Raw genomic sequence first — 122,328 nt, 5'->3', positions numbered from 1 at the left:
TGTGCAGCGAGGACGGGGAGATGCGGGTGTGCAGCGAGGACAGGGGAGATGCGGGTGTGCAGCGAGGACAGGGGGAGATGCGGGTGTGCAGCGAGGACAGGGGGAGATGCGGGTGTGCAGCGAGGACAGGGGAGATGCGGGTGTGCAGCGAGGACAGGGGGAGATGCGGGTGTGCAGCGAGGACAGGGGGAGATGCGGGTGTGCAGCGAGGACAGGGGGAGATGCGGGTGTGCAGCGAGGACAGGGGGAGATGCGGGTGTGCAGCGAGGACAGGGGGAGATGCGGGTGTGCAGCGAGGACAGGGGAGATGCGGGTGTGCAGCGAGGACAGGGGGAGATGCGGGTGTGCAGCGAGGACAGGGGGAGATGCGGGTGTGCAGCGAGGACAGGGGGAGATGCGGGTGTGCAGCGAGGACAGGGGGAGATGCGGGTGTGCAGCGAGGACAGGGGAGATGCGGGTGTGCAGCGAGGACAGGGGGAGATGCGGGTGTGCAGCGAGGACAGGGGGAGATGCGGGTGTGCAGCGAGGACAGGGGAGATGCGGGGTGTGCAGCGAGGACGGGGAGATGCGGGTGAGCAGCGAGGACGGGGGAGATGCGGGTGTGCAGCGAGGACAGGGGAGATGCGGGTGTGCAGCGAGGACGGGGGGAGATGTGGGTGTGCAGCGAGGACGGGGAGATGCGGGTGTGCAGCGAGGACAGGGGGAGATGCGGGTGGCAGCGTAGGACAGGGGGAGATGCGGGTGCAGCAGCGAGGAAGGGGGAGATGCGGGTGTGCAGCGAGGACGGGAGATGCGGGTGTGCAGCGAGGACAGGGGGAGATGCGGGTGTGCAGCGAGGACGGGGGAGATGCGGGTGTGCAGCGAGGACAGGGGGAGATGCGGGTGTGCAGCGAGGACAGGGGGAGATGCTGGGTGTGCAGCGAGGACAGGGGGAGATGCGGGTGTGCAGCGAGGACGGGGGAGATTGCGGGTGTGCAGCGAGGACAGGGGGAGATGCTGGTGGCAGCGATGACAGGGGGAGATGTGGTGATCAGCGAGGGACAGGGGGAGATGCGGTGTGCAGCGAGGACAGGGGGAGATGCGGGTGTGCAGCGAGGACAGGGGGAGATGCGGGTGCTGCAGCGAGGACAGGGGGAGATGCGGGTGTGCAGCGAGGACAGGGGGAGATGCGGGTGAGCAGTGAGGACAGGGGGAGATGCGGGATGTGCAGCGAGGACAGGGGGAGATGTGGGTGTGCAGCGAGGACACGGGGAGATGCGGGTGTGCAGCGAGGACAGGGGGAGATGCGGGTGTGCAGCGAGGACAGGGGGAGATGCGGGTGTGCAGCGAGGACAGGGGGAGATGCGGGTGTGCAGCGAGGACGGGGAGATGCGGGTGTGCAGCGAGGACAGGGGGAGATGCGGGTGTGCAGCGAGGACAGGGGGAGATGCGGGTGTGCAGCGAGGACAGGGGGAGATGCGGGTGTGCAGCGAGGACGGGGAGATGCGGGTGTGCAGCGACGACGGGGAGATGCGGGTGAGCAGCGAGGACGGGGAGATGCGCGTGTGCAGCGAGGACAGGGGGAGATGCGGGTCTGCAGCGAGGACAGGGGAGATGCGGGTGTGCAGCGAGGACACGGGGGAGATGTGGGTGTGCAACGTGAACACGGGGAGATGCGGGTCTGCAGCGAGGACGGGGAGATGCGGGTGTGCAGCGTAGACAGGGGGAGATGCGGGTGAGCATCGAAGACAGGGGAGATGCGGGTGTGCAGCGAGGACAGGGGGAGATGCGGGTGTGCAGCGAGGACGGGGAGATGCGGGTGTGCAGTGAGGACGGGGAGATGCGGGTGTGCAGCGAGGACGGGGAGATGCGGGTGTGCAGCGAGGACAGGGGGAGATGCGGGTGTGCAGCGAGGACGGGGGGAGATGCGGGTGTGCAGCGAGGACAGGGGGAGATGCGGGTGTGCAGCGAGAACATGGGGAGATGCAGGTGTGCAGCGAGGACAGGGGGAGATGCGGGTGTGCAGCGAGAACACGGGGAGATGCGGGTGTGCAGCGAGGACAGGGGGAGATGCGGGTGTGCAGCGAGGACAGGGGGAGATGCGGGTGTGCAGCGAGGACAGGGGGAGATGCGGGTGTGCAGCGTGGACAGTGGGAGATGCGGGTGTGCAGCGAGGACGGGGAGATGCGGGTGTGCAGCGAGGACAGGGGGAGATGCGGGTGTGAAGCGAGAACACGGGGAGATGCGGGTGTGCAGTGAGAACACAGAGATGCGGGTCTGCAGCGAGGACGGGGAGATGCGGGTGGCAGCGAGGACAGGGGAGATGTGGGTGAGCAGCGAGGACGGGGAGATGCGGGTGTGCAGCGAGGACAGGGGTGATGCGGGTGTGCAGCGAGGACAGGGGGAGATGCGGGTGAGCAGTGAGGACAGGGGGAGATGCGGATGTGCAGCGAGGACAGGGGGAGATGTGGGTGTGAAGCGAGAACACGGGGAGATGCGGGTGTGCAGCGAGGACAGGGGGAGGTGCGGGTGTGCAGCGAGGACGGGGAGATGCGGGTGTGCAGCGAGGACAGGGGGAGATGCGGGTGTGCAGCGAGGACGGGGAGATGCGGGTGTGCAGCGAGGACAGGGGGAGATGCGGGTGTGCAGCGAGGACGGGGAGATGCGGGTGTGCAGCGAGGACAGGGGGAGATGCGGGTGTGCAGCGAGGACAGGGGGAGATGCGGGTGTGCAGCGAGGACAGGGGGAGATGCGGGTGTGCAGCGTGAACACGGGGAGATGCGGGTGTGCAGCGAGGACAGGGGGAGATGCGGGTGTGCAGCGAGGACAGGGGAGATGCGGGTGTGCAGCGAGGACAGGGGAGATGCGGGTGTGCAGCGGAGACAGGGGAGATGCGGGTGTGCAGCGAGGACAGGGGAGATGCGGGTGTGCAGCGAGGACAGGGGGAGATGCGGGTGTGCAGCGAGGACAGGGGAGATGCGGGTGTGCAGCGAGGACAGGGGGAGATGCGGGTGTGCAGCGAGGACGGGGGAGATGCGGGTGTGCAGCGAGGACAGGGGGAGATGCGGGTGTGCAGCGAGGACAGGGGGAGATGCGGGTGTGCAGCGAGGACAGGGGAGATGCGGGTGTGCAGCGAGGACAGGGGGAGATGCGGGTGTGCAGCGAGGACGGGGAGATGCGGGTGTGCAGCGAGGACAGGGGGAGATGCGGGTGTGCAGCGAGGACGGGGAGATGCGGGTGTGCAGCGAGGACAGGGGGAGATGCGGTGTGCAGCGAGGACAGGGGAGATGCAGGGTGTGCAGCGAGGACAGGGGGAGATGCGGGTGTGCAGCGAGGACAGGGGGAGATGCAGGGTGTGCAGCGAGGACAGGGGGAGATGCGGGTGTGCAGCGAGGACAGGGAGATGCGGGTGTGCAGCGAGGACAGGGGAGATGCGGGTGTGCAGGGAGGACAGGGGGAGATGCGGGTGTGCAGCGAGGACAGGGGGAGATGCGGGTGTGCAGCGAGGACAGGGGGAGATGCGGGTGTGCAGCGAGGACAGGGGGAGATGCGGGTGTGCAGCGGAGGACAGGGGGAGATGCGGGTGTGCAGCGAGGACCGGGGGAGATGCGGGTGTGCAGCGAGGACAGGGGAGATGCGGGTGTGCAGCGAGGACAGGGGGAGATGCGGGGTGTGCAGCGAGGACAGGGGGAGATGCGGGTGTGCAGCGAGGACAGGGGGAGATGCGGGTGTGCAGCGAGGACGGGGGAGATGCGGGTGTGCAGCGAGGACAGGGGAGATGCGGGTGTGCAGCGAGGACGGGGAGATGCGGGTGTGCAGCGAGGACAGGGGGAGATGCGGGTGTGCAGCGAGGACAGGGGGAGATGCGGGTGTGCAGCGAGGACAGGGGGAGATGCGGGTGTGCAGCGAGGACAGGGGAGATGCGGGTGTGCAGCGAGGACAGGGGGAGATGCGGGTGTGCAGCGAGGACAGGGGAGATGCGGGTGTGCAGCGAGGACAGGGGAGATGCGGGTGTGCAGCGTGGACAGGGGGAGATGCGGGTGTGCAGCGAGGACGGGGAGATGCGGGTGTGCAGCGAGGACAGGGGAGATGCGGGTGTGCAGCGAGGACAGGGGGAGATGCGGGTCTGCAGCGAGGACAGGGGGAGATGCGGGTGTGCAGCGAGGACAGGGGGAGATGCGGGTGTGCAGCGAGGACAGGGGGAGATGCGGGTGTGCAGCGTAGACAGGGGAGAGATGCGGGTGTGCAGCGAGGACAGGGGGAGATGCGGGTGTGCAGCGAGGACAGGGGGAGATGCGGGTGTGCAGCGAGGACGGGGGAGATGCGGGTGTGCAGCGAGGACACGGGGAGATGCGGGTGTGCAGCGAGGACAGGGGGAGATGCGGGTGTGCAGCGAGGACGGGGAGATGCGGGTGTGCAGCGAGGACAGGGGGAGATGCGGGTCTGCAGCGAGGACAAGGGGAGATGCGGGTGTGCAGCGAGGACGGGGAGATGCGGGTGTGCAGCGAGGACAGGGGGAGATGCGGGTGTGCAGCGAGGACGGGGAGATGCGGGTGTGCAGCGAGGACGGGGGGAGATGCGGGTGTGCAGCGAGGACAAGGGGAGATGCGGGTGTGCAGCGTAGGACGGGGAGATGCGGGTGTGCAGCGAGGACAGGCGGAGATGCGGGTGTGCAGCGAGGACGGGGAGATGCGGGTGTGCAGCGAGGACAGGGGGAGATGCGGGTGTGCAGCGAGGACGGGGAGATGCGGGTCTGCAGCGAGGACAGGGGGAGATGCGGGTGAGCAGCGAGGACTGGGGAGATGCGGGTCTGCAGCGAGGACAGGCGGAGATGCGGGTGTGCAGCGAGGACGGGGAGATGCGGGTGTGCAGCGAGGACAGGGGGAGATGCGGGTGTGCAGCGAGGACGGGGGAGATGCGGGTGTGCAGCGAGGACAGGGGAGATGCAGGTGTGCAGCGTGAACACGGGGAGATGCGGGTGTGCAGCGAGGACAGGGGGAGATGCAGGTGTGCAGCGAGGACAGGGAGATGCAGGTGTGCAGCGAGGACAGGGGGAGATGTGGGTGTGCAGCGAGGACACGGGGAGATGCGGGTGTGCAGCGAGGACAGGGGTAGATGCGGGTGAGCAGCGAGGACGGGGAGATGCGGGTGTGCAGCGAGGACAGGGGGAGATGCGGGTGTGCAGCGATGGACAGGGGAGATGCGGGTGTGCAGGAGGACAGGGGAGATGCGGGTGTGCAGCGAGGACAGGGGGAGATGCGGGTGTGCAGCGAGGACAGGGGAGATGCGGGTCTGCAGCGAGGACAGGGGGAGATGCGGGTGTGCAGCGAGGACAGGGGGAGATGCGGGTGTGCAGCGAGGACAGGGGGAGATGCGGGTGTGCAGCGAGGACAGGGGGAGATGCGGGTGAGCAGCGAGGACAGGGGGAGATGCGGGTGAGCAGCGAGGACAGGGGAGATGCGGGTGTGCAGCGAGGACAGGGGAGATGCGGGTGTGCAGCGAGGACGGGGAGATGCGGGTGTGCAGCGAGGACAGGGGGAGATGCGGTGTGCAGCGAGGACAGGGGAGATGCGGGTGTGCAGCGAGGACAGGGGGAGATGCGGGTGTGCAGCGAGGACAGGGGGAGATGCGGGTGTGCAGCGAGGACAGGGGGAGATGCGGGTGTGCAGCGAGGACAGGGGGAGATGCGGGTGTGCAGCGAGGACAGGGGGAGATGCGGGTGTGCAGCGAGGACAGGGGGAGATGCGGGTGTGCAGCGAGGACAGGGGGAGATGCGGGTGTGCAGCGAGGACAGGGTGAGATGCGGGTGTGCAGCGAGGACAGGGGAGATGCGGGTGTGCAGCGAGAACACGGGAGATGCGGGTGTGCAGCGAGGACGGGGAGATGTGGGTGAGCAGCGAGGACAGGGGGAGATGCGGGTGTGCAGCGAGGACAGGGTGAGATGCGGGTGTGCAGCGAGGACAGGGGAGATGCGGGTGTGCAGCGAGGACACGGGAGATGCGGGTGTGCAGCGAGGACGGGGAGATGCGGGTGTGCAGTGAGGACAGGGGGAGATGCGGGTGTGCAGCGAGGACAGGGGGAGATGCGGGTGTGCAGCGAGGACGGGGAGATGCGGGTGTGCAGCGAGGACAGGGGGAGATGCGGGTGTGCAGCGAGGACAGGGGGAGATGCGGGTGAGCAGCGAGGACAGGGGGAGATGCGGGTGTGCAGCGAGGACAGGGGGAGATGCGGGTGTGCAGCGAGGACAGGGGGAGATGCGGGTGTGCAGCGAGGACGGGGAGATGCGGGTGTGCAGCGAGGACAGGGGGAGATGCGGGTGTGCAGCGAGGACAGGGGGAGATGCGGGTGTGCAGCGAGGACAGGGGGAGATGCGGGTGTACAGCGAGGACACATGGGTGTGCAGTGAGTACGTTGAGTGTCTGACACGTCACAAGAATAAATATGTTCCCATCTCCGCCTCGCCCCTCCTCTCCCAATATGTTTCTCCTCTATAATAGTAATATCTTTATTGCTGTCGCAAGTTGGCTTACATTAACACTGCAATGAAGTTAACTCCTGGGTAATACTTTTTTCTCTCTCTCTCTCTCTTCCTCAGTTGGTGTGAATATATTTGATTATCTGGGCGGGATCATCAGCTACATCGTCATAGCGATTCCCATCTTTACTGGACGGTACAAGGGCCTTGCCCCTGCTGATCTCATCGAGTTGGTCAGCAAGGTACGGTGCAGGACTTTGTGTTACAGCTGCCATTGAAAATGGAAATTGTGGGGCAGCATGGTGGCGCAATGGTTAGCACTGCTTCCTCACGGCACTGAGTTCGATCCCGGCTCTGGGTCACTGTCGGTGTGGAGTTTGCACATTCTTCCCCTGTTTGCGCCCACAACCCAAAGATGTGCAAGTTAGGTGATTGGCCACACTAAATTGCCCCTTAATAGGAAAAAATTAATTGGGTACTCTAAATTTATTTTTAAAAAAGAAAATGGTGGCGCAGCGGGTTAGCCCTGTTGCCTCACGGCGCCGAGGTCCCAGGTTCGATCCCGGCCCTGGGTCACTGTCTGTGTGGAGTTTGCACATTCTCCCCGTGTTTGTGTGGGTTTCACCCCCACAACCCAAAGATGTGCAGGGTAGTTTGATTGGCCTCGCTAAATTGCCCCTTAATTGGAAAAAAATGAAGTGGGTACTATAAATTTATTTGAAAAAAAGAAAATGGAAATTGTTGTAAAATATCTCTAGTCTTTTGATGTATACTTAATTTACATATGTACCTGTATCCCAGCGTCTATAATATATACAATCCATCCCGTGCCCTCCCCCACCCCGCCCTGACCTGGTGTTGCCATCTCCCCACCTTTATCATGTTCCTGCTGTGTCCTGTGTGCTCAGGCCTGGGTTTACAATGTTCCTGTGGCAAGACATCAGTGGGGAGATGTCTATAGTCTTTGTCATCGTTCCTGCAGCGTCCTCATTGCCCCAGTTACAGACGTAGCCAACCCGTTCACAGGGGGCCGACCCTTGAGCTCGGGGCCACCGGGCCACCCCCCCCTCCCCGAGTTGACTGGTCTGAACCCATTTGGCTTTCACCATTGAATCACCTGCCTGGTAGGTTCGGGCTGCCCACTTGGTATTCCTGGAGGAATCATCACCTGACCCCCGAACCCCCGCGCCCTTCTGCCATTGGTCCATCCGCCAGGTGCACCAGCTTCGCACAGCCAATCGGAAAGGGTCATGTGCTTTCCTTTTCAAATTGGATTAATCTAGATTTTTAATGAAACAGTGACTCCCCCCCCCCCACCACCCCCCGGCCAAACGTGCAAGCGAATGGTAAGGGGAGGAGGCGTTTATAGGCCCCTGATAGAGGCAGAGATGCAATGACAGGCCTTTGGAGGAGATGTTTAAATATTCTCAGCAAAGGTTTATCCCAGTGAGATAGATGCACCTGTGGCTAAATAAGGAAGTTAAGTATGATATTAAATTGACAGAATCCTGCAAAGATCAGTGGTAGAGAATTGGGCCGGTTTTTAAAACCAGCATAGAAAACTAAAAAGGTAACGAAGGAGCAGAACAGCAGAGTATGAGGGAAAGCTAGCCAGTCATAAAAAAACAGATACTGAGTTTCAACAAGTATTGGAATAAGTAAAGAGCGATTGAAGCTTGTGCTGGCCCTCTGGAGAAAGAGAATGTGGGCAATCAATTAGGGGAAACGAAGAAATGGCAGAAGCGAGGCAGCACAGTGGCGCAGTGGTTAGCATTGCAGCCTCACGGCACCAAGGTCCCAGGTTCGATCCCGGCTCTGGGTCACTGTCCGTGTGGAGTTGGCACATTCTCCCCGTGTCTGCGTGGGTTTCGCCCCCACAACCCAAAGATGTGCAGGCTAGGTGGATTGGCCACGCTAAATTGCCCCTTCATTGGAAAAAATGAATTGGGTACTCTAAATTTATAATTAAAAAAAGAAATGGCAGAAGCATTGGACGCTTATTTTGTGTCTGTCTTCAGGGTAGGAGACTTGGGAAACTTCCCAGAGATATTTGATAATCAAGAGGTGATGGGGAGGGATGAGACCAGAAAGCTGTCGGAGCAGAACATAGGAAGTTGGCCATTTGGCCCATCGAGTCTCCTCTGCCATTCAATGAGATCATGGCTGATCTGATGTAATCCTGAACTCTACCTTCCCCCCCCTTCTCCCAAAAGCCCTTGTGATTCCCTGACTGATTAATTTGAGCTCAAAGAAGGGAAGTACAAATCAGGAAACAGTTAGTTTAACTGCCAGTTAGCTTAACGTCTGTCGTAGGGAATCTATTATTATGGAGGCTTTAGCTGGTTACGCGAGTTTTTTGATAAATTAATGTTCAAGGTAGATGTGGTGGTACTTGCATTTCTTTTTTTAAATAAATTTAGAGTATCCAAATATTATTTTTTCCAATTAAGGGGCAATTTAGCATGGCCAATCCACCTACCCTGCACGTCTTTGGGGTTGTGGGGGTGAGACCCATACAGACACGGGGAGAATGTGCAAACTCCACACGGACAGTGACCCAGAGCCGGGATCCGAACCCGGGTCCTCAGCGCCGCAGTCCCAGTGCTAACCACTGTGCCACCGTGCTGCCCTGTGGTACTGGCATTTCTAAAATGCATTTGATAAAGTCCCACGTCAAAGGTTACTACCCAACATAAGGGCTCATGGTGTAGGGGGTGTAATATAAAGTAAAGTTGTCATAGAGCCGTAGGTTGCTGTCCCTTTTGAAGGGGAGAGCTGCTGACTGGTGGTGCTTAAGGCAGGACCTTCATGAATAACCTCAGCCGGTACGGGAATTGAACCTGTGCTGTTGTCCTTGCTCTGCATCACGAACCAGCTGCCATATTAGCACAGTTAGATGATTGGTTAGCTGAGAAGAAGTGAAGAGTAGGGATAAATGGATCTTTTTCAGGTTGGCAAGCTGTGCCTAGTGCCACAAGGGGCAGTGTTGGGTCCTCAACTGTCTATAATCTACATCAATGACCCGGGTGAAGGGACTGAAAGAATGGCAGTTAGATCCACCAACGACACCAAGCTTGGCAGGAACGTAAGTTGTCAAGAAGAGGTAGAGTCCACAAAGGGGTACAGAGAGTCCGCAAAGGGGCACAGAGAGTCCGCAAAGGGGCACAGAGAGTCCGCAAAGGGGCACAGAGAGTCGGCAAAGGGGTACAGAGAGTCGGCAAAGGGGTACAGAGAGTCTGCAAAGGGGTACAGAGAGTCCGCAAAGGGGTACAGAGAGTCCGCAAAGGGGTACAGAGAGTCCGCAAAGGGGTACAGAGAGTCCGCAAAGGGGCACAGAGAGTCCGCAAAGGGGTACAGAGAGTCCGCAAAGGGGCACAGAGAGTCCGCAAAGGGGCACAGAGAGTCCGCAAAGGGGCACAGAGTCCGCAAAGGGGCACATAGATGTCCGCAAAGGGGCACAGAGAGTCCGCAAAGGGGCACAGAGAGTCCGCAAAGGGGCACAGAGAGTCCGCAAAGGGGCACAGAGAGTCTGCAAAGGGGCACAGAGAGTCCGCAAAGGGGCACAGAGAGTCCAAGTGTCGAGGGGCACAGAGAGGTTAAGTGTCGAGGGGCACAGAGAGGTTAAGTGTCGAGGGGCACAGAGAGGTTAAGTGTCGAGGGGCACAGAGAGGTTAAGTGTCGAGGGGCACAGAGAGGTTAAGTGTCGAGGGGCACAGAGAGGTTAAGTGTCGAGGGGCACAGAGAGGTTAAGTGTCGAGGGGCACAGAGAGGTTAAGTGTCGAGGGGCACAGAGAGGTTAAGTGTCGAGGGGCACAGAGAGGTTAAGTATCGAGGGGTGCAGACAGGTTAAGTGAATGGACAAAAACCTGGCAGATAGAGTGTTTTGTGGGTAAATACCGGGTAGCATGGTGGTTAGCGCAATTGCTTCACAGCTCCAGGGTCCCAGGTTCGATTCCGGCTTGGTTCACTGTCTGTGCGGAGTCTGCACATCCTCCCCGTGTGTGTGTGGGTTTCCTCCGGGTGCTCCAGTTTCCTCCCACAGTCCAAAGGTGTGCGGGTTAGGTGGATTGGCCATGATAAATTGCCCTTAGTGTCCAAAATTGCCCTTAGTGTTGAGTGGGGTTACTGGGTTATGGGGATAGGGTGGAGGTGTTGACCTTGGGTAGGGTGCTCTTTCCAAGAGCCAGTGCAGACTCGATGGGCCGAATGGCCTCCTTCTGCACTGTAAATTCTATGATATCTATGTGAACTTCTCCACTTTGGCAGGAAGTATAGAAAAGCCACATCCAATTGAACAAAGAACAAAGAAAAGTACAGCACAGGAACAGGCCCTTCGGCTCTCCAAGACTGTGCCGACCATGCTGCCCGTCTAAACTAAAATCTTCTACACTTCCGGGGTCTGTATCCCTCTATTCCCATCCTATTCATGTATTTGTCAAGATGCCCCTTAAATGTCATTATCGTCCCTGCTTCCACCACCACCTCCGACAGCGAGTTCCAGGCACCCACTACCCTTTGTGCAAAAAACCTTGCCTCGTACATCTCTTCTAAACCTTGCCCCTCACACCTTAAAACTATGCCCCCCAGTAATTGGCCCCTGTTCCCTGGGAAAAAGCCTCTGACGATCCACCCTGTCTATGCCCCTCATAATTTTGTAGACCTCTATCGCGTCGCCCCTTAACCTCTGTCGTTCCAGTGAGAACAAACCGCTCCTCATAGCTAATGCCCTCCGTACCAGGCAACATCCTGGTAAACCTCTTCTGCACGTTCTCTAAAGCCTCCACGTCCTTCTGGTAGTGTGGCGACCAGAATTGAACACTACACTCCAAGTGTGGCCTAACTAAGATTCTATACAGCTGCAACATGACTTGCCAATTTTTATACTCGATGCCCCGGCCAATGAAGGCAAGCATGCCATATGCCTTCTTGACTACCTTCTCCACCTGTGTTGCCCCTTTCAATGACTTGTGGACCTTTACACCTAGATCTCTCTGACTGTCAATACCCTTGAGGGTTCTACCATTCACTGTATATTCCCTACCTGCATTAGACCTTCCAAAATGCATCACCTCACATTTGTCTGGATTAAACTCCATCTGCCATCTCTCTGCCCAAGTCTCCAAACGATCTAAATCCTGACAGTCCTCTTCGCTATCCGCAATTCCACCAACCTTTGTGTCGTCTGCAAACTTACTAATCAGACCAGTTACATTTTCCTCCAATCAGAAAAGGACCCTTCCAATGAAATGGAGAACGGGTGCAGAACTTGGTGATCCAGAATGATCTGGATGTCCTCATACGCAAATCACGATGCAGTACTGCAAGTGACTAGGAAGGCAAATGGAATGTTGGCATTTATTGCAAGGAGACGGGAATATATAAGTAGGGAAGTTTGATGACAGTTCCACAGGGCCTTGGGTGGGACCATACGGTGTACACAGTTTCTCTCCTTAGAATCCCTACAGTGCAGAAGGAGGCCATTCAGCCCATCGAGTCTGCACCAATTCCCCCGCCCCCGAAGGAGCACCCCACCTAGGCCCACTCCCCCGCCCCATCCCCCTACCCAATCCCACATCTTTGGACACTAAGGGGCAATGCACCTAACCTGCACATCTCACTATGGGGATAGAGTGGGGTATGGGCTTGTGTAGGGAGCTCTTTGAGGGTCAGTGCAGACCCAATGGCTGAATGGCTTCCTTCTGCACTGTAGGGATTCCGTGATCTTTGGACTGTGGGAGGAAACTGGAGCACCTGGAGGAAACCCACAAATGACACTGGGACCATGTGCAAACTCCACACAGGCTAAAATTGAACCTGGGTCCCTGGCACTGAGACAGCTGTGCTAACCACGGTCACACCATGCTGCCCTAATTTGAAAAGAGATATAAATGCTTCAGAAGCAGTTCAGAGAAGGTTCATTCCTGGGATGAAGGGGTTGTCTTGTGAGGAAAGGTTGAGCAGGTTGTACCTTTACCCATTGGAGTGTAGAAGAACGAGAAGTGATCTTATTGAAACAAATAAGGTCTTGAAAGGACTTAAGAGGATGGATACCGGGAGGATGTTTCCTCTTGTTTGTGGGGGAGGCTAAACTAGGGGACACAATTTAAAAACAAGGGGTCTCTTTTAAGACCAAGATGAGAAATGTTGTCCCTCTGAGTGTTGTTAGTCTATGGAATACTCAGAGTAGTGGAGTACGCATCATTTGTAAAATGAATTTAGAGTACCCAATAATTTTTTTTCAATTAAGGGGCAATTTAGCGTGGCCAATCCACGTACCCTGCACATCTTTGGGTTGTGGGGGTGAGGCACATGTAGACACGGGGAGAATGTGCAAACTCCACAGACAGTGGCCCACGGCTGGGATCAAACCCGGATCCTCAGCGCCGTGAGGCAGCAGTGCTAACCACTGTGCCACCGTGCCGCCCCCTCATCGTTAAATATATGCAGGAGTTAGACAGACCTTTGATAGACAAAAGGGAATGGAGGGTTATGGAGGGCAGACAGAGAAGTGGAGCTGAGATTTCAACACAATGAGCCATGATCTGATCGAATGGCGGGGCAGGATCGAAGGCCTACTCCCGCTCCTGGGTTCCTGTGTAAGAAAAAAGAAACCTCACAATTTTGCTTCATCACTGTAATCTTTCTCTGGGTATTTCCATTCACTTGGAAGTCAATGAACGAGGTCCTCTTGAAGTGTGGTCACTGTTAGAATGTCGGAGGAGGGGCAGCATGGTGGCGCAGTGGTTAGCATTGCTGCCTCACGGCGCTGAGGACCCGGGTTTGAATCCCGGCCCTGGGTCACTGTCCGTGTGGAGTTTGCACATTCTCCCCGTATCTGCGTGGGTTTCACCCCCACAACCCAAAGATGTGCAGGATAGGTAGATTGGCCACTCTAAATTGCCCCTTAATTGGAAAAAATTATTGGGTACTCTAAATTTTTTGTAAAAAGAATGTCGGAGGTTCGGAGCAGGAATTGGAACTGAGGGAAGACATGAAATGAAATGAAAATCGCTTATTGTCACAAGTAGGCTTCAATGAAGTTACTGTGAAAATCCCCTAGTCACCACATTCCGGTGCCTGTCCGGGGAGGCTGGTACGGGAATTGAACCGTGCTGCTGGCCTGCCCAGGTCTGCTTTCAAAGCCAGCGATTTAGCCCAGTGTGCTAAACCGAGATCACTCATCTGATTTCAAACCCCTTCCCCCATCTCACTTCAATTAAACTTTGATTTGGGACAGGAAACATGTTCCCTTCGTTATTTTCACGCCGCGCAAGTTGCAGGCAATGACCTTCTCCAACCAGAGAGAATCTGACCATCGCCCCTTGACGTTCAATGGCATCAGCACTTCAAGAAGGTGGCACACCACCACCTTTTCAAGGGGGCTAAGGGATGGCAAATAAATGCTGGCCTAGTCAGCGACATGCACATTCTGTGAAATAATATTTTAAAAATGAAAGAAAGCAGTGCCTCCATTGCAACGATGTGGAGATGCCGGCGTTGGGCTGGGGTGAGCACAGTAAGAAGTCTTACAACACCAGGTTACAGTCCAACAGGTTTGTTTCAAACACGAGCTTTCGGAACGCAGCTCATTCCTCAGGTGAATGGAGAGGTATGTTCCAGAAACATTTATATAGACAAAGTCAGAGATGCTGGACAATGCGCATTTGCAGGTAATCGAATCATTACAGATCCAGGGAGAGGGATAATCACAGGTTAAAGAGGTGTGAATTGTCTCAAGCCAGAACAGTTGGTAACGATTGCAACGAGGCAGATGAGATGAAGTCAGAGTCACAAGAGGTCAAAACTCACCCCTGTTTAACGTACGTGATGAATTTGCTTGCGTAGCGAGCTCAACAAGGACACTCCCGTTCTCAATGATCCTGCTCTGTACTCAGCACCCTGAGGTGACATTTGCAGTGTACACCACTGGGTGGCAGTGCAGGACACAACTGTGCCCAATACTGTGTGATTCAGAGCTCTGCAGTGTCTCTTCATAAATTCCCGTTAACAGCAAAATTAAGAACTGGGCTGGTCCGTTCATTTTTCTCCTGCCAGTCGTTTGCCTCGCCCTTTCCTGATATCCGGGCAAATGAACTTCCAGTGGGTGGCAGATAGGGTTGCCAACTCTGCTCTGACATATTCATGACAAAGTGAGGTTTTATCACCTCACTTGCCGCCTGGGCAGGCAGTCTTTTTCCTCCTCTGTTCCTGTACATTTCTATAACCAGCAGAGGGAAGTGTTCCAAGAAAATGAAAAGAAAGGGCCCGGTTTGTTTTAATACCCTGTGAGATTTCTCCCAGAGCTTGCTCACTGCAGATGGGAGTCTCCAGGGCAATCCTGGAGGGTTGGCAAACCTGCTAGCCCACCTAGACCCTCCTCGGGATGGAGAGAGAATAGCGATCAGGGATGTCTGAAACCATGCCTGCAGATCAACGCCACCTCTTAGAATTGTGACCTTTGCCCTCTCCTGCCGACAGAACGCCTTTGTGTCCATCTACCTAATAAACTGCTTCAGCCGCCTCATTGACCTCTCGACAACCGTGTCTGACCTCGCAGGCTACACACACAGGTGGGTATCCGCGAGCGGGGCAGAGAATGAGAATGGTGGGGGGGGGGTGGGACAGAATGGGAGGGTTGAGGAAGGGGGTGGGGAATAGGTAAGATGGACAGGATAGTGGGGGGGAATGGGTATGGGGAGAGGATGGAGCAAGGGGGGAATAGCTAAGGAGGTGGGGTGAGGGGAAGAGGGTGAGGGATGTGGACGGGGAGAGGATGGGAGTTTGGGGGGGGGGGATGGAAATGAGAAGGCAATGTATCCAGTGCACTGAGGAATTCCAATTATTTCCAAATGTTCAATCCATTAGCAAAATAAAAACTTTCCCCTGCTGCAGTTATCTTCCCGTGTCTGACACTTGCTGTACCTGTGGGATATTTGGGTCACGTGGGGGTAAAGGACAACCCGGATTTTACCCAGACTGTCGAGCTGTTGAGGGCAGCCGGGCCAGTCCAGACAATGAGGGGAGCTGAGTCGGTCGAAACCAGCGGTTCGTAATCTTCTCTATGTCATGGCACAACTCTACACCATACTTACTGGGGACTTTATTTTTAAAGTCTCCCAGTATTGTGTGCAATTCTGGTCGCCGCATTATTGGAAGGATGTGGAAGCATTGGAAAGGGTGCAGAGGAGATTTACCAGCATGTTGCCTGGTATGGAGGGAAGATCTTATGAGGAAAGGCTGAGGGACTTGAGGCTGTTTTCGTTAGAGAGAAGGTTAAGTGGTGACTTAATTGAGGCATACAAGATGATCAGAGGATTAGAGTGGACAGTGAGAGCCTTTTTCCTCGGATGGTGATGGCTAGCACGAGGGGACATAGCTTTAAATTGAGGGGAGATAGATATAGGACAGATGTCAGAGGTAGGTTCTTTACTCAGAGAGTAGTACGGGCGTGGAATGCCCTGCCTGCAACAGTAGTGGACTCGCCAACATTAAGGGCATTTAAATGGTTATTGGATAAACATATGGATGATAAGGGAATAGTGTAGATGGGCTTTAAAGTGGTTTCACAGGTCGGCGCAACATCGAGGGCCGAAGGGCCTGTACTACGCTGTAATGTTCTATGTCCCCTCTCCTATTTTTTTAACCTCTCCCTGTCTCGCTTTTCCCAGGGTTTCTGGGCCTTTTTGAATTTTCATGTTTTGTGCAGGTGTTTCAGACTATTTGTCTTCAGCTCCAAGTCCCATTGGTCACGCGCATGGGGCCTGACTCACATAGAAAATCTAAACCACGCATGTGCGGATCTTTCTTCCCAGCCGGATCTTTCCCAGCCAGATGTTGAAAAAATTAAATGAAATGAAAATCGCTTATTGTCACGAGTAGGCTTCAAATGAAGTTACTGTGGAAAGCCCCTAGTCACCACATTCCGGCGCCTGTTCGGGGAGGCTGGGACGGGAATTGAACCGTGCTGCTGGATTGCCTTGGTCTGCTTTCAAAGCCCAGAGTGCTAAACCAGCCCCAATCTTTCTTCCCCGCCGGCTCTTTTCCAGCCAGATTTTTCTTCCCAGCCTACCCATTCCCAGCCGGCGCATGTGCGGGAGGCCCAAGATGCGTCGGATCTTGGAGACGCCAATCACAGAGCTGAAGACAAAGATTAATTTTAGTTTAATTACATTGAATTTTGAATTTTTTTTTTGCAGCACACGTAGGGCTGGTTGGAATCCATTGGTCTGGACCATGCCAAAGAGCCAGCCTCGAGGGTGAGGGTGGCAGGGCCAGTCTAGAGGGTGGCAGGGCCACTCTAGAGGGTGAGGGTGGCAGGGCCAGCCTCGAGGGTGAGGGTGGCAGGGCCAGCCTCGAGGGTGAGGGTGGCAGGGCCAGTCTAGAGGGTGAGGGTGGCAGGGCCAGTCTAGAGGGTGGCAGGGCCAGTCTAGAGGGTGGCAGGGCCAGTCTAGAGGGTGGCAGGGCCAGTCTAGAGAGTGAGGGTGGCAGGGGCAGTCTAGAGGGTGAGGGTGGCAGGGGCAGTCTAGAGGGTGAGGGTGGCAGGGCCAGTCTAGAAGGTGGCAGGGGCAGTCTAGAGGGTGAGGGTGGCAGGGGCAGTCTAGAGGGTGAGGGTGGCAGGGGCAGTCTAGAGGGTGAGGGTGGCAGGGGCAGTCTAGAGGGTGAGGGTGGCAGGGGCAGTCTAGAGGGTGAGGGTGGCAGGGGCAGTCTAGAGGGTGAGGGTGGCAGGGGCAGTCTAGAGGGTGAGGGTGGCAGGGGCAGTCTAGAGGGTGGCAGGGCCAGTCTAGAGGGTGGCAGGGGCAGTCTAGAGGGTGAGGGTGGCAGGCCAGTCACTAAGGAATAGCTGACCCAGACAGTGAGTATGTGCTGTGAGGCTTAGCCGTACAATAAAGGACTACTCGATAATGTGCTTGGTGTAAAGTTTGAATTGTGATGGCTCATCATGTTGAATAGTGGCTATCAGCTTCACTGCTCCTGTTCCACAGATACTCATTGGCTTTTTCTTTATTCTCTGTCGCTGCCAGAATTGGAGAGCTGCAAGAGTTGATCCTTAAACTCTCCGACTCGCATCGGAAAAGCAAAAACTCTCCGCAAAAGGAATTGCCGAGTTTTGAAGAGTAAGTTTTACCAAATAGCCACGGTGGTAACCCTTCCCACTGCCGCCTTAAAATAGCTCAGAATTTGCCAGATTCCTCCTGTGTTATTTTGTTGACTTAAGCAGTAAATCAGGAGCGTGCTCTTTCTGCTGGTCCGTTAGTTGGTTACTGAAGTGTCTCAATCTAAAATCAGCGGCAACAGGCAGAGTTTGAGATTGGGCGGAGAGTTGGTGCCAGTCACAACTCCGCTCCTTACCTGCTCGACAGACACTGGCTCCTGACATCACCTGAGCTGAAGAAAGCCATGTGCTCCTCCTCTTCCTTTCAGTGTTACTAGTTATGGTCAGACAGCTGCTAGGATGTGGCCCGTAACTCCCTCAGCGTGGTGATCTCTGGTGGATTGCCACTCTCGACAGATTTACCCACATTGGGGTTTCTGAGCCCCCCCTCTCTCGCCCAGTCTTCCTTACTCAGGCTGGGTGAGACATGAGCAGCGAAGCCCCTCTTCTTCCCCCCCCCCCCCCCCCCCCCCCCCCCCCCCCCCCCCTCCCCCCCGGGCTGTATGGGCGAGGAGTAACTGGGGCGCAGAGAGGTAAGAAATGCCCCCTCTTTATGGTGCAAGCTGTCGTGCAGGAGATGTTGAAAGGGACAACTGAAAGAGAAGGTAAGTTCAAAAGGGGGGGTGGGGGGGGGGGGGTCGAGTCAGGTTCAACTGGGTGGGGGGGATTGGTGGGAGAGGTGCGGGGTGTCCCCGGTTATGCGTGCGTGTGCGGGGTGTCCCGAGCGAGTCTGGGTCTGTTTTTTTAAAAATAGTTGCTCTGGAGTTACAAGTGTTTTATTTTCCTTATTCTCTTTCGGAGTAACTATCGGGGTAAAACTGGTAAAACCATCCGAAGTTAGCGATTTTAATAGCTTCTGTCGGAAAGTTCCTTCCCCAGCGCAGTTCTCCAGAAGAGGTTAGCCCTTCTGGGCAATTACCGGGTAAATCCAAACGTGGGATCTTCCGAGAGGGATTGCCCAGCGCGCCATTGGGGCACCCCCTAACCATGACACTGGGGAACCAGGAGGTTCTGGGCCATATTGTCTGACCAAAAACCCATGTCAGAGGAGGAATGTTGTTGAGAGGGAAGTGGGTAAATGTTTGACACAGAAAGATTGAAGTGAGGATGTGGAAAGGGGCGAATGGGGACCTATTTGAGAGAGCGAGCAGAGATGCAGTGGGCCAAATGTCTGCCTTCTGTGTTTAATAAAAATCCATGACTTGATGAGTTTGGTTTTGTGATTGATGGGGTCTTCCCCAAGATCGACTTCAACCCCTGTGGGCACCGCACTCGATTGGAGCTCAACAAACTCCTTTTATGGGAAAGCAAAATAGCCACCGGAGAAAAGAGATCTTCACCTCCGCTGTTATTCTGCGACCGCACTGGAGTGGTGAAGCTGTCTGTGAATGTTGGGGAAGGGTAAGCATAGGCCTACCTGGTTTTCGCCTTCCCTGTGGAGGTTTACTGCTTTGGAACACACGCTAGAGGCTGAGGTATGGGGTGGGAGTAGTAAGATTGTGGTACACTAAAATTGTGGTCTCCTCCAGGGATAGTTCGGATTCGGGAGAGGAGACGGAATCTGCTGACACCGCGTTTACCCTGGAACAGGTGTCCTTTACTGCCCCATCCTCTGAGGAGTTGTTGGTGAGGAACCTAACCCTGAAGGTCACCGCAGGGCACAGCCTCCTGGTAACAGGCAACACCGGCACCGGGAAGACCACTCTGTTACGGGTCCTGAGCGGACTCTGGGAGGCTACCCATGGTAAGATTTGACCAGCGGTCAACCAGCGAAACGTGTGATCTCCTTCTCCCCCCCCCCCCCCCCCCAAAATCCTGGCCAATCCTGTGTTGATGCCCTTCTCTCAGCAACCACCACCTGCCGTCTTGTGGGTATATTGGTTTTAATCTTATGGAGGAGGTCTCCCGTTCTCTCCGGCATCCCAGGCAATGGTCTGGGATTGGGAGCTCAATCCTGACGATGGGTCACGATCTGAAACGTTGACTGGGATTTCCGGTCCCGTCACCCCCATGACGATGCTCGTCGGTGACGGGATTGGAAAGTCCCACCCGGGAATTGCCTCTCTCTCTCTCTCTCTCTCTCTCTCTCTCTCTCTCTCTCTCTCTCTCTCTCTCTCTCTCTCTCTCTCTCTCTCTCTCTCACGCTCACACTCTTACCCGGCAGCATTTTCTTGTTATCATCTCGCAGCTCAGTGGCTGTGCAGAGGCCAGTACCCTGGTCATTCAGTGGAGCAGCACTCGCAAGTCTCACCGTGAGAGCATCATCCACGAACAGTCTTGAGCCAAGGAGAGGTGTTTTTTTTGGGGTTTTTTTGCTGGAGTAAATAGTTCTCCCGATATGTGCATGGGTCGCCTCCGGGTGCTCCGGTTTCCTCCCACAGTCCAAAGGTGTGCAGGTTAGGTGGATTGACTGTGCTAAAATTGCCCCTTAGTGTCCAAAGATGTTCAGGTTGAGTGGGGTTATGGGGATGGGGCAGGGGGTTGCCTAGGTCGGGTGGTCTTTGGAATGTCAGTGCAGACCGGATGGGCTGAATGGCAGCCTTCGGCACTGAAGGGATACACTCTGCCCGGCAGAGTGGAAGAAAGGCAAACACAATATCATTGGTGATACCAACAACACAGCAGCCGTACACTGGCCTTGCAGCCACATTGTTTGAATTTACTTGAAGCAATTGCTTCCAGGACCATGTGCATCGCAGTTGAATTGAAACTGTGAGTTGTTGAAATGCTGTCCTCTTTAATTACAGGGTCTGTCCGCATGCTGACTCCCTTCGGCCCCCGGGGAATCCTTTTCCTTCCCCAAAAACCGTATTTCACGGACGGAACCCTCCGAGAACAGGTAAAAGGTTTGGGTTACATTGTGAAACCTCTGCGGCCCAGGACGAGGGTGGGGACTGAGAGGAAATGGAGTGGGGGACGGGAGTGGAGGTAGAAGTTGGAGGAGAAGGGTTGGGTAGGCGTTGGAGGAGGATGGGGAGCGTAAATGGGGTTGGGCATTGGAGTGGGGTCAGGGGTTGCAGGGAAGAGGATTTGGACTGGAGGAGGAGATGTGATTTGGAGGAGGCGGGGAGGGGAGATGGGGTTGGAGCAAATGGGGAGTGGGGCCAAAGACGATATTGGAGCGTGGCTGGCAGGTGGGGGATTGGAGGCAGAGGTGAATTGGAGTGGGAGGGGTGGGTAATTGGGAATGGGAGTGTGGCAGATGGGTTTGGAGATTTATTTTCAAATTTAGAGTATCCAATTTTTTTTCCAATTGAGGGGCAATTTAGCGTGGCCAATCCACCTAATCTGCACATCTCTTTGGGTTGTGGGGGTGAGACCCACGCAGACACGGGGAGAATGTGCAAACTCCACACAGACAGTGACCCAGAGCCGGGATCAAACCTGAGACCTTGGCGCCGTGTAGCAGCAGGGCTAACCACTGCGCCACCGTGCCTCCCAAGGGGGGTGGGGTTGGAGATTTAACGAATGGGGGGGATGAAGGGAGTGTAGAGGGTAATGGAAGTTTTCAAGGTTGAACACCTTATTTGATATTTATGGTATTGAACATTCTCCCCTGTCTGGGTGAAAAAGGTATTTTGCATTGCAGGCTCCCTGTCATCTTCATCAGCTCTACAGGAATTATTTGTTTAATGTCCACTTCCACTGCCATCAGTGACCTTAACTGACTGCAGACAGGGCAGCACGGTGGCGCAGTGGGTTAGCCCTGTTGCCTCACGGCGCCGAGGTCCCAGGTTCGATTCCGCCTCTGGGTCACTGTCCGTGTGGAGTTTGCACATTCTCCCCGTGTTAGCGTGGGTCTCGCCCCCACAACCCAAAGGTGTGCAGGGTAGGTGGATTGGCCATTCAAAGTTGCCCCTTAAGTGGAAAAAATGAATTGGGTGCTCTAAAATTTTTTTAAAACTGACTGCAGACAGAGAAACACTGGTCTGTGTTGGAATTCACCATTCGTGCAAAGGCCCCGGTGACACTCGTCCGTATCCCTCAATCCCCTATCCCGCCACCCACCTATGTGGGGGGGCTCCGGAGAAAGAAGAACAGAACCCCAGAGTTGGAGGAATTGAGTGGGAGAGCCGGGAGGGAGGGGTGGAGGAAAAGGTTGGGTAGGGAAAGAAGGAGAGTGGGTGCATTAGGTGGGGGGGGGGGGCAGGGGTGCAGTGGGCAGGGAGGAAGGGGGGATGGGTACACTGGGCAAGATGAGGGTGGTGATAACTGGGAGAAACTGTGACATTCCCAGGACACAGAGGGTGAGCGAGGAACATGAGAAATGAGCTCCCCCTCAGCCAGTGTGTAAAAATATTCATGATTTTGTCGTCTTTTTTAAACAGGTGATTTACCCTCTGAAGGAAATCTACCCGATTACAGGTATCACTTTCCACATCATTTAAAATCCCACGCCCAATACAGCGAACCGGTTTGTTGATGGAGTTGGTCCAGCTGTGATGACTCCTCATTGAATTGTGTCCCTCAGGCTTAGCCGATGACAAGAGAATTGTCCGCTTCTTAAAGGTGACTGGATTGGTGAGTAATGAACACTCACATTTTCTGCAGGCATGAGGGCAAAGATTTCACCATTCTCTGTTTTAGATCGACTTCTCTCCATACATGTTTACCCCTCTGCATGCATGTTTACCCCTCTGCATGCATGTTTACCCCTCTGCATGCATGTTTACCCCTCTGCATGCATGTTTACCCCTCTGCATGCATGTTTACCCCTCTGCATGCATGTTTACCCCTCTGCATGCATGTTTACCCCTCTGCATGCATGTTTACCCCTCTGCATGCATGCTTACCCCTCTGCATGCATGTTTACCCCTCTGCATGCATGTTTACCCCTCTGCATGCATGTTTACCCCTCTCCATACATGCTTACCCCTCTGCATGCATGCTTACCCCTCTGCATGCATGCTTACCCCTCTGCGTGCATGCTTACCCCTCTGCATGCATGTTTAGCCCTCTGCATGCATGTTTACCCCTCTGCATGTCAGCAAAAGCTCACTCATTACTCTGTGCTCACTATTCCATCATCGCCTCCGAGTCAATCAATGCTCCTCATGCTAGAAACATAGAAAAAAAATCGGAGCAAGAGGAGGCCATTCGGCCCTTCGAGCCTGCTCCGCCTTTCATTATGATCATGGCTGATCATCCAACTCAATGGCCTAATCTTGCTTTCTCCCCATATCCTTTGATCCCCTGCACCCTTAGTGCTATATCTAACTGATTCTTGAAACCATACAATGTTTTGGACTCCCCTACTTCCTGTGGTAATGAATTCCACAGAAACAACCCCCCTTTGGCTGATGAAATTTCTCCCCGTCTCTGTCCTAAATGGTCCCCGTATCCTCAGACTATGACCCCCTGGTTCTGGACACACCCACCATCGGGAACATCCTTCCTGCATCGGCCCTGTCCAGTCCTGTTAGAATTTTATAGGTTTCTCGAAACGCAGGAGTGAGTTACAGACTGGAATCTAATCGAGGGGTTCAGATGGTTTATATAGAATAACAGATACTGGGAGTGAGTTACAGACTGGAATCTAACCGAGGGGTTCAGATGGTTTATATATAAATAACAGATACTGGGAGTGAGTTACAGACTGGAATCTAACCGAGGGGTTCAGGGTGGTTTATATATAGAATAATGGATACCCGGGAGTGAGTTACAGACTGGAATCTAATTGAGGGGTTCAGATGGTTTATATATAGAATAATGGATACCCGGGAGTGAGTTACAGACTGGAATCTAATCGAGGGGTTCAGGGTGGTTTATATATAGAATAGTGGATACCCGGGAGTGAGTTACAGACTGGAATCTAATTGAGGGGTTCAGATGGTTTATATATAGAATAATGGATACCCGGGAGTGAGTTACAGACTGGAATCTAATCGAGGGGTTCAGGGTGGTTTATATATAGAATAACAGATACCCGGGAGTGAGTTACAGACTGGAATCTAATCGAGGGGTTCAGGGTGGTTTATATATAGAATAATGGATACCCGGGAGTGAGTTACAGACTGGAATCTAATCGAGGGGTTCAGGGTGGTTTATATATAGAATAATGGATACCCGGGAGTGAGTTACAGACTGGAATCTAATCGAGGGGTTCAGGGTGGTTTATATATAGATTAATGGATACCCGGGAGTGAGTTACAGACTGGAATCTAATCGAGGGGTTCAGGGTGGTTTATATATAGAATTGTGGATACCCGGGAGTGAGTTACAGACTGGAATCTAATCGAGGGGTTCACGGTGGTTTATATATAGAATTGTGGATACCCGGGAGTGAGTTACAGACTGGAATCTAATCGCAATACAGAAGTAGAGCATTTGGCCCATGGTTCTGTGCTGGCTCCTAGCTATCCAATTAGTCCTAATCCCGGTTCTTTCTCTAGGACGCAGATCAGAAAAGTATACATAACATATGAGTTACTTGAACACACAGCCCAAACAGCTAATGTTTCATGTTGACGACCCGTTGTCAGAACTGCTCTCCACAGATGCTGACTGACGTGCTGAATATTTCTGGCATTTTCTGCTCTGATGGTCTTGACTCTCTGCTGAAGGTGGAAGATAACAGGCTGTCTGGGCTGGTGCTGAAAGGAAACGTTCAGAGCTCAATCCAACCAGACAACTAGGCAAGGCTGCTGTAGACCTTTACCCACCTGGCCAACGGCTGGGACACTGGAGGAGTTACAGTCAAATTGATTAGGTTTTTCTTACTTTAAGGTGTCACTCCTGAAGAGGACTGGCGGGCTGGATGAGAGAGTGGATTGGAATTGGTGAGACACTGATTCTTATTTGGAGTCCTTGCTTTTTGAGTTTCTGACCTCCAAGCTTAAAAAATTCCTGTGCAAATCTTTCACTCTATTGCGATGCCCACATCATTCATTCTGCCTGAAATGAATTTTAGAAGCTAAATTGCTAACCAGTTCGGGGCCAGTGGATTATTTAAATAAGGCCTGGTCACAGAGAGGCAGACAGAAAGCTGGAAACTATCGGCCAGTTAGCCTAGCATCAGTCATTGGGAAAATGTTAGAAGCCATTGTAAAGATGTTATAGCCAGGCACTTGGAAAATGTCACGGCAATCAGACAGAGTCAACATGGTTTTGTGCGAGGGAAATCATGTTGAACCAATTGTTACGACACCCTGGGTTAGTGCACGGTCAATTCCAGCCCCACAGATCCCAGAGCCCCAACACAAGTGAATTAACCAATAATTTGTATAAAGTTTCTGAGATCTTTGGCCCTTGACTGCTCCAATAACTTACAGGCACCAGATTTGTAAGTGAAACACAGCAACTGTTTATTTATAACAAGAGAGATGAGACATGCAATAATAATAATAGAATATCGGCCAGCCAATATATTACTTTTCATTCCCCCCCCCCCCTTTACCGTCCCACCCTCTACCCAAGCGCACACAAGATAGACACACACAGGGAAAAGGGTAAAAATAATATGGATTCAAATGGAAGAAAGAGAAATGAGTGTCCTTGTTGCTGATATTCGGGTTGTTGCAGCCGGCTATCTTCCCAGGCCGCGCAGTGCGAAACCACCAGTTGGTTTGGATCTTCTGGCTGGAACATTCAGGCTGGACTCTCAGGCTGTGGGATACCCTCTAAGGACTCACTTTTAACTTGTGTTAACCTGGGCCTTCATATGGAAAATGCACTTCAGGTTTGTTCAATTTATTATTTATTGCCACTCCAGTAGACTGACCAACAACTTGTCTTAGATGAAGAGAATCAGCGAAGTAACTTCCACGAGGTCTTTGAGTGGTCTGGTAACCTTACAAGAAGAGAAATCAGGAAAGTCTTGCCCCCCCCCCCCCCCCCCCCCCCCCCCAGCTCTCTCTTCAGACATTAAACACTCCCATTCTGAAAAACACCTGGCGGATCCTTTTAATTGGAGTGAACCCAAGCCGAGGTAAAAGAGAGAAAGCTCTACCCATTCTGGGAGGGACATTTAAAAGAATTCTGTTCATCTCTTGAGTTCAAATCAACACTTAAAACCCAAATGAGGTCTGCCTCTTTTAGCAGAACATTCTGGAATGGTCAACACCAATCAGCTTTGGGTTTAGGTAAGGCTCGGGAATTTAAAGTTGGCTGCCAGCCAAGTCCATCAAAATGTGTCATCACTGGACCAAACCAGGCAGCCCATCTCGCCAGCAGTGTTTCTGGAGACCAAACTGCACAGCTGCCGGGGATGTCCCGTTTTGTAAAATGAAAGGTGCAATCATCTGAAAGGCATAAGTCCAAGCAACTGTACAGGCAGAACAGTTATAAACTTTGGGTTGTGGGGGTGAGACCCACACAGACACTGGGAGAACATGCAAACTCCACACGGACAGTGGCCCAGGACAGAGATTCGAATCCAGGTCATCAGCGCCGTAGGCAACAGTGCCAACCACTGCGCCGTCGTGACGCCTTCCCACAAAGAGTGCAGAGTAGATGTATTGGCCATGCCAAATTGCCCCTTAATTGGAAAAAATGAAAAAAAAAATGAATTGGCTGAGTTTTCCAATTTGTGGGACAGAATCATAGAATTTGCAGTGCAGAAGGAGGCCATTTGGCCCATCGAGTCTGCACTGGCCCTTGGAAAAAGCACCACTGAAGCCCACACCTCCACCCTATCTCCGTAACCCCACCTAACCTTTTTGGACACTTGAGGGCAATTTAGAATGGCTAGCCACCTAACCTGCACATCTTGGGAGGAAACCGGAGCACCCAGAGGAAACCCATGCAGACACGGGGAGAATGTGCAGACTCCGCACAGACAGTGACCCAAGCCAGGAATCGAACCTGGGACCCTGGAGCAGTGAAGCAATTGTGCTAACTACAATGCCACCGTGCTGCCCTGGGGTTTTTGCTCAATTAACTTGGAAAGGCGGGATGACATTTCACAAAGATTCATCAACTTGGAGGCTGTTGCTGGGCTCCATTGCCTCCTTCAGGAGACTGAGAGAGGATTAGGTCGATTGTATGAGATGGGCAGATTGTACCCGACACCTTTCAATAACGTGGTCTGAAAATCTCTTTTCTACTTCCTTCCCTGGTGGTTAACGGGCAAACGTGTGGGATCTGATTGGCCTGTTCATGTTATTGCTCTCCAGGTTTGATGTCCTTTCTCCGGGAGAAATGCAGAGACTGTCCTTCACGCGGCTCTTCTATCACCAGCCTAAATACGCAGGTTTGTGTTCATCAGCACCTCCTCCCAGAAGCTGAATCCATTCTTCAGCTGAGTGCAGACCACCCTGAGCTGGAGACCCCTGATTCCCACCTTGAAGGTTTATATTGACTGGTTTTGATAAAATCCTTTGCTCACTCTAAACTTCCAAAGTTGCTCTGTCCATTTTGGAGAGTGGATTTGTTGACTGTTGGTTGGGTCTTGGGGACCTTGTTCAGGTTGGATAATTTCAGGGGGACGGCGTTTGTTAAGAATTGAGGCCAACGCTGGGAGTTCCTGCTTTAGCTGTGGTGACAGGAGATGGGCATCAGGTGGATCCAGGTGCTGTTCCAGTTGAAGGAAGACAGAATCCACCTGAGGCCACTCTGGAAACAGTGACCCAGGCCTGCGAAATGAAAGCACTCCTCTGCTGGTCAGGGTGAGACGTCTTCAGTTTACCCATGCCCAAGTGGTACAGCATAAACTCAACGGGAGAACATGAGGGCCAACGTGCCACCTGTTTTATAGCACGTTGGAGCATTGGTGAATTGTGTACTGTCCCAAAAATAACTCTGAAAACAGAACCATCTGCTGTTCATTATCGGTCAGATGGTGCTGAGATGGGTGTTCCTGCAAACCGGAACCTTCTGTTCCTTCGGTCCCTGTACCTCTGATATTAAAATATTCAGTGTGTTTTATTTCCCAATCTCTCACAAACGTCTCGATGACGAAGCTGTTGAGCCCGGATGGTGCGTTGGATTAACACATTTGACTTTCCTTTTTGAGAGTCCTGGGTTTAATTCTAACCCAGCACAATGGAATAAAAGTCATTATTGTTGTACGGCTCCTATCTGGACATTACCAACTCTGTTAATCTAGTGATGCAACTTGCCAATTATCCTGGGAGTTGGACAGGGAACTTGGTTTTTTTTAAAATTTAGAGTACCCAATTATTTTTTCCAATTAAGGGGCAATTTAGCATGGCCAATCAACCTACTCTGCACATTTTTGGGTTGTGGAGGCGAAACCCACGCAGACACGGGGAGAATGTGCAAACTCCACACGGACAGTGACCCAGAGCCTGGATCGAACCTGGGACCTCAGCGCCGTGAGGCGGTTGTGCTAACCACTAGGCCACCGTGCTGCCCCGACAGGGAACCTGGTTGAGGGAACTTAACACCGCATGGAGTGGTTGAGATGAATAGCATAATTGCTATTCAAAGGGGAAGCTACATAAGGATAAGGCATTGGAGGGTTATGTTGATGGGATTAGTCTTGGAGGGACTTATGTGGACCTTTGATCCTCGCATTGACTGGTTGGGCCAAGTGGCCTGTTTCTGCACTGTTAACTCTATATAACTTCTGTCATGGATTAGATTGGAAACTAATTCCAGAGATGAGTGGACTGCATGATACCCACTGCCCCAGAGGGACATAAAAAATAGGAGTGGGCCATTCAGCCCATGAGCCTGCACCGTCATTCAATGAGATCGCGGCTGATCATCTTCTGCAATTCTTTTTTTTTTAAATATAAGTTTAGAGTACCCAATTATATATTTTGTTTCCAATGAAGGGGCAATTTACATGGCCAATCCACCTAACCTGCACATCTTTGGGTTGTGGGGGGTGAAACCCACGCGTACGTGGGAGAATGTGCAAACTCCACACGGACAGTGACCATGGGCCAGGATTCGAACCCGGGTCCCCAGTGCTATCCACTGCGCCACATGCCACCCTCTTCTTCCGCAATTCTACTTTCTGCCTTCAGCCCCATATCCCTGATTCCATTAATGCCCAAGAATCTACTGTTCTCGTACCTGAACATACCCATTAACTGTGAATTCCTCTGGGTTAGAGAATGCCAACCATTCACAACCTTTTTTTAAAAACAAATTTGGTGTACCCAATTCATTTTTTTTTTCAATTAAAGGGCACTGTTCAATCCACCTACCCTGCACATCTTTTGGGTTCTGGGGCGAGACCCACGCAAACATGGGGAGAATGTGCAAACTCCACAGTGACCCAGAGCCAGGATCGAACCTGGGACCTCGGTGCCCGTGAGGCAGCAGGGCTAACCCACTGCGCCACCGTGCTGTCCCACAACCTTCCTGAGTGAATGAATCTTCACATCTCAGTCTGAAATGGCAAACCCATTATTGTGAGGCTATGTCGACTCTCCAACCAGGGGTAAAAGCCTCTCGACATCAACCCTGTCAAGGCCTCCAAGTGTTTCAATATGGTCACCTCTCATCCTACTAAACTCCATCCAACCCAGCTTCCCTTTCTAGCAATCCCGCTTTGAATGAAACTTGCAATCTCCTGATTCCCGATCATCCTGTCTCCTCTTCCCAGTATTAGATGAAGCTACAAGTGCACTAACCGAGGAGACAGAAGGAGAGCTGTACCACACCTGCAAGCAGCTGGAGATGACGGTCGTCAGTGTGGGTCACCGCAGCAGCTTGGAGAAGGTGAGGGGAAATAATTCTACTTCAAGGAGAGACTCTAACCTCTTCAATGGACGTCAGTGAGTGGGAAGGGCGTAGTGTTTCTGTGTCATTTAGGGAGAGATTATAGTGGATTTATATGAAGAAACCCACGCAAACATGGGGAGAACGTGCAAACTCCATACGGACAGTGACCCAGAGCCGGGATCGAACCTGGGACCTCGGCGCCATGAGGCAACAGTGCTAAGCCACTGGGCCACCGTGCTGCCCCACGACCTTCTTGAGTGAATGAATCTTCCCATCTCCGTCTGAAATGGAGAACCCATTATTGTGAGGCTGTGTCGACTCTCCAACTAGGAGGCATACCAGAGAAGGGTCACAAGTTGATCCCGGGTATGGAGGGATTTTCTAAAGAGGAGAGGTTGAGTAGGTTGGGCCTGTATTCATTGGAGTTTAAAAGAATGAGAAGCGACCTTACTGAGACATGTACCATTCTTAGGGGCTTGACCGGGTAGAAGGCAAGTGGTTGTTTCCCATTATTAATAATAATCTTTATTGTCACAAGTTGGCTTATATTAACGCTGCAGTGAAGTTACTGTGAAAAGCCCCTAGTTACCACATTCCACATTATTTGTGGGAGGGTCTAGGACCAGTGGACACAATCTCGGAGTAAGGGGTTAGAAACATAGGAACATCGGAATTGGGAGCAGAAGGAGGCAATTCGGCCCCTCGAGCCTGCTCCACCATACAATCTGATCTTGGCTATTCTCTTCCTGGTCCACCTGCCTCGCCTGTTTCCCTTTAACCCATTTTTAAAATCAAATATATCTCCTTGAAATTATATAATGACTCAGGTTCCACCGCACTATGGGGCAGCGAGTTCCACAAATTTACCAGCCTCTGTGAGAAGTAGTTCCTCCTCATCTCAGTTCTAAACCTACTGCCTCTCAACCTATATCCAAGACCTCTCGTTCTAGATTGACCCACAAGGGGGAACATTTGGTCTACCTATACTTTATTAATCTCTTTTAGTATTTTATACACCTCAATCAGACCCCCCTCTCATCCTTCTAAACTCCAGCGAGTTGCCCGTTTAAGACACAGATGAGGTGGAATTTCTTTTCCCAGAGTAGTGAATCTGGTATTCGTTACCACAGAGAGCTGTAGAGACTGGGTCATTAAGTGTGCTCAAGGCTGAGACAGACCGACTTTTGGTCAGTAAGGGAATCAAGCGTTATTGGGATAAGGTGGGAAAGTGGCGATGAGGATTATCATATCAGATCAGTCATGATCTTATTGAATGGCAGAACATGGGCTGAATGGCCTATTTCTGCTCCTACGTCTAATGGTCTAGATTGATGAAACTGGGTGGATGTGCAGAGAGGCTGGGCTCTTTCAGGGCTGAGTCTATTTTAAGGAGTGCATTCATTTGGTTCTCGCTCACAGTCCAGCTCAGTAAGTCTCCTCCACCCTGACCCTCTGTGATGACACTACAGCTCCTTGTTCAACTAAATTGTTCTGCACCCGCACCCCCTCCACTCTGTCCCTTTGAGGCTGAACTGGATATAAGGGGAGTACAGGCCAGGAAGGTCAAGTGTTCAGTCCATGGTAGGCCCTGAATTAGTTAATCCCATCCAGTGGTCCGGTCACCACAACAAATCTCAGCACTCCCATTCTGTGCTGGCAGGGAAGGTTTGAGTGTGTCAGGGATATGAACCAACGACACCCATTAGAAGTAGATAAACAACTGGTACATACATTTCCCAGTAGCCTTCGTTGTCCAGACACACGTGTGAAGTGACAGTGGGTTGGCGCCCACTGAATTGTGGGCCCCATAGTAAGTCAGCAGTCTTTGAAGACTTGGGGGAGATTGGTGTGTGGGGAACATGCTAATTCTTCAATTTGTTGTTTCATAGAACTCCGGGGTCAGGTGACTGTCTGTGTGGAGTCTGCACTTTCTCCCCGTGTCTGCTTGGGTTTCCTCCGGGTGCTCCGTTCCTCCCACAGTCCAAAGAAGTGCAGGTTAGGTGGATTGGTCACGCTAAATTGCCCTTAGTGTCCAAAAGGTTAGGTGGGGTTACTGGGTTACGGGGATAGGGTGGAGGCGTGGGCTTAAATAGGGTGCTCTTTCCCAGGGCCGGTGCAGACTCGATGGGCCGAATGGCCACCTGCACTGTAAATTCTATGAACTCCTACAGTGCAGGAGGCGGCCATTCGACCCATCTAGTCTGCACTGACCTTCTGAAAGAGCACCGCACCGAGGCCCACTTCCCTGCCTGATCCCCGCAGCCCCACCTAACCTGCACATCTTTGGACTGTGGGAGGAATCCGGAGCACCCGGAGGAAACCCACGCAGACACGGGGAGAACGTGCAGACTCCGCAGTCAGTGACCCGAGGTCAGAATTGAACCCGGGTCCCTTTTGCTGTGATGCAGCAGTGCTAACCACTGACAGCGCATTTTCTGAGAGGGAGAAAATGATCTACTTAAGTTTCAGTGTGTAAATTAATGTTTGCTTTTCTCTCTCTGTGTTTCCCCGCACAGCATCATGATTCCATGTTACATCTACTGGGAGATGGGAAATGGGAGCTGGCTAAAATCCACTAACGCAGGTGAAAGACTCCGATGCTGCACTCTCAGTCGAACTGCTGTCAACCATCTGGACTCCAGAGAATGGAACTTGGGAGTGGTCAGCAGTGCGGCCAGATTGTTAAACTCTGCCTCATGTTCCCCTCTCCTCAAGGGGAGTTCTGCTTGAGGAAGGTTTTTAATATTTTGGATACTTTTGATTATCTTAGAACCAAATAATGCACCGGTGGCTACAGGCTCTGCTCTGTAACTTGAATTTATAATCGAACAACCAAGGACAGCGTGTCTACAGCTAATGATTCCGTGCCAGCTACTGGAGATGCAAATTTTCTATTTTTAAAAAAAAAAGCAATAACCACTTAATATTTTTCAGTGTTGAACTGCTGTAAAGACATGTTTGAGCTGTTCCCGTCTCTTTTTCCTCTGCTGTCTCAGTCGGGACGAGCCAGACTAGGTAATCAAAGCTGAGGTCTGTGATCTGTGCAATTGAATTACACACTGCCTTTATCCAATTCAGCCAGCAGCAAGGCAGGGGAGACGCTCATTTCTTTTTTTATTTATTTTTATTTTTACTTTTTATAAATTTAGAGTACCCAACTCATTTTTCCAATTAATGGGCAATTTAACATGCCCAATCAACCTACCTGCACATCTTTGGGCTGTCTGGGCGAACCCATGCAAACAGGGGGAGGATGTGTGAATTCCACACGGACTGTGGCCCAGAGCTGGGATCAAACCTGGGACCTTGGTGCCGTGAAGCTGCAGTGCTATCCACTGTGCCACTGGGCCACCCCCGGAGACGCTCATTTCTGATCATTTGCTGAGCTACGCAGAGGGTGTGAACACCCGCATTCGGGCGTGATAAACTCTTTCAAAACTGGATTTTCTCTATGTGCGCCAACAACTAGACCTGGCTGAGCTGCTCAAGGTGTGCGCAAGATGGGGAGTCCTGTACGACTGGGGAGGGGGGGGGGGGGCGGTAGCTCCAGTGCTATCATCACTGGACTGAGACCCAGGGTAATATTCTGGGGATCTGGGTTCAAATACCACCATGGCAGATGGCGAAATTTGAATTCAATAAAAATATGGAATAAAAAATTTAATGATGACTATCAATCGATTGTCGCAAAACCCCATCTGGTTCACTAATATCCTTTTGGAAAGAAAATCTGCCGTCCTTACTTGGTCTGGCCGTCATGTGACTGGGTTAACTGAATTGTCAAAATTCAAGGACAGTAAGGGAGGGCGAACAAATACTGGTTTTAAAAAAGAAACGGCAGTGTGATCTCCCCCAGACGCTGCTATCTTCTTCCAGTGCATTCTCCATATTTGCCTTGGGCTGGTTGTACTGTGGTGTAATCAGGAAGAGTGGCTTCGGCCCTATGAAGGATGTAACAAGGGTGACACGTTTTATCGGTAGCTCTGCGAGTGGGTAGGGAAATGGTCTATCAATCAAAGTGGCCTAACTTGAGGCCCACGAGTAGCACAGATGACCGAAAAGGAAAGACTGGAGAAATCGGCACACTTAACACTCTGGAGAGGTTTAACGGGACCTCAACCAGGCACCTGAGGTCTGAACAGCTATAGACAAAGTGAGCCCAGAATATTAACCTCCATTAGTCAGCCCAGTAGGATCACAAGGCACTGTTTCAAAATTTACTTCTTACATTAAAGATCAATAAAGGTGAGTTCACTGAGTGAGCGATTAGATCATGTAATGCAGTGAAAGCAAAGACTTTAAGGGGGCATTTAAAGAGAAGCAGGGCATTGGCAGGGTGCGTATGGATGGGCCAAATAGGTGTCCCTCATTCTTCATACTTAGGAATGCTGTGCCAGAGGAATTTTAAAGTTTTTTCAAAAAAGCTGGAAATCAAGCGCAAAATAATTATTGAATTGGTATGTATTTAAGGAGATGTTGTCTCTTGTAATCATTAAATATTAAACAGATACTTTTATTGAAGTTTTCATTTTATACACTGCACAATGAACAAAGGTATGTGGATCATATACAATTTGCAAGATCTCAACCTTGCGATTGGCTCCCCATAACCCCACCTCCTTAGCCCCTGACCCTCCCTTTTTGTTATTTTATGGTATTTTATTGGAATACATAATTTACAAAAGGTTAACTGTTTACATCTGTAGAGCCCTTTCACCCCCCCTCCCTATTTGATGTGCCCTGCCTCCCCCTCCCAATCAATGCTTTGGTGTTTCTTTGGAGTCTTGCTCTTTGTTGCCTTGTTCTTGGTCCCCTGTTGTCTATTCCGCCTTCCCCCGGCACCTCCTCTCACCCTGGTTCACCACCCCGCTATCCCGTCTGCCCCGTTGTGTTGTTGGCTCCTGTGTAGCCCCCCCCCCCCCTCCCCCCCCCCTCTCCTCGCTCCATTGGCTTCAAACAGGCTCTGGAACGAGTTGGTGAATGGCCTCCACATTTTGTGGACGCCTCCTCCGAACCTCAGGTGGCGAATTTGACTTTCTCCAGGTGAAGAAATGCCGACAGGTCTGACAAGCCAGTCCCACCTTTGGGTGGTGATACTTAATTAATGTTTGAAAAACCAATGCCTCAGACATATTTTTGTTGAATATTTGAGTTTCTCAAGGTGGGACGTGTCTTTTATTTGATTAAAAATGTTTACCCGGCTTCCCATCCACTACGACGGGCGAAACATTGATTAAATGCACAGGTCCCTCTGCTCTGTGCCAAGAAGGTGCCTGGGCCACCTCCCAACTTCAGATCTACGTACCTTGCTCTGCCACTAATCTCATATCATTTAGGGGAAGATGGTGCTAATGTCACTACTAATCCAGAGAGTGATGGTTAAGGCTCTGGATTACCACAGCAACTGGTGACATTTTTTTTAAAATTTAGGTTACCCAATTATTTTTTCCAATTAAGGGCAATTTAACCGTGGCCAATCCACCTACTCTGCACATTTTTGGGTTGTGGGGGCGAAGCCCACGCAGACACGGGGAGAATGTGCAAACTCCACACGGACAGTGACCCAGAGCCGGGATCGAACTTGGGACCTCAGTGCCGTGAGGCGGTTGTGCTAACCACTAGGCCACCGTGCTTCCCAACTGGTGACATTTTAATTCAATTAATAAATCTGGAATATTACACGAACCTCAGTTTCATGGTCACCATTACTATCATCAATTGGTGTAAAAACCCATTTGGTTTTACGAACGTCCTTTAGAGAAGGAAATCTGCCAGCCTTACCCGGCCTGGCCCACATGTGGCTCCAGACACACAAGGTGGTTGACTCTTGACTGCCCCCTATTGCCTAACAAGCCACTCAGTTCAAGGGAAATTAGGGGTGGGAAACGAATGTTGTCCTTGGCAGCAACATCCACATCCCAGAAAAATCAGTACGTTGAATGCCTAATTTAGTGAGGTTCTTCTGAAATGTAACTATGGTTTCCGTGTTTATTGAGAGTTGTGTAAAGTGTTACAAAGGAGGTCAAGAGGATGGTGTCCGTGCCTCTGAGTCAGAAGCTCCAGGTTCAAAGTCCCATCCCGGGACTTGATGGCCGAGGAAGGTGAGTTCATAATGCAGCCCAACAGGTTAAACATTAGCCTGCAAAATCCTTCCAACACTCTGCTACGTCATGAAAAGAAAGTTGGAACCTCGCCATAGCTCCAGACTACAATATGCACCTAAAAGTGTATGTGCCGCAGCAATTTGTGGTTCCCCGGGTGCGCTGAAACACATCACCACCATAAGTGTCGCCAACAACGGGGAAAATAGTGGGTTGGATCACAACTTGCCCAATGCGTCAGTGGCTCGTGCGACCACTGAACGGAATAGCATAGCTTCTGCTTCCAAGCTTTAAACTGTGTAGAGATGACCTGACCTCAACTCGAGATGAGCCACAATCGTGCCCAGTGTCCATCTCGAGCTTTTATTCCTGACTCCTGCTCCAGTCGCTGGCACTTTCTCCTCACTCCTGTCCAATGACCAGTGCTTCAAAATGCACCAGTGCAGTTCGCTGATTGAAACGGAATTGGCTATAGCTGCCGCAATTCACAGCCCAGGCATAGGGTTGATACGCTGGGCGCTGTAATAATATAAGCAAGATCTTGTTTTAAGGCTGATTAAATTGGATATCTTAAGTTAAAGAATTGGGCACTTTAAAAACCGCAGTCTGCAGAATCCGAACACACAGAACTCAAACAGGCTGCCGGGGGCATGCCTGGAGCAGCACCTGATACCCCATCAAGTGATTATTGCACCTGCTTGAGATGCATTGACCTATTGTCCACAGTTCCTGATAACCCATCGCTCCTCCCATGGCGGGCTTAGGTACCCTGTCAACAGGTCATCAACCAGACCACTGGGCACTGGGACCCTGCCTCCTGAGACTCCATTGGCTGAAGGCCAAGATCAGGTGGAGAAAGGAGGTGGGTGGCAACGGGGATAAAAATAGGCATTCCAGCCAGACATCTCGGGAGCAAAGACTCGAAGCAAAAGGCTCGAAGCTTGGTGTATGAGGTGACCTTGAGCAGCCCAGAAGGAAGGAACATTCAGCGAGAAACACCTTTGCAAAGAGGAACCAGAGGGACCCAGGGAGGCGATCTACAGCTTATCAAACCATCTTTGCGGGTAATATAGACGGATCCTGGGTGTTTCTTGTATGTATAGTGGGTAATTTATGGGTGAACTATATTTAATAAAATGTGTTTCATTATATCTGTCTCCATACTTTATTCTACTCATATGTAAAGACATCTGGGTAAACTTTAATTAAGGAGAGCAGGGGCAGCATGGTTAGCACTGCTGCCAGGACCTGGGTTCGAATTCCAGCTGTGGGTCACTGTCCGTGTGGAGTTTGCACATTCTCCCTGTGTCTGCGTGGGTTTCACCCCCATAACACAAAGATGTGCAGGATAGGCAGATTGGCCAGACTAAAAAATGCCCCTTAATTGGAAAAAATAACTGGGTACTCTAAATTTATGAAAAACAATTAAGGAGGGCAGCATGGTGGCTCAGTGGATTAGCCCTGCTGCCTCACGGCGCCGAGGTCACAGGTTCGATCCCGGCTCTGGGTCCTTGTCCGTGTGGAGTTTGCACATTCTCTCTGTATTTGCGTGGGTTTCGCCCCCACAACCCAAAGATCTGCAGGTTAGGTGGATTGGCCAGTCTAAATTGCCCCTTAATTGGAAAAAAATAATTGGGTACTCAAAAATTTATTTTTAAAAACTTTAATAAGAGGCGGGCTAAGAATAGCGCGACGCACGGGCTGGAGGCCGGCCCGAGAAAGGCTATGGCTGACCAGCGTGGGGGGGTGGGGGGTGGGTTGTGCCCCCCAACCAGGCTGATCACCTGGAATGTCAGGGGACTGAATGGGCCGGTTAAGAGGGCACGGGTGTTCGTGCACTTGCGGGCTCTGAGGACGGACGTAATTATGTTGCAGGAGACACATCTGATAGTGTGAAGGCAGTAGTGTGGGGAGAGTTGAAGTCAATTGGGGCCCACAGGGCCAAGGCGGACAGAGCAGAGATGGACAGATTGGTTAGGGAAATGTGTCGGATAGACGAGGAACACGCAGAGCCCCGGGGGAGGATCTACTCAGGGAGAGGCAGAGACTACAGGCGGAACTGGGGGCGCTATCGATGAGTAGGGCCGTGGAACAGCTTAGGAAAGCGAGGGGTATGGTGTACGAGCATGGGGAAAAGGCCAGTAGATTGTTAGCGCAGCAACTCAGGAAGAGAGAGGCGGCTCGGGAAATAAGTAGAGTGATGGATGGGGAGGGGTGCAGAGTAGAGGACCCGGCAGGATTGAATAAGGTATTCCGGGACTTCTATAGCAAGCTGTATACTTCGGAGTCCCCGGAAGAACCGGAGGAGATGAAAAGGTTTCTGGATGGGTTAACATTCCCAACAGTAGGCGGGGGGCGAGTGGATGAGCTGGGGGCCCCGTGTGGAGGAGGTATTGGGGGTCCTAAAGGCCATGCAGTCGGGGAAAGGCCCGGGGCCGGATGGATACCCAGTAGAGTTTTATAGGAAGTTCTCTGAGTTAGTGGGCCCGATCTTGGCGAGGGTTTTCAATGAGGCAAGGGACAGAGGGACCCTGCCACCGACGATGTCGCAAGCCACTATATCACTGATATTGAAGCGGGGTAAGGACCCAGAAACGTGCAGGGTCATACAGGCCAATCTCCCTGATCAATGTAGATGCCAAGGTCCTGGCGATTAGAATTGAAGACTGTGTACTGGAGGTGATTGGGGATGACCAAACTGGGTTCGTGAAAGGCAGGCAGCTGTCGGCCAATTTTGAGAAGATTACTTAATGTGATAATGATGCCCCCGAGAGCTGCTGGCGATTGCGCTGAGAGCCGCAAAAGGATGGAAGGGAATGACCAGTAGTGGGGTGGAACATAGTGTCTCTCTCTATGCGGACGACCTGCTCCTGTACGTGTCGGACCCATTCGCCGGGATGGGATGTATACTGGAAACATTGAGGAAGTTCGGCCAGTTCTCAGGGTACAAATTAAATACGGCCAAGAGTCAAATGTTTGTGGTGCAGGCAAGGGGCCAGGAGAACAGATTGAGAGGGCTACCATTTAGGCTGGTTGAGGAAAATTTCCGGTACTTGGGGATCCAGGTGGCGCGAGACTGGGGCAGGCTGCACAAGTTAAATTTGACAAGGGTGGTTGAACAAATGAAGGGAGAGTTTTGGAGATGGGATGCACTCCCACTGTCGCTGGCAGGGAGGGTGCAGACTGTAAAGATGACAATCCTCCCTAGATTCCTGTTCATTTTTCAGTGCCTCCCGATCTTTATCCCGCAGTCCTTCTTCAAAAGGGTTAACAAGATGATCATGAGCTCTGTCTGGGCGGGAAAATCCCCGCGGGTGAAGAAGGCGATGCTTGAGAGGAGCCGCAGCAAGGGAGGGCTGGCATTGCCGAGTCTGATTAACTATTATTGGGCGGCTAACATCGCTATGATAAGGAAGTGGATGGTGGGTACGGGGTCTATCTGGGAGCGGGTGGAGGCGGCTTCGTGCAGGGGCACCAGATTGGCAGCCCTGGTCACGGCTCCTCTACAGCTGACACCGGCCAGGTACTCTACCAGCCCGGTAGTGATGGCGACCCTGCGGATATGGGGCCAGTGGAGGAGGCAGGTAGGTGAGGTGGGGGCGTCTGTTTGGGCGCCAATCTGCGACAACCATCGGTTTGTCCCCGGGAGTATGGATGGGGGGATTTCGAGCATGGCGGCAGGCGGGGGTGGGGAGGGTGGGCGATATGTTCCTGGAGAGGAGCTTTGCGAGTTTGAGGAGCTTGGAGGAGAAATTTGGTCTGGTAAGTGGAAACGATTTCAGGTACCTACAGTTGCGGGACTTTGATGGTAGACAGGTCCCATCCTTCCCACACCTCCCGCCAATGGGGATCCAAGACAGAATAGTCTCTAGGGGGGGAAGGAGGGGAGGGTAGAGTCTCTGATATTTATAAGGTGCTCATGAGGGGGGAAGGGTCCCAGACGGAGGAACTGAAACTCAAATGGGAGGAGGAGCTTAGCGGGGAGATGGAGGACGGGCTCTGGGCAGAACCCTGAGTAGGATAAACTCAACCGCAACATGTGCCAGGCTCGGCCTGATCCAATTTAAGGTCGTTCACCGGGCCCACGTGACGGTGGCTCGGATGAGCAAATTCTTTGGGATAGAGGACAAATGCGCTAGGTGCGCGGGAGGACCAGCGAACCACGTTCACATGTTTTTGGCATGCCTGATGCTTAGGGAGTACTGGAGGGATTCGCGGGGATCATGTCCCGGGGGCTAAAAACAAGGGTGGTGATGGGTCCAGGGGTGGCAATGTTTGGGGTTTCGGAGGACACAGGGAGTCCAGGGTGAGAAAGAGGACGATGTTTTGGCCTTTGCTTCCCTGATAGCCCGGCGACGAATACTATTGGCGTGGAGGGACTCAAAGCCCCCGAAGACAGAGTTGTGGCTTTCGGACATGTCGAGTTTCCTGGGTATGGAAAAAATTAAGTTTGCCTTGAGGGGATCTGTACAGGGGTTCACCCGGAGGTGGCAACCATTCCACGACTTCTTTGCGGGAGAGTGAACGTCAGCAGGGAGGGGGTTAGAGTAGAGTAGAGTAGGAGGGATAAATTGGCGGGTAGTGCCGATGGGAGAGGAGCGGGCATGTGCAGTATGGTACGATTGAAGTATTAAAAGCACATGGAGGTTTGCACTTTTTTGCCTTTTTTGGTTTCTTTTCGTTGATGTCTGTAACCGTTTACAATGCTGAAAAACTACCTCAATAAAATTGTTTGTTAAAAAAAACCTTTAATTAAGGAGCTGCTTTCAGTATCTGAATTGATTTGCATACAACGGCGGTTTGTCAAGGCAGAGGGAGGGATGGGGTAGTTCAGGTAAAAGCAAATTATTGTGGGTGCTGGAATCTGAAACGAAAAAGAAAATTCTTTGACAAAGAGTCATCGGACTCGAAACGTTAGCTCTTTTCTCTCCCGACAGATGCTGTCAGACTTGCTGAGATTTTCCAGCATTTTCCCTTTCGGGTAGTACAAAGCAAAACGGTGAGGCGCTGTGGGACATGTAGTGTGTGAACATAGAACATAGAACATACAGTGCAGAAGGAGGCCATTCGGCACATCGAGTCTGCACCGACCCACTTAAGCCCTCACTTCCACCCTATCCCCATCACCTAATAACCCCATCTAACTTTTTTTTTGGTCACTAAGGGCAATTTAGCATGGCCAATCCACCTAACCTGCACGTCTTTGGACTGTGGGAGGAAACCGGAGCACCCGGAGGAAACCCACGCACACACGGGGAGAATGTGCAGACTCCTCACAGACAGTGACCCAGCGGGGAATCGAACCTGGGACCCTGACCCTGGTGAAGAATGTGGGATGTGGAAAATGAGCAGTAATTTTGTTGTGGTTGACTGGAGGATGATAAGAAAAGAGTATAAAGTGGAGAAGCGTAACTGTGTGATCAAACTATTTTTAGACTTTGAAATTGCCCATAAAGTCGGGTGTGCGTGGTTCCCGGAGATATTGCAATAGTGTGTGGGATATGGAGAATGGGCAGCAATTTTGGTGTGATTGAGTAGAGAATGAAAAGAAAAGGCATAAAGTGTTGAATTGCATGTGTCTGCTTGAAGTGTTTTTAGACCTTGAAATTCCCCATAAAGGGGTTTTTGTGAACCGTTTCCAGAGATACTGCAATACTGGATCGATGCGTGGAGTGGACGGAGCAAGCCCCTATTCCATCTCCCTGCTCCAAAAATCAATTTAATATATTGTCCCCAGATAAGGAACGTATCAGATATTAAACTGATAAGAACAGATTTTTTTCCAAAAAAATATACTTTATTCATAAAAGCTCTAATAAACATTACAGAACATTTCAAATTGTGACTGTACATTCCCATCAAAGTTGCACATTCCCTTGGCTTTCTTACATTCAATTGGGATGACTTTCCGCACGTTTCCCTGTTTACTTTACAATTCTTTCGTAAGTAATAACATTGTCATGTTTCTTTCCGTGCTTTTGTACATTGGAATGCTAATGACCCAGACCGAAGGATTTTACACTGTTACCAACCCCTCGGTGTACATTTGTTGGAAGACCTTACACTGTGGTCCTTCCCCATTGCGCCTTGGCGGCAGCTGCCCCAAGCTTGAGTGCGTCCCTCAGCACGTAGTCCTGGACCTTGGAATGTGCCAGTCTGCAACACTCGGTCGAGGACAATTCTTTGCACTGGAAGATCAGCAAGTTTCGGGCAGACCAAAGAGCGTCTTTCACCGAGTTGATGACCTTCCAGCAGCAGTTGATATCTGTCTCGGTGTGTGTCCCTGGAAACAGTCCGTAGAGCACAGAGTCCTGTGTTACTGAGCTGCTCGGGATGAACCTTGACAGATACCACTGCATCTCTCTTCAGACCTTCTTTGCAAAGGCACATTCCACAAGGAGGTGTGTGACTGTCTCGTTTCCCCCACAGCCACTCCGAGGGCAGCATGCAACGGTGCTGAGCCTTCGGGTGTACATGAAGAATCTGACAGGGAGGGCCCTTCTCACCACCAGCCAAGCTAGGTCTTGGTGCTTGTTTGAAAGTTCTGGTGATGAGGCGTTCTGCCAGATGGCTCTGACAGTCTGCTCAGGGAACCATCCAACGTCCTCCACAGTCTCCTTCACCCTGAGGGCCTCGAGGACATTACGTGCTGACCACTGCTTCATTGCCTTGTGGTCAAAGGTGTTTTTCTTAAAACAAAATTCCACGAGGGACAGGTCCAACTGCTTGGAGCGTTCCGCGGCAATGAGGCCAGGCCCATCCTTCGTAACACCGGGGACAGGTAGAACCTCAGTATGTAGTGACTCCAGCATTAGATGATATTCCCTGATATTATATATTATATATATAATATATATATATAATATTATATATATATATAATATATTATATATTATATATTATATGGCATTCCCTGATATCTAAAAAGTTCAAAGGACATCTCACTGAACCTTCTGATCATGTGATATGGATTACATAATTTTTAAAAGAGGCAGCACGGTGGCACAGTGGTTAGCACTGCTGTCTCACGGCGCCGAGATCCCAGGTTCGATCCCGGCTCTGGGTCACTGTCCGTGTGGAGTTTGCACATTCTCCCTGTGTTTGCGTGGGTTTCACCCCCACAACCCAAAGATGTGCGTGGGTTTCCTCCGGGTACTCCGGTTTCCTCTCACAGTCCAAAGATGTGCAGGTTAGGTGGATTGGCCATGATAACTTGCCCTTCGTGTCCCAAATGTGCCCTTAGTGTTGGGTGGGGTTACTGGGTTATGGGGATAGGGTGGAGGTGTTAACCTTGGGTAGGGTGCTCTTTCCAGGAGCCGGTGCAGACTCGATGGGCCAAATGGCCTCCTTCTGCACTGTAAATTCTATGTCTATGTGCAGGTTAGGTGGATTGGACACGCTAATTTGCCCCTTAATTGGAAAAAATGAATTGGGCACTCTACATTACTTAAAAAAAAAATTTTTTTAAATACTGCATCTTTGAAAATTTCATGTATTTTACACGGAAATCCACATAAGTGGCATTTAATTAAAAGCAGCAGGATCCTGGTTAAGTTGGTTTGAAATATAGCAAAATCTATGAAATTAAAATCGTTTATTGTCACAAGTAGGCTTCAAATGAAGTTACTGTGAAAAGCTCCGAGTCGCCACATTCCGGCGCCTGTTCGGGGAGGCTGGTACGGGAATTGAACCGTGCTGCTGGCCTGTCTTGGTCTGCTTTAAAAGCCAGCGATTCAACCCTGTGCTAAACCAGCCCCATTTTCCTCCGGGCCCTCCAGTTTCCTCCCGCAAGTCCTGAAAGACGAGTTTACTGGGTGAATTGGACATTCTGAATTCTCCCTATATGTGCCCGAACAGGTGCTGTCGTGTAGTGAATAGGGGATTTTCACAGTAACTTCATTGCAGCATTAATGTAAGCCTACTTGTGACAGTAATAATGATTATTATTATTAACTCCACTGTTATAATCGGCTGCGGGGACCTGGAAAGCTTAGAAAAAGTTGCATTCCTGGGATGGAGTGAACTCCCTCCACCACTAAAGGTTAATTCCAGAGAACATCGATCAAGCTGAAAGGAAAACAAATGTGCAAAAGAAAAATCAGTTGGAGCAACTTTTGTTTTATTTACAGTAGGAATGGTTCTTAGCATGCAGATATTAAGGAGAGGTTTGAAATCTGTGTCCAGAAGAAAGTTTGGTAATGGATGAATAATTTTGGCCACTATTTAACGAGATGTGTAAAATAAGACTGAAGGGTCAATGTGACAATCATTGCCTCACCCTTCACATTTCTATTGGTGGGAATCGTTATTAAAACGCTTTAAAAATGGACAGCACAGTGGGTTAGCCCTGCTGCCTCACGGTGCCGAGGTCCCAGGTTCAATCCCGGCTCCGGGTCACTATCCATGTGGAGTTTGCACATTCTCCCCATGTTTGCGTGGCATTCGCGCCCACAACCCAAAATGTGTGGGTTAGGTGGATTGGCGGTTGGGTGGGTGTTACTTACTTTGTTGTTTTTCCTCTTGAAATTGTTGTTAAGAATTTATAAACGCCTTAATAGAATGTTTTTTTAATGTCAGCGAACATGGGAGCCAGAAAGGGAAATTTGTTGGCCAGCAGTTTAATGGGGGTAGGATGTAGGAAGCATTAGGTGGGTTTCATGGACAATGTGAGAGCACGTCATGAGATAGGAGAGAAAGTAGAGAGTGATATGGATTCAAAATGCTGCCTCATGGCGCCGAGGTCCCAGGTTCAATCCCAGCTCTCGGTCACTATCCGTGTGGAGTTTGCACATTCTCCCCGTGTTTGGGTGGCATTCGCTCCCACAACCCAAAGATGTGCAGGTTCGGTGGATTGGCCACGCTAAATTGCCCCTTAATGGGAAAAAATGAATTGGCTACAGTAAACTTATTTAAAAAAAAGAAATGTCAGGTGAATATGCTCGGGGGTGGGGGTGGGGGTGGGGGAGGCTTTCGTCAGCTGACAGCAAAGCATTGGCCACGTGATTGATAACATAATAGTGTAGATTTTCCAAAAACAGCTCTGTATTAGAAACTGTCGTAGATGTTTATAATCTGCATCACAGTGTGACTGCTCACATCACGGAGTCACAGAGAGCGAGAGAGTCGTAGAATTTACAGTGCAAAAGGTGGACGTTCGGCCCATCCAGTCTGCACCAGCCCTTGAAAAGAGCACTCCACTTAAGCCCACACCTGCAACCAGTAACCCCATCACCCCAGCTAATATTTTTGGACACTAAAGGCAATTTATCATGGCCAATCCACCTAAACTGCACATCTTTGGACTGTGGGAGGAAACCGGAGCACCCGGAGGAAACCCACGCAGACACGGGGAGAACGTGCAGACTCTGGACAGACAGTGACCCAAGTCGGGAATCGAACCTGAGACCCTGGAGCTGTGAAGCAACTGTGGTAACCACTGTGCTACCATGCTGCCCTACTCCGCTAGGTTCTCTATCTCCTTCCTGAATTCTGACTCGTCGTTGTTCGAGACGAGTCAACCCACTACGGTCGTGTCGTCAGAAAGTCAAGGATCCAGTTGCAGAGTGAGGAGCCAAGTCCTCGGTTTTGAAGCTTTGATATGAGTTTGGCTGGGATTATGGTGTTGAAGGCGGAGTTGTAGTCAATAAATAGGAGTCTGATGTAGGAGTCCTAGTTGTCGAGATGCTCCAGGGATGAGGGGAGGGCCAGGGTGATGGCGTCTGCTGTGGACCGGTTGCGACGGTATGCAAATTGCAGTGGATCTAGGCATCCTGGGAATATGGAGTTGATGAGCCTCATGACCAACCTCTCGAAGCACTTCATTACGATCGATGTCAGGGCCACCGGAGGGTAATCACTGAGGCACGTTGCCTGGTTCTTCTTTGGCACCGGCAGGGCCGGCTCAAGGTACCGGCAACTCGGGCAGTCGCCTGGGGCGCCATGTGCAAGGGGGCGCCATCAAGGAGTGCGGGTCCCGCGCATGCGCAGTTGGGCCGGTGCCAACCAGCGCATGCGCAGTGGCCGCCCTCCCTCAGGCCGCCCCGCACAAACATGGCGGATGGATCCAGGCTCGCCGGTGGTCACTCCGGGCCCCCCCCCTCGGGCTCCCTCCGCCCCCTCCCTCCGTCCCCCATCCTCTCCGCACCCCCCCCCCCTCCGCCCCCCCTCCCCCCTCCGGCCCCCCCACCCTCCCTCCGCCCCCCCCCCTCCACCCCCCCCCCCCCCCCCCACTTCTGCGACCGTGCTACCTGCTCGAACCGGGATAGAATGGATTGAGTTCATCGGGGAGTGGTGTGCTGCTGCTGGAGATATTGCTCGGCTTCACTTTGTAGGCCATTGTGTTGTTTAGGCCTTGCTACAACCGCTGAGAGTCTGTAACGCTAGTCTGTGACTGTAGTTAGGTGTGATATTGTCAATGTGGCGATGAAGCAATAGTTGAGCAATGATTCCAGTTGGGGACATGGGAGGGAGGTTTAGGAGTGTGATAAGAGTGGGGGGAGGGGGAAGAAGGTGTTTTTTTTGTTGCTTTTTTTAAAATTTAGAGTACCCAATGTATTTTTTCCAATTAAGGGGCAATTTAATGTGGCCAATCCACCTAGCTTGCACATCTTTGGGTTGTGGGGGCGAAACCCACGCAAACACGGGGAGAATATGCAAACTCCACACAGTGACCCAGAGCTGGGATTAAACCTGGGATCTCGGTGCCTTGAGGCCACAGTGTGAACCCACTGCGCCACCGTGCTGCCCCAAGAAGGCGTTTTTTAACGTGTTAGTGGGTGTTGTCAGACTTTTGTATGTGGTGGGCGATGGAAGAATTTGTAAGAGTGAATAGGTGGGCCAGGTGGGAGGGAGGGGTGTTTGGTTATGCTGGGCACTGTAATGATATAATCAGGGCTTAGTTTTAAGGCTGATTAAATTGGATATCTTAAATTAAAGAATTGGCCACTTTAAAAACCACGTCTGCAGAAGCCTGCAAAATCTGAATATACAAAACTCAGACTGGCTGCCGAAGGGGGGGAGGGCATGCCTGGAGCAGCACCCATTGTCCTATTTTCCACAGTTACTGATAACCCATCTCTCCTCCCAGGGCGGGCTCAGGTGCCCTGTCAACAGGTCATCAAGCAGACCATTGGGCAATGGGGCCCTGCCTTCTGAGACTCCATTGGCCGAAGGCCAAGGGCAGGTGGAGGAAGGCAGTGGGTGGCAACAGGGGCATAAAAATAGGCATCCAGCCAGACATCTCGGGAGCAAAGACTCGAAGCAAAAGGCTGGAAGCTTGGTGTATGAGGTGACCTTCAGCAGGCCATAAGAAGCAACATTCAGTGAGAATCACCTTTGCAAAGCCGATCTACAGCTTATCAAAGCACTTTTGCAGGTAATATAGACGAATCCTGGATGTTTCTTGGATGTATAGTGGGTAATTTATGGGTTAGCTATGTTTAATAAAGTGTGTTTCATTATATGTGTCTCTGTACTTTGTAATACTCACAAATAAAGACATGTGGGTAAAGTTTAATTGAGGAGCTGGTTGAAGTATGTGAATTGATTTAACAGCAAGGCAGCGTGAGGGGTAGTTAAGGTGTTGTGCAAAGCAAAGCGATCAGGCAGTGTGGTGCGTTTAGTGTGTGGGATGTGGAAAGTGAGCAGTAATTTTGTTGTGATTGACTGGAGGATGATAAGAAAAGAGTATAAAGTGGAGAAGTGTAACTGTGTGATCAAACAATTTTTATATGTTAAAATTGCCCATAAAGTGAGGTGTGCGTGGTTCGCAGAGATATTGCAATAGTGTGTGGGATGTGGAGAATGGGGATGAATTTTGGTGTGATTGAGTAGAGAATGAAAAGAAAAGGCATAAAGTGTTGAATTGCATGTGCATGGTTGAAGTGTTTTTGGACCTGGAAAGCTTAGAAAAAGTTGCATTCTTGGGATGGAGTGAACACCCTCCACCGCTAAAGGTTAATTCCAGAGAACATCGATCAAGCTGAAAGTGAAAACAAATGTGCAATAGAAAAATCAGTTGGAGTAACTTTTGTTTTATTTGCAGTAGGAATGGTTCTTAGTTCACAGATATTCAGGGATAGGTTTGAAATCTGTGTCCAGAAGAAAGTTTGGTAATGGATGAATAATTTTGGCCACTATTTAAGGAGATATGTGCTAAAATGAGACTGAAGGGTCAATGTGACAATCATTGCCTCACCCTTCACATTTCTATCGGTGAGAATCGTTATTAAAACTCTTTATAAATGGGCAGCACAGTGGGTTAGCCCTGCTGCCTCACGGTGCCGAGGTCCAGGTTCAATCCCAGCTCTGGGTCAACTATCCGTGTGGAGTTTGCACAATTTCCCCGTGTTTGCGTGGGTTTCGCCCCCACAACCCAAAAGATGTGCAGGCTAGGTGGATTAGCCACGCTAAATTGCCGCTTAATTGCAAAAATTAATTGGGTACTCTAAATTTATTTTTTAAAACTCTTATTAGGTTCAATAAATGCTTCCTGCAGTGTACTTCCACGCCAGCAGGGGGCCAGTTTAGCTCAGTTGGCTGGACAGCTGGTTTGTGATGCAGCTCAAGGCCAACAGGGCGGGTTCAATTCCCATGCCAGCTGACGTTATTCATGGAGGCCCCACCTTCTCCACATCGCCTGAGGCATGGGTTAAATCACCACCAGTCAGCTCTCCCCCTCAAAGGGGAAAACAGCCTATGGTCATCTGGGACTATGATGACAGGGATCTGTGATGCTGGGGAGCTCAGGAGAAGGTTGAAACGGATCTTCCACTCGACACTTATTGAATCATAGATTCCCCACAGTGCAGAAGGAAGCCATTCAGCCCATCGAGTCTGCACCGACCCTTTGAATCAGCACTCTACCCCTTTACACTCCCTCCTCCACCCCGCCATAACGCCATAACCTAACGTACATATCCCTGGACATGAAGTGGAAATTTTCATGTGGGATTACCATTATGCCAGCTGATTGCTAAAGAAATTTGGCATATCCGCATTGACTCTCACAAACTTCGAAAGATGTGCGACAGAGAGCATCCTATACGACTGAGTCACAGCCTGGTATGGCAACTGCTCGGTCCAAGATCGCAAGAAGCTGCAGACTGTGGTGAACTCAGCCCAATGCATCACTCAAACTTGCCACCCCCACATTGATTCTGCCTACACCTCCCGCTGCCTCAGGAAGGCAGACAGCATTATCAGAGACCCCTCCCACCCAGGCATTGCCTTCTTCCAGACCCTTCCATCAGGCAGAATGAATACTCGCACATCCAGACACAGCAACAGCTTCTTCCCCACAGCCAGAAGACTCCACCATGACTGTCCCTTGGACCGATCTGTTCCCTGTAAGAACACTATTCGCGACTCCCTATGCTGCTCTTGCTCATGTATTTGATTTGTTTGGCCCCATGTTCCACACTGCAACCAATCGCTGTTTTGTCAATCTACCATTTGTCAATGTTCTGTTGATTATTCTTGTGTCTACTATGTACATGCTGTGTACATTCCCTCGGCCGCAGAAAAATACCTTTCACTGCACTTCGGTACATGTGACAATAAATCAAATCAAATCAGATTGGAAGCGCTATGTTGCTGTCCTTCGAACAGAAAGGGCTAAGAGTAGATTTGGTAGAGGTGTTTAATATCATTCAAGGGTTTGGATAGAGTCGACAATTTGTTTCCAATGTCTGAAAGGTGATTAACTATCTGACCGGGATTTGAGGCGATTCAATAGCAGTGACAATGAGTGGGTGGGATTCAGAATGAACTGCCCGATGTGGCGGCAGATTCAATGGTAGTTTCCAAAGGGAATTAGATAAACATCTGAAGGGAAAAAAATTGCAGGAGTATCGGGAAAGAATGGGAGAGTGGGACTAACTGGATTTCTCCTCCAATTGTCAGCGTAGATTTGATGGGCTGAATGGCCTCCTCCTGTACTATTCTATGGTTCCATGAAATATATTTACGTATATACATCACAGAGAAAATGAAAGCAGGTTGTTCTGACTCCAGGTGCTTGTGAGGAGAGTGCAAACAACCAAAACACATCTGGTTTTCAAAACCACAAAGTTTTGGGGAAAGTTTATCATAGAATCGTATCATAGGGGCAACACGGTAGCATGGTGGTTAGCATAAATGTTTCACATTTCTCCCGAGATCTTACCCTCTCCGACCCACATACCCGAGATCACCCTGTTCTGTATCCTGCGGGCCGGCAGCAACAGAAATTCCCCTACCTGCTTCCTGACAAACGCCCGAACATCAATGTGATCATGATGCCCCCAGAGCGAAAGGAGGTGGAGGTAGTGGTGGCAATGGACGTGGAGAAGGCATTTGACCAGGTAGAGTGGGACTACTTATGGGAGGTGCTGGGACGGTTTGTATTTGGGGTGGGTTTCATTGACTGGGTCAGGCTGTTATATCAGGCCCCGGAGGCGAGTGTGAGGACAAACAGGATGACTTCCGACTATTTCAGACTGCACCGCGGGACGAGGCAGGGGTGCCCCCTCTCCCCCCTGCTGTTTGCGCTAACTATAGAGCCGCGGGCAGCACGGTGGCACAGTGGTTAGCATTGCTGCCTACGGCGCTGAGGACCCGGGTTCGAATCCCGGCCCTGGGTCACTGTCCGTGTGGAGTTTGCACATTCTCCCAGTGTCTGCGTGGGTTTCGCCCCCACAACCCTAAAGATGTGCAGAGTAGGTGAATTGGCCACACTAAATTGCCCCTTAATTGGAAGAAATAATTGGGTACTCTATGGTTTAAAAAAAAAAAAAAAAAAACTATAGAGCCGCTGGCAATTGCTCTGAGTGCTTCAGAGGGTTAGGAGGAGATGGTTCGGAGGGAACGGGGGCGGGGGAGGTGGAGTATAGGGTTTCATTGTGCGCAGATGACCTGCTTTTGTACATATCAGACCCGATGGCGGGGATGGACGGAATCATGGCGACCCTGAGGGAATTCAGCCGGTTTTCGGGGTACAAATTGAATGTCTGTTGTTCAGTAGAGGGGCCAAGGGGACCGGCTGAGGGAGCTGCCGTTCAGGTCAGTCGGGGACGGTTTCAGGTACCTGGGAATACAAGTGGCGCAGGATTGGGATCAACTGCACAAGCTGAACCTGTCCCGGCTGGCAGATCAAATGCCAGGGGAGTTTCGGAGGTGGGATGCGCTCCCGCTGTTGTTAGCTGGGAAAGTATTTATAGAATTTTATAGAATTACAATGCAGAAGGAGGCCATTCGGCCCATCGAGTCTGCATGGCCCCTACTGAAGCCCACGTATCTACCCTTTACCCAAACCCAGCAATCCCCACTTCACCCTTTTAAGACACTAAGGGCAATTTAGCATGGCCAATCCACCTAACCAGCACATCTTTGGACTGTGGGATGAAACCGGAGCACCCGGAGGAAACCCACATAGACACGGGGATAACGTGCAGACTCCACACAGACAGTGACCCAAGCCGGGAATCGAACCTGGGACCCTGGAGCTGTGAAGCAATTGTGCAAACCACTACGCTACCGTGCTGCCCTAAGTACAGGCAGTTAAAATGACGGTCCTTCCGACGTTCTGAAGGTGCGGAGGGGGTCGGATGCTGGGGCGTATGTAGCCACGATGCTGAGCACGCTGATGGGCGCGGGAGCCCTCCCGAGGCCCCTAGAGCTGGATGGGGCACACAGAGTCCTGGCGAGGAGACCGAGGGCGAATGAGCCGCCGAGAGCTGTGGTGGTGAGGTTTCACCGCTGCACCGACAGGGAGTGCGTTTTGAGATGGGGGAAGAAGGAGCAGAGCAGCAGGTGGGAGAATGCTGAAATTCGCATTCACCAGGACTGGAGCACAGAGCTGGCCAAGAAGAGGGCAGGATTGAATCGGGCCAAGGTGGTTCTCCACGGAAAGGGGGTGAAGTTCGGGCTGTTACAGCCCGCGCGACTGTGGGTCACATATCAGGACCGACACCACTATTTTGATACGCCAGACGAGGCGTGGACCTTTATCAAAAATCAGAAGCTGGACTTAAATTAGTGGTCTATAGCATGTTGTGGGGGATGTTGTGGGTGGGAGGGGACGATATTTGTGTTTTGTTTTTTTCTGTGCGGGCGCTGGTCTGGGAGGGGTTGTTCCCTGCGCTCGGTGGGGGGAGAAGGGGCCATAGAGGGCGGGGTCAGCCCGGACTGGGAGAGCAGGATTTCTTTTCCCACGGAAAGAGAGGGGTCGGGGACGGACGCGGTATTGGATTGGAGTCCACATTGGTCTGCAGGGGGTGAGGGGAAGTACTTGGGTTTTGGGAGGCAACTCTGCGGGGATCGGTGGCAGAGGCGGGAGCGGCTGGGGTCAGCTGACTTGCGGGAGTAAAATGGGGGGAGTAGGGGGGTCAAGCAACTGGGTTGCTGCTGTATTGACTGAGGGGGAGCTGGAGATAAGAGGGAGAGTCAGGGCGGGGTGCCTCCCCCCGATCCGGCTGATCACGTGGAATGCGAGAGGCCTGAATGGGCCGGTCAAGAAGGCCCGGGTATTTGTGCACTGAAAGGGACTGAAGGCAGACGTAGCCATGTTACAGGAGTCGCACCTGAAAGTTGCGGATCAGACCAGGCTGAGGAAGGGATGGGTGGGGCAGGTCTTTCACTCTGGGCTGTGCGTGAAGAACAGCGGGGTGGCAATCTTGCAGAGCAAGCGGGTGACTTTCGAGGCGGTGGGCATTGTGGCGGATAAAGGGGGCCGGTATGTGATGGTGAGTGGGAGGCTGCAGGGGGCCCGGGTGGTGCTGGTGAATGTATATGCCCCAAATTGGGACGATGCAGGGTTCATGAAGCGGATGTTAAGTCGGATCCTGAATTTGGAGGTGGGGAACCTGATTATCATGGTATCATGCTTTTGTGACACAAGGTGGCTTACACTCCAGGATCTTGGAGATGTTAGCCATTGTTCACTTTTATAAAAGGGAGTGAAGATAATAGAGATTGCTGGCATTCCCGTTTTGACTCCAGCATTTGATTATATATCACGGTATTCCCTGATACCTAAAACATTCAAAGGACATCTCACTGAACCTCCTGGTCATGTGATATGAATTAAATAATTTAAAAATACAGTATCAGCCTTGTTCTGTGTCTTTGACAGTAATTTTTTTTTTTTTTTTTCGAGTAACCGAATCATAAAAAATTTATTCGAGATATAAATGAATGTCCCATGGATGGCCTACCTGTCCTGATATTAATTGAGGCCATTATGTCCCTCGTCCCACTCAGGCTGGGATTCAGCAACTTGAGAAGCCCAAAGAGGCAAAGCTTCCAGGGGGCCGCCCCTCGTTGAAAGGCACTTGTTGCTTGATCGAGGGATCTGTCACTGGGAAGGAGGGGCCCCTGGAGAGCCACCCACATGCCCTATTTTCCAACCACCTCCCCCTCAGCCAGTCACTCCTTCACTGCAACCCCCACCCTGCCCTCACCTCCAGCCTGAGTCCCCGAGTCAATTTTAAGCCTCTGGTGGGTATGTTATCGGCAGTAGGCTCCGTTTCCAGTGTCATGGATGAGCAACGGAGATTGCGAGGAGGGTGGAATTGCTGTCTTCGGCATCCTAAAACCCAGACAAGATCTAACAATAGTCAGTTGGGCAGTTAATTAAAATCAGATGGACAAAAGCAGCCTAGATGAGGAATTCATAGAATGTTGTTGGGATAGTATCTCAGAACAGCTGGACGTGGAGCCAACCAGAGAGCCGCCGCTCGATTCCCGGCTTGGGTCACTGTCTGTGCGGAGTCTGCACGTTCTCCCCGTGTCTGCGTGGGTTTCCTCCGGGCGCTCCGGTTTCCTCCCACAAGTTCCGTAATTTGGGCATTCTGAATTCTCCCTCCGTGTACCCGGGGCGAAATTCTCCGCGGACCGACGTGACGCCCATTTCCGGCGGGAAAAAGCGGTGTGCATGACTCCGGCGTCCGGGCCTTCTTTTAAGCTGGCAATCTCCGTTCCCGGAAGGGCCAGCAGCGGACTGACGCGATAGGCGTCAGTTTCTCCAGCTGCGGAAGTGGCGAGTCCCGGCGTTTGTGTGGTGGGGAGAGAGAGAGACCCAGTGGGGTGGGGGGTGGGGGAAGAAGAGCGACCCGGCATTGGGGGGGGGGGGGGGGGGAAGAAGGGAAGAAGAGCGACCCGGCATGGGGGGGGGGGAGAAGAGCGACCCGGCATTGGGGGGGGGGGGGGAAGAGCGACCCGGCATTGGGGGGGGGGGGGGGAGAAAGAGCGACCCAGCATTGGGGGGGGGGGAGAAGAGCGACTCGGCATTGGGGTGGGGGGGGGGAGAAGAGCGACCCGGCATGGGGTGGGTGGGGGTGGGGGGGAGAAGAGCGACCCGGCATTGGGGGGGGGGGGGAGAAGAGCGACCCGGCATTGGGGGGGGGGTTAGATGAGCGACCCGGCATTGGGGGGGGGGGGGGGGGGAGAAGAGCGACCCGGCATTGGGGGGGGGGAGAGAAGAGCGACCCGGCATTGGGGGGGGGAGAAGGGAGAGACCCGGCGTTTGGGAGGGGGGAGAGGAGAAAGACCCGGTGTTTGTTGGGGGGGGGGGGGTTGCGGAGTTGAGAGGGGGAGAGGGAGAGAGGGAGGGAGGGAGGGAGGGAGGGGGGAGAGGGAGGGGGGAGAGGGAGGGAGGGGGGGAGGGGGAGGGAGGGAGGGGGGGAGAGGGAGGGAGGGAGGGGGAGAGCCGGAGAGAGGGAGGGAGAGAGGGAAGGAGGGAGAGAGGGGAGGGAGAGAGGGGAGGGAGGGAGGGGAGGGAGGGAGGGATGGATTGCGGCGTGGAGAGGAGAGGAGAGGGGGGTTACGGCGTTGAGTTGAGAGGGGGGAGGGGGTTGCGGCGTTGAGTTGAGAGGAGAGGAGAGGGTGGTACCTGCGTTGAGGGGGGGGGCACCCTGCGTTGGGGGGGGCACCCTGCGTTGGGGGGGGGAACCCTGCGTTGAGGGGGGGAACCCTGCATTGAGAGGGTGGGGGGTTGCGGCGTTGAGAGGGGGGCAGGGGCGGTGGGGAGGGGGGCAGGGGCGGTGGGGAGGGGGGTAGGGGTGGTGAGGGGGGGTGGTTGGGGTAGGGGGCAACGGCGTGCAGAGGGGGGGCGACGGTGCGTCGGCCCCGGCCATCCGTCGCCACCCCCCTCTCTGCACGCCGCTGCCCCCAAACCTCCCCCCACCACCCCCACCCCCTCCAACGCCTCTACCCCCCTCCCAACGCCGCAACCCCCCGCACTCGCCCCCCCCGCACTCGCCCCCCCCCCACGCACTCGCCCTCCCCCCCAGTCTTTGACAGTAATAAAGATTATTATTATTAACTCCACTGTTATAATTCGCTGCGGGGACCTGGAAAGCTTAGAAAAAGTTGCATTCCTGGGATGGAGTGAACCCCCTCCACCGCTAAACTTTACTTCCGCATGCCAGAGAAAGCTCAACTGCTGGGAGAGACAAGAGGAGTTGGACCGGCACTCTCCTGTCACACCCTGGACTGTTGAGGTGTCAACTGTTCCTCTAACTTTTTGTTAGTGATGTTTTCCTGATTTTTAATCATGGCATGCACTTTCTATGTTTGAAGAAACAACAAACTAATGTGTAAAAAAAGAAAATCAAACAGACAAATACAGGTTGGTAGGTCTTGTTGAGACTCTAGGGGAACAGCTAGAATAGCTTGGGCAGCACGGTAGCACAAGTGGATAGCTCTGTGGCTTCACAGCACCAGGGTCCCAGGTTCGATTCCCCGCTGGGTCACTGTCTGTGCGGAGTCTGCACGTGCTCCCCGTGTCTACGTGGGTTTCCGTCGGGTGCTCTGGTATCCTCCAACAGTCCAAAAACGTGCAGGTTAGGTGGATTGGCCATGATAAATTGCCCTTAGTGACCAAAAAGGTTAGGAGGGGTTACTGGGTTATGGGAATTGGGTGGAAGTGAGGGCTTAAATGGGTCGGTGGAGACTCAATGGGCCCAATGGCCTCCTTCTGCACTGTATGTTCTAAGTCTAAGTAAAATGTGAAACAAATAGTTTTCTCTCTCTGAAATCCACAACTGTTGGGTCAGGGAGGCCATTTCTGAAATGTAACCCACGGTCCTCTCAATATCTTCAAAGATCTGGATAATTTGCCCACAATTACATAAGGGACATTGTTTAAGAATACAGTAGTCAGTCTGGACCCTGGGATTGGCCCCTGCTGGACACAGTGTACTGTTCATGGTGAGGGCCATAGCCAACACATTGTTCCTCAGTTTGTTCCACAGTCTCTCCTCTGGCTCTTGGGTGTCTGCAATTATCCCTCAGGAATGGCTGTTCTACTGTAAACCCTGATTGAGAGTGCTTAACTGTAGAGACGTCATGAAGAAATTCAACACCATTCCGGATGATAACTCCCAGCACTGGCAGTTGTTAAGAGCAAAAGGTTTTGACAAAGGGTCATCTGGACTCGAAACGTTAGCTCTTTTCTCTCCCTACAGATGCTGCCAGACCCGCTGAGATTTTCCAGCCTTTTCTCTTTGGTTTCAGATTCCAGCATCCGCAGCAATTGGCTTTTATTTGTCCAGAGCAAGGGGTCATTTTGGTCACAATGTGTTGCATTTAAATTAAATGTTACAAAAATAAAAGCTGCCTCTATTTAAGAACCTCGCTCCACATCTCGCCGTTAATCTTTAGCTTCTTTTTCCAGGGTCCTCTCGTGCCCGGCGACGATTTCCTCCACAGCCGTATGATCGTCCAAGGTGGTAAGGTCACCGAGCTCATCGATTTTATTCTCCACAATCTTCCTCAGCACGCGACGCATTATCTTTCCGGAGCGGGTCTTGGGGAGTCTTTTCACAATCTGAAATGCAGGAAAGATTTGGGTTCAGTGTTTCCGAGTGCGTTTGTGTGGACATCACTGAGGAAGTGTGAGAACAGTGAGATCACGGCTACATCACTGGACAAGCAATCCTGAGGCCTAGGCTACATCACTGGACAAGCAATCCTGAGGTCTAGGCTACATCACTGGACAAGCAATCCTGAGGTCTAGGCTACATCACTGGACAAGCAATCCTGAGGTCTAGGCTACATCACTGGACAAGCAATCCTGAGGTCTAGGCTACATCACTGGACAAGCAATCCTGAGGTCTAGGCTACATCACTGGACAAGCAATCCTGAGGTCTAGGCTACATCACTGGACAAGCAATCCTGAGGTCTAGGCTACATCACTGGACAAGCAATCCTGAGGACGTACTTGGGGCAATTTTCCACCATGCTGGGTAGATGCCAGTGTTGTAGCTGTACTGGAGCAGCTTGGCCAGGGACATGGCTAGTTCTGGAGGACATGTCTTCAGTACTATTGCTGGAACGTGTCAAGGCCCCAAGCCTTTATAGTATCCCGTACTCTTAGCCATATCAGGTGGAGTGAATCAAATTGATGAAACACTGGCACCTGTGATGCTGGGGAGCTCAAGAGGAGGGTAAAATGAAGCATCCACTCAGCCCTTTTGGCTGGAGGTGGTTGCAAATGCTTCAGCCTTGCCTTTTACACTCATTTGCTGGGGTCTGCCATCATTGCAGGGGGTGAGGAGTCTTAAGCTACACAATATATTTGCTCACTGAAGTACTGGAGAGGTTTCTAATGGTCCTCTTAATCTGTGTGCTATGAAGTGCATGTGACTGACCAAAGGCAATTAATTGGTCATCTACTTTTTCATCCATCCTGGTGCACTATCCTTTTAAAGCATGTCTTCCATTCCTGTGATATGTCTTGGATTGAAAGTTTCACCTGTGGGGAACAGAGACACTATCTAGGCCATGATACTCTGAGGTAACTGGATAATCAATGCATGACCTCTCCAGGCTGCTGAGCTCCAGGTGTCATGGACATTCCATGGGTGTTCTTCATGGACAGTCCCCATGCATGTAATCATGGAGAGTGTGAATTAGGAACATTGTTGGGTGGGTATCTCTCTGGAGCCAGCCTCAATCCTGTCCATTTCCTTCAGTGGCCACAGGGAAATTTGGATACACACCAGACGAGCTCACTACCTGGATATGATCAGGAGCCGCATATTTGGCAATCTTCTGAGAGACAATGTCTTTGAGTTCCTTATTGATGGTGTCCTCCGCAATGCCGATTCCATCCTTTAAAACAATGAAGACGTAGGACCCTGAGAAAATAAGCAAGAGTATTTGGTTATTTGCTTGGACTCCATGGCACGGATTTCTGAAATAGGCAGACAGATTGAAAAACGATACTGGATCAGGACTCCTGATTGAGACAGGAGTGTCAGGATATTGGGTTTGTGAGAGGGGAGAGATAGCTGGGGGAGGACGTTCAGAGTTTTTCTCATTCCAACACTACTTCTCCCCTCTTCTGAAGGCAATGACTTCAGTCCCAGGTCGCGTGTGAACTTCGAAAGGGAGAACACCCGTGGCAGCTACTCGTCCTATTTTGTGTTTCTCAAAAGAAGCCAAAATGATGCTCTTGCCTTCCCCCTTGAACTCATGGGCACATCCGATTGCCGCAGATTCCGCCACAGCCCGATGTTGATTCTGAAAGTTCAGAGAAATATGGGGTCAGTGGTTTAATTTGGTCGTCGGATTAAACATTCTCGATTTAGGGCGGCTCAAGGCCTGGACATAACAAGCACCTTCTAGGATGAATAAATGTAGTCATCCCGGAACGGGTGCCGGCGCCTCAGTTCAATTTAAAAATTAAGCCTTTATTTATTTCAGGCAGCCACCGGGACAGACCAGCTACAAAAAGGCCCCAACTAAGGTGGCAATGGCCAGAAAGTCACTTGTGGCACAGGCCTCTGCCCTGCTGAATTGGTTACCAATGTGTCCAGTCTAGGCGCATAAAATGGCCCCACTGACGTTAAACTCAGGCCTCTCTATTGGGGAAAAGAGAAGAGAGCTCCCCCCCCACACTCCAAACACTGGTGAAAATGTGCCATTGGGCGGCACGGTGGCGCAGTGAGTTGGCGCTGCGGCTTCACGGCACCGAGGTCCCAGGTTCGGTCCCGGCTCGGGGTCACTGTCCGTGTGGAGTTTGCCCATTGTCCCCGTGTTTGTGTGGGTTTCGCCCCCACAGCCCAAAGATGTGCAGGGTAGGTGGATTTACCACGCTGAGTTGCCTCTTAATTGGAAAAAATAAATTGGGTATTCTAAATTTGTTCAAAAAATATTTAAAAAAATAAAAAAAAATAAAAAAAAAAAGAAAATGTGCCATTGCCTCACACTGGAATCTGGACTGTATGAGTTCAAGTCCCACCAGGCCCAGTTCGAAAGTTTGGATTTTATAAAATAATTAAAGGTCGAAAGTAAAGGACTGTTTCTTCAAAACAATCGTGGGGCATGGGCGTCACTGGATAGACCAGCATTTATTGCCCATCCCTAATTGCCCTCAGGAAGGTGATGGTAAGTCGCCTTCGTGAACCGGCCGCAGGCTGTGGGCCGTGAGTGCACCCACAATGCTGTTAAGGAGGGAAAAGGAGAGTCCACCATTGTCCTTCAGGAAAACGGTTGACTTTACCCTGGCTGACATGTGATTAAGAGTCCGTCACCATCAATGGGCCATCACAATGTCCCTCTGGAATGGCCGAGGAGCAGGAATCAGATAGGTTCACCGCCACCACACAGGGCACCTAGAGACGGGCCGTAAATGCTGGCCTGGAGGGTGCCCATATCCGGAGATTTTAAAAATATACACAGCAGTAGTAAGCATTAGCCCTCTATCTTGTTTCACTTACCACAGCCCCTTCGATCTCTGCTGTGCCCAGCCTGTGACCACTGATGTTGATGACATCATCCAGCCTGCCTGTGATCTGATAATATCCCTCCCCCGACCGGTAAGCTCCATCTCCTGTGAAGAAATGGTCTGCAAGGAACAGAGAGGGGGGTGGGAAAACGCTTCAGAAATCCTTCATGTTTTCAAATAATATTTCAAAACTTGTGTCTTCTTATTTCTCATCTCCCCTCCACTTAAGATGTGGAGATGCCGGCGTTGGACAGGGGTGAGCACAGCAAGAAGTCTTACAACACCAGGTTAAAGTCCCAACAGGTTTGTTTGGAATCACGAGCTTTCGGAGCACTGCTCTGATACCACTCACTTGAGGAAGGAGCAGTGCTCCGAAAGCTAGTGTTTGAAACAAACCTGTTGGACTTTAACCTGGTGTTGTCAGACGTCTTACTGTGCCCCTCTTCTAAGGCACTGCTTCATGCTGGGGTTTGAATCTCTCCCCCCCCCCCCCCCCCCCACCTCCCGGTTTCCAGCTGCCCTCCGAATACCTCAACCCAATCCCATGACTAGAAGGACTGACAATGCTAAGAACTTCAACTGAGGTCAGGAAAAGCATGTTTCCTCACACTTGTTTTCAAATCTCTCCATGACCTCGCCCTTTCACTGAGGCAAGTGGTATTGTCACTGGACTTGTTTTTTTTAAATTTAGAGTACCCAATTCATTTTTTCCAATTAAGGGGCAGTTTAGCGTGGCCAATCCACCTAGCCTGCACATCTTTGGGTTGTGGGGGCGAAACCCACCCAGACACGGGGAGAATGTGCAAACTCCACACGGACAGTGACCCAGGGCCGGGATCGAACCTGGGACCTCGGCGCCGTGAGTCAACAATGCTAACCACTGCGCCACCGTGCTGCCGTTCACTGGACGTGTTAACTAGCGACCCAGACTAAAGCTCTGGGGACCCAGGTTCAAATCCCACCACTACAAATGGTGAATTTTGAATTTAATTTTTAAAAATCTGGAATTAAAAGTCTAATGATGACCATGAAACCAGTGTCATCATAACCTGTCTGGTTCGCTAATGTCCTTTAGGAAAGGAAATCTGCGGTTCTTAGCCGAACTGGCCTCCATGTGACTCCAGACCCACAGCAATGTGGTGACTCAATTACCCCTTCAAGGGCAATTAGGGATGGGCAATAAATGCTGGCACACGACACCCAGGTCCCATGAACAAATTTTTAAAATAACATCTGACCTGAGGCATAAATGGGGGGAGGAGTTGGGAGGGGAGATTGGGGAAGGCCTGTGGGCGGACGAGCAGAGCAGGGTGAATGGAACTGCAACATATGCCAGGCTCAGCCTGATTCAATTTAAGGTCGTCCACCGGGCCCACATAACAAGTGTCCCGGATGAGCAGATTCTTCGGCGTAGAGGACAGGTGTGTAAAGTGTCTGAGAGGACCGGCAGACCATGTGGGTCCATGTGGACATTGAGAGCCTTTTTCCTCGGATGGTGATGTCCAGCACAAGGGGACATAGCTTTAAATTGAGGGGAGGTAGATATAGGACAGATGTCAGAGGTAGGTTCTTTACTCAGAGAGTAGTAAGGGCGTGGAATGCCCTGCCTGCAACAGTAGTGGACTCGCCAACACTAAACGCATTCAAATGGTCATTGGATAGGCATATGGACGAAAAGGGAATAGTGTAGAGGGACTTTAGAAGGGTATCACAGGACGGTGCAACATCGTGGGCCGAAGGGCCTGTACTGCGCTGTAATGTTCTATGTCCACATGATTTGGGCGTGTCCAAAACTTAGGAGATACTGGCAGGGGTTCGAGGACGTCATATCTAAAGTATTGAACATGAGGATGGCAATGGGTCCGGAGGTGGCGATTTTTGGGGTTTCAGTGGCCCTGGAAATCCAGGGGGAGAAAGAAGCCGACGTCTTGGCCTTTGCTTCCCTGGTAGCCCAGAGACGGATACTCCTCGCCTGGAGGGACTCAAAGCCCCCGAAGTCGGAAACCTGCCTGTCAGACATGGCGAGTTCCCTGGGCCTAGAGAAAATCAAGTTCGCCTTGAGAGGGTCGCCTCTCTAACGGCCCTTAGTGGCAACCGTCATCAGCGGGTGGGGGGTAGGGGAATGTAGTATAGGGGGTCATTTAGGCAGATCTGGGTGGGGCGGGCTACGGCAATTGCACTATGTACTTTGTTTACTGTACTGCCCTTTTGTTTTCTCGTTCTGTAATTTTACTGTTTACAAAGCCGAAAAATACCTCATTAAAATTGTTTATTTTAAAAAAAACTCCCTCGCAAATGATTCTTTTTCTGTTATACATCCAACTCTAGTTTGTAGGTTAATATTCAATCTGTTCTTACCATTTTTTCGATGTGTGTTCCAGACCATACCAACTCACTGCATAAACAAATCCCTCTTCATCTCCTTCCCCATCGCATGTTTTTTTGTCAATTATCTGAAATCTGCCTCTGATGACAAGATTCCCCTTATTTACTCTATCAAAACCATTCATAATCCTGAACGCCTCTATTAAATCTCCCCTTGCCTGTCTCTGCTTTAGGGAAAACAACCAAGTTTCCCCAGTTTCATCACATCACTGAAGTCCCTCATTCCTGGAACCATTCTAAATCAGGCTTGCCATCAGTACAACATATCCACTTACTGGGGTACGGTTTAAAATACGTGTTCACAAATCTCTCATGGTCATTGTAGATAGTTCGAGCCATCCCAGGCCAAGGCTTTGCGATGCAGAGGGACCCAGTGACTTTGTTCCCTTCTAGTCTCCTACCCTGGAACAGACACAGAGCAAGAGTCAATGCAATTCTGAAATCAAACCTAAGGCCCTGAATTAAAGTGACGGAGGTCGTGTGGCACAGTCGGTAGCACCCCTGCCTCTGAGTCAGAAGCCCCGGGTTCAAGTCCCACCCCAGGACCGTGATGGCCAAGGAAGGTGCGTTTATAACGCGGTCAAACAGGTTGAAGCCGTAAGACCCTGGTGACTCATTAGTGATCTGTTCCGGGAAGAACTCACTATGGAAACAGATGCCTTAATGCACTGCTCGATGCGAGAAGAGAATCAGAATGGAAATTAAAACAGAGAGGGGCCGCAGAGTTAGCAGGTCTGAAAACTCTTCCTTGTCAACAATAGGGAAATATTACCACAGTTGTTTCACAGCTCCAGGGTCCCAGGTTCGATTCCCGGCTTGGGTCACTGTCTGTGCAGAGTCTGTACGTTCTCCCCGTGTCTGCATGGGTGCTCCGGTTTCCTCCCACAATCCAAAGGTGTGAAGGTTAAGTGGATTGGCCATGATAAAATGCCCTTAGTGTCCAAAGGCTAGGTGGAGTTACTGGGTTGAAGGGAAAGGGTGGAGGTGTGGGCTTAAGTAGGGTGCTCTTTCCAAGAGCCGGTGCAGACACGATGGGCTGAATGGCCTCCTTCTGCACTGTAAATTCTATGATCTAGATGAGCGTACGAGAGAATAGGGAATAGAAAGACTGCTGAGATGAGGCAGATGGAATGAGAACAACTTTATGAGGTTTAAACACCAGCACAAACTGGTTGGGCCGGATGGCCTGTTTCTAAGCTGTATATTGGAGACAGTTTTCGGGAAGCATCAGGCTCTTATGCACTGGACCACGGTGGAGATGATGACTCATTGTTTACTGACTGATGGAAAAATTGGATTCTCAAGGATAAATCACACGCAATGAGCCTTTTCCCACACCCTACCCTCCCCTTGCTGGAAGGGAAAGCAGGAGAGTATTTAGACATTGTGTATCCCGCTCATTCCTACAGAATCCTGGCCAGATGTGAACATGTTACATTCCCAGCTCAAAGGATAAAAGTCCGTCTCCAATTCAGACAATCCCACATCCACAGGCAGGAAGGTGGATGAGGTGATATAAAAGGAAAATGTCAACATCTAGTATTCTAGTTACCTGTTCGTCCATGAGTACGGGTTCTATTCCAAAGAAGGGCCTCATCGCCATGGCAGGGACAATCTTTGCATCGTTGCCTGCAGGGCGAGGCGCGATGCAGATTCCCCCAGTCTCTGAAAAACAACACAAACATTCCTCGTCAGGAAATAGGTAGAGAGAGTGGCATTGCGAGCAGAGCAAGTGGGAGGGCAAGTTGTCTGCGATACCCTGAAAAGATAAGAACCTTCGATACACACACATCATATCAGAACACGCTTCCGACAGCCTTAGCTCTGGTTGCAAAGACATTTTTCGCGCTATTATTTTTTTTTTCTTTCTTATAAATTTAGAGTACCCAATTCATTTTTTCCAATTAAGGGACAATTTAGCGTGGCCAATCCACCTAGCCTGCACCTCTTTGGGTTGTGGGGGCGAAACCCACGCAAACACGGCGAGAATGTGAAAACTCCACACGGACAGTGACCCAAGGCCGGGATCGAACCTGGGACCTCGGCGCCGTGAGGCAGTAGGGCTAACCCACTGTGCCACCGTGCTGCCCTTTTCGCGCTATCATTAAGAACTCTTCCTCCACAACACTCATTTTGTTAAAGGGTTTGTGGATACCGGCAGTTCCTCGCTCTAATAGACCAATCGCTTTAGTCCAGCAGCCTCAGAATTCTCACCTACAAGAGTGCAGATGGCTCAACTGTTGGAGTTGCCATCGTTTGGATGAGATATTAAGCCAAGGCCTTGGGCGGGATTCTCTGTTCGTCCATGGCAGTGGGATTCTCCGTCCGGTCACGGCAGCCGGATATTCTCCAGTCCCGCTGGAGTGAACGGGAGATTTGGCTGAGCACCAAATTCCCCACCCTCGCTGGCAGCGGTAGTGGGGTGGACTAGCAACGGATAATCCCGGCCCTTATCTATTCGCTCAGGAAGACATCCCAGGGTAGATGCTACTTTGAAGTAGGGCAGCGGAGCAAATGGACTGGCCCAAAACACTAAATATTGCCCACAGAAATACACAATGCACAGAAGAAGGCCCAGTCAATTCAGCCCATTGTGGCTGTGTTGGCCACAAAAGAGTTTCCCAACCTCGTCCCACTTCTCATCTCTTGCCTGTATGTTATGTCACCTCAACGGCATCACCAAGTGTTTTCTAAATGCAATGAGAGCTTGTGCCTCTACCACCCTTCCAGGCAGTGAGTTCCAGAGCCCAACCACCATCTTGGTGAAAAATCAATCTTCAGCTGGGCAGCACGGTAGCATGGTGGTTAGCATAAATGCTTCACAGCTCCAGGGTCCCAGGTTCGATTCCCGGCTGGGTCACTGTCTGTGCGGAGTCTGCACGTCCTCCCCGTGTGTGCGTGGGTTTCTTCCGGGTGCTCCGGTTTCCTCCCACAGTCCAAAGATGTGCGGGTTAGGTGGATTGGCCATGCTAAATTGCCGTAGTGTCCTAATAAAGTAAGGTTAAGGGGGGGTTATTGGGTTACGGGTATAGGGTGGTTACGTGGGTTTGAGTAGGGTGATCATGGCTCGGCACAACATCGAGGGCCGAAGGGCCTGTTCTGTGCTGTACTGTTCTAAAAAAAAAAAAGCTCCCCTCGAATCTTCTTATTAATTACTCTAAATCTATATTTCCTAGTTATTGACCTCTTTGCCAATATTATTCCTTCCCATCCACTCTATCTGGGCTCTTCCTTCGACAATATGCCTCAATTAAATCTCCTCTAACCCTGCTCCTTTCCAAAGAAAGCCATCCAATCTTTGATCAAAATCGCATACTGGACACCACCAGATGAGATCTAACTTGTATTTTAACAGTTTTGGCGCCATGACTCTCCCTGCTCTTACACTCAGCCAATGAAGCAAAGAACCCGGTCAACCTTCTTAATCACCTTATCTAACTGAACTATGACCTTCAGTGATTTGTGGGCACGCGCTCCAACATTCCTCTGCACCTCTACACTTCTCGGAATCCTTCTACTTATTGTTTATTCCCTTGTCTGTCCTCCCCAAAGGTATCACCTCACACATCTGAGGATTTAATTCCGTTTGCCACTTTTCCACCCACTCCATTGATACCTTCCTGCCGTGGCAGCTTTCTTCCTCACTCTCACCCACACGGTTAGTTTTTATTTGTGCTACAAAATTCACAAACCTGCTCCCCCCCCCCCGGGCGTGCGCGCCATGACCACCACCACCACCACTACCATTTAGGACCAGCAATGAACCCAGGGCCTCTTTGAGTCATAGCATCTCAGAGTGGTATCGCAGAGAGGATAGCTAATCAAATCAGTTCCACGCCTCTTCTCCTTCCCCATTATCCCATGATGCTTTTTCTTTCCAGCACATGTCCAATTCTCTTTTGAAAGTGACTACTGAATTTTTGTTTCAGGCAGTGAATTCGGCATCACGTCCCATCCTGTCCTGCTGGGTAGCCACACCTAGGAGGCGATCTACTGTGTATGTCGATGACGTTCCCTTGGCCAACCATGGGGCTTAAATTGTGCAAGGTCCCAGAGTCTTCACAGGCGGCTGGCTGTTTGACACCTCGCTGATCTCTGCCTTCTGAGCCATTGTCCAGCGAAAGTGTTAGGATCCTTATCCACCGTCCCCAGTCTTTTTACGCATTAGAAGGGGTGACATCCTCATGCCACACCACCCACAGCTGATGGGCACCTTTACACGGCTACCAAGTCACCAACCTGGAGTATGGCCATCGATGTGCACACCAGCTATTTGGAGTGGTAAGTGAGTTGTGGGACACCGGTTCCCCCTACCCACACCCCTTTTTTTAAATTTAGAGTACCCAATTCATTTCTTCCAATTAAGGGGTAATTTAGCTTGGCCAATCCACCCAACCAGCACATCCTTGGACTGTGGGAGGAAACTTAAGTACCCGGAGGAAACTCACGCAAGCACAGGGAGAACGTGCAAACTCCTCACAGTTACCCAAGGCTGGAATTGAACCCGGGTCCCAGGCGCTGTGAGGCAGCAGTGCTAACCACTGTGTCACAGTGCCACCATGTTTGCTGTGGTATTTCGAGTACTGATCTAAATGCTTCTTAAATGTTGTGAGGGTTCCCACCTCTACCAGCCTCCAAAAGAGCACCCTAGCTAGGCCCACACCCCCACGCTATCCACACCCAACCTACACATCTTTGGACACTAGGGAGCAATTTATCATGGCCAATCCGCCTACCCTGCACTTCTTTGGACTGTGCAAGAAAACCGGAGCACCTGGAGAAAACCCATGGATACACGGGGACAAAAAATGCAAAGTCCACACAGTCACCCAAGGTTGGAATTGAAGGCCTGGTGCTGTGAGACAGCAATGCTAACCCCTGTGCCCCCCCCCCCCCCGAGGAGTCTGGTAGACGGCCTACCAGCCAGATCCCGCCATCATGGACCATGTCCATTTCACGCCGGCGGGACTGGCCGAAAATGGGCGGCCATCGGGGCCCGGGGAATTGCCGAGGGGGAGGGGGGCGCTGCCAACGGCACCCTACCGGCGCGGCATGAACCCCGCCCCCGCCCGAAAACCAGCGCCGGAGAAATCAGCAGCCGATCCGGCGGGGGGGGGGTCGGAGAATCCCGCCCAATGTTAACAACCCTCCAGCAATGTCCCGGAGGCAGGGCCGGCTCAAGGTACCGGCAAATCGGGCAGTCGCCCGGGGCGCCATGTGCTAGAGGGGCGCCATTCAGTGGCTGAAAGGTTGTAAGATTCTAAGGACGATCTGCACATTTGCAACATGTTGCCTCCGCTTGATGGCAGCTACACATGCTCAGTAGCTGCCCACGCACAGCCCGGAGTCACGTGGGGTTCTCATTCAGCCCCGGCCCCGCCCCCTGTGCGGCCGCCATGTTGATTGGCCTTGGCCGCCTGCCGGTCTGATTCAGCCACTGGCGGCTGCTCAGTGTCTGTGTGAGGCAGTGGCTGCACGGAGGGTCCTCGGCGGGAGGAGGGCCGCCGAGGGGAGCAGGAAAAGGCTATCCGCAGCGGGGAAAGGTGATGGAGCGCAGTGCTGGAGGCCTTTAAAATTGGCACTTGTAAGGGCGCCGAAGTTCAGCTTGCCCGGGGCGCCAGCAACCCTAGGGCCGCTGCTGCCCAGAGGATTTAGATATTAAGCTCCAGATCAAACCTACAAATAACTGGGACCATCCGGTCATTTAAATTGTGATTCATCTTATTTTCTTTGAGCGCTTTAACTCAGTAGTTAAAAGAAAAGAATGGCGGGGCAACACAGTGGCTAGCACTGCCGCGTATGACCTTGAGGTCCCAGGTTCGATCCCGTCCCGAGTCACTGTCCGTGAGGAGTTTGCACACTCTCCCCATGTGGGTTTCACCCCCACAGCCCAAAGATGTGCAGGGTAGGTGGTTTGGCCACGCTACGTTGCCCCTTAATTGGAAAAAAATAAGTGGGTACTCTAAATTTATATTAAAAACACAGGTTTTTGGTCTCTCAGGGAATTAAGGAATATGGGGAGTGGGAAAGAAAGTGGATTGAAGCCCGAGATCCGCCATAATCGTATTGAATGGCGGAGCAAGCTCGACGCATTGTACAGTCTACTCCTGCTCCTATCTTTGTGCACCAAGAATCCTGACCAACACTCCTCACCCACTGTCCCCCGCTCCACACTTTTGTTTAATTTTCTAAAAGACGCAAAGTCTGATGAGTGTGAGGTCAAAAGATTCAACAACAAGTCTCTTTTTTCAGCGTTACTCAAATCTCTGACTTTATCCACCCTTACATTGACTGCTCTTCAATGCCATTACATGCTCTTGAAAATATGGCTCCACATTACAGCATCCGTTGGACTATAGCCAAAGGGCACCCAGTATGCAAAGAGCCATGACCCAGGAGGATGCCAACAGGGGAGAGGAATGAGACGGGGGAGAGAAAATTGCAACTTTGAAACAGTTGCTTGCATTGCCCTCACCCTTACTCCCTCACATCATCATTTTAAATTTATATTCAAACTTAAACTATACCTTTTTTTTTAACCTGTAGTCCTCCATGAGCTCATTATTCCTTTTGGAGGCGGAGAGCAGGAAATTCACCCGGAATTGTGGTGAACATTCCTCTCTCAAGGAACAACATCAGTCGCAGGACACATTCACCGACTCTCCTCATCGCTGCTTCCGACCGACACAAATGGCTGCCACGTTTGCCTCCTCAGACAGACAGTCCATGTCTGCGGGGGCAGCACGGTAGCCCAAGTGGAGAGCACTGTGGCTTCACAGCTCCAGGGTCCCCGGTTCGATTCCCCGCTGGGTCATTGTCTGTGCGGAGTCTGCACGTTCTCCCCGTGTCGGCGTGGGTTTCCTCCGGGTGCTCTGGTTTCCTCCCACAGTCCAAAGACGTGCAGGTTAGGTGGATTGGCCATGATAAATTGCCCTTAGTGTCCAAAAAGCTGAGGAGGGGTTATTGGGTTACGGGGATAGGGTGGAAGTGAGGGCTTAAGTGGGTCGGTGCAGACTCGTTGGGCCGAATGGCCTCCTTCTGCACTGTATGTTCTATATATAACACACCGGGACGCTGACCCAACAAACTGGGAAAGGCTGCAGCAATTCATATAACAAGCACTTCAGGCTCTTCTCCATACGTGGAACTTGCTAGACTTGGTTTTTTTTCCATGTGGACGATGTCTCTTTAAGATCAATAACCTCAGTGACAGCAACAGCTGCTCGGACAGCTGCAGAGGTTTCTGATCGCAGAACGGACTCACCCGCCCAGGCTGCAGCATTTTATAGCCGAGTTGTGTATCTCAACTCAGTCAGCCTTTCCATTCGACTTTCCCAGACATCATGCCAAACCAATCGCTCCACATGCTTATTTATCAGTCTGGGAACCCCAGGAAGGTTCTGTTACAGCATTAATAGTGCATGATACGGAGGCCTCCTGGTGAACAATCACATAATTGAACAGTCTCTCTCTCTCTCTCTCTCGATAGTATAAAAGAGACGCGCTGTCGAAGGTTTTCATTGTACATTCATCAGGGCAAACGCGAGAATGCCAAATTTCAACGGTGGCAGCAGTTTATACTGCATGCTGAAAGGCTGCCGATTGGTTGGCATGTCAACTCTGATTGGTTGAGACGTTGCCATGGAGAATTCACCGGGGGACTATCGTCCTCCCACACTTTTGTTCAATTCAAATCAGGCGCAATGCCTGATGAGTGAGAGATAAAAAGCTTCAACAGTGTGTCTCTTTTTTTTAGCAGTATTCTAGTCTTTCTCTCTCTCTCTCCCTCTCACTTTATCCACCCTTTCATTGACTGCTGTTCAGAAGCATGAATCATCTGGAAGATAATGCAAGCAGGTTTTAAACAGCCTTCTTCAGCACCAGATGGCTGCCTGCCAACTAGTCACCTTACTGTTGCCTCAAAGAGTGTGAGAACTTCCCTTTGGTCTTTAGGGTCTGCGTAAGGGATCACTGGAACACCTCGATATTTAGAACTGTCGTAACAATCATCCATATAATTGTGGTAGGCTATATTAGGGGTATTGTGGTACCTAGGTGGGATGTACCTTATACTGTAGTATGAGTGGTAGAACCTGCCTGCTGGTTCCGCCCAGCAGGCGGAGCATAAGAGTCTGTGTTTCACCCACAGCAGTCATTCTGTACCGGAGCTGCTGGGGTAACTACTTGTTCATTAAAGCCTTCAATTGGACTACAATCTCGCTTCAGTAGTGACTGATCGTGCATCAATAATGAGCTGGTAAATTCACCCTCTTGACTTGGACAATATTTGGCTCCCTTCAACATCACTAAAACAGATAATCTGGTCATTCTAACATTGTAGTTTGTGGGAGGTTGCTGTGCACAAATTGGCTGCCACATGAGAACCATTACTACACTGTGAAAGGTAGCTGTAAAGACTTTGGGACATCCTGAGGACTTTGAATGATGCTGTATCAATGCAGCTCTTTCTTTCATTAAGAATGTAGCTTGCGATGGTGCTTCATGCAACAGTAGACGTAACAATAGGGAGAAGCTGCCTCTGATCCTTGCTTCTGCCCTATAATGATGGGCTCGCTCTTCATTCAATTCCTTCATCCAGCAAAAGAGCTCAGATCACGAATAGAGGGTCGTTGGATTGGTGCATTTCAAACAGTTCCGACCCTCTCTGCCCAGGCCCAGGTTTAATCAATCGAGCACAGTGAGCATCAATAGTAAACAGACTCACATAATCAAAACGATTGAATGGTTGAACACGACACCCAGCCGCTGCCTATAAATTAAACACCATGATCACTAGAACATGGGTGTTGCATGGTATCGATAATAATGGGCCTACATTGGCTGTACCCTCTTACCTGTCTGCCACCAGGTATCCACCACTGGACAACGACTATCCCCAACAACCTTATAATACCAGTCCCATGCCTCGGCGTTGATGGGCTCTCCAACTGAAAAGTCAAGCAGATCAAGATGGTTCATTTTATTCATTGCCAAATAAACACGTTAAATAAGACCCTGGATCTAGTCACTGAATACTGGAACAGAAATTATACTGAACTTTTCCAAAAGCACTGGTCGGGAGCTGGATTATTGGGCCCATTGGTGGGCGTCAGACTTCAGAAAGGATGTCAAGGCCTTGGTGCACAGGAGATTTACCAGATTGGTACCATGGACAAGGGAGTTCAGTTATGAGGGAAATTATGAGGGAGCTTTGATCGGGCAAATAAGGAGAAATTGTTTTAGTTCTCAGGTCAGTAACCGAGTACAAAGATTTAATGTAATTGTCAGAACAGCCAAGTGTGGGATGAGAATTTTTTCAAAATTATTTTTACGGGATGAGGGCGTCGCTAGTTAGGCCAGCATTTATTTCCCATCCCTTTTTTTTTTATAAATTTAGATTATCCAATTATTTTTTCCAATTAAGGGGGCAATTGAGTGTGGCTAATCCACCTACTCTACACATTTTTGGGTTGTGGGGGCGAAACCCACGCAGACACGGGGAGAATGTGCAAACTCCACACGGACAGTGACCCAGAGCCGGGATCGAACCTGGGACCTCAGCGCCGTGATATTTCCCATCCCTAGTCGCTCTTCTAAAGGTGGTAGGAAGCTGCCTTCTTGAACCACTGCACTCCCTGAAGTGTAGGTCCACCCACAGTGCTGTTAGGGAGTGAATTCTAGGATGTTGACCGAGCCACAGTGAAGGAACGGCGATATTTTTCCAAACCGGGATGGTGAGTGACTTGGAGGGGAACCTCCAGGTGGTGGGGTTCCCAGGTATCTGCTGCCCTTGACCTTCCAGATGATAGTGGTCGTGGGTTTGGAAGGTGCTGCCTGAGGAACCTTGGTGAGTTCCTGGTGAGTTTTACGCAGTTGGTTGCAAAGATGTGAAATGCACTGCTGAACAGCTGATGGATTCAAAGACATCTTTGAAAAGAGTATGGGATGAACACTTGAAATGGAGAATAACATCTGTAGAGGTCAGGGAAAGAGATGGGGAGTTGGATACCTCTTTCAAAGGGCTGGCACAGATAAGATGGACCAAATGGCCTCCTTCTGTGCTCTACAGTTCTCTGATTCATTGACCTATTGGGAGTCAGCTGGACGCTGAGTTACAGGAGCATGAGGACTATATTCCCCCAGTCGCAATGTCACCGTGCTTGAGTTCACAGTCACACTGGGTCAGGGAGTGACTGGCCTGTAATTTGCCAGTAATTCCAGTCAGAGTTTAGGAGGGGTCAGTTATGTCTTCCCCTTTTGCTGTTGTCGTGCCCCACTGCCCACATTCAGGCCGACAAGTGTTGGCAAGCAGTCCACCAGCGGGCACCTCCTGTGGGGGATCTACGTGAGATCAGCCTGACGGGGAAAGGCATGTGTTGCCGCTTTGCCGGCCTTCAGCACCCGAGCGGGTTAACATTTCCCCAGTGCAGCCTTCAATGGGCAGGCAGTTGTGCCACACACCGCACTTACATACTGACCTGTGCCCAGTGTTTTCAGCGAGGACCGATCGTGCGACTTTACCCATGAATCTCCGTACTTCAGCAAGAGTCGGATCGCCGTGGGCGCCCCATAGAACTGGTTGATCTTTAACCTTTCAACTGTCTCCCAGTAACGGCCTAAGCATAGGGCATAAGAACCAGTCATCATATAGTGAGTGCCTTCAGGCTATTCAACCACAGGAGGCTCACAGCCAAATACTATTCCAGCTTCATCGCTTGACTTTCCAGTTCACTGGATAGACATTTCCCCTATTGTCAACTTTATGATGGATTTTGGGAACAATTTTCTGCATTGGTGGCACTATATAAACGCACATTACCATTGGATGTTGAGGGGCCAGAAAATGTTGAGGCTAAGTGCAGTGACCCCGCCCCAAAATTTCTGCCCCAGCACAGCCCTGTTAACTCAACACAGAACAGGGAGTGAACCTGAAACTTTCCTGCTGGACATTTAATTGTGGTCCCTGTGAAGTACATTGGAGCTTTTCAATATGTAATAATAATAATCATAATCTTTATTGTCACAAGTAGGCTTACATTAACACTGCAATGAAGTTACTGTGAAAAGCCCCTAGTCGCCACAATGTGGTGCCTGTTCGGGTGCACAGAGGGAGAATTCAGAATGTCCAATTCACCTAACAAACGCATCTTTCGGGACTTGTGGGAGGAAAGCGGAGCACCCGGAGGAAGCCCACGCAGACATGGGGAGAAAGTGCAGACTCCGCACAGACAGTGACCTAAGCCGGGAATCGAACCTGGGACCTTGGCGTGGTGAAGTAACAGTGCTAACCACTGTGCTACCATGCCGTTGCCATTCCAGAAATAGCTGGATATAGGGATGGTTTGAATTTAGTTTTCACACCGCCAGAGAGACAAGGGGAGGAGAAGGCAACTAGTAACTGCTGGGAGCCATTTGGAGATAGATACAGTTGAGATATATTTGGAGCCGTACATATCAACAGGCAGTCAACAGATTCCATCCGGCACTGTGGTAACTCAGCCCCAGCAAGCAATGGAATATAGGGATTGCCAGATGTGGAATGGCCAAGATCCACCTAATTCACCGTTCACCATCCTGCTAATCTCGTGAAGCAATGCAAATGAGAGCTGTTGACTAATGGTAGCAATTAATCTCTCTCAATTCGAGTCAGACATGAGGCTCACTGATGGACATGTTTGGGAACTAAAGCCTTTTTCTCTCAAACAATATTAGAATTACCACGCGTCATAAGAACATAAGAACTAGGAGCAGGAGTAGGCCATCTGGCCCCTCAAGCCTGCTCCACCATTCAATGAGATCATGGCTGATCTTTTGTGGACTCAGCTCCACTTTCCGGCCTGAACATCATAACCCTTAATCCCTTTATTCTTCAAAAAACGATCTATCTTTATCTTAAAAACATTTATTGAAGGAGCCTCTACTGCTTCACTGGGCAGGGAATTCCATAGATTCACAACCCTTTGGGTGAAGAAGTTCCTCCTAAACTCAGTCCTAAATCTACTTCCCCTTATTTTGAGGCTATGTCCCCTAGTTCTGCTTTCACCCACCAGTGGAAACGCATCTATCCTATCTATTCCCTTCTTAATTTTATATGTTTCTATAAGATCCCCCCTCATCCTTCTAAATTCCAATGAGTACAGTCCCAGTCTACTCAACCTCTCCTCGTAATCCAACCCCTTCAGCTCTGGGATTAACCTGGTGAATCTCCTCTGCACACCCTCCAGTGCCAGTACGTCATACCTAGAACCGGGATCGAACCTGGGACCTCGGCGCAGTGAGGCAGCAGTACTACAGCTGACATTCCGGTGTTATTTTAACTGAGGTATTAATTTGTGCTGAAATCATTGGTCAGAATGATACCAGACTAATATCAATGGAGGTCATTCCTCAACACCAGAAAGGTACAGAGATAAAAGTCAACAAACAAGTTTATCATTTGGTTAATCGATTACCACAATGTACACAATCTTATGGTTCTCTGTCCGGCTCAGAGCAGCTGGATTTATTCCCGGTAAAAACAGATATTGATTGAAACACAAACTAGTCTGCGGCAAGTTCTTTTCCCCTTTTTAAGGTATGGTTACTCACTTTGCGATAACGCTCTTGAATTTCAGAATCATTCTCTACATTTGGACTGTTTCACCCGATTGGTTCCAACTTCTCTCCACATCCCCACAAATAGCAAAAAATGGATTTAACTTCCTGAAACTTGCGGAGCTGGGATGTTTCTTCAGTCAAAGTAGAAGCTACAGCGGGAAACGTCCGCCAAAACAGAAAAGGTCTGCTCCAACAGGAGAACAATGAGCCAAGAATATTGTCACCATGGTCCGTGGGGGAGCAAAGCCCATCTAACAGTCAGCCGCCATGAATACGGGCACACAACTCTTGTGCGCCTGGTATAAATTTGTTTTTAGGGACATCAAGGGAATTGATCCACCTCTGGCCCTCCATCCCACATTACATCTGCAGCCAATGATTTGTTAGACGTATCCTTACCCTCATTCTCTTCGTCCCCACTGAAGCATTGCTCTCTCTCACACTGACCAATCCGCCCCCCCTGCCCCCCCACCCCCATTATCTCCACTCCCATAAGTCCAAGAGAAGCAGGCTTGAAATGGCCGACAACTGGTTTAGCCATTTATGTCCAGAATTGGCTGCATCACATCAAACTCTATCCTGTCTGCTAAAACAGATCACGAATCCAGGATCATCCTGAGGCAAGAAGATAATCCCCCAGTTCTTTTCACTCCTGACTCCTCCCCTGTCACCAAAAAGTGCAAGGAGCTCATGGATCGCCCCTCGCTCGGTGGCAATGCTCTATCACTAAGATCAAGGCCATCCGATCAGTTGCCTCTGTCACATCGCTCCTAGCCCACAGGACCAAGCTTCCTCTGAAGACCAACTCTAGCAAAGCGGCCCCCCACGCCCTCCTTCCAGTTTTGCATTTTGAATCCATATCACTCTCTACTTTCTCTCCTATCTCATGACGTGCTCTCACATTGTCCATGAAACCCACCTAATGCTTCCTACATTCTACCCCCATTAAACTGCTGGCCAACAAATTTCCCTTTCTGACTCCCATGTTCGCTGACATTAAAAAAACATTCTATCAAGGCGTTTATAAATTCTTAACAACAATTTGAAGAGGAAAAACAACAAAGTAAGTAACAGCCACCCAACCAACAACCACACCCAGCCAACATAGCTTACATACACAGCTCCCCAGTCCCCCTCCCCCACTAACTGATATTATTAATAGCTCTTTTTCTTCACATGCTGTCTTCCACTCTTCAAAAGAAACCGTAGAGCTTTTTAAAATTCTTTCATGAGATGTGGGCGTTGCTGGGCTGAGCCAGCATTTGTTACCCATCCCTAAGTGCCCCTGAACTGAGGGGTTTGCTCGACCATTGCAGAGGGGCAGTTAAGAGTCAACCGCGTTGCTGTGGCTTTGGAGTCACATGGAGGCCAGACCGGGTAAGGACGGCAGATTTCCTTTCCTAAAGGACATTAGTGAACCAGACAGGCTTTTACACCAAGCGATCAGCATTTCCACCATTGCTGAGACTGGTTTTCAATTTCTGAGGAAGTCCTGCCTCAGAGAGATCTGATTGGATGAGGTGGGAGCGATCGGAATCCCTGGGGAGGGAGGGGGATGGGAGGGAGGTCCAGAGGCCACTGGGTATTATATGGCGAGTGGGGGAGGGGGGAATTCCTAGTCATAAGAGGGCTTCTGATGGAGGTACCCCCATGCTCACTCCTCCCCCCCCGCCACATCCTGTCGTAGCAGGAAAATATCTGAATTATTGCCAGCCTTCCCCACGGGGCTTCAATCTGCCCACTGCCCTAAAGATTCAGGCTGGGAAACAGCCCTCCTGGGGTTAAATTAAATAAAATTCAGGCCTTTGTTTCTTTGTTCTGTAAAAAGAGGTAGTGCGTGAAACATAAACGTTTTCTCCCGTACGCCCCCTCCTCAGAGGAAGAACTCTTCACTCTATGACCACACTCTCCAATTTGACACAGAATCAATTCCTACCTTTAAACATCTTAACAGGTTGCATGATGTCCTTCCACTTTCTTCCCCACTCCCCATCGTCATTGAAAAATAGATGTACCGTCCTTACTCGCATCTGAAACTTGGATTATTTTTTCCTCGTTCTGCTCTGAATCCTGTTCCCTCCAAATAATCTGAAGCTTCATCAAAGCTTTCCAGAGAAGGGGAAAGTATGGAGGCTTCCTTCATCCATGGGCCACCCCACCCCTCCCCCCACCCCCATTCTCCAGCGACAAAGGATATTGCCTCTGTCGGCCAGGTGAGAACGGCCATTCGGTCCACCAAATCTCCCCTTGCGGCCTCTATTTCCGCACTTGGCTGCTGGCATATTATTACGAAAACCTCGCACTTTCTGAGCACAAACTATTTATCCTGTAACTGCAGATTCCACTCCATCCATTTTCATTTTCCTTTCCCTCGCCTCCTATCTAGAGTCTCTCGTTCTTCACTTCTCGCCAACAGTGAAGCGAGATTCTGATTTTCCCAACGCTGACACATTAACAACACTTCATGAACATTCCTCTCTCCTTTCAGTAGCAGCTGCACCTCCCTCAGTTTTACACAGGCTCCTTTTTCAAAGGATTATTCATGACCTTGTCAAGCCCAAACCATAAAATACTTATACTGTATCCAGGACTGCCACCTGATGCCCGCCTTTATCAGTTGCTGAGGGCACACACAGCACCCAGGCTGATGTGAGATACATCATTTTTTCCAATTAAGGGGCAATTTAGCGTGGCCAATCCACCTAGCATGCACACCTTTGGGTTGTGGGGGTGAAACCCACGCCCTTTGAAACAGCAGGGGCTGTTTAGCACAGGGCTAAATCGCTGGCTTTGAAAGCAGGCCAGCAACACAGTTCGATTCCCATTTCGGCCTCCCCGAACAGGCGCTGGAATGTGGTGACTAGGGGCTTTTCACAGTAAATTCATTTGAAGCCTACTTGTGACAATAAGCGATTTTCATTTTTCAGATAGCGGCCATCGATCTGCGGCGGCTATCTATTGACTGCAGTGCTCACCCCGAAGCTGGCCCTGGTTTACTCTTAAAGAGGCCTACAGTTGCAACATTGTCAGCTTGCTCCTCGTAATGCTATAAATCAGCATAGCATTGGGAGAGCGGGGCAAAGGAGCAACTATCTTGGTCCCAACCACAGATGGTTCCGGATGAAGACGGCACAGGCGTCATGTTGGCACAATGATTAGCATTGCTGCCTCATAGCACCAGAAACCCGCGTTCAATTCCGGCCTTTGGTGACTGTGTGGAGTTTGTACGTTCTCCCCGTGTCTGCGTGGGTTCCCTCCGGGTGCTCCGGTTTCCTCCCACAGTCCAAAGATGTGCAGGTTAGATGGATCAGCCATGGTAAATTGCCCTTTAGTGTCCGGGGATGTGCAGGTTCGGTTCTGGGGTTACAGGGATAGAGGGGGAGTGGGTACGGGTAGAGTGCTCATTCCAAAAATCAGTGCAGACTTGATGGGCTGAATGGTCTCCATACTGATGGAATTGTAAGACTTAAAAGTTCCTCTAAAAAGGTGTTTTTAATATTGTGGGCAGTGTGAATTCTAAGCAGTGAGAGATAGGCGCCTCACACAGCAACAACAACAACTGTTATTTGTATAGCACCTTTGAAAGTAATAAAACATCCTAAGGTGCTTCACAAAAGCATTATAAAACAAAACATGGCAGCAAGCCACATGATAGCAGATGACCAAAAGCTTGTTCAAGGAGCAGGTTTTAAGGAGTGTCTTATGAGAGGAACGTGAGGGGCAGCACGGTGGCACAGTGGTTAGCATTGCTGCCTCACGGTGCCGAGGTCCCAGGTTTGATCCCGGCTCTGGGTCACTGTCCATGTGGAGTTTGCACATTCTCCCTGTGTTTGCGTGGCTTTAACCCCCACAACCCAAAGATGCGCAGGTTAGGTGGATTGGCCAGGCTAAATTGCCCCTTAATTGGAAAAAATGAATTGGGTATTCTAAATTAAGTTTTTTTTTCAATGAGAGGAAAATGAGACAGAGAGAGGGAGAAAGATATGGATGGGGTAGTTCAAAGTTTAGAGCCCAGGCAAATGGAAGGGTGACCGATTCTGGTCGAATGAAATAAGGGACACTTCAGTGAATCCTTAAGAATAGGGGAGGGGGTGGGTAGGTGTGGTCAAACCTGCGAGACAGGGATGTGCCGGGTGTAGTGATGTCATGGTTGTCCGTAATTCACCGACTGACCACTAGGAGTCTTATTAGTATATAAGTGAATGTTAGAGTCAGGTGACCTCAGACTGACTCAGGAGCTGGGAGAGAGGTTGCATGTGCATGATCATAATAGTAATAAATAATCTTTATTGTCACAAGTAGGCTTACATTAACACTGCAATGAAGTTACAGTGAAAAGCCCCTAGTCGCCACACTCCAGCTCCTGTTCGGGTACACAGAGGGAGAATTCAGAATTCTCAGCTGGTACGGGAATTGAACCCGCGCTGCTGGCCTTGTTCTGCCTCACGAACCAGCGGCCTAGCCCACTGAGCTAAACCAACTGGAGCATTGCAGCAAGCTGAGGGAGGACATGTGCACATGTTTGGCTCACAAGCTGTCCAGTCACTTTTCACATGAGGCTTTATATGAAAAATCATTCTTGGGCGTTGTGTGGGCATCGCCAGTAAGGCTGACACTTGTTGTCCACCCCTCATGCCCCAGAGAAGGTGATGGTGGGATATTATCCTCGTGAACAACTGCTGCATGTTGATTTAGCTGAGGGACATTAGCCACTACAGCAAGTCATTAAGAGTGAACCACGCTGTCGCAGGGTGGGAGATACGTACAGGCCAAACTGGGTAGGAATCAGCAGATCTCCTTTCCTCAACGGACATTACGGAATCAGTTAGGCTATTCAGCCCATTGAGTCTACACTACCCTCTGAAAGAGCCCCCTATCTCGTCCCACTCACCCTCCCTATCCCCGTAACTCCACCTCACCTACACATCAGTTGGACCCTAAGGGGCAGTTTAGCATGGGCAATCCCCCTAACCCACAAATATTTGGCTAAATAGTCCAATAATATAGCCTTGAAAGAAGAGATGGAATGAGCTGAGCACTTTGAGATGTCTGGACATGAGTGAGCTGTCGAATCCTTACCTGGGTTTGGGTAGACAGGTGTACTCTCAAACAGCACTGTGGTTCCTCCATTGCACAGAGGCCCATACACAACATAGCTGTGACCAGTGATCCAACCAATGTCCGCAACACAGCCAAACACATCGCCATCATGGTAATCGAACACATACTGGAGAGAGAGAGAGAGAGACAAAATGAGGCCACATTGCAATTACAGATCATTATGGATCATCAAAGATTCTGTTGACAGCTGACCCGATTTTAGAAACTATCCCAATCAGTTTTTTTGTTTTGGTTTGATCCTCCCTCCCCCGCAATGAGACCAGTTCTTTAGTGGTTACCACTGCTGCCTCAGTCCTTGGGACCCAGGTTCAATTCCAGTCTCGGGTGACTGTGTGGAATTTGCACTTTCTCCCCGTGTCCGCGTGGGTTTCCTCCGGGTGCTCCGGTTTCCTCCCACAGTCCAAAGATGTGCAGGTTAGGTGGATTGGCCACGCTAAATTGCCCCTTAGTGTCCAAAAAGATAGGAGGGGTTATGGAGATAGGGTGGAAGCGTGGACTTAAGTAGGGTGCTCTTTCCAAGGGCCGGTGCAGGCTGGATAGGCGGAATGGCCTCCTTCTGCACTGTAAATTCGATGATTCTATGATAAACTATAAACTTTCCCCAAAACTTTTTGGTTTTGAAAACCAGATGTGTTTTGGTTGCTTGCACTCTCCTCACAAGCACCTGGAGTCAGAACAACCTGCTTTCATTTTCTCTGTGATGTATATACGTAAATATATTTCATGGAACCATAGAATAGTACAGGAGGAGGCCATTCAGCCCATCAAGTCTACGCTGACAATTGGAGGAGAAATCCAGTTAGTCCCACTCTCCCATTCTTTCCCGATACTCCTGCAATTTTTTTCCCTTCAGGTGTTTATCCAGTTCCCTTTGGAAACTACCATTGAATCTGCCGCCACATCGGGCAGTGCATTCTGAATCCCACCCACTCATTGTCACTGCTATTGAATCGCCTCAAATCCCAGTCAGATAGTTAATCACCTTTCAGACATTGGAAACAAATTGTCGACTCTATCCAAACCCTTGAATAATATTAAACACCTCTACCAAATCTACTCTTAGCCCTTTCTGCTCGAAGGACAGCAACATAGCGCTTCCAATCTGATTTGATTTGATTTATTGTCACATGTACCGAAGTGCAGTGAAAGGTATTTTTCTGCGGCCGAGGGAATGTACACAGTACGTACATAGTAGACACAAGAATAATCAACAGAACATTGACAAATGGTACATCGACAAAACAGCGATTGGTTGCAGTGCGGAACATGGGGCCAAACAAATCAAATACATGAGCAAGAGCAGCATAGGGAGTCGTGAATAGTGTTCTTACAGGGAACAGATCGGTCCAAGGGACAGTCATTGTGGAGTCTTCTGGCTGTGGGGAAGAAGCTGTTGCTGTGTCTGGATGTGCGAGTATTCATTCTGCCCGATGGAAGGGTCTGGAAGAAGGCAATGCCTGGGTGGGAGGGGTCTCTGATAATGCTGTCTGCCTTACTGAGGCAGCGGGAGGTGTAGACAGAATCAATGTGGGGGTGGCAAGTTTGTGTGATGCATTGGGCTGAGTTCACCACAGTCTGCAGCTTCTTGCAATCTTGGACCGAGCAGTTGCCATACCAGGCTGTGGCTCAGTCGTATAGGATGCTCTCTATAGCACATCTTTCGAAGTTTGTGAGAGTCAATGCAGATATGCCAAATTTCTTTAGCAATCAGCTGGCATAATGGTAATCCCACATGCTGAAAACCATTTCAGCAAACCTCCTCTGTCCCTCCTGGTTTCCTCATGTCCTTCCCAAGTGGAGTGCCCAGAACTGGACACAACGATACAACTTGGGTCACACTAGCATTTTATACAGACCTGCTCTGCAGTCCCGTTCTTTAATTGTCAACCATCATGTACGACTAATGGGAGGACGAGGTCCACAAAACATTGCATGCTGATGGCGGAACCCAGCACCTCAGTGCAAATTATAATTACAACTATTTACAGCTAGATGTCCACAGATGTGCGGGTTAGGTGGATTGGCCACACTAAATTTCCCCTTCATGTCCAGGGATATGTACGTTAGGTTATGGGGTTACGGGGTAGGGCGGGGTGGAGGAGGGAGTGTAAAGGGGTAGAGTGCTCATTCAAAGGGTCGGTGCAGACTCGATGGGCTGAATGGCTTTCTTCTGCACTGTAGGGAATCTATGATTCGATAAGCGTCGAGTGGAAGATCCGTTTCAACCTTCTCCTGAGCTCCCCAGCATCACAGATACCTGTCATCAGCTAATTTAATTCACTCCATGCAATATCAAGACATGGCAGAAGGCGCTGAATACGGCAAAGGCTAGGATCCCGACAGCATATCAGCTGCAGTATTAAAGACAATTATTCCAGAACGAGCCAAGCTGCTCCAGAACAGCTACAACACTGGCAGACTGGCATCTACCCAACAATGGGGAAAGTGTGCCAGTTATGTCCTGACCACAGAAAGCAGGACATATCTGATCTGACCAATTACCTCCCTATCAGCCTGCTCTCAATCATCAGCAAGGTGCTATCAAGCAGCACCTGATAAACAGTGCCTAGTTTGGGTTCTATGAGGATCTCTCAGCTGCAGACACAATGCGGCTTTGGTCCAAAATCGTGCAGCTTAGGTGGATTGGCCATGCCAAATTGCCCCTTAGTATCCAACGATGTGTAGGTTAGGTTTCAGGGTTTCAGGGATAGGGCAGGGGGAGTGGGCCTGGGTAGGGTGCTCTTTCAGAGGGTCAGTGCAGACTCAATGGGCCGAATGGCCTTTTTCTGCACTGTAGGGATTCTATGATTGTATGGACTGAGGTGACTGCATTTGACATCAAGGTAGCAATTAACTGAATGTCACATCAAGGAAACCTGGTAAAATGGAAGTCTATGGGAATCCGGGGGATGGAGTAATATTGAGCACAAAGGAAGACAATTGTTATTATTGGAGGTCAATTATCCCAGCCCCAGGATATTGCTGCTAGAGTTCCTAAGTGAAGGGTCCTCGGACCATTTTAGCTGTTTCATCAACGACCTACCTACCATTACTTTTTTAATATAAATTTCTAGTACCCAATTCATTTTTTCCAATTAAGGGGCAATTTAGCGTGGCCAATCCACCTACCCTGCACATCTTTGGGTTGTGGGACGAAACCCACGCAAACAAGGGGACAATGTGCAAACTCCACACGGACAGTGACTCGGAGCCGGGATTGAACTTGGGACCTCGGCACCATGAGGCAGCAGTGCTACCCTGTGGGCCACCATGCTGCCATACCTACCTACCATCATAAGGTCAGAGTGTGGATGCTCACAGATGATTGTAGTATTCAATAACATTCGCCATTCCACAGATAGCAGTTCCTGCCAGAAAGACCTGAACAACAGACATGCCCACCAGTGACAGATAATGAGCATCTCCAGTAAGAGAGATTCTGAATAACACCCCATGACATTCAATGACATCACTATTGCTGAACCCCCTTCATCAAAGGTAAAGCACCCCACTTGACTGGCACCCCACGCACCACCTTAAACATTCACTCCCTCCACCGCTGGTGCTACAAGATGCACTGCAGCAATCTCACCAAGATTCCTTCAGCAGCACCTTCCAAACCCGCAATCTCGATCGCCCAGACAAACAGGGGCAGCTGGCGCAGGTGAAGATAGACACCTGTAACTTCCCCTCCAGCTCAGTCACCAGCCTGACTTGGAACTATATCGCTGCTTGTTCACTGTCACTGGATCAAAAACCTGGAACTCCCTCCCTAACAGCACTGTGGGTGTACCTACACCACAGGGGCTGCAGCGGTTCAGGAAGGCAGCGCGCCACCACCTTCCCAAGGGCAATTGGCGATGGGCAATAAATGCTGGCCTAGCCAGCGACACCCAGATCCCATGAAGGAATACATTGTTTATAAATTGAGGCTTTGCTTCACTGGGAGCCAGCGAGCACAGAGGAGATGGGGCACCGGTCCTGGCAGCAGAGATTTGGATTCCCACAAGTATTTGGGGGGGTAGAATGTGGGAGGTCAGCCAGTCAAATCCAGAAGCATCGAAGACATGGTTGAGGTTTTCAACAGCACTCAGGCAGACGGGTGATGTTACAGAGGTTGAAATAGCCAAGTCTTCACGATGGAACAAATATAGTCAGAAGTTCACCAAGAGGTCAGGTGTGATGCCAAGATTGCGAGCAGTCTGGTTCAGTCCCCGACAGTTGCCAGGAAGAGGATGAAATTGGCAGCCAGGGAAGTGGAGTCTGTAGGAGCGGGTGAAACACACTGGCCTCACTCTTCCCAATATTTAATGGGAGAGGTTTTCTGCGCATTCAGTACCGAATGTCGGACAAGCAGTCTGATAACTTCGAGACAATGGAGGAGTCGAGAGGGGTGATGGTGCGGCTGTGCCTCTATCATCAGCATAAGTGGGAAAATTGACACTAGGCCGGATACTAGGAGCCAGGAATGAGCATCAGTGACAGTTCATTGTCAATTGGCTTCAATAACTGGATTCCCTCAAGCGCCAACCTCATAGGTCATGGGCTGAGTACAGGGCAAAATCCTCTTGGTTTGAGAAGATGAAAGCCAGACACAAATTAGGGAAAATATGAACAGAAGATATCGGGAAAATGCAGCAAGCCGGGCGGCAACTGTGGAGAGGGAACCAGAGCTAACTTTTCAGCTTGATGACCTTTGGTTGAAAGGTCTGACGAGAGGTCAACGACCTCTGTTTTTCTCTCCAAACAGATGTGTTGAGGATTTTCAGCACTTTCTGGTTTTATTTCAGATTTCCAGCCTCTGCAGTATTTGTGGCCCTCGCAACAGACGAGTCTATCAGCCCCTATTTAGAGCGGCTCAACACCATGTACCACCGTGGCTGCCGAGGCTCAGTGTAAATTGTAAAGTTGTGCTTCGGTACAGCATCAGGGTAAAGCAGCGGTGAGAAAACTGCTTCCCGCTGGCCCGCCCGGCGGTCCCTCGCGCTTACTTGCATCCACGCCAGCCCTGTCCGCAGGGGTCCTGAGGAGCGGGAATCAGAGACAATGAGAGGGGAAGGAACTCAGGCGACCAGTTTTTATCTGTTCACCGTGACCTTTCACAAAGAAAAAACTGGTCCAAGGTCCATTATCGTGGTTTTATCTTGCAATTTGTCAGCTTTTTACTCTTGCTGGGAAGGGACCTTGTTGGAGGCAATGGTTGAAAACATATTTATTTACATATTATTTATAATGGTTAAGTAAGGGCAGGACATCGCTGCAGCTACTCTCTAAGATACCACTTATTCAGCTTCCCTCAACGAGTGACATTGACACAGTTCCTTCCGCTGGTGTTAGAGTTAACCCTTTACTCCACACAAGGTAAACCACAGACTGTCTGAGCAGAGGCAGTTGTTCTTGTGTGGTATCAAGGACCCTGAGCAAAACTAGAGTCAATGGGAAAACTGCCCACTGGTTGGAGTCATGCCCAGCAATAAGGAAAATGGTTGTGTTTGTTGGAGAGATCATCTCAGTCCCGGGACGTCACTAACAGGGGTTTCACAAGGTGGTGCCCTCGGCCTAACCATCTTCAGCTGCTTCATCAATGACCTTTCCTCCATCATGGCTTGAATGTTATGCCCCCTCTGGTGGGTTTTGAGGCGGGGAGGAGCCTGATATTGCAACTACCCCGCCCCGGCCCAGGAGGGAGTTTATGTTGGAATGGGCAGGGCCCCCGACAGGAAACTCACTCTTGCCCAATTATTGCCCTTGAGTGGCCACTTAACGGCCACTTAAGGATCTTTTCCCACCAAGACACAATTTTTAGGCTGGCAGGCACCGGATAGGTAAGGCGCGAAACAGAAAAATTTACCATGCTTGATCTCAGGTGGGAAGATGGGAGGGGAATGCACCCCCGTCAGAAGGCTCCCTCCGGGGGCAAGATCCCCTCAAGGACCAGACACCTCTGGACTTTCCCCTGTCCGGCCTATCCTCCGTTAACCCAAATATCCTCCTCACGACATCCTCAAGAGTTTCCACCCCTCCCCGGGGCCCCTCCCACTTGCCTCGCCTCCATGTCCCGACACTTAGTCGCAGGCACATTGCTGCAGTGCCTCTTCCGGCCTCTGCAGTGCTGTGTCTGGATGAGCTGTAAAGCTGTCGGCCAACCAGAGTGGCTGGAAGCTCTCCAAGGCGGGACTTCCACCCGGAAGTCCCACCTGCTGCCAATCAACGTTCATTAGAGCGTAAAATGGCAGCAGGCCTGTTGGAGATGGTGAGGATGTGCTCCTCTCCAACTCTCCAGGTGGTGGGAGTCGAAGTCTGACACCCAAAATATTTAGGCCCGTAAGTTCAGAAATTGGGGGGGGGGGGCAGCACGGTGGCACAGTGGTTAGCATTGCTGCCTACGGCGCTGAGGACCCGGGTTCGAATCCTGGCTCTGGGTCACTGTCCGTGAGGAGTTTGCACATTCTCCCCGTGTCTGCGTGGGTCTCACCCCCACAACCCAAAGATGTGCAAGATAGGTGGATTGGCCACGCTAAACTGCCCCTTAATTGGAAAAAAATAATTGGGTACTCTAAATTTATTTAAAAAAAAGTTCAGAAATGGGGATATTTGTGGATGACTGCACAATGAGGAGCACCACTCACAAATTCTCAGATATTGAAGCAGTCCCTGTCCAAATGCAGCTAAACCTGGACAATATCCAGGCTTGGACTGAGAGTTGCAAGTTACATTCACACCACACAAGTGCCAGGCATCTCCTACAAGAGAGGATCTAATCATTGGCCTTTGACATTCAATAGGATTACCATCACTTAATGTCCCACTGTCAACATCCTGGGGGTTACCATTGACCAGACGCTGCGCTAGACTAGCCATATAAATACTTTGGTCACAAGAGCAGGTCAGAGTCTGGGAACTCTGCACCTCCTGACCCCCCAAAGGCTGTTCACCATCAACAAGACACAAGTCGGCTGGTGAAGGTCAAGTTTGCCCTGAGGGGGTCGGTACAAGGGTTCTTCCGGCGATGGCAGCCCTTTCTCGATTTTCTAGCGGAGGGTTAGAGGGTGGTCAATCTCAGCAGGAACCCGGGGGAGGCGGGGGGGAGGGTAAGGAGGGGTGGGTTATGGGTCTGTTTTTGCGACTGTTTGTTTGCTACTTTTTTCTTTTTTGTATTGTTATTAATTTATTGCTTTGTATTGGGGGGGTCCTTCTTTCTGTTTATTTCTATACCTTGTTTATTTTGTTGTTGGGAGAAAATTTGTTGTTGAAAAATTTGAATAAAAATTATTTTTAAAAGAACAAGACACAAGTCAGAGGTGTGATGGAATACTCTCCACTTGCTAAGATGAGTGCAGCTCCAACAACATTCAAGAAGCTCAACACAAGGGCGGCATGTGGCGCAGTGGTTAGCACTGGGACTGCGCCGCTGAGGACCCGGATTCGAATCCCAGCCCTGGGTCACTGTCCGTGTGGAGTTTGCACATTCTCCCCGTGTCTGCGTGGGTTTCACCCCCACACCTCAAAGATGTGCAGGTTCGGTGGATTGGCCATGCTAAATTTCCCCATTGGGAAAAAAAATTGGGTACCCTAACTTTAAAAACAAAAAGAAGCTCAACACCATCCATACAAAGCAGTTCGCTTGATTATTAGAAGGACAAGGCCATTGCTTCACTGTCATTGGGTACAAAATCCTGGTACTCCGTTCCTAACAGCAATGTGGGTGTACCTACACCACATGGACTGCTGCGGTTCAAGAAGGCAGCACACCCTAACCCGAACCACCATTTTCTCAAGGGCAATTAGGGATGGGCAATAAATGCTAGCCTAGCCAGCGAAGCCCACATCCTATAAAATAATGAAAAAAGTAAGTCAATGAATGACAATTTTCTTAAAAGTCTTATTAAAATACTCCTCATTCAAATGCAGCAGTTCCATAGTGAGTATTATATCGAATTACGTTTAGACGGGGGGGCAGGGAAGGATGATTGTTAATCCAATGTAACTAATTAACTAACCCTGACGAGGGCTTTTCATGCAATAAATGGTATAGCAAGTTAGCTGTTGACAACACAATTCATTTGATTTACATGGCCTTCGAGAGTATACCAAAAGCGATTAAGTGGCCAAATAATTGCTCCCCTCCCCCCTGCCCACCACAATGGTTTAACAACATTTTCCAGTTGATGTACAAACAACTAACAGGTTCTTTATGAATGCTAAACATGGCCCACAAGTTATTTTGTTTCTCCAACCTTCAAACAGAACCTTTTATCGTTCCCATCATAAATACGTATTCCGGATTTATCTAGGAAATGATAGAGTTCCTAAACTTTGAGCTTTAGATGCACTTTGGTCATGTCCTATATTAAATGCCTGACAGTGTATGTTTTATTGTAGCAGACTGGCACCAGTACACAATGCAGGACAAACTGGGTCAAACTCCAGGAAACTCATTCCTTTCAATAGAATTGCTGTACACATGCGATCATCGGAGACACGGAGTGTATTTTTTTTTGGTTTTTAAAAAAACTTATAGTACCCAATTCATTTTTTTCCAATTAAGGGCAATTTAGCATGGCCAATCCACCGAACCTGCACATCTTTGGATTGTGGGGTGAAAACCAGGCAGACGCGGGGAGAATGTGCAAACTCCACACAGACCCGGGGCCGGGATCAAACCCGGGATCTCGGAGCTGTGAGGCAGCAGTGCTAACCACTGCGCCACTGTACCGCCCTGGGACTGTATCGTTAATAGTGTGCCGGTTTTAATTTCTTGCTCTCTAATTTCAAAACAGTCTGGTCTTTAATGTGAAGCAGTTCTAGAATTGCTCCAACCAAATGTATTAACCCAGACACGTTAAACTAGCAGGGACCCCAAAACACAGGCAAAATACTGGGGGTACTGCAAACCTGAACACTGCTTTGAAAAAGAGTCACGTGGGCAGCACGGTGGCGCAGTGGGTTAGCCCTGTGCCTCATGGTGCCGAGGTCCCAGGTTCGATCCTGGCTCTGGGTCACTGTCCGTGTGGAGTTTGCACATTCTCCCCGTGTTTGCGTGTGTTTCGCCCCCACAACCCAAAAGATGTGCAAGCTAGGTGGATTGGCCACGCTGAATTGCCCCTTAATTGGAAAAAAAATATGATTTGGGTACTCTAAATTAATTTTTTTAAAAAGGAAATAAAAATTGTTTCTCTCTCCACACATGCTGCTAGACCTGCTGAGTGTTTCCAACACTTCCTGGTGTTATTTTCGGCTTCCAAACTGCACAGTAAAATAAACAGAAATTGGCTGAAAAAAACATGGGACAGTATTCTCAAACCTCTAAATAATATTCTGATCTCGTCAGTGCGATTAAGAAGCTGAACCTCACTCATATTACATCAGCGAAGCTACTTATTAACGTGTGAAGGCGCATCAGCTTTGTCTCAGTTGTTGCCGCCGTATCCTGTGAGGCAGAGTGTTGTACGTTCGTGCCCCACTCGCGAGATTTGAGCACAAAGTTTAAGCTGACACTCCCTGTGCAGTAACGAGGGAATGCTGCACTGTTAGAGGTGCAGCTTTCTGAATATGACATTAAATCTAAGACCTGCTCCTGGGTGGGCATAAAAGATCCTAGGGTGCAATTGAAAAGTTACGCAGTTCAACATCGTCTGATAATAATATAATAATAAAAATAAAGTTTTTTTTTTTAAATTTAGTGTACCCAATTAATTTTTTTTCCAATTAAGGGGCAATTTATCGTGTTCAATCCACCTATCCTGCACATCTTTGGGTTGTGGGAGCGAAACCCACGCAAACACGGGGAGAATGTGCAAACTCCACACGAACAGTGACCCAGAGCCGGGATCGAACCTGGGACCTCGGCGCCGTGAGGCAGCAGGGCTAACCCACTGTGCCACCGTGCTGCCCTATAAAAATAAAGTTACCGAGTTCCCCATCGTCTGATTAATATCTATCACTCAATCCACATCACTGAAGCAGGTAATCTGAACATTTAGCTCGCATGTGGAAACTCGATTTCCCCCAAAGTTTCAAAAGTCCTTCATTAATTATACTTTCACCCCAGTGCTTTAGACTTCTTACGTAAGCACCTTGTTGCCTCCCAGTCCTGTGCCTATCTCTGCTGAAGACCCTGGGCTGGATTTGTCGATTTTGAGGTGTAGGAACGGTGGCGTTTTACGACAGAAAAAATGGGGTAAAACAGCCACAAATCCTCCGTTTTGCCGGGGGCCAGCATGCCGGCGGTGCAGAGCACCCGGCTCTAGCTGCCGATACGACCAGAGAATTTCCGGGTCCGTGGCCGCGCATGCGCACAGCGGCGGCCTGCAGCAGATGCACCGTGCAACATGGCGCCGGCCAGTCTCGGACCCGGCCCGCGAAATAGTGCCCCCCCTTTAGCCGGCTCGCACGCCCTAGACCACAGTATTCCCAGCCCCTGGCAGAGTCCCCCCTGCCCGTAGATCGGCCCTCCCCCAGACTGTGGCGGTGCTGGACCGAGTCCGCAGCCGCCAGGCCGAGCTGCCGACGGATAAGGCCACACGCGACCACACCATTGGGAACTTGGCCGGTCGGGGTCAGAGCATCGGGGGATAGGCCTCAGGCAATGTCCTGAGGCCGATGATACGGTGCACGGTGTACTCTCCAAGTACGACGCTTTGTAGGGGGCGGAGCACCGCGAAGCAGCACCACCTCCGATTCGGTCATGAACGGGGATTCTCCAGCCAATCGCCGAATGCAATTTCATAGAATTTACAGTGCAGAAGGAGGCCATTCGGCCCATTGAGTCTGCACCAGCTCTTGGAAAGAGCACCCTACCCAAGGCCAACACCTCCACCCTATCCTCATAACCCAGTAACCCCACCCAACACTAAGGGCAATTTTGGACACTAAGGGTCAATCCACCTAACCTGCACATCTTTGGACTGTGGGATGAAACCGGAGCACCCGGAGGAAACCCACGCAGACACGGGGGGGAACGTGCAGACTCCGCACAGACAGTGACCCAAGGCGGAATCGAACCTGGGACCCTGGAGCTGTGAAGCAACCGCGCTAGTGGTCTGCTACTGCTAGTGGATAATAATACCAGCACCGACAGAACCAAGCCCAGTAAAACCTGGGAAATGACTGGTACTGCTCCAGACTGGTCATTGACACCTTCAATTGGAACTCCAGTTTGAACCAGCAGCAGTCATTTCCAGGAATTACTGTTTTTTTCTGAGTGAACACATTTCACCAGCCATCTGGATCAGTACTGAAAGGGTTAACAGCCATTCACAGGTGTGAGCGCAGTGGCCTCCCCCATCAGCTGCAGTTAGTCACAACATTAAATTCCTCACCTTCCCCACCCCTCCCCCCTCCCCACTCCCCACTCAATCCAAGGCCTGGCTGAGATTCACACAACCACATTTCTAAGTCCAGAGCACCAGGGCAGCGAGAAAGGCTCCCCCTCGGGGAAGAAACAGGCCGACAACGCCTGCTTCATCGCTGGAGGACAATAGGTACCCTATAAACTCAGAAAAGAATGTAGGAATTTTTACAAAATTTATATTGTGACTGCTGAATAACCATTTTAAAAACAGTTCAAAGACGGCACTGTTTTCTACATCCCTCCCACAAATCACATTCCACATAACGGTGTGGTTACAGAATGCTGACAGAGCATTGACCAATCTCATTGCTTCGGTCATAGCTAATATCCTTATACCTGGCAATATTACATCCAACATCCCACTCACCCTACACCACACGGACCCTATTCCCTACTGACCCTATACCCCACTGACCCTATACCCCACTGACCCTATACCCCACTGACCCTATACCCCACTGATCCTGTACCCCACTGACCCTATACCCCACTGACCCTATACCCCACTGACCCTATACCCCACAGACCCTACACCCCAGTCACCCTACACCCCATTCACCCTACACCCCACTCACCCTACACCCCATTCACCCTACACCCGTCCACCCTACACACCACTCACCCTACACCCCACCCACCCTACACCCCACCCACCCTACACACCACTCACCCTATACCCCACTCACCCTATACCCCACTGACCCGATACCCCACTGACCCGATACCCCACTGACCCGATACCCCACTGACCCTATACCCCACTCACCCTATACCCCACTCACCCTATACCCCACTGACCCTATACCCCACTGACCCTATACCCCACTGACCCTACACCCCACTGACCCTACACCCTACTGACCCTATACCCTACTGACCCTATACCCCACTGACCCTATACCCCACTCACCCTATACCCCACTCACCCTATACCCCACTGACCCTATACCCCACTGACCCTATACCCCACTGACCCTACACCCCACTGACCCTACACCCTACTGACCCTATACCCTACTGACCCTATACCCCACTGACCCTATACCCCACTCACCTATACCCCACTCACCCTATACCCCATCCACCCTATACCCCACTGACCCTATACCCTACTGACCCTATACCCCACTGACCCTATATCCCACTGACCCTATACTCCACTGACCCTATACCCCACTGACCCTATACCCCACTGAGCCTATACCCCGCCCACCCTATACACCACTGACCCTATACACCACTGACCCTATATCCCACTGACCCTATACCCCACTCACCCTATACCCCACTGACACTACACCCCACTCACCCTATACCCCACTCACCCTACACCCCACAGACCCTACACCCCACTCACCCTGCACCCCACTCACCCTGCACCCCACTCACCCTGCACCCCACTCACCCTGCACCCCACTCACCCTGCACCCCACTCACCCTCCACCCCACTCACCCTACACCCCACTCACCCTACACCCCACTCACCCTACACCCCACTCACCCTACACCCCACTCACACTACACCCCACTCACCCTACACCCCATTCACCCTACACCCCACGCACCCTACACCCCATTCACCCTACACCCGTCCACCCTACACCCCACTCACCCTACACCCCACCCACCCTACACCCCACCCACCCTACACCCCACCCACCCTACACACCACTCACCCTATACCCCACTCACCCTATACCCCACTGACCCGATACCCCACTCACCCTATACCCCACTCACCCTGTACCCCACTCACCCTGTACCCCACTGACCCTATACCCCACTGACCCTATACCCAACTGACCCTACACCCCACTGACCCTATACCCTACTGACCCTATACCCTAATGACCCTATACCCCACTGACCCTATACCCCACTCACCCTATACCCCATCCACCCTATACCCCACTGACCCTATACCCTACTGACCCTATACCCCACTGACCCTATATCCCACTGACCCTATACTCCACTGACCCTATACCCCACTGAGCCTATACCCCACCCACCCTATACACCACTGACCCTATACACCACTGACCCTATATCCCACTGACCCTACACCCCACCCACCCTGCACCCCACTCACCCTGCACCCCACTCACCCTGCACCCCACTCACCCTGCACCCCACTCACCCTACACCCCACTCAACCTACACCCCACTCACCCAACACCCCACCCACCCTACACCCCACTCACCCTGCACCCCACTCACCCTACACCCCACTCACCCTACACCCCACTCACCCAACACCCCTCCCACCCTACACCCCACTCACCCTACACCCCACTCACCCAACACCCCACTAACCCTACACCCCACTCACCCTACACCCCACTCACACTACACCCCACTCACCCTACACCCCACTCACCCTACACCCCTCTCACCCTGCACCCCTCTCACCCTGCACCCCTCTCACCCTACACCCCACTCACCCTACACCCCACTCACCCTACACCTCACTCACCCTGCACCCCACTCACCCTACACCCCATTCACCCTACACCCGTCCACCCTACACCCCACTCACCCTACACCCCACCCACCCTACACCCCACCCACCCTACACCCCACCCACCCTACACCCCACCCACCCTACACACCACTCACCCTACACCCCACTCACCCCACACCCCACTCACCCTACACCCCACTCACCCTACACCCCTCTCACCCTGCACCCCTCTCACCCTACACCCCACTCACCCTACACCCCACTCACCCTACACCCCACTCACCCTACACCCGCCCACCCTACACCCCACTCACCCTACACCCCACCCACCCTACACCCCACCCACCCTACACCCCACCCACCCTACACCCCACCCACCCTACACACCACTCACCCTACACCCCACTCACCCCACTCACCCTACACCCCACTCACCCTGCACCCCACTCACCCTACACCCCACTCACCCTACACCCCACTCACCCTACACCCCACTCACCCTACGCCCCACTCACCCAACACCCCACCCACCCTACACCCCACTCACCCTACACCCCACTCACCCTACACCCCACTCACACTACACCCCACTCACCCTACACCCCATTCACCCTACACCCCACTCACCCTACACCCCACTCACCCTACACCCCATTCACCCTACACCCGTCCACCCTACACCCCACTCACCCTACACCCCACCCACCCTACACCCCACCCACCCTACACCCCACCCACCCTACACCCCACTCACCCTATACCCCACTCACCCTATACCCCACTGACCCAATATCCCACTCACCCTATACCCCACTCACCCTGTACCCCACTCACCCTGTACCCCACTGACCCTATACCCCACTGACCCTATACCCCACTGACCCTACACCCCACTGACCCTATACCCTACTGACCCTATACCCTAATGACCCTATACCCCACTGACCCTATACCCCACTGACCCTATACCCCACTCACCCTAATCCCCATCCACCCTATACCCCACTGACCCTATACCCTACTGACCCTATACCCCACTGACCCTATATCCCACTGACCCTATACTCCACTGACCCTATACCCCACTGAGCCTATACCCCGCCCACCCTATACACCACTGACCCTATACACCACTGACCCTATATCCCACTGACCCTATACCCCACTGACCCTATATCCCACTGACCCTATACTCCACTGACCCTATACCCCACTGAGCCTATACCCCGCCCACCCTATACACCACTCACCCTGCACCCCACTCACCCTGCACCCCCCTCACCTTACACCCCACTCACCCTACACCCCACTCACCCTACACCCCACTCACCCTACACCCCACTCACCCCTCACCCACTCACCCCGCACCCCACTCACCCTACACCCCACTCACCCTGCACCCCACTCACCCTGCACCCCACTCACCCTGCACCCCACTCACCCTGCACCCCACTCACCCTGCACCCCACTCACCCTACACCCCACTCACCCTTAACCCCACTCACCCAACACCCCATCCACCCTACACCCCACTCACCCTGCACCCCACTCACCCTACACCCCACTCACCCTACACCCCACTCACCCAACACCCCTCCCACCCTACACCCCACTCACCCTACACCCCACTCACCCAACACCCCACCCACCCTACACCCCACTCACCCTACACCCCACTCACACTACACCCCACTCACCCTACACCCCACTCACCGTACACCCCTCTCACCCTGCACCCCTCTCACCCTGCACCCCTCTCACCCTACACCCCACTCACCCTACACCCCACTCACCCTACACCTCACTCACCCTACACCCCACTCACCCTACACCCCATTCACCCTACACCCGTCCACCCTACACCCCACTCACCCTACACCCCACCCACCCTACACCCCACCCACCCTACACCCCACCCACCCTACACACCACTCACCCTACACCCCACTCACCCCACACCCCACTCACCCTACACCCCACTCACCCTACACCCCTCTCACCCTGCACCCCTCTCACCCTACACCCCACTCACCCTACACCCCACTCACCCTACACCCCACTCACCCTACACCCCATTCACCCTACACCCGCCCACCCTACACCCCACTCACCCTACACCCCACCCACCCTACACCCCACCCACCCTACAACCCCACCCACCCTACACACCACTCACTCTACACCCCACTCACCCTACACCCCACCCACCCTACACCCCGCCTACCCTACACCCCTACACCCCACTCACCCTACACCCCACTCACCCTACGCCCCACTCACCCTACGCCCCATTTACCCTACACCCGCCCACCCTACACCCACTCACCCTACACCCCACCCACCCTACACCCCACCCACCCTACACCCCACTCACCCTGCACCCCTCTCACCCTGAACCCCTCTCACCCTACACCCCACTCACCCGACACCCCATTCACCCTACACCCCATTCACCCTACACCCACCCACCCTACACCCCACCCACCCTACACCCCAGTCACCCTACACCCCGCCCACCCTACACCCCGTCAACCAGCACCCCACCCACCCTACACCCCACCCACCCTATACCCCACCCTACACCCCGCTCACCCTACACCCTGCCCACCCTACACCCCACCTACCCTACACCCCTACACCCCTCCCACCCTGCCCCCGCCCACCCTACACCCTGCCCACCCTACACCCCACTCACCCTACACCCCGCCCACCCTACACCCCACCCACCCTACACCCCACTCACCCTACACCCCACCCACCCTACACCTCACCCACCCTACACCCCACTCACCCTACACCCCACTCACCCTACACCCCACCCACCCTACACCCCACACCCCACCCACCCTACACCCCACACCCCACCCACCCTACACCCCGCCCACCCTACACCCCGCCCACCCTACACCCCGCTCACCCTGCACCCCACTCACCCCACACCCCACCCACCCTACACCCCACACCCCACCCACCCTACACCCCACACCCCACCCACCCTACACCCTGCTCACCCTACACCCCACCCACCCTACACCCCATCACCCTACACCCCACCCACCCTACACCCCACACCCCACCCACCCTACACCCCACACCCCACCCACCCTACACCCCGCCCACCCTACACCCCGCCCACCCTACACCCCGCTCACCCTGCACCCCACTCACCCCACACCCCACCCACCCTACACCCCACTCACCCTACACCCTGCCCACCCTACACCCCGCCCACCCTACACCCCGCCCACCCTACACCCCGCCCACCCTACACCTCGCTCACCCTACACCCCGCCCACCCTACACCCCGCCCACCCACCACCCCGCCACCCAGCACCCCACCCACCCTACACCCCGCCACCCAGCACGCCACCCACCCTACATCCCACTCACACTACACCCTGCCCACCCTACACCCCGCCCACCCTACACCCCACTCACCATACACCCCACTCACCCTACACCCCACTCACCCTACACCCTACCCACCCTACACCCTGCCCACCCTACACCCCACCCACCCTACACCCTCTCACCCTATACCCATCCACCCTACACTCCACTCATCCTACACCCCACTCACCCTACACCTCACTCACCCTGCACCCCACTCAATCTACATCACACTTTCTCAACATCCTACTAATCCTACATCACCCTCACCGTACATCCTTCTGCCCTACACTCTGCCCATCCTATGCCTCACCCACCCACCCAACAGCTCTCTTGCGCTACACCCTTCCCACTGTATACCCTTCCAGCCCTATACCCTGCTCACCTTACAGTTTGTTCACCCCACACCATCCCCTTGTCCTGCACCATGCCCACCCAATGCCACCCTTGTCCAGCACCTTGGCCATCCTACACTCTGTCCACCCTCATACTACTCTCCTTACACCCTTCCAGCCTCATTTCCAGTAGGTGCAGGTTCAGAGCCTCCATTTGGTCCCGGATCCTGTCCAATGTTTCAGGTCACCTTGGAAGGCCTGTACCTGCTGTTAATCACGAGTCAATTGGGCCTTCCCTCCCAGAGTTCTAGCCCGCTGAGCGAATGGTGCCAGGGGCCGGGTGCTCCGGAGGAGCTTGCCCAAATTCCCCTCGAAGTTGGTGCAATGGTACGACAGGCCGGAGGATCCACTCTTTCTAACTATGGAGCTTTCTCTCTCCACAGATGCTGCCAGACCTGCGGAACATTTCCAGCAATTATTGATTTTATTTCACATTCCCAGTATCCGCAGTATTTTGCTTTCAGTTCTGAGGGAATTGATTCTGTGCAGAGTTTCCGGATCTTGTATCGGCCAGGGCCATAGTCTAACATCAAGTTGAACTGGCTATTACTCAATTATCGAAGATTGTGATTTGATTAAAACTTCATGGGAAGAAGTGAAACACTAATTTGGCCACATGGTCTCCTAATGATTTGTAATTTGTCAAAGACACACCCCATATAGGATGATGTCCAGGGTACTCAAAACACAGGTGGTGCCGAGTCCCAGTCCGGAGGTGACAATCTTTGGAGTGTCGGACGAGCCAGGAGTCCAGGGGGCGAAAGAGGCCGACGTCTTGGTCTTTGCCTCCATGGTAGCCTCTCAGCCTCAAAAAAATAACGTTTGCCTTAAGAGGGTCAATGTTAGGGTTCACCCGGAGGTGGCAGCCGTTCGTCGACTTTCTCGGGGAAAATTAAAATGTCAGCAGAAGCAGAATGCCAAAGTAGGGGAGGGGGGAGGGGGGGCTGGAGGGAGGGCCAGACTGTTGTTTATGGTTGGGGTGTGTGAAGATTGTGATTGGGGTGGAAATGTTTATTGTACCATGTTTATGTCGCTGTTATTGTTATTATTATGAAAATTGCAAATACCCTAATAAAAATATTTTTTATAAAAAGACACACTCTGTAAATATTAAGCTACCTTTCCCCTTTACACACGCTGCCTGGCCTGCCGCATGTATCTGACATTTTGGGCCTTGATCTCAGATTGCCAGCATTTTACTTTACTCTGCCATTGCTTACCCTGTGTGTGAGAGAGGTGTACAGAAGGTACCCAGCCTGCGTGTGCACCACACCCTTAGGCTTCCCAGTGCTCCCCGACGTGTACAACAGGAACAACATGTCCTCACTCTCCATGGCAACGGGGTCACATGCTGCTTCTTCTTTCATCATTTCCTGGAAAATCAGCCGTTGTTTAGCCATATCATTGTGCAATAATCAGAGCAGTACAGATACTGGGAAACCATCCAAACCCTGTTTGAAACGTTTGAGTTCAGGTTTCACATATGCAGGAACCTAAGGTTGTGCAAAGACCAATTTAATCCCCTTTCCCTTTGCACTGCCTTCATTCGGGGCCTCAGCCCGTCTGGTGGGCCAAAGATGGCTGCCCCCATTTGCAGTGGGGGAGGAGCAGGTTGGCAGTAACTCCAGTGCTGGGCCACATATATACAGAAGGGAAAAACAAATTAAAGATAACAGCATGACAAGTAAAGTTAAACTATCTGACGCCGTGGAGGATTTACGGTTGTAAGAATTGGCAATGGCACAGCTCGCCAAATGCCCTGTGCTTGGGCACTGTGGTCCTGGCCTGGTTGAGACAGTGGGGATAAATCCATGGAGGACAGTTTAGGGTTGATGCCTGAGAATTGTTTCTCAAATCCTTTTTAACGTACTTCATCACTGAGAGTGCAGGTCGAGCCCATTACATAGACAGGGGGAGGCTCAATTGAACAGCTAACCCTTTACGTTCTCACAGCCTGGGTATTCTACAGTGTGAATGTTAACATAAAATCTCTTTCACACGTTTGCACCAACTTCCTTTGTCGCCTATTTCAGCAGATGTGTCGATCGATTTGCTCTAACTAAGCACCTGTGCTAGAATTGCGAACATTTCACGCAGATGCTCACATGGGGGTAATTTGCAGCATATTATCTCCGGTTTTGCCTTTTTAGAAATGCCCACTAATAAGGCCTGCTTTAAAACTCACTCAAGTGAAATCGGACCCCTCCAGGGATTGAGCACCAAACGCACCACCTTTCAGGTGAAACATGAGCCTCGCTTGCCTGCCCACCTGTGTAGATGCACAGCACGCGGTACCATAGAGGTACTAGATTACTAGACAAGTAATCCAGGGGCCCAGACGAACGCCCCTGCAGACATGAATTCAAATCCCACCCGGGCAGCTGGGAGAATTTCAATTAATTAATAAAATGGCGGGGGCAGCACAGTGGTTAGCACTGCAGCCTCACGGCGCTGAGGATCCAGGTTCGAATCCCAGCCTTGGGTCACTGTCCGTGTGGAGTTTGCACATTCTCCCCGTGTTTGCGGGGGTTTCACCCCCACAACCTAAAGATATGCAGGCTTGGTGGATTGGCCAAGCTAAATTGCCCTTTTAAAAAAAATAATAAAATGGCATCCGTAATGGTGAGGGTGAAATTTTGGTTAACCAGCCAGTAAACCCACATCCCAAGAACGAATAAATAAAAATTGTACCTCCTCCAGGGGGATATCAATATTCGACATCGGGACCTTGTTCTCTGTTCTCATAGCGACAAGCACTCGCTTGACGGAAGGGCACAACTTCACAGCTTGATCCACGGTTTTCTTCAACTCGATGATCCGCCCTCCCCTCAGGGCCTGGTTGGTGGTGATCACGGTTTCAGACTGTGCTTTAGGAAGGAGAACATGGCGGTTAGGAGACTGCGCCATAAAAGCAGCTTGCCCTTATATTTTGTCTTTAGGCAAGCCAAAAATCCCCAAGGTACTTCACAATTGTGCAGGCCGGGCTACACTGGGACGTTCCGGCAAGCGGACCTCCTCAGTTCACAGAACTGCGCGTGCCTCACTGAGGCCTCTTATACTACATGAGTCATATTGTATCGCCATGTGTTTCTTTTTTTTAATAAATGTTTTTATTGGGTTTTTGAACAAGGTATAATTACCGTTATGTACACAGAATAAGAAACATATTACACATATTTAGAAGAGAAGGGCACACCCCAACCTAAAATACAATCAAATATGAAATAGAATAACTGGTGGGGTATTGTGCACCAGCTCGACAGCGGCAGCTCTGTGCATCTGGCAGAATTATTTACACCACGTAAGTACGCGACTTTTTGAGGGGGGGGTTGGGGTGGGGGGGATTGTGGGGGGGCAAATATACATTTGGGTGCCGGGGAGATAATTACAGTGTGCGATACTTGGCTGTGTTGTGTGCTGTTGTCGCCTGCTTCTCCCGGACGGTTCTCGCTGCCGTCCCCCCGCTCGCCTCCGCTTCTGCTGCTCCCTCCCGTCCTCCATCTTTAATTTCCTCGTTCCCCGCTCCTGGAGATGTCACGCACGTTTTGGCATCCCGTGCCTTCCTTCTGGCTCCCGTTTCCCTGCCCCCCGCCCCATCCCGCTGGTTCTCCTCTCTTGTCCCCCCCCCCCCCCCCCCCCCCCCCCCCCCACGGTTCGCCCTCCTTTCCTCAGGTTTAGCTGTCCCCCCCCCCTGTGGTTTTCCTTTCTTTCTTCAGGTTTAGCCGCCCCCCCCCCCCCCCCCCCCCCCCCCCCCCCCCTCCCAGTCCCTCTCTCCCTTTCATGCCTTGGCTACCCTCCCCTGATTCTTGACTAATTTCCCCTGATTCTTGGCTACCTGGCTATTCTTCCTCTTATTCGTTGGCCACAAACAGGTCCCGGAACAGTTGCGTGAATGGCTCCCACGTTCTGTGGAAGCCGTCGTCCGACCCTCGGATGGCGAATTTGATTTTCTCCATTTGGAGAGATTCCGAGAGGTCGGACAGCCAGTCTGCAGCTCTGGGTGGTGCTGCTGACCGCCAGCCAAACAGGATTCTACGGCGGGCGATCAGGGAGGTAAAGGCAAGGGCGTCCGCCCTCCTCCCCAGGAATAGATCTGGCTGGTCCGAGACCCCGAAGACCGCCACTTTCGGGCATGGCTCCACCCTCACCCCCACCACTTTGGACATGGCCTCGAAGAAGGCTGTCCAGTACTCCACCAGTCTGGGGCAAGACCAGAACATGTGGGCGTGGTTGGCCGGGCCTACTTGGCACCGTTCACATCTGTCCTCCACATCCGGGAAGAACCTACTCTTAGGGGTTCTTGTTAAGTGGGCTCTATGTACCACTTTTAGCTGCGTCAGGCTGAGCCTAGCGCACGTGGCGGTGGAGTTGACCCTATGCAGTGCTTCGCTTCAGAGTCCCCATCCTATCTCAATCTCCAGGTCCTCCTCCCATTTTTTTCTTGTTGCATCCAGTGCGGTGTCGGCTCTTTCTGTCAGTCGGTCGTACATGTCACCACAGTTTCCCTTGTCTAGTATGCTTGTCGCCATGTGTTTCTTGGCACTGCGAGCTAAACGCGCTCGCTATGGGACTTCATTCCCAATTAGTTGAATCGGGCCCACAGATATATGGCTACACAGCCAAAATCTAGAATATCAGATGGTGCGCTTTGGAAACCCAAACACAAGGTAGTGATGTTGCTTGTGCAGATGTTACTGTTAAATATGAAGATAATATCAGGTCATCAGAGAATGGTTGGGCCGAGTAGGTTAACAAATACAAACATCTTGGGCGGCACAGTGGCCCAGTGATTAGCATTGCTGCCTACGGCGCTGAGGACCCGGGTTCGAATCCTGGCCCTGGGTCACTGTCCGTGTGGAGTTTGCACATTCTCCCCGTGTTTGCCTGGGTTTCACCCCCACAACCCAAAGATGTGCAGAATAGGTAGATTGGCCACGCTAAATTGCCCCTTAATTGTAAAAAATAATTGGGTACTCTAAATTTATTTTAAAAAACAAATACAAACATCTTCAGAATCGGATCAGAGTGATGACAGAAGGACTTTGCCTTTCTGATCGGAGCTAAGGTAAATGGTGCAAACATAAGGCCTATTTAATGAGATGTTCACATACTGTTCCGCATTAAACCTACCCCTGCCAAATCATTAGGCTCACAATGTTATTAACATTGGAGGTTTTACAAATCTTTGAAGACAGTTTGTTTCATTCGTTGTGTCGCATTTTGCTTTTCATTTACATTTTTATATTTCAATACATTTTTGTTTACATTTTAATAATTTATCTTTTTTATTTTGTAGCCATCTGGGATGGCCACTTACAAAGGATCCTGGGAAATATGGCCACCTGCAAAGGACCATGGGAAATATGGTCAACCCAGGACTCAGACGCTCAGACCTTATGTATATTAGCAACTCAGATAACTAGACGCTATCGTCTAGTTACTTTGCATTCTAATGGCCCATTTCCCCAGAACAAAAGACCTGTACCCAGGTAACAGATACAGAAATTGACTCATTGGCGCCACTCCCTTTGCTCAGGGAGCCCAAAAAGCCAAGGTCAATGACCGCTCAGGACACGCCCAGCCATCAAGGCACCCGCCCCTTTATTGGCCAAAATCGAAGGCAGTAATCGGAGCCTGCCGAATTATTGGGTCCAAAGCTAAGGACCACCCAAAACAGTGCAAAACCCCAGAAGGATAAAGAGAGACAGAGCCATGTGTTCGGTCTCTCTTGACCCCGGCGCTCAGTCTCTCTTGGCCCCGACCTATGCCTAAAACCAAGCGTAGCATCACGACCAGAAGACAAGTTCAAGACCAACGATCGCTACCAGACGGATGAGCCCAGCAGAAGTGAAGTCACTTCTCCAGACCCAGCCACGCAAGATCCGATAAAGGCCTTGTTCCTCTGCATAAAGCTGGGTGCCTGAAGTTAAGTACAGGTTGTTGTAGCGTTAGGTGTAATTTAGCTTGTCATGTTTATGTTGCATGTGGAAGTAATTCTTGTGTGTAAATAAACAATCATTGAACTTGAACTAACTAACTGGTTGTTTGTTCTTTGATGGATATCCGGTAAAACCTTGTGGTGGTATCATTTGATACCTGGCGACTCTGAAAAGCAATATCATCATTAATAACTGTCATGTCAGTATCCAGTTAAAAAGAGCAACATTATTGGCGTCTCCGGTGTGAATTGGCAACAATTTCAATTCTACAAGTTTTTTATATTTGTTTCAGTAACTCAACATTGCTAGATGATGATAGGACTTATTCACATGGTCCCCAGAATGATTAAATGCCTGCTTTTACCCGATTCACATTCCATGCTGGTGAATTCTATGGCTCCAGTGTAATTTCTATCTTCCCATTCCCTTTTTAATTCAGTTCAAGGAATTTGTTTTTTTTATAATCGCATATAACATGGATGAGCCACATTAAAACTCAAAATGCATATTGGGCGGGATTGGTGGTGGGAGCGGGAATTCCCAAAGGGGGTCCAAAAACAATTGGATTTCTTGTCCTGATGGTCCATGAACCCTTCCACCCCGCCAAAGGCGTAATGGAAATCCCAATGTTGATCATCGGGATTTCGAGTTGACTGCATTGACATGTAATTATTAGGCCTTTACTCCTGATAGTCCACATCACCCCGTTGGATTGTCCATTAATCATGACAGGTCTCCCATGACGTGCACTCAGTCAGCAGAATCCAGTGGAGATGCTGCGCAGGTGAGGACATCTCTGGGGGATGTGCGGGAGAGTGTCCAGCCTGGGCAGTACCCTGAAACTGCCCGGTCACTGGCCCCATGCACTGCAGTGCCAGGGGGCAGTGTCATGGGATGCGGGGGTGGAGTTCCATGTGGGGCAGGGGTCCATGGTGGAGGGAAATCCATGCGAGGGGGAGGGGGTATGATGTTTGTATTTTTAAAATTTGGAGTACCCTTTCGTTGTGTGATATGATGGAGGACTACGCCCTTGAGGCCGCACCATTATCTTTTATTTTAATGTTCATCTATATCAGGGCAGCGACACAGGTGGTCAAGAAGGCAGCTAGGACACAGATGCTGAAAATCCTGGAACAGAAATTGAGCAGATGAACAAAACGGGTAAATTCTCACCATCTTGGATCCTGTTGGCCAAAGCCTCGGCACTGAACCCGGCAAACACGACGGTATGCACCGCCCCAATACGGGCACAGGCCAGCATGGATGCCACTGCCATTGGGGAGGCTGGCATGTAGATGACCACCCGATCTCCTTTGCGGACACCTTGTCGTTTGAGCGTGTTTGCCAGGCGGCAGGTCACCTCCAGGAGCTGTCTGAATGTACAGAAATAAGCAGTGAATGCAGTGCAGCCCAAAGGCCCGTGTACCACATGGGACTCCACCCCCATCCCACTACATCTTCCCGCCTTTAAGAAACGAGCCCTCCTGCCACATCAGACCCACGAATGTGGCAATCTCGTTAAAACACCTTGTCTCTCATGGTGATCTTATTGAACTGTGTAAGATCCTGAGGGGACTTGACAGGCCGGCTGAAGGATGTTCTCCCTTCTGCGAGAGACTAGAAATAAAGGTCTCCCATTGAAGGCATAGATGAGCAGAATGATTGTTCTCTGAGCGTCAGGTGTGTGTGGAACTCTCTTCCCCAGACAGTGATGGAGCAGGGCCATTGCAAAACATTTAAGGCTGAATTAGGTGGATTATTGATTGACGAGGGAGCCAAGGGTATAGGGGGTATGAGGAAAGTGGAGTTGAGGCCACAATCGGAACAGAATAGCAGAGCAGGCTCAAAGGGCCGAATTGCCTACTCCTGCTCCTAATTCGTATGTAGAGCACTGTGGCTAAAACGACAATCGCCGTTCTTGTTCCCCAAATGGAAATTTTCAAACTTGGTGCCGTGCTTTTGGCTGGACAACGAGTTAGTCGGACAACAACACTGTTCAACTAGTAAGGAGTCAATGGTTGAATTGCTACAGTTATGGTTCAGTGAATAGCGCTCTCTCCTTAGAATCAGAAAGCTCATGGCTCAATTCCCACTCCAGCGACTAGGCTGACCTTACAGAGCAGTACTGGGTGAGTGCTTCACTGTTGCAGGTGCCACCTTTCAGAGGAGAGGCCCGGCCTTGCCTCAGCTGAACGTAAGGGATCCCATTAAATTATTCAAAGGAGGGCAGCACGGCCGCACAGTGGTTAGCACTTGGACTGCGGCGCTGAGAACCCGGGTTCGATTCCCGGCCCCGGGTCGCTGTCCGTGTGGGGTTTGCACATTCTCCCCATGTCTGCGTGGGTAACTTCATTTGAAGCCTACTTGTGACAATAAGCTATTTTCATTTCATTTCATTTCTCTCAGTGTCTGCGTTGGTGTCACCCCCACAACCCAAAGATGTGCAGGTTAGGTGGATTGGCCACGCTAAATTGCCCCTAAAATTGGAAAAAAAAATTGGGTACTCTAAATTTATGAACAAAAAATTTTTTTCTCCCAGATATCCTGGGTAGTATTTATTCCTCAACTAACGGCCGTTACCTCATTTCTGTTTGCGTAATCTTGCTGTGCACAAATTGTTTGCTTTGCTTCCTACAGCGCTACAATGAGTATACTTCAAAAGTGCTGCATGAACTGCAAATGGTTGTGAAATATGCCACAGAGATACAAGCCCTTCCCTTTTGTCTACAGGTTTGTTTTCCCACATTCTGCTCCCGACATTACCTGTAGGTTACCTTCACCTGAGTGCCAGGTTCATCTCTCTCCCATATTAATGCCACCTTGTCTGGAGACACGTGGACGTGCCGGTCGATGCAGTTCACTGATCAGGGGAAAATAAGATCAGAAAGGGAAGGGTTAATTAATGTCGGAACACGCACGCGAGCGTATTACAGACGGCACCAAACGGAGGGAAAATGGGTACAACAGAGCAGCCAAGACAATACCAAATGAGCCAGAAGAAGTCTGCAAGCGGGAAGCACAAAGCCCAGGTGGGCTTCAAGCACTGGAGCTCGAAAGGGAAAATGGACAACTCATACGGTGCAAATGATGGTGATACTGGACAGAGCGAAATTGGAAGAGGCCACGAAGTCGTGTTTGACGTAACGTCGAAACTGTCCGACCAGGGCAGGGCAACAAGCAGCAAAGCCAATGGAATGAGGAATAAGGTAGGAATACCGGTCGACAATAAGTCAGGAGATCATGACCGACCTGTATCGGACTATATATTCGGGATCCCTTTCATCATTATTACCTGGGCTCACGACAGAGAGGGAACTCAGATAGGAACGTCCGCATATTGGTCATAGACACCACCCAATTTGCTTTCCATTTAAGAAAATATCCGTGATCCCCTGGCACCAGCTTGGTTATATCATTACAATGTGACTACTGCACAGAAACAGCCATTCAGGACAACTGGGTTATAAGATTCACGTGAGCCTCACCACCCCCCTCTTCACAAAGGCCTATCAGTAAATGCTATTTTTATTATTCATAGATGTTTATAGCACAGAAGGAGGCCATTCAGCCCATCGTGCCAACCGCCAGTCAGCAAACCTCTGACTTACACTCATTTTTCAGCGCTTGGCCCACGGCCCTGGAGGTTACCCCAGCGCAAGTGAATGTCTCAATATTTGTTAAATGTTACAAGAGTTTCTGACTGATCCACCTTTCTCCACCAAGTGCTACGATCCCCGTTGATGCTAAAACTGGATGGGAAGATCCAGAATGGTGCCCTGGTTCAAAAGACTGGAATTGTTTTTTAATAAACAGTGGAGGAACAGAGACAGAGGGCTGCTAATTAGTTTTAACAACACAAAAAAAATATTTCTTCAACATGAAAAGTTGGATTATTACACAATAGGGGCCTCACGGTAGCATGGTGCTTAGCATCAATGCTTCACAGCTCCAGGGTCCCAGGTTCGATTCCCGGCTGGGTCACTGTCTGTGTGGAGTCTGCACGTCCTCCCCCTGTGTGCGTGGGTTTCCTCCGGGTGCTCCGGTTTCCTCCCACAGTCCAAAGATGTGTGGGTTAGGTGGATTAGCCACGCTAAATTGCCCGTAGTGTAAGGTTAATGGGGGGATTGTCGGGTATACGGGTTACGTGGGTTTAAGTAGGGTGATCATTGCTCGGCACAACATCGAGGGCCGAAGGGCCTGTTCTGTGCTGTACTGTTCTATAATTCTATAATACTCCTTTCCTCACCCCTTACCTTTTTAAAAAAATTTTGTGTACCCAATTAATTTTTCTTTTCCAATTAAGGGGCAATTTAGCATGGCCAATCCACCTAATCTGCACATTTTTGGGTTGTGGGGGCGAAACCCACGCAAACATGGGGAGAATGTGCAAACTCCACACGGACAGTGACCCAGAGCTGGGATCGAACCTGGGACCTCGGCGCCATGAGGCTGCAGGGCTAACCCACTGTGCCACCGTGCTGCCCCTCACCCCTTACCTTAACAAGTACACACAGGTTTTAAAGATTAGCATGGATTACAAAGTGCCCCTTAAGCTGCAATGGGCTCATTAACCCAAAAAGGTCCCTTCAAACACACAAGATGACTGTGGTCAAATACACTCACTCCTGTGAACCCAAGTTAGTGTCTGTGGATTTCTCCTCAGATTCCCCCCCGCCACTCCCGATGATGGTCACATGAGAGATTGGGCGGCAAGATAGCACGGTGGTTAGTATTGTTGCTTCACAGCACCAGGGACCAGGGTTCAATTCCTGGCTTGGGTCACTGCCTGTGCAGAGTCTGCACGTTCTACCCGCGTCGGAGTGGGATTCCTCCAGGAGCTCCGGTTTCCTCCCACAAGTCCCGTAAGATGTGCTTGTTAGGTGAATTGGACATTCGGAATTCTCCCTCTGTACCCGAACAGGTGCCGGAGTGTGGCGACGAGGGGATTTTCACAGTAATTTCATTGCAGTGTAATGTAAGCCTACTTGTGACACAAATGAAGATTATTATTATTTCCATGTCCAAAAGCATACTTTAAAATCTTCTTTTGTAATAATGCTTTCCAGTAGCAGTTTGCATTCTGAAATCCAATCCAGGCTTTTAAAATTACACTTTTAACCCAAGATTCCGATCCGTTTTTCCCTATTGGCATTGAATCCAGTCCAGGAATTTACACCACCCCCTTTAACGTCTCCTTTTTCTTAGCAAAGAACAAAGAAGAAAGTACAGCACAGGAACAAGCCCTTCGGCCCTCCAAGCCCGTGCCGACCATGCTACCCGTCTAAACTACAATCTTCTACACTTCCTGGGTCCGTATCCCTCTATTCCCATCCTATTCATGTATTTGTCAAGATGCCCCTTAAACATCACTATCGTCCCTGCTTCCACCACCTCCTCCGGCAGCGAGTTCCAGGCACCCACTACCCTCTGTGTAAAAAACTTGCCTCGTACATCGCCTCTAAACCTTGCCCCTCGCACCTTAAACCTATGCCCCCTAGTAATTGACCCGCTACCCTTGGAAAAAGTCTCTGACCATTCACCCTGTCTATGCCCCTCATAATTTTGTAGATCTCTATCAGGTCGCCCATCAACCTCGTTGTTCCAGTGAGAACAAACCTAGTTTATTCAACCGCTCCTCATAGCTAATGCCCTCCATACCAGGCAACATCCTGGTAAATCTCTTCTGCACCCTCTCTAAAGCCTCCACATCCTTCTGGTAGCGTGGCGACCAGAATTGAACACTATACTTGAACACTTAGCTCCGAGATCCAGCCACAAATTTCCATAGCTATTTCAACTCATGTTCCACAGGCTATAGTAAAATCTCACAAACCTGAAAATTCATTCAGATATCTTTCTGGCGCCGCAGCCTTCTTCTCGAGACTCTCTGGCTTTACTGAACAGTGCTCAGTCCTGGTACTCAGACTTCTTGGAAACTTATCTTCAGTTCTTTAGTTTCCTTAACTGGCTGCTCTTTAGATCTCTGCAGTTGGGCAGCACGGTGGCCTTGTGGTTAGCACAACCGCCTCACGGCGCTGAGGTCCCAGGTTCGATCCCGGCTCTGGGCCACTGTCCGTGTGGAGTTTGCACATTCTCCCCGTGTCTGCGTGGGTTTCACCCCCACAACCCAAAAATGTGCAGAGTAGGTGGATTGGCCACGCTAAATTGCCCCTTAATTGGAAAAAATAATTGGCTAATCTAAATTTAAAAAAAAACAAAAAACAAAAAAAAAAAAGATCTCTGCAGTTGTTTTCTTAACCATTACTCCGTGGTATGGCTTTTTGTCTAGCAAAGCTGAGCGAGATGTTCCTTCTCTAGCTTTCAAAACCAACTGCTTCGAGCAGAGCTGGGAGAGCTGCCTACTCTCTCACTACCCATCTCCAAATAAAAATAAATTAGCTTACTAAAACTTAAAAGCTTCTCCAACTTACAAGGCCCAGTTGCTAAGCAACACCCACATGCTTCTATCTTTTATTTATTTTTCATACCATAGCCCTCTCTAAGCACAATAAAAACATAGTTAGAATCATAGAATCTACAGTGTAGATAGAGGCCATTAGGCCCATCAAGTCTACACCGGCACCTGAAAGAGCACCCTACCTAAGCCCATCCTCACCCTATCCCCACAAAACTTTTGGACACTAAGGGCAATTTATCATGGCCAATCCACCTAACCTGCACATCTTTGGACTGGGAGGAAACCAGAGCACCCGGAAAAACCCCACGCACACATGGGGAGAACATGCAAACACCACACAGACAGACGCCCGGGGTCGGAATCGAACCTGGTGCTGTGACGCAGAAATGCTAACCACTGTGCCACCGTGGCACACATATTACTGCTGCAGATTCTGATTTGAGGTATTTGAGCAGCATCTCAGCAGCTGCACTGATTGGCCAGTCCCTGACGGGTGGGAATATCAAATTCAAGAGGCGCAAATCCCATTGGAGGAAACCCAGGTGTGGTCACCAATGCGATGGGCAGATGCCCCTCGCCAACAGAAACGGATTGACTCTAATCGTTCTTTTGTAAAATTGGCTCCTGCTCACTGCCGACATTTTGAAGTCTTCTGTGCTGTTGTGAAGAGATCTCCCGAACACTGACATTCCTGGAATACCAACACTTGAACCCTGCACAGGCTGGGTCCAAGATTTATTAATCCCCTCTCTATTCCAAAGTCCCCAGCCTAATTCAGCCCAGAACACGTAGGCGTCTCTCTGGCGTGACTAGAAAAACGAGACAAAGGTTTTGATATTGTTCAGCAGAATTTGCAATCACTCTCTTTACAAACTTTGCTTGTACTCTTTAAAACCTTGCCCTGGTGATATGTGGAGGATTTACATAGAATTTACAGTGCAGAAGGAGGCCATTCGGCCCATCGAGTCTGCACTGACTCCTGGAAAGAGCACCCTACCCAAGGTCAATACCTCCACCCTATCCCCATAACCCAGTAACCCCACCCAACACTAAGGGCAATTTTGGACACTAAGGGCAATTTATCATGGCCAATCCACCTAACCTGCACATCTTTGGACTGTGGGAGGAAACCGGAGCACCCGGAGGAAACCCACGCACACAGGGGGAGGACGTGCAGACTCCACACAGACAGTGACCCAAGCCGGAATCAAACCTGGGACCCTGAAGCTGTGAAGCGATTGTGCTATCCACAATGCTACCGTGCTGCCTGGCATAACACTGTTAACCTCTCCGTCTCCCCGATCTTTCTTTAAGATTGGGGCAGCATGGTGGCGCAGTGGTTAGCAGTGCTGTCTCACAGCCCCAGAGAACCGGTTTCAATTCCAGCCTCAGGTGACTGTGTGGAATTTGCACTTTGCCCTGTGTCTGTGTGGGTTTGACAATAACTGCTGGCCTTGCCCACACCTTGTAAATGTACAAAAATAAAGTGGGATCTCGGTTTTGAATCCTAGGCCAGCGAATGCAAAAGCAAGAAGATATTGTTCAATAGTGAATGCTGGCAACGAGGGGGAGTGGGTGGTAGTGTTGTGGTATTCCTGAGCTAACAGCAACCCAGAGGTCCAGTCTGATACTCTGGGGATATGTTCAATTCCCACCATGGCAGCTGATGGATCTTAACTAACAAACTCTAGAATTGAAAGGCAGCCTCAGTTATAATGACTGTGAAATTATAGGGCAGCACGGTGGCGCAGTGGTTAGCACTGCTGCCTCACGATGCTGAGGTCACAGGTTCGATCCTGGCTCTGGGTCACTGACCGTGTGGAGTTTGCACATTCTCCCCATGTTTGCATGGGTTTCACCCCCACAACCCAAAGATGTGCAGGGTAGGTGGATTGGCCACGCTAAATTGCCCCTTAATTGGAAAAATGAATTGGGTACTCTAAATTATTTTTTTAATGACTGTGAAATTATTCATTAAAAAGCCCACCTGGTTCACTGATGCCCTTTAAGGGCGGAAATCTGATGTCCTGACCCGGTCTAGCCTACATTTGACACCAGACCCACAGTAAAATGGTCAACTCTTTACTTTCACCATTAATTTAAAAAAAATAAATTTAGAGTAACCAATTATCATTTTTTTCCAATTGAGGAGCAATTTAGCGTGGCCAATCCACCTAGCCTGAACATCTTTGGGTTGTGGGGGCAAAACCCACGCAGACACGGAGAGAACGTGCAAATTCCTCATGGACAGTGACCCAGAGCCAGGATCGAACCTGGGACCTCGGCGCCGTGAGGCAGCAGGGCTAACGCACTGCGCCACCGTGCTGCCCATACTCTCACCATTACTGAGACCGGCTTTCAATTCCAGGTTTCCTCCCACAGTTCAAAACATGTACAGGATAGGCGGACTGGCCTTACTAAATTACCGCTTAGTGTCCAAAGATCTGCAGGTTAGGTTGTGGGGAAGAGACAGGGAGTGGGCCTAGACAAGAGTGCTCTTTTGGAGAGTTGGTGCAGACTCAATGGGCTGATTGGCCTCCTTCTGCACTGTAGGAATTCTATGGACTTCTTCATTTCTCGTACTCCAATAGGATCATAGAATTTACAGTGCAGAAGGAGACCTTTCAGCCCATCGAGTCTCTACCAGCCTTTTGAAAGCGCAGCCCACTTAAGTTCACACCTCCACCCTATCCCCATAACCTATCCTAACCTTTTTGGACACTAAGGGCAATTGATCATGGCCAATGCACCTAACCTGCACATCTTTGGACTGTGGGAGGAAACCGGAGCACACGGAGGAAACCCACGCAGACACGGGGAGAATGTGCAGACTCCGCACAGACAGTGACCCAAGCCGGGAATCGAACCTGGGACCGTGGCGATGTGAAGCAACATTGCTAACCATGGTGCTACCGTGCCGCCCCATACAATAACGGCCAACATTCCATTTACCTTCCTAATTGCTTGCTTTACCTGCACATTAACGTTACGTATTCCTTGTACAAGCACACTTCAGTCCCTTTGAACATCAACACTTCCAAGTTTCACCTCTTTTTAAAAATATTCTGAAGCTATTGATAACAATTTTCCTTTCCCCATTATCTGCTTATGTTCACTGTAGGCCGAGCATGTCTGATCCTTTGCACCAAGCTGCTTGTTTGAGCAAATTAATACAAAGCAACAGATAAAGGTAGAATCCAAAGCAAAAGTGAAATGCTGCAGATGCTGGAGGTGAAACAGAAAGTGCTGGGAGAGCTCAGCAGACCTGGCAGCCTCTCTGGAGAGAGCAATGGAGTTATCATTTCGCGTGCAATCTGACTCTGCTTTGGAACTGATTCGATATATTAAATCCATGTTCCCACTGCGGCTATCTCAAGATACCGGTTCAAACAGACGTAATAATTACTGGAAGCTGCTTTATTGTGCGTGTGAAATTTCACTACAAATACCAACAAGAGGATTTTAAAAAAATTCATTGACGGGATGTGGACGTCGCTGGTTAGGCCAGCATTTATTGCCCATCCCTAGTTGCCCTTGAGAAGGTGGTGGTGAGCCGCCTTCATGAACCGCTGCAGTCCCTGAGGTGTAGGTACACCCACTGTGCTGTTAGGGAGGGAAATCCTGGGTTTTGACCCAGCAACAGTGAAGGAACGGCCGATATGTTTACAAGTCAGGATGGTGAGTGGCTTGGGGGCAATCTCCCAGGTGGTGGTGTGGCCAGGTATCTGCTGCCCTTTTCCCTCCAGATGGCAGCGATCATGGGTTTGGAAGGTGAAAGGTTTGGAAATATTGTCTGCAGGAGAGAGAGTGGGTGGTACTAGTACACTGCAGGCGCACCATCTGGTTACTGCTATTCTCCCCATTTCTTATCCTGGACAGTGGCCCTCGTCAGACATGGGATCCGCCAGTCTGAAAGGTGGATTCTGACAGTCCCCAGAAATAAACCAACAGCCCCGCCACATGCTGCCAATGACAAGAATTCTGCATTTTCACATTGGCAGCACCTTGATCTGGAGCAAAATGAGCTCCGGGAGACCTCAATGGGAGCATAAGAACATAATAAGAACATAAGAACTAGGAGCAGGAGTAGGCCATCTGGCCCCTCGAGCCTGCTCCACCATTCAATGAGATCATGGCTTTCATTAGCTTTCCCATCTTCTTCGGTAACCTTATATTGGGACTACCTCAGCAATGAAATCATTTCTGGGTTCATTCTTGCAATTAAAACAATATATTTAAGTAGACGTTGTAAGCAGGGTCGTATTGGGCAGTGTGTAACACCAGTGCCCTCCCCTATCCACCATTGTGATACTGGCCTGGTAACTCTTAAAATTACCCATCAGCCAGCTCTGGGTCACTGTCCGTGTGGAGTTTGCACATTCTCCCCGTGTTTGCGTGGGTTTCACCCCCACAACCCAAAGATGTGCAGGGTAGGTGGATTGGCCACACTAAAATTGCCTCTTAATTGGAAAAAATGGATTGTGTACTCTAAATTTATAAAAAATAAATAAATAAATAAATTACCCATCAGCGCTCTGACCGAACCGCTTGCTGTAAAGGATATGCAAGTAAAAGAACCGACTGACAATTGTACTCGGACGTAACACTGCGCAACCCTTACAACAAGCAGCCCTTTCATATGTTTTATGAGCAGAAAGGTTTCCATTAATTACTTGCTGTGTCAAGGGCAGTTAGCTGCTGGAATGTTTTATTTTCAATCGCTCTGTAGTTCATGGTTTGAAATGGAGGAATGTTGGTCCCAGAGCCCATGGCTCCCTTGTCTTCCGGCACTCAGGATTAGGGGGAGGTAGGGGCAGCACGGTGGCGCAGTGGTTAGCGTTGCTGCCGCACGGCGCCGAGGTCCCAGGTTCGATCCCGGCTCTGGGTCACTGTCCGTGTGGAGCTTGCACATTCTCCCCGTGTTTGCGTGGGTTTTGCCCCCATAACCCTAAAAGATGTGCAGGGTAGGTGGATTGGCCACGCTAAATTGCCCCTTAATGGGAAAAATTAATTGGGTACTCTAAATTTTTTTTTAAAGAATTAAGGGGAGGTGGAGCTGTAATGGTAATGTCGCTGAACATGCTCTGAGGACACGGGTTCAAATCCCACCACGGCAGCTGGTGGAATTTAAATTCAATGAATAATTTTGGAATTGAAAATGAGTTTCCGTAATGGTTGTAGTAAGTGATGCAATTGATTGTCATTAAAAATCTATCTGGTTTGCCTTCGGAAAGGAAATCTGCCGTCCTTACCCGGTCTGGCCTACATGTGACTCCAGACCCACAGCAATGTGGTTGACTCTTAACTGCCCTCTGAAATGATCGAGCAAACCCCTCAGTTCAAGGGCAATTAGGGATGGGCAACAAATGCTGATCTTGCCAGTGATACCCGCTTCCTGTGAAATAAGGAAGAAGAAAAAGCCCTCCTCTCAAGTCTTGGGTATTTAAAGGATTTAGGTTGTTGTTTTTTAGATGTGACATGAAACCAAATGGATGTAAAAGATGCCATTGTGAAGCAGATCAGAGGAGTTCCCTCTGGTATCCTAGCCAATATTTATCCTCAATCAACATAACAAAAACAGTTCATCTGGCCATTCCAGGAACATAGAACAGGAGAAGTCATTTGGCCCCCGGTTCCTGCTTCGCTGAACATAAGGGGTAATTTATCATGGCCAATTCACCTAACTTGCACATCTTTGGACTGTGGGAAACCCACGCAGACACGGGGAGAAAGTGCAAACTCCACACAGACAGTCACTCGAGGTCGGAATTGAACCCGGGACCCTGGAGCTGTGAGGCAGCAGAGATAACCATTCTCCCACCATGCCGCCACTAATATCTTGGAAAGTTTGGTCACATGACCTCTTAAACCTTTACATTCCGGGGAATGTAACCCGAGTTTGTGTAGCCTCTCCTTGTTGTTTAACTCCTTGAGACCATTGAGTATCATTTTGGTAAATCGACATTGAACTCCCTCCAAGGTCGATATCATAGAATTTACAGTGCAGAAGGAGGCCATTCGGCCCATCGAGTATGCACCGGCTCTTGGAAAGAGCACCCTACCCAAGGTCAACACCTCCACCCTATCCCCATAACCCAGTAACCCCACCCAACACTAAGGGCAATTTTGGACACTAAGGGCAATTTATCATGGCCAATCCACCTAACCCGCACATCTTTGGACTGTGGGAGGAAACCGGAGCACCCGGAGGAAACCCACGCACACACGGGGAGGATGTGCAGACTCCGCACAGACAGTGACCCAAGCCGGAATCGAACCTGGGACCCTGGAGTTGTGAAGCGATTGTGCTAACCACTATGCTACCGTCCTTCCTAAGGTCGCAAATTGTAAAACATTGCTCACAGTACTCCAGTCTGATCTAACTGGGCTACGTATGGCTGAAGCATGGTGCCTGGTGACGGCGTGTTGCTGTTCACTCAGTGATGCATGCGCGTGCTGTAGTCGAGAGCTATGGATAGTGATGGTAGAGACTCCAATGTTCGTTCCATCACATTCAGCTAGGAATCTTTCCTATTCCTATTGGCTGCCAAAGCCAGGCCATGGAAGGATTTACAAGTTGATACACAGCCTGATGGACCTCGTTCTAAATGCACTTTCCTTGGCCAACAAGTCCTGGGGCAAGGCTTGAACCTAGAGCTATTGGTTCAGAGGGAGAAACTCTACCCATTCTGCCTCAATTTCGCCTCAGTATGACTGTTACCCCCCTTGTATTCTAGTTTTCTAGATAAAAAGGCCAACATTCCTTTAGCCTCTGTGATTCATTCTGTACCTGTCAGGGCAGCACGGTGGCCTAGTGGTTAGCACAACCGCCTCACGGCGCTGAGGTCCCAGGTTCGATCCCGGCTCTGGGTCACTGTCCGTGTGGAGTTTGCACGTTCTCCCCGTGTCTGCGTGGGTTTCACCCCCACAACCCAAAAATGTGCAGAGTAGGTGGATTGGCCACGCTAAATTGCCCCGTAATTGGAAAAAATAATTGGCTAATCTAAATTAAAAAAAAAAAAAAAAAAATTCTGTACCTGTCCATGATGTTTAATGATCTATGTACATGGATCGACAAGTCTCCTTAGAACTTAACTGTTCCCAGCTTTTCACCATTTAGAAAGTGCACTGTTTTATTCACTTTAGATCCAAAGTGGATGACTCCACATTTTCTTACATTGAAATCCACAGTTTTGCCATTCACTTCATCTATTAATATCACCCTCCTTGTGTCATTAGCCAAATTGGATATGTGGCTTTCTATCCTGCCAGCTTAAGTCATGAGTGAATATGGTGAATTCTTGAGGCTCCACCACAGGTCCTCACTGGCTAGTCACAGTAAGGGGGGGATGATGGTGGAGTAGCAACGTCCCTGGACTACTAATCCAGATCTCCATCTTACTGCTCTGGGAATATGGGTTCAAATCCCTGCACGGTCAGCTGGTGAAATTTATTTATTTATTTTTTTAACTATAAATTGAGAGTATCCAATTATTTTTTTTCCCAATGAAGGGGTAATTTAGCGTGGCCAATCCACCTATCCTGCACGTCTTTGAGTTGTGGGAGTGAGACCCACGCAGACACGGGGAGAATGCACTAACTCCACACAGACAGTGACCCGGGACCGGGATCGAGGATCATTGTCCTCGGCACCGTGAGGCAGCAGTGCTAACCATTGTGGGACAGCATGGTAGCAGAAGTGGTTAGCACTGTGGCTTCATGGTGCCAGGGTCCCAGGTTCGATTCCCCACTGGGTCACTGCCTGTGCGGAATCTGCACGTTCTCCCCGTGTCTGTGTGGGTTTCCTCCGGGTATTCCGGTTTCCTCCCACAGTCCAAAGACGTGCAGGTTAGGTGGATTGGCCATGATAAATTGCCCTTAGTGACCAAAAAGGTTAGGAGGGTTATTGGGTTACGGGGATAGGGTGGAAGTGAGGGCTTAAGTGGGTCGGTGCAGACTCGATGGGCCGAATAGCCTCCTTCTGCACTGTATGTTCTATGTTCTATATTCTAATTTGCCACCTTGCCACCCTAGCTGGTGAAATTTAAAACATAATTAATAAGTTTGGACTTATAAAGCTAGTACCAGTAATGATGATTCTGAAACTATCACCCATTGTCATGAAAATCCACGTGGTTCCCTAATGCCGTTTTGGGAAGCAAATCTGCCGTCTTTACCCGCTCTGGCCTACATGTGACTCCAGACCCACAACAGTGTGCAAACTGCCCTCTGAAATGGTGTAGCAATCCGTTCAATTCAGGCGGCAAGCTGGGATGGACAACAAATACAGACCTTGCAAGTGAAAGCTACATCCTGTGAATGAATATCTAAAAACTAATCATTCTGCCAATTAGAGCACTTGACCGTTATCCCGCCTCCCTGCCTCCTTCCATTCCGTCAATTCCCTAATAATTTGCCACAGTCCCACCTGCTTCAACCCATGAGTTAGGTCATGAGTTTATCAAATGCTTTCTGGAAGTTCAGAAAAATAGCATCCAGGGATGTTCCCCTGTCCGCGACATGATCCAGCTCTTCACAAAATTCAATCTGGTCCTTATGCATATCTTAACCTTTACAAATCAGCTGAAAATGTTCAGGTGTTTCTCCGCTCTATCCTCAATGAGAAACAGTATCCCCGATGTTAGGCTAATCGATCTACAATTCTCTAATTTCCCCCTCTGTCCTTGCTCAACAGCAGAGAGAGGTGCACCATTTTCCGATATCAAGGAATGGTTCCTGAATCACGAGAACTTCGGCAGTTGGAGAATCTGCAATGTTCTCACCCACTGCCTTTAAAATCCTGGGATGGAATCCGTCTGGTCCTGGGGATTTGCCTCTCTTTAATGCTGTTCTTTTCTTCGTTATTGTTATTTTGCTTAACACTAGCTTTGGTGAGTCCCATTCCCTTTTCAATGTTAGTTTCCTTGGGATATCTGGTATGCTGATATCTTCCTCTACTCAGTCTACTGTCAATATCCATGCAAAGTAATTATTTGACATGTTCACCTTGTCCTTATTTCCTCATTATCACATGGCTGTTTGTCATAGTCATAGAGTCATACAGCACAGAAAAGACCCTTCAGCCCATCGTGGCTGCGTCAGTGGGAGTTTAGTCGCATTTCCTATAACAACAATTACAGTTCAAACATACTTGATCAGCTATAAAACACTTTGGATCCTCTGACATCTTGAAAAATGTTATATGAAAGTTCACGTTTCATTCTTTTGACAAAGTAAGGTGCAAGGACTGTGTCATGACAGAACCCCCCCCCCCCCCCCCCCCAGTGCGTGAGCAGTGAATATACCAGTCTGATCATGTTCCATAATACAGAAATTAGCCCTTGTGTTTCTTCTTTAAAAAAATTTAGAGTGCCCAATTAATTTTTTCCAATTAAGGGGCAATTTAGCGTGGCCAATCCAGCTAGCCTGCACATCTTTTGGGTGTGGGTGTAAAACCCAAGCAGACACGGAGAGAATGTGCAAACTCCACACGGACAGTGACCCAGGGCCAGGGTCGAACCTTGGGCTGGATTCTCCGCAGCCCTGCACCAAAATCGCAGCCGGCGTGGGGGCGGAGAATCCACTTTCACGCCGAAATCAGATCCAGCGCTGGTCCGGCGATTCTCCGGGACCCGAGAATCTGAGCGATCGCGGAGTACGCCGCGCGGCTGGGAGCCCATTGACAGAGCCCCCCCCCCCCCAACAAACCTCCGCTCTCAACCGGTTGAGTTCCCGATGGTGTGGAACTAACCTGGTATTGCCAGTCGGGTTGCTGACATGGCGGCTGCGGACCCAGGGGGATCGGACACTGGGGGGGGGTGGGGGATGTGGAGGGAAGTTAATGAGTTACCAATTTAGAAGCATGCTGGGAATATTGACTATATTTTAACACTGCTTTTGAGCGAAAATAAGCAGGTCAAGTAATGTAAACTAAATACTGCTTAGTATTTTGTACTCGGCCTTATTATGATAATAAGTTGTTCTTCCGAAGAACAACAAAATGCGTACTCGAATTGTTTTTAAACCAAGGGCAAAACATTCATATTTCCCCTTTAGTTTAGTTTCCTCTTTAGTTCACCTTTTTCACAGGAATCTCCTCAAGCTTTATCTCTTCAAAGTTGTTTATTTCACACTATGAATATAATGGTTTTCGACTGCATAACTCAGAGTGCAGTGCACTGGCTTTTGCAGCTGGAACACTCTCTCTCCACAAATATATTTGTGTCAATAAATTTCCTTAAATCGAACCTCGAGGAATTTGTCTTTATTATGATTTCCACGACAGGGGGCTTACAGGGGTCCGCGGGGGGGTCTAATTATTGCGTCAGCCTGCGGGGTCCGAGTCCACCGTAGAGCTCGGCCCATCCGCTGGAGACTGCCGCCGTGCGCATGTGCGGACTCCAAACCGGAAATGCGGGAGCCCGTATCCGCAGCTAGAGCTGCGAGATTTACTCCTGGTCGCTGCTAGCAGGGCTGGGAATTATAGAACATAGAACAGTACAGCACAGAACAGGCCCTTCGGCCCTCAATGTTGTGCCGAGCCATGATCACCCTACTCAAACCCACGTATCCACCCTATACCCGTAACCCAACAACCCCCCCCTTAACCTTACTTTTATTAGGACACTACGGGCAATTTAGCATGGCCAATCCACCTAACCCACACATCTTTGGACTGTGGGAGGAAACCGGAGCACCCGGAGGAAACCCACGCACACAGGGGGAGGACGTGCAGACTCCACACAGACAGTGACCCAGCCGGGAATCGAACCTGGGACCCTGGAGCTGTGCAGCATTTATGCTAACCACCATGCTACCCTGCTGCCCCTAGATGAATTAGTTCATCTTTTTCACAGGAATCTCTGGAGTAAAACCCCAAGCCGGCGTGGGGGGGACATAGTCCCATTTTGGGAGAATCCAGCCCCTTGTCTACTTGAGCAGCTGCCTTTAGGGACCTACGAACGTGTACACCAAGCTCTCTCACTGCATCTACCCCTCAGCATATCTGACCCCAGCCTTGTCCATTTCAGCCCAGGTTGCAGCTACTCACCTGACACATTGAGTTGGCCTCCCTCGAACCAGCGGATCCTGCCCTGGCCCAGGTCGCAGTCGCTGACTGTGTGGAAGGGGGTGATCCAGGACAACCTGCCCCTTGCCAGGGCTGCCCAGAAGCGCTCGGGCTGTTTCACCGAGTGATCCCGCAGCCCCGGGTAGTCCCTGACCCCCAGGAAAGCCGCTGCCTCCGGCATGTAGGCGGTCACACTGACAGTGGAGGAACTTCTGGCCGAGGGGAACTTTCCAACACAGCTGGAGAGGAGCCGGGAGGCTGCTACCAGCAGCGGGGACATGGTGCAAAGGCAGCAGGAGACTCAGCCCTGGAAGTCTGTCCAACAAACTGGAGCGGACTGCTCGCTGGAGAGGAGCCCGGGGGGAGTGCAGACTGAACTGAGCACTTGTCCTGGGGCTGTGACGAAATGAACATCTGTCTGGCTTTAACTGTAATCTGATCGCCCCAACTTGCTCCCAACATCTGCAGAGCCTCTCAGCTCTGTTCCCAGCTCCACCCCGGGAAGTGTCACCATTGTAATTATACACCAGCACTTTCAATGTTCAAACTGCTGGGAAAGCCCATGGCAGCTGGAATTGCTCATTCACGATTCAGAGTGTAGCAAGTGAAGGAGGTTTGTGATTCCTGAAGGGTTTTTGTTTTGACGATGAGAATAAGAAAGAGACTGGATGCAGATTCTTGCCAAAAGGGGCAGTAAGGGGAGGTGGGATTTTTATTCTGCAGAGACAGGAGCAAAGGAAGCAAATTCAGAAGTAACTTTTTGAAAAGTTGGATCTTTGGGAAGGTGGGGGAGTCGGGACGGTGGAGTTGGGTGGTGCTGAGGGATTGGCAGGAATTCTTACACAGACACACTGGGCCGAATGGTCGCCTGCCAATCCCCAGGACCTGATGTTTTCTTTTCGAGGGAATCTGACCTGAGAGCGACCTGGGAACGATGGCTGGGCACAAATCCCCACACGTGGCCACTGTTATCAGCTGGACACTAAAATAAAAGCAGAAAATGCTGAACGATCTAAAATTGAAATTGTTGATGATCATCCAGATCATGGAATTGGAACAGTAACTGTGGGCGCGATTCTCCGCAACCACGATGGGTCTGCTCCTGCACCTCCCGCTATTCTCCCACCCCCCCCCCCCCAAAATGGTGTGTCCGGTTTTGCGACACGCCGCTCGGAGAATCGCGTACCACCGTTTTTCACGACGGCCCGCGATCCTCCGGCCCAGATGGGCCGAGCGGCCTGCTGTTCCCGACCTGTTCACGACGGCGGCAACCACACCTGGTCGCTGCCGTCGTGAACATGGCGCGCCGGGTAAGTGTGGGGCCTGGGGGCGGGGGCAGATTGGGGATCGAGCACCACGACTGTGCTCGGGAGGGGACGGGCCCGTGATCGGTGCCCACCGATCGTCGGGCCGGCGTCTCAAGGGGACGCACTCTTTCCCCTCCGCCGCCCCGCAAGGTCAAGCCGCCACGTCTTGCGGGGCGGCTGAGAGGAAAGACGGCAACCGCGCATGCGCGGGTTTTAGCTGCCCAACCCGCGCATGCGCGGCTGACGTCATTAGGCGCTGCGGCGGCGTCATTCTTGGCGCGCTGGGCCTTGAAGCCACTGACAAGGCCCGGCGGCCGGGTTTCCCGGTACGGCCCTCCTATCCCCCCGGGGAGAGGAGAATAGGGGACCGGGAGAGGCTTCTGACGCCGTTGTGAACCTCTCCGGGTTTCACAATGGCATCGGGCCTTGCGGAGAATTCCGCCCTGTGTTTCTCTCCTCAGATCCTGCCTCAGCTAATGAGCACTGTGCCTTTATTTTACCCTTGACAGTGTCTATCCAGTGTTTATACAGTGTCTATACAGTATCTATCCAGTGGTAGCACAAGTGGATAGCACTGTGGCTTCACAGCGCCAGGGTCCCAGGTTCGATTCCCCGTTGGGTCACTGTCTGTGCGGAGTCTGCACGTTCTCCCCGTGTGTGCGTGGGTTTGCTCCGGGTGATCCGGTTTCCTCCCACTGTCCAAAGACGTGCAGGTTAGGTGGATTGGCCATGATAAATTGCCCTTAGTGACCAAAAGGGTTAGGAGGGATTATTGGGTTACGGGGATAGGGTGGCAGTGAGGGCTTAAGTGGGTCGGTGCAGACATGATGGGCAGA

At 50.9% G+C, this 122,328-nt stretch overlaps 2 protein-coding genes and 1 pseudogene across 3 annotated transcripts in view; 1 reads left to right on the top strand and 2 right to left on the bottom strand.

The window, feature by feature from the left end:
* Positions 1-32,142, top strand: part of abcd4 (ATP-binding cassette, sub-family D (ALD), member 4) — a 63,265-nt gene extending 31,123 nt beyond the window's left edge. Inside the window, exons 9-19 of the mRNA XM_038821479.1 lie at positions 6,571-6,696; positions 14,933-15,024; positions 17,476-17,568; positions 19,136-19,350; positions 20,354-20,445; positions 21,935-21,971; positions 22,078-22,127; positions 24,333-24,385; positions 26,720-26,796; positions 29,125-29,240; positions 31,760-32,142. Coding sequence (XP_038677407.1) covers positions 6,571-6,696; positions 14,933-15,024; positions 17,476-17,568; positions 19,136-19,350; positions 20,354-20,445; positions 21,935-21,971; positions 22,078-22,127; positions 24,333-24,385; positions 26,720-26,796; positions 29,125-29,240; positions 31,760-31,822 — 1,014 coding nt within the window. The 3' untranslated portion in view covers positions 31,823-32,142. The remainder of the gene's footprint in view (positions 1-6,570; positions 6,697-14,932; positions 15,025-17,475; positions 17,569-19,135; positions 19,351-20,353; positions 20,446-21,934; positions 21,972-22,077; positions 22,128-24,332; positions 24,386-26,719; positions 26,797-29,124; positions 29,241-31,759) is intronic.
* Positions 32,143-40,966: 8,824 nt separating this feature from the next.
* Positions 40,967-41,138, bottom strand: LOC119962535 (annotated as a pseudogene).
* A 14,723-nt stretch (positions 41,139-55,861) lies between these two features.
* Positions 55,862-120,611, bottom strand: LOC119951027 (acetyl-coenzyme A synthetase 2-like, mitochondrial). Of its 2 annotated transcripts, XM_038774063.1 has the most exons (14): positions 120,168-120,611; positions 105,463-105,559; positions 103,873-104,072; positions 99,452-99,627; positions 97,981-98,133; positions 79,117-79,264; positions 71,919-72,056; positions 70,296-70,388; positions 62,993-63,105; positions 61,716-61,842; positions 59,048-59,175; positions 57,785-57,848; positions 57,342-57,463; positions 55,862-56,150 (listed from the first exon to the last, which is right to left on the bottom strand). In XM_038774063.1, the coding sequence occupies exons 1-14, from the start codon at positions 120,463-120,465 to the stop codon at positions 55,974-55,976; spliced, it is 2,034 nt and encodes a 677-aa protein (XP_038629991.1). In that variant the 5' UTR covers positions 120,466-120,611; the 3' UTR covers positions 55,862-55,973. The 2 variants fall into 2 exon arrangements, with proteins under 2 accessions (XP_038629991.1, XP_038629999.1); XM_038774071.1 differs by lacking the exon at positions 71,919-72,056.
* Positions 120,612-122,328: the final 1,717 nt, after the last annotated feature.

Source organism: Scyliorhinus canicula, chromosome 2, assembly GCF_902713615.1.
Source record: "Scyliorhinus canicula chromosome 2, sScyCan1.1, whole genome shotgun sequence".
NCBI lineage: Eukaryota > Metazoa > Chordata > Chondrichthyes > Carcharhiniformes > Scyliorhinidae > Scyliorhinus > Scyliorhinus canicula.
Note: the sequence above shows the minus strand (reverse complement) of the source record. Positions and strands in the feature narration are given on the sequence as shown.

What these genes read in the sequence shown, in the direction of transcription:
- LOC119951027 (XM_038774063.1), bottom strand. Translation starts at nt 120,465, where the DNA reads ATGTCCCCGCTGCTGGTAGCAGCCTCCCGGCTCCTCTCCAGCTGTGTT. An exon ending in ACCTGTCTACCCAAACCCAG is followed by an intron (nt 72,057 to 79,116) that starts GTAAGGATTCGA and finishes CCCTATGCTTAG; the next exon opens with GCCGTTACTGGGAGACAGTT. An exon ending in CCGTACTCATGGACGAACAG is followed by an intron (nt 61,843 to 62,992) that starts GTAACTAGAATA and finishes TGTCTGTTCCAG; the next exon opens with GGTAGGAGACTAGAAGGGAA.